The following is a 117,205-nucleotide window of genomic DNA, read 5'->3' as shown; positions in this document are numbered from 1 at the left end:
AAAGAGGGGTGAATGGGTAACAAAGACTTGTGGGCTCCAAACGCAGGCTTTGGACACTGTTAACTTCGAACATGGACACCAGAAATTTATCCTCCCCTGACCCTACCTGTAAGAAAGGGTGCTGAGCCCAAGGCTGGCCCCTTAGGGTGTGATGGGGCGGGGGCGGGGGGGGGGCAGTGCGGACTCAGGGCGAGCTGTTGTGGTGCCTCGGGATCCAGGTGGGATCTCCTAACAGACGGAGGAGAGACACAGGGCGAGTGTGCATCATTATCTGATGATTAATATATAGTAATACAGTAATCACCAAGCAGTGCTATGTTAATACAACATTAGTCTTGAAATAATACCCACAGGAAGCACCATTTGAAGCCTCCCACAGCATCGGTAATTTGGCTCCTCATCCTGTTAGCTCAGGTGAAAGTAAGAGGACCCTGAAGACAATGGAAATACAGTTGGATTCCTAACACGTTCAGGCAGGGAAGTGCTGAATGGCTTAGCCACTTGGGTTGCTGGAATGTTGGCTACCAGGCGAGCTTCAGGTTTCTCTGCTCCCTGTTCCCTCCCTCATATTATGTACAAGTGGAAAGAAGGTGGGTTTCTGTGGGCCAACAGCAATAAAGGTTTGGGGCCAAGCTGCTACAGGTATGGTCTCTCTCTCTCAGGATCCCGGGGCCTAGAACTTTCCTTCTCTCCCACTGGTGAACTGTCCCGATCTGTGAACTCTTGTCAGGGAATTACAAAGAAATGCTGTTGCCCAGCTGGTGTGGCTCAATGGTTGAGCATTGACCCAGAAACCAAGAGGTCACTGATTCCATTCCCGGTTGGCGCACATGCCTGGGTTACGGGCTCGATCCCCAGTAGGGGGTGTGTAGGAAACAGCCAATCATTGATTCTCTCTCACCATTGATGTTTCTATCCCTCTCTCCCTCTCCCTACCAATCAATAAAAACATATTTTTAAAGAAGAAATGCCATGCTTTCATTTTGTGCTTTGCTTGGGGTCCCCTGTCCTCTCTGGTCAAGTGGGTGTGGACCTAGAGAGAACAAGGAAGAACATTTGCCTCTGGTCTTGGCCACAGGAGATCACCATGGGCATAGCCTCCTCCCCAGGAATGGTGTTGGGGTTTGCAGCACAAACGTCAGGAGCAGAGCCTGGTCTGGCTTTGCTGTCCATGCATGCATCTGTCGCTGTGTGAACACTGCAGGGTCCGGATGGAGTTGAGGATGGGCCATGCTGGGCTCTGGGCCCCTGGCTAAGCCATATCTCCTATCTTAACATGACTTCCGCATAGTAACAGTACAAGTCTCTAGAGGTTAGGGACAGAGTGGCTTGACCTCTGTATGCTCCCAGAATTCAGCACGTCTTTTGCATTTCCAGTTGTCCGTCATCGCTTAAGAAAATGACCCACGGGATTGGAGACAGTCGCCAGAGTGAAGCCAGTGGCGTGTTTGCCACAGTGGAAGCGGATCCCAGAGGTGAAGAGCTGAGTGGGAGATGCTTGCTAGACACAGGAGGGATGCAAAAGGTAGTAAGTGCATAATTTATCTATCTATCTATCTATCTATCTATCTATCTATCTATCTAATTACTGTTGGTTTTTTAAATATATTTTTATTGATTTCAAAGAGGAAAGGAGAGGGAGGAGAGATAGAAACATCAATGATGAGAGAGAAATCATTGATCGGTTGCCTCCTGCACGCCCCCTAGTGGGGATCGAGCCTGCAACCCAGGAATGTGCCCTTGACCGGAATTGAACCTGGGACCCTTCAGTCTGCAGGCCGATGCGGTATCCATTGAGCCAGACCTGCTAGGGCATAAGTGCAGATCTTAGCCGGAGAGACTGACCGGGCCCGTAGTGGATCTAGGCAGATTCTATGCTGGTGCCTCTCTGCCCCATCTGCCCCTTCGTGTCATTCACCTCTCCCTTAATCCCCTGGAGCCTGAGTCCTGGCTTCTTGCCTCGGCCTCCATTTCCTGCAGTTTCTCCCCACCTAGGGAATGTCCTGCGCACAACGTGAGTCCTTCTTCAGTGCTCTGGCTCAGGCTCTCCCTGGAAACGAGCCCATCTAATGGTCACTTGTGCGCTGCCTGCCTAGGGAGCCGGGAGCCACTGTTCGACGTGTCTCCTTGGGAACAGGAGTGGGGGCACCCCGCCGGGACCTGGGGCTGGCAGGGCCAGGTGTGGTTCCACTGCTGTGGCATCTGACGTCTCCAGACAGATTTCTGGGGCCTGCTGCTGTCGCTTTCTCTTCTTCACCGAGGGGATCTTCTCCTGAGCCAGTCCCGCCCTGAGAATAGCCACCGCCCAGCTTGTTGGCAGGAAAAGGCAGAGGTGAGGGAGCAGGCACGGCTGAGGCTGAGGGCGGAGAAGCAGACCAGGTGCAAAGATGCTCTGGGGAACTCCCTCCCGCAGCACAGCTTGTCCTGTGTGGGTGACTGGCCTCCCTGGAGTCCGCTGTAGGGGGTGTAGGACCCAGGACCCCTGGCTTAGAGGTGAAAAGATCAAACAAACGAAGATGGGAGCTCCCCCCAAGGCAGGAAGCACACGGCCCTGGTGTCAGTCCCCTGGACTGAGGCTCTCCCGCAACGGGTCGCTGTGGCATTGTCCTTCGGCCAAAGTGCAGGAGCCAGGACACCCTCCCGGCTCCTGGACGGTGTCTTTTCTCTCTGGGCATGGCCGGCTGTGGCCAGCTAAGGGACCGCTAAGGACTGGCTCAGGCGATCCATTCCTTGCGGGCCGTGTTGTAACAGGGCTGCCACTGCCTTCCCGAGACAAAGCTTTGCTTATCCACCCCAGGCTTCCAGCTGCAGAGAAAGCAGACCTCCCTGCAGGCTGGTCAGTTTCCCACTGGCAGGATGCTGAGATGGCGGGGCTGGGGAAAGCATTTCAGGCGGAGTGGCGTGCCCGCTGCCAGACCACGGCCCTGGGGGTCGCCCACCTTTGGTGGCTCACAGGTCCCACCACACTGCTCAGAATTCACCGCAACCTAAACACCAGCTCTGCTTGTGGCATGTAATAAAAAACACATCCTGCCGCTTTATGTCCTTAATTAATAAGCTCATGATTAACCCCCAACTACCTGCAAGCGTAACCCATTCTGTGTGGTGACCATTGGCTGTGCTGGTGGGAGTCTGCTTCACCCACCTCGGCCTCACCTGATGGGGGAGAAAGGATTAGGACCCTCCTGTCTTCCAATTCTTATTCCCTTGGAAACCCGAAGGGCATTGGCCATTTTATGCCTCTGCCAGTCAGTGCTTCTCCCAGATCCCTCTATGGGGCTCACAGCTGCACTCTTCCTGCAGGGAAATGCTTGGGAGGTGATGTCCCCAACCTGGGGTGACCTGCAGCCATGACTGACCGATGCAGGTTACAAAAGGCCAGCCACGCCCTCCCCCCCCCCCCCCCCGCCATTTCCTCTGTAGTGCAATCAGGACTGCAGGGGAGGGGGGCTGGAGTTAGACTCCTGAATGAGCCCACACTTCCTTGGCTTCTTCCCCTGCCCATCCTGCTTCCCTCGACTTCTCTGAGGTCCCGCCTGAGACCCTCCCTCAAGAAGTCCCTGTGCCAGAATCCCCGTCTCAGGTTCTACATCCAGGGAATCTGGACTAAGACAGTTTATTCCAGGAGAGAGAGAGAGAGAGAGAGAGAGAGAGAGAGAGAGAGAGAGAGAGAGAGAGAAATGTTAAAATGGAAATCAGGCTCATTCAATCTACTGAACACTTCCTAGGAACCACGTGGAAAGGGTTATGAGAGAGGTTAGCACAGGGCAGAGGCCGGAGGGAGGAGGTCCAGGAAGCGCAGGGAGACCTGGGAGAGGGGGTTTGCCCTGCGTCTTGAAGGATGAAGGATAAAGAGCACAAAGGAGAGGAGGAGCAGCAGTTTAAAACAAGGAACTGCTCCTCAGCTAGAGGGCAGGCAACGTGCCCAAGTTCATGTGGGAAGCACTGAAGCCCAGACTCTGACTCTGAAAGCTGCCTTCTTCCCACAAGGCCTCCCTCCCTCCCTGCGGCTCGGCTGCTGGGTGGGTGCTGAGAATCCCGCGCTCCTCTGCCCTTCCTGCCCCTGCCGTGTCAGGGCCTCGCTTACACGTCTCTGCGTTTAGGGGCCTTAAGTATCTGTCAGACTGGCCTGATCCCAGACTCACCTCATTTGTCAAGGTTCCGTGAAGGAACGTGTGTTTCCATTTGAGAGATTCTAAGCAGAACAGAATTCAGTGCATAAACGTGGAGGCTCACGGATTGCTGGAAGGGCAGAAGCAGACTCAGTGTCAAGACTATTCGAGTGGCTCCTACGATGATGCAGGATGAGGGGCTGGGATGCTGAGGCTGTCCCTGGTGCGAAGCCCCTCGAGGCTGAAGCAGTGTCTGGCCCCAGAGCAGCCTCTGGAGGCCCCAAGGTGGGAGACTAGACAGTAGAATCCAGGGATTATCAGGCGTCCTCAAACTACGGCCCGCGGGCCACATGCGGCCCGCCAAGGACATTTATCCGGCCCGCTGGGTGCCACTTCCTGTCCTGCTTAGCAGCCGACTCGTCCCGGGCCCGCAGTGCGCCTAGGAATTTGTTCATAGTTTTTTTTTTTTTTAACTATAGTCCGGCCCTCCAATGGTCTGAGGGACAGTGAACTGGCCCCCTGTTTAAAAAGTTTGAGGACCCCTGGATTAGATAGTCAGATGAAGAGGCTGCTGTTACTGTTGTTGAAACGTGGAAAATGACTAATGAACACTGGAAACTCCTGCAAGACTATTATGACCTTGAAAACTGCCCGGTTGGTGTAGCTCAATGGTTGAGCTTCGACCCAAGAACCAAGAGGCCACTGGTTGATTCCTGGTCAGAGCCCATGCCTAGGCTGCAGGCTTGATCCCCAGTAGGGGGCGTGCAGGAGGCAAGCTGATGGATGTTTCTCTCCATCTCCCTTCAAAAACCTATAAAAACATGTAAAAAAAAAATCTGGCAGCGTTGTTCCTCAGGATTGTTTAAACAACACACACAGCAACCATCAACAGCCAAGTCTGTAGGGACATCACCTCCACCTCCTGCTTGTCTTCCAAGGATTGCACAAGCGCCTGCCTGTCACGAGTAGACAGAAACATAGCTATCAGGTGGTTTGGCAAATGGTTTCTAACCTTCCCATGTACATGGTGAGGTGGCGGAAAATGACATGGTAGGTATCAGAGCCAGCCTTGGGGATCGCCCACAGACTTTTCCCTATCGGATGAAGCTTCTGTTGTCCCTGCAAATGACTGACAAATGGCAAGAACTGTCCCTCAGTCTAAGCAGTTGTAGCTAGTGTGGTATGGGAGGGGGTCCTGGGGGGCAAAGTGGATGGTCCTTGGGCTCTGTGTGGGGGAGGTATGACAGTGGGTTGCACAGAGCAGCTTCCAAGCATATCCCCTGTGGAGAACAAGTTCAGAGACTCCACTTGAAGGCACTGAGGTTCAGATTGCTATGCTGGAGCCAGGCCTGGGGTGTGTGTGCACGGGCATGCACAGCGCTGGAACGTTCTCCTCAGACCTGAGACAGATCAGCATCGGTGAGAATCCCATGACCTCATTTTATTTTTTTTAAATATTTTTTATTGATTTCAGAGAGGAAGGAAGAGGGAGAGAGAGAGAGAAACATCAATGATGAGAGAATCATTGATTGGCTGCCTCTTGCACACCCTCTACTGGGGATGGTGCCCACAACCCGGGCATGTGTCCTTGACCTGGGACCCTTCAGTCTGCAAGCTGACGCTCTATCCACTGAGCCAAACTGGCTAGGGCATGACTTCACTTTATTTTGAGGGAAGCTGACCCCAGAAAGCACCAAGAAAGAACTTGCCCACCGTCACATAGGAAAATCAGCAGACACAATTGAGACCAAGCTCGAACTGGGCTTCCTCCACAGGTTGAAAGCGATGTTGGACATTTTCAAGATCTCCTCTTGCATGTGATCTTGCACAAGATCTCCACCTGCACATCCTTCTGGGAGTTAGATGACCCCCAAGGTCTCAGTCATCCTCCTCTGGACAGAGTCCTGTTTTGAGCACTGGGAGAAGAATTGTAAAACAGTGTTCCTTCCTATAAGGAGCTTCAGTAGAACCACCAATCATTTATAATTCAATGACTCTCCTTCTTCATGACAATGGGTGGACATCAAGGGAGAAGGACTTTGACAGGATTTTAGAGCTGTTTAGCCAGATACTGGCTGCTTGATGTGAGTTCTCAGTTCCCGAAGGCATCCCAGTTACCATGTTTGATGGACAGTCCCCTGTTGAGAAGGTCATGTGGAAATTTGCGCATTTGGGAGAATGGGCAGGGGGTGACCTACTAACCTCTAAGGGCTCTATTATTCCTGATGTTTTGTGTTTCTGCCACTTGACCCAGAGATGGACTTGGCAGGAGACCAGTGGTCTGGGTGTGTGTGGTGGAGAGTAGAAGAAGTTGAACACAGGGAAGGGGGCAGTGCAATCTGAGGCCTTAGGCACCTGCTTGGGCTGTATCGAGTGGGTGGTCCCGTTCTGCTTCTCTCTCTACTCTGACATTCTCTCTGTGCCCCCATATCTGTGCTGTATGGAAGTGGGCTGGTGGCTGTCACGCTGCATCGGCTTGTGTAAGTCTTGGCACCTCATTTCCTGTTGTTGGGGGCCTCAGGTGCAGATGTGCTCCCAGCTTCTCTGAGGATGGAGGTGTAGGGAGAGCCCAGCTGAGTGATAATGGGCTCTGTCTGGTAGAGAAGGCGCTGGGCGCTTCTGGGCACTTCTCCAACACCCCTGAAGGGATTAGCAGGCAGGGCACGTCCCGGGGGGGGGGGGGGGCGGGGAGCCAGAGTCCTACACAGCTGGCAGAAGAGCTTGTGCTCAAGGTGGGTGTCACAGGAAGGTCGGGCTCATTACACTGTGACTCACAGGCAGTGCGTGCCTCTGACTGTGCTGTTTGGTGGGGCGAGGGTGAGGGGGACGGGGGAAGGGATGGTAAGGAGCTGGAATTCTGCTCATCACTTGGCCAGAGCACGCTTTCTGTGGTTCTAAGGGCCCTCCTCTTCTAGTCACTAGCATGTGTACATGCCTCATGTATGATTGTATGTGTTTGTGTACTACGTGTAGACATACAGGAGAGTATCCAAGCATGTATATCAGACTATTTATCTGTCTACATGCACATCTCTATGTGAGGCCCAGTGCATTTTGTGCACATACTCATCCACATGCCTTCTTAAGCGTGGGTGGGTGTGGGCGGGCGTGGGCGTGGGCATGCACACGCAAAGTTTGGGCGGGCAGGTCTCTCTGCTGGGCTTTGCCCTGGGCCGTTGGTTTCCTAGAGGGTCAATTTGGATTCGTCCTCCCTGTTTTGGGTCGATGGCATTGATCCAGGAGGAGCCAAGAATCGATTGTAATTTGGTTGGAGGGCCTGGCGCCTGAGTGTGTGAAGAGTAATTAGAGGGAGAGGAGCTGATGTGGAGGGCTGGGTCCATTGCCCTTGACGGGCGGTGGCCTGGGGGCAGACTGGGACAGGGAGTGGAGGGGAGACTCATTCAAGGGGATCAGGGCATTCTCCCTTGAACACATGGAGCCAATTCAGCCTTCTTCCCCCCATCCCCTGGCTCAGGGTGGGCTCTGAGGAGAGAGCCCGTGAGTGGCGGCGCTGGAGGCCCGCCTTCATGGTGTCTGCCCTCGCTGATCTGCGGCCTGGGAATGGGCTCTCCTGACAGATACCCGTTTACTCCCACGTGACTCTACATAATCAGACCACGTCATTTGTTCTTCTAGCGTTTCAGCCAGCGTTCACTTTTCTCATGTGAACCTTGCAACATAATTATGAGGCAAAAGAACAAGTATCGCACCCCATCGGATAAGCAGGAAATGGAGGCACATGTGCCAGGGGACTGGCCAAGGTCCCATGTGAGTTCATGGTAGGGCTGGGTTCACGGTCTAGACCCAGCTCTAGGCTGTAACAGGTTCTCCTCTCCCGGTGATTCTCCAGGGAGGCCAGGCACGTGTGCGTCTGAGGACCTGACGCCCCTCGGTGAAGGTGAATGGGAAAGGTTGTGACCCAGACGGCGTGGGAGGCTTGTTCCTGTCACCCTGGGATCGTAGCTCCTCAAACGGCAGGAAGTCTGAGCCATGAGAGGCTTTGTGGAGTGCAGATTCTCAGGCCCTACCCCGAAGCATCTGCTTCAGTCTGGGGTGGAGCTGGGGTGAGGCCCAGAATCTGAGCTTTATCAAATGGTCCAGGGGATGCTAAGGCAGGTGGTCCAGAAGCCATACTGAGAGAGGCACAGCTTTAGGGGGTGAAAGAAGGAGAAGTGAGGATCTCAGGAAGCAGCTAGTTCTACAGGGGAAGAGGCAGCTAAGAGCGAGCATGCGTGATGGCGCCCTGTCTGCCTGGGGTAGGCGGGGAGAGAAGGAAAGCTGCTGGGCAGAGTGAGGAATCTCCAAGCCACGAATAAAGAGGGGAGGGTAGAATGACGATTTTTTAAAACCTATGCTATTCTGGGGTTTGCTGGGACTCCCTCAGGGTGTTTTCAGCCTCCTCACATTTAGTAGGAACTCCTTAAGAATCTCATTCCTTGAAATGTAGAGAAGAAGCGATTGCAACATTTTGAGGCAGGAAGGGGTCCAGATGGAGTTGTAAGGGAGCATGATAGGAGATGGGAAAGGAGCAAGAGCAAAGGAGAGAGCTGGCAGCGTGGGGGCCTCCACAGTGCTGCTGAAGGGGTCGGGCTCAGTCATGCCTGTTAAATGCCAGCTTGAGGGGGACACAAAGAGAACTCTGTCCTAATGGGTTTCTCACCCAGGAGGGGGAAGGAGGAAGGACTAGGCTGGGGGAGAGTCTGGAAAGAATACGAAGATTGGGGAAAAGCAGGAGGTGGGGGTAGTGAGGGACTTGAAGGACCCTCTCATCTGGCCAGTGACTATTCTGTCTTATATAGTGGCCAGTCAAGGAGGAGGAGCATGGGGCTCCCCCCGCCAAAAAAAAATGGGGCTTTTCTCATCTATGTGGGATGATTTCTTTCTGAGAATCAGCGACCCTTCTCCAGGAAACAGTAGGTCCTATCAGGATGAGTCCAGTTGGGCACCAAGGAGCGTGTCCAGAGGTCTCCCTTTCCTCCAAATGGAGCTCCTGGTCTCCATGTCCTGCTCTTTGAGACAGCAAAGGGACCTGCTCTGATCCACAGGGGCCTCTCGACTTGAACGCACTTCCGAGACCTGCCCTAGGAGACTCTGGACTTAAACGGTGTTTTCCCATAACATTGATTCTCAAGTATGACATGAAGCAGGACATAGGAGAGGGGGCACTAGAGACTGGCTGACGAGTGGTGGATGGGGGCGTGCAAAGGGGATAATACAATGGTTAGAATGAAGAGAAACATTTCAGGGTGACTCGAAAATGATCGTCTTCATGTTCTACAAAGTAGTTTGACCTTCAAGCTAGTAGTGGATTGATGAGGAGGGAACCAGAAGCCACGCAGGGATGCCCGTGGCTGCGTGCCCCTTTCGGCCCACCCTTTACCCATTTCTCTCTTCTTGGTGTGATGTGCCAGTCCAGATGGCACCCATCCCCATCCCGTTTCCTGTATTCATCTTGGTTCTCACTTCTTGTGCAATTACTCATCGCACGAGCCAGGCTGGGATGCATAACAATATACCCCTCATGTTGGTGTAATGCTTTGCAGTCTTCAAACTACTTTTATTCCCATGATGTCATTTGTGAAGGAGGCAGTGTCATGTTATGGATAAGAACACACGTGATGGGGGCAGGCTGCCTGGGTTTCAACCCTGTCTGTGCCCCTACAATTGGTGTGATCTTCGGCAAGTGCTTTCACGTCTTCTCCTATGATGTGGGGATGAAAACAGATCATTCCACTTAATGCCATGAGAATTCAGTGATTTAATCTTCATCAAGTGCTTATACCAGGGCCTAGTATGTGTTCGCTAATATTGCCAGGCAATAAAGGGGGGAACTAAAATTTGACAAGGTTGGGCTTGATCTCAGATCACCCAGCTCATAGCCCCCCAACATGGAAATGCCACATCACCAAGCAAATTGGATTCTTTGCACAGGCTATTCACCTCCTCGTCCAGAAGTTCATGGGGATGGAGACCAGAGTAGCTGTCACTTGTACAGGAGTTCTGTCTGGAATGTGCCAGGCACTGTGCTCAAAGCTTATGGTAGTCAAGTCAGTTGAGCCCCACCACAGCCCTGGGAGGCCCGCATATTTACCTCCTAGTTATGAGACTCCAGAGCTGAAGGAGCTGGCACTTGAGTATGCCCAGCTCCAGCTGCTCTTCTGCAGAAAGGGAGCTCCATCGTCAGGAGAGCTGCTCAGGGCGGGCCTTCAGGTCCCTGCTGGTTGAGGCGCTGTCCAGAGTGCTGGGGGACCTCAGCAGGACCATCGGGTAGGGGAGCTACCTCCACTGTTTACACTCCAGCAAAGGGTGTGTGGAGTGGTTGTTCTCTGCACGCCTTCCCCAGTACCCAGACAAGGGGCTCTCGGATTTCATACTTCTCTCCTGGACCTCTAGAAGCTCAGAAACTAGGGTGTTGGACAGGATAGGGGAGTCACCTCCTCTCTGTTACCCCTGTCCCCCTTTCCTGGGAGTGGCGGGGCGGGGGGGAGCACTGAGAAGTCACGGATAGAGTATAGAATGTGCAAGCGTGCGCACACGTGCATGGGCGTGCAGAGTCCATGTGTGCTGGGCGGCAGTGTGCGTCTTGCCTGCATCTATATGTATTCCCATGGTTCTGCACACAGCCCATATATATGTGTGAAAGTGTGTGGGTGGGCAGGTCTGTAAGTGGCAGCACAGCACCTGTCTGTGTGGGTGGTGTGAGAGTGTGGTGTGTGTCCCTGGAGTGTACATGGTGTGGTGAGTGTGTGGGAGGGGGCGAACAACTAGTGTGTGTGATTAAGGTGGTACTGTAGTCATGAGGAGCCGCTTGCTTGGCTTCATCTTTATCCCTCCCTGAGTCACACTACATGCAACACACACACACACACACACACACACACACACACACACACTCACACACCCCTACACACCTACCTACAGTCGCAAGTACATTCACACCTACTCCTTCATATCCACTGACACCCAAGTAGCCCACCAGCATTACGGCACGGCCCTCAAATGTGTATGCAAACACTAATGCATGAGCACCCACATGTGCAAACCTCTGACAGCCCACACAGGAGCGGTCTCTCCACTCCCCCTTCCTCTTTTCTGTCCCTAGTCTTCAGCTTCCCACCTCCCCTAGGGCGCCCAATCTTTTGTCCTCTCGCTTTCTCTTCCTTGGGAGTGGTTTCTTGTGGCCTGGTGCTCTTGGTAGATCCATTTATTGGGCTCAGCCTTGGACACAGTAAGGAGGCTAAGGACCAGCATAGAAATGTAGATTTGTTCTCAATACCAATCTTGGTTACAAGAGTTCCTGCTGGCGCCACCTGCTGGTGGCTGTTACCTAGTGTCTTTAACAGGTGGGGGTGGTAGCTGGTTACTCTGGGGACAAGAATTATGGTGACAACTAGAACATCCTGGACACTGGGGTTAGGTGAGTTTGAGAAGATGGATTTCATGTAAACAGGTCTCTTTGGGATCAGACTTAGACAAGAAGGCAGGAACGTCCTAGGGGCATCCGAGCTCGCAGTCCCAGTTTGGAAATGCAGGAGGTCCCATGTATATATGAACTACGGGCTGGTGTGTGTTAACCTGATGACATATGGTGAAGATATGGTGCACATTGGCTCACATCAGCAGGTTAAGAGGATGTGAACTCTGCAGATACACAGATGCAGATGTGGCACATGTGTGGTTATCTGAAGGGATGTGGCCTGGGAGTCCGTGCACAGACGTGTCCTGCAGTTGTGTGTGTGATTTTGCATATGTGTGTGAGTTCCTATAATGGGTGTGTGTGCACAATGAGTTTCTTTTGTGTGTGTGTGTTTGTGTGTGTGTTTATGGAAAGATGTGGGTCTCAGTTGTACTGACATATCGTAAGACGAAAGCCTTGACACTCTCATTATGTCAAACCTTCCCACCTAGACACAGGCCCAGAGCTTGGGAAGTATCAGGATTTTCTCCTACACTGTCAGCTCCTGGTTCCCCTCCCTCTAAAGGTACTGCTTAATTTTCAGTGAATACTCAGCGTTCTCCCCTTTTCTCCCTTTGTGCTTTTTCTCTAAGTACCCATAATTCATGGGAGATACCAGGAGCCAGACTCTGGAATTCCCTGAATAGAGACCCCCTCCCCGCCAGTTATCATCATCAGCTGGTTCAGGGGCCCAAAGGCAGCTGAACCAGTCACTGACCCCATTCTTGTCCGCTGGGTGTAGGCCACTTGCCTGGATGATGAATGGCAACCCACACACCCCAGGCTGTTTCAGGGAGCTCAGGCCTCCAAGAACCTCCACAAAGGAGCAGCAGCCCGGGCCAGAGAAAGGCCCCTTCACCCGGCAGCAAATGCTCTTTTCAAACCAGCCTCCCTCTTGTTGAGATGTCTCGGCGGCTTCTTGGTGCCCCTCCATTAACCTTGGGAAGCTGCCAGGAGAGCAGCCGTCACCACAGCCTGCCCCTCCAGCCCCCTTCTCTCCACATCCCTCCTCTATCTGCTCATTGTCCTGGACTCCCTATGAGACTCTTGTAGTGCCTCAACTGGCCTCCATGCACTCACCCCTCCCGCTCCGCCTTCCCTGGCAGCTGTGGCCTCCCCCAGTCCACAGGCTCTTCCACGTTGGTTTCCTAGAAAGGGAAGGGGAAGGAACATTGCTTCTAAGCCCTCAGAAGTCAGGGCTCTGAGTGAATGCTTCTCCCTTCCAAATCAGTTTCCATCACGATTTATATATTGCTCCCATCCTACACCTGGAACACATACATCTCAAGCACACACACCGGCATCTCTCATACACTCTGGGTCTTCCCAGGTGGGGCAGTCCTATCTCCTAATGATGCCTCACTAGCTCATGTTGTTCCTTCGTTTCCAACCACCTAGAGACTGACATTGGGCTGCATGCGAGGCTAGAGGGTCAGTGCCATCTTCTAATTTGAACCAGCGCCGTAGCAGCGATGTCTCGGGAGAAATATAGAGGCCAGATGGCTCTCCTCACCAGGCATCCAATACACCTTCTGTGTCCTCTTGGACACCTACTATGGACTGCCCACTGTGCTACCCCTTAGCTCCCTCTGTTCCTCCGAATGACCCTATTGGCTATTCACTGTACGTTCTATGAAGCAAGAACCATGTCTGCATCGCTCACCCTGCACCTAGGAGAGTGTGTGGCTCACTGTAGGTGCTCATTACATATCTGTGAATGCCAGCTACTGACTAGACGGATGGACATTTATGGACTTTCCAGTGAGGCGTAGGGAAGTTATGGCTTGTTGGTGAGGTCAGGTAGGGATGGGACTCAGGCTTCTGACTTTGAGCCCAGGACTCTCCCCTTAAACCATATGTACCTCGAGTCCCAGAAACGTGTGGCTGTGGTCCCTCCGTCATGCATGTTTTCTACAGAATAAATCTGGTTTTGTCTCTAGGCTCTTCATACCACCCTGAAGCCAACCAGGAGCAGAACGGAGAGGAAGAGAAGGAGAAACGAAAGAGAAGTGAGGTGTGTGATAGAGGGGGCAGTGAAAGGAGGATAGGGACAGGGGCAAAGGGCAGGGGTGAGAGTAGGGAGCTGGCTAAGGGGATGAGACTGAGAGGAGGCAGCAGGGAGCAGTGGAGACTGAGGCCGGGAGGGCTGACTTTTCCATCTGACCTCTGGCTTCTGTCTGGCTTCCTGTTTCCTGCACCTGGTACAACGACGCTCATGCCAAGGCTTTGGGGAAGGGGAGGGGAGGGCAATGGAATAAAGATGCATTTGGCATCTCCTAGCACTTATACACAAGGCCCCTTTTGTGTGCGGTTTGAGAATTGAGTGTGGAGGGTCCAAGAATGAGATCTGGGGCTAGAATGTGTGCCAGAAATCGCCCCCCTACGGCCCTCCAGCTGTGTCTGCAGAGCTGCTCTCCCCCCTACCCACAGCCCATCTGTGGGTCCAAAGCAGAAGCACAGCCCCTTCTCATACCATTGCCTGGGCTGCTTGTCACCGCCCATCCCCCACCTCTTTACCCCTTGGTTTTATTTGAGCCATGAGAGATGCTTTCTCCTTAGCCTTTTCTTTCTTTCTTTCTTTCTTTCTTTCTTTCTTTCTTTCTTTCTTTCTTTCTTTCTTTCTTTCTTTCTTTCTTTCTTTCTTTTTTAAAAATACATTTTTATTGATTTCAGAGAGGAAGGGAGAGGGAGAGATAGAAACATCTATGATGAGAGAGAATCATCGATTGGCTGCCTCCTGCAGCCCCCTACTGGGGACCGAGCCCACAACCGGAATGTGCCCTGACCTCCTAGCGCATAGGTCCACGCTCAACCACCGAGTCACGCCGGCCGGGCCTCCTTAAGCTTTTTCTTGGGCCCAGACCCGTTTCTCCCCTTCTCCCTCCTTCCTTCTCTAATTAACCCAGCACTCCCTGGTGTCACTCCTCTTTGCCTACTCCTCCTTCTCACCTTTCCCAGTTGACCTATTTCCTCATTTTCCCCCTAACATCATCTCTGCTCTAAACATGGACGCCTTTTCCTGGTGCCTGGGTCTGCCAGCCATGTCACCTATGACCACGTGGGCACATTCATTCCCCATGAATGGCTACTGAGCACCCACTACCTGGTAAGTACCAGGGGTGCTCTTTGCCCGCAGACCAGCAGCGTCTCTGGACCGCAGTGCCTTGTTTTACCGATCCAGTCTGTCCCCTCCTCTGTTTGAGATTTAGCTCACGCCTCACTTCCTTCATGCAGCTCTCACCTACCTCTACTCTCTCCACCTTCTTGAGGTTCTAAGACACTGTCCTTCTCCAGATTCCATGTGACAGAGTTTAAGTGGTGTTGAAGCCTCACCTTTCTGCCTAGATCAGCCTTGGGCAAACTACGGCCCGCGGGCCGGATCCAGCTGTTCTATCCGGTTCTCTTGCTCTCCCCTCCGCTCCTTTACTTTGAATTTATATTAGTTCACACAAACACTCCATCCATGCTTTTGTTCCGGCCCTCCGGTCCAGTTTAAGAACCCATTGTGGCCCTCGAGTCAAAAAGTTTGCCCACCCCTGGGGCCCTAGATGCTAAGCTTCTGTGTGACAGAGGTTGTGGCTTGTCACCTTTTGTCCTCCTCGATGCCTAGCACAGTGCCAACTGCCAATTGGTGTTTGGTGGCTACTTGTTAATTGGAGAATTCTTGCTTCTGATGCTTCTTGGGCCCAGGCCCCTGACCTTTCCGCTTCTTGAGTTCCAGCATGACTTCTTCTTTGGCTGATTCCCTCCATCTTCCTGATCCTGTGCTCACATCCATCTTCTGCCAACTTCAATGATGACAGCGACTCTAATCCATGACTTCACGCGCCTCTGCAGAAGCTTCTAGACTACACGAGAATTCCTGACCATTCAAGGGGCTTTGAGCTCTGGAATAAGGCCAGGTTCAATTTTTCGTCTATGTAATGGAACAGGGACACAGAACTGAGCTATGACTTGAGACTGTTGGACAGTGTGTGACAGAGAAACAGCACATAAGAACCTGCAGATTCCTGTCCCGTGTCGGCCTTCATCCCTGTTACCGTCTACTGTCCCTTCTATAGATAGAGAAAGTTTAATTCAGACAAAAGAATGGCCCAGGCCCCCCACTTGCTAGGACCAGAGCACAGAATACTCAGCAGAGCCCTGACTCCTACTGTCTTTTAGACTCTGGAATGCCAGAGTGTGTAAGGAGGGCCACTGCTGGCTATCTGTCCCAGCAACTTGCTGCTGGGGCCGTTAGCCCTGGGCAGGCGAGGGCATATGCAGGTGCTCCCCAGCCGCCCAGGAGGTCAGCAAACTGCATTTTCTCGCTGCAGCCCTAGGCAGAGAGATGGCTTGCTGAAGACTAATGGCAGCCTATTCCTGTGGGCACTTCACAAAGAGGGCGTCATCAGGGCTCCAAAATTCTGTGGGAAAAATGTGATGTGAAGCAGAGAACATCTTTTCTGCATCCCTTAGATACAGCCACAAAAACACGAAACGTGTCTTCTTTCATTTATTTATTTTTTAAAATATACCATTATTGGTTTCAGAGAGGAAGGGAGAGGGAGAGAGAGATAAAAACATCAATGATGAGAGAGAATCATTGATCGGCTGCCCCCTGCACGCCCCCTACTGGGGATCGAGCCTGCAATCCGGGCATGTGCCCTTGATCAGAATCGAACCCGAGACCCTTCAGTCCACAGTACGACGCTCTATCCACTGAGCCAAACCGGCTAGGGCCATGACTTCTTTCACGTTGTTCAGAGCTGGCCTGGGACGCCAAGAAGGAAGAGTAAAGGCTGATCCTGCAGTGGCCAGAACAGGTGTCTGACACCTGGAAGGACTGGATCTGTCTCGGGGCCAGTCACTGCCACCAAACCGAAGAGGTAGCCTTTAGGGGGACCACAACGCAGGAGGGGAACACTGGGTATTCTGGGGGATTTGAATCATAATGAAGTTTGAGTTTTAATAAGAAGAAGTCTTCAGGAATTTATTTTTGGAGTGAGCAAGGTAGACTGTTAAAATAGCTACTCAAGTCCAGAAAGACCACCTGTGAGCAGAGCCACCTGGGAAGAGCAGAGACCTGGGAGAGAAGGAAGCGGGCAAGGGGCCTGCAAAGATGTGTTCCCGTTTTGAGCCCAGATGGGAGATCCTTAGGATAAGGAGGTTTGAGAATCTTGCAAAGCTTTCCTCCACTTCTCCTGTATCAGATCTTAAGATTAGATATTTATATGTCGGAAATCCAATTTCCTTTGTTTATTTTCTTCTCTGCTTGCGAGTTCTTTTAAAAACCTGCTGACTGGTCTCTGGCATATCAAGAGAAAGCAGGTGCCATGACTGACTTCACAAACGGGCTTTACTTACCCAAAGGATTGTCTAAGGGTCAAGCTCCCCTCTCGTGTGCCTCGGACGGGTGGCAGCAGCTGGAATTAAAGCGAGAAAATTCTAAGATCTAGATACTGTTCGCGAGCCCTTTATTTCTAGGAATTTCTTGTAGAGTTCATTTTTTGTTTAAATTGTGAAGCCTGTTTTCATGGCAGGCTGTATCATTCCCAAATGGCGACAGCCCAACATCTCATCCCACAAGCTCCTCATGCAATGGGATGGGGAGACTGCTCCTCCTGGGAGGTGGGGATCTACGTTCTCTGCCTTGGAATTGGGGCAGGGCTTTCCCTTTGGCAGAAATGATGAATTGCCTCTTCCAAGGCTAGGACAGGAAGGGATTCCAGCTCTTGGAACCCAGCCACCATGCTGTGAGGAAGCCCAAGCTGCCTGCGGAGAAACCTACGTGGAGAAGGACTACGGTTCTTTGCCTACAGCCCTGGCTGGCAGCCAGCACCACCTTGCTCGCCATGTGAGCGAGCCATCTTGAAAGTCCGACTTCTACCCTGTTGGTCCGATGTTATATGAAGTAGAAAGGAGATGTCCGCACCAAGCTCTGCCCAAATTGCAGATCTGGGAGCAAATGAACGACTGAAGTAGTGTTAAGTCACTACATTTTGTGATTTTTTAAAAAAATATGGCAAGATAGCCCTAGCCGGTTTGGCTCAGTGGATAGAGTGTCAGCCTGCGGACTGAAGGGTCCCGGGTTCGATTCCGGCCAAGGACACATGCCTGGGGTTGTGGGCTTAATCCCCAATAGGGGGTGTGCAGGAGGCAGCCGATCAATGATTTTCTTTCATCATTGATGTTTCTATCTCGCTCTCCCTCTCCCTTCCTCTCTAAAATCAATAAAAAATATGGCAAAATAACTGATGTAGTGTCCTAATTATATAAAAACCCAGCCTGCTCTTCGGTGTTTATTTGGGTAAATTGTTTTGACTTAGAGCTGCCTCCTTTCCTCACACGCAGCTGTGCCAACAACTGTCCTAACCTTGATTCTACAAGGAGGTCTGGAACCACGGAGGAGGGTAACAAGCGACACAGGAGAGAACCATTGTTTCTGAGTCCTACTTGCTCAGTGGAGATGAGGGAGGAGTGAAGACTGTCCTTTTCTCTTGGACTTGAGGCTCTGTCAGCCACCTTTCTCACTTGTTCTCCGAGGGCGTAGGGGGATGTGTGGGTAGGTGGCCAGCTGTGGTTTTTCATGGAGCAACTGGTAAGACTAGCATTTGGAATTTCCAAAAAGGAGAAGAGATGACCTATACTCCTATACTTGATGTACATCCACTGAGGTTATCAGGGACCTCGATGACGAATCAGGTCCACCTACGAGCTACTCATGGGCATGGTTCAGTCTTCCGTCATGTCCCTCTCGGACAGCTGGGATCCATGCTAACTTTTTTTTTTTTTAAATCTTTATTGGTTTTTTTTTCAGCCCTTTTAAAAAAATTTAATAAATCTTTATTGTTCAGATTATTACAATTATTCCTTTTTTTCCCCCCATAGCTCCCCTCCACCCGGTTCCCACCCCACCCTCTGCCCTTACCACCCCCCACTGTCCTCATCCATAGGTGTACGATTTTTGTCCAGTCTCTTCCCGCACCCCCCACACCCCTTTCCCCCTGAGAATTGTCAGTCCACTCCCTTTTTATGCCCCTGATTCTATTATATTCACCAGTTTATTCTGTTCATCAGATTTTTTTATTCACTTGATTTTTAGATTCACTTGTTGATAGATATGTATTTGTTGTTCATAATTTTTATCTTTACCTTTTTCTTCTTCTTCCTCTTCTTAAAGAATACCTTTCAGCATTTCATATAATACTGGTTTGGCGGTGATGAACTCCTTTAGCTTTTTCTTATCTGTGAAGCTCTTTATCTGACCTTCAATTCTGAATGATAGCTTTGCTGGGTAGAGTAATCTTGGTTGTAGGTTCTTGCTATTCATCACTTTGAATATTTCTTGCCATTCCCGTCTGGCCTGCATAGTTTCTGTTTAGAAATCAGCTGACAATCGTATGGGTGCTCCCTTGTAGGTAACTAACTGTTTTTCTCTTGCTGCTTTTAATATTCTCTCTTTGTCTTTTGCTCTTGGCATTTTAATTATGATGTGTCTTGGTGTGGTCCTCTTTGGATTCCTTTTGTTTGGGGTTCTCTGCACTTCCTGGACTTGTAAGTCTATTTCTTTCACCAGGTGGGGGAAGTTTTCGGTCATTATTTCTTCAAATAGGTTTTCAGTATCTTGCTCTCTTCTTCTGGCACCCCCATAATTCTGATGTTGGTACACTTGAAGTTGTCCCAGAAGCTCCTTACACTATCTTCATATTTTTGGATTCTTTTTCTTTTTGCTTTTCTGGTTGAGTGTTTTTTGCTTCTTTGTATTTCAAATCTTTGACTTGATTCTTGCGATCCTCTAGTCTGCTGTTAGATCTCTGTATAATATTTTTTACTTCAGTCAGTGTATGCTTAATTTCTCGTTGGTCCTTTTTCATATCCTCGAGGGTCTTACTAAATTTGTTGGCCTTTTCTAGAAAATTCTTGAAAAACCTTATAACCGTGGTTTTGAACTCTATATCCAGTCGTTTGCTTTCCTCCATTTCTTTCATTTGTGACATGTTTCTTTGTCTCCGCATTTTGGCTGCTTCCCTGAGTTGATAGAGTGGCTTTGTGTGCTAGGTGTCCTATAGGGCCCAGTGGCTCAGCCTCCCCAGTTACCTGAGGTGGACACTCTTGGTGCACCCCTTTGTGGGCTGTGTGCAGTCTTGTTGTAGTTAAGCCTTGATTATTGTTGGTATCACTGGGAGGAATTGACCTCCAGGCCAATTGGCTGTGAGGATCAGCTGTGTCTACACTGGGAGAACTTCTGTTCTGGAGACACCCTTATGAGACAAGACTTGCAAAAGCCTCTGTACTCAGCTTGGATGGGGCAGAGTCTCAGGGTGGAGCAGACAGCATTGGTTTCCCGTCAGCCCTGCCCTAATAGGCCCCGGTGTCTCAGTGTCCCAGTTTAATCGCTGCAAGCATCTTTGAGAGAAAGCCGTTCTCGAGTTCCGCCTGCTGCCAGACAGTCCAGTTTCTCCCCAAATGAGTTTGGGTCCCCAGAGTCTTTTTTTTTTTTTTTTTTAATATATTTTATTGATTTTTTACAGAGAGGAAGGAAGAGGGACAGATAGTCAGAAACATCGATGAGAGAGAAACACCAATCAGCTGCCTCCTCCCACTGGGGATGTGCCCGCAACCAAGTTACATGCCCTTGACCGGAATCGAACCCGGGACCCCTCAGTCCGCAGGCTGACGCTCTATCCACTGAGCCAAACCGGCTTTGGCTGGGTCCCCAGAGTCTTGCCCAGAATTGGAGTTCAGTGCAGTCGGGAGCTTTTGTCTCCCTCCCACTTGAGAAAGCCAGCCGCGTACTCAGTTTCCCCGCCCTCTCCGCATGTGTGCACCTCGGTACCTCTGCCTTCCGCAGTTCCTCTGAGTCTCGGTGTGCTTTTCTCTTTTCTGACAGTCCAGTTTCACCCTGTATGAGTCTGGGTCCCCAGAGTCTCGCCTGGTACTGGAGTTCAGTGCAGTCGGGAGCTTTTGTCTCCCTCCCGCTTGAGAAAGCAGCTGCACACTCAGTTGGCAGTCCTCTCCGCGCTCTCTGTACCTCTGCCTCCTGCAGCTCCTCTGAGTCTCCGTGTGCTTTTCTCTTTCTTTCTAGTTGTAGAATTTCCACTCAGCCAGCCTTCCTGTGGTTCTGGATGATGTCTGTTTTGTCTTTTAGTTGTAGTTTTGAAATTGTTGTGCGAGACAGCAGTTTAGGTGTTTACCTATGCCACCATCTTGGTTTCTCCATGCTAACTTTCAATCCTCCCATGGATGTATCCATGCCAGGGAGGGACTGCCATCCTTCCTGGGTCCAGAGATTAGCCACATACCAAGGGGGAAATATTAATTGGTCCCATTCCTCACTGTGACCTGATGCAGCATGTCTCTTTTGAGCTGATACAAAACCAAACTAAGACATATCTGGCAGTGATGCTCACTTTTCCCTTAGTATCTTAACTTTCCTCACTGCCTTTACTCCTTTGTACCACTCCATTTTCAATAGATTTATCTAGAAGAAATTGGGTCTTCTTTTTATTTTAAAATATTTTTATTGATTTCAGAGAGGGAGTGAGAGATATAAACATCAATGATGAGAGAGCTGCCTCCTGCACCGCCCCCCCCCCCCCACTGGGGACCGAGCATGTGCTCTGACCAGGAATTGAACCATGACCTCCTGGTTCATAGGGTTGACACTCAACCATTGAGCCACGCCGGCCAGGCTAGTCTTCTTTTTAGATAGTTCTTTTGAACCCTTTCCCAATCCAACTCATGCTCTTAAGCTCTTTATGTGGTTTTTCTCCCTCCAATTGGACAGTCTTAATTCCCTAGCAGAAACCAACACACTGAGTAGGGCAGATGGCCAGCAAATACAATCAAGATGACGGTGAGACTGGTTCTCTTCTTTTCCTTATTCTGTGGGTCCCTAGGAGAATGTTTCTCTGAGCACAGGTGCTTCTTACTCCTCTGCTTTGTCTGTATCTGAAAGGGGCCAGGGAAAGGGGCTAGCCCTTAAGAATCCAGCATTTCTCTCTAGGCCAGTCAGCGGCTTAGAGGTTTTGCAAGGAGAAGAATCCTGCCATCACCAGCTCTGGCAGTGGATCTCAGTAGGCTTTATAATGCTAGGTTTATGTTGAGGGTGGACTTGTTGTTCTTGGGCATGCTAGCTGGTAATTAGCCAATCAGGGGGGACCTAGAGTTTCCAACTCACTTTATATCCCCAAAGAAAGGCATCTTTGCAGAGAAAGAGAACCTAAAGTAATTGCTCAGTGAGAGATGTCCCCAAAGTTATGCATCTTGAGTGTGTTTGCATGACCGGAGGGCGTGGGTCGAGTAGCAGGTTATTCAAGGGTTTTGGTTCTTTAGATTACATTCAGATGCTAAAACTCGACCAATGTATTTGCTGCTCTGCTGGGGAGCCCAGCTTTCCATCTCCTGGCTGGCAGTGAGCTAAGAAGCTTCAGGTTTAGGGAAAGTTGTTCAAGGCCACTTTTGATGTGTGGTGTGTGTGTGTGTGTGTGTGTGTGTGTGTTCACAGAAGCAAATCTCCTTCTTGTTCTATTGGGAGCTTCATGTCCTAGAACCAGTGCTTTGTGACCAAGAAGTATTTTGAGAAGGTGAAATTCCCAAGCTCTCCTTCGCTGCCCCCCTGTCTTCCTTCCGTGGCCAAGAGCCCCTCCCTGGGAGCTCTGCCACTCTCACCACCGCTTTCACTCCAGAAAGAACAGACATCTTCACTGCAGTCTCAGAATGCTGGTGATTGTTTGTAGTAGATGTTTCCATGACACTCATTTATGTCTTCTGCAAATGCAACTGTATTGGGGGAGGGGACAAGGCGCGGTTATAGAGAGACTGGGAAGTATGAAGACCTTCCCTGTTCATCTGTCTTCTGGGGGAATAAGAAGCCCACCTCCCCCCTTTTCTGTATCTCTATGTTCCAGACCCCTACACTGCTTCCCAAATCCATCTTGGCTCCATGCTGCTCACATGGGGCTAGGCCCCAGCTAGGTAGGGAGGGTAGGAAACTTGTGCATGAGGAAGCAGCCTTTTATAGAAGAAAGGAAAAAAAAAACTTTGATTGTTCAAAGTTGAGATTTAGTAATGATGAGCAACGCTGACCCCCACTGGGGGTGGCAGTGTGTGTGTACAGTGTGTTCCTGAGGCTGTTCTATGACACTCCTCTTGCAGCTGAACCAGTGACTCATTTGAAATCTTAGCGACTTCCAGAGGTCATTTTAGTCATTCCCCTGCCTTCAGGCTGGGTGGGTTAACTTAACATCACGTTTGGGTAGGAGGGGTGCGTGGCCGAGGGAAGCGTGTCCATGTGTGGAAGGGAGTGGGGGTGGGGGAGGTTGCGCGTGACCTCTTCGAAAAGATCTCCAGCGAAGGACGTTCCCGAGCTTTCCCAGGCTCCCCGTTCCTGGGTTTCCCCATCACTGAATCAGCATCCTCCTCCGGGGAATTGCTTTTAAGCTGGATGGAAACCGGATGTTGGGTTCCCTGGGTGGGCGGGGACGACGTCCCCTCAGAACTGTCAAGGGTAATTTGAGACTCACAGGGTCCCATTATCAAACCAGAAAAGCTACCATTTCCTTTAGCAGAAACTTGCCTTGCAGTGTGAGCAGAGAGAACAGAGCAGAGCCGCTACAACGCCTTCTCTCAGGCAATGCGCATGATTCTGCGGCTCTGTGCTGGCTACACTTCAACGCACCTTGAAATGGGCTCGCCTCCCCAGCCGTGACGGGCAGACCTCAGAGCCAATCTGCCTCGAGGCTTGTGGGCGGTGGCCAATAGGCGGGAGGTGGGGGCGGTGCCGGAGGCCCGGCCAGCTAGGCTTCACCGTGGCGCTGGCTGCGCTCCGCCTGGGCTGGTAGTGCAGGTGCCGCTGCGCGGGGCTTGGGGAGCCTGCGCGCCGAGCCGAGCGGAGTCGCGGAGGGATGGGGAGCGGGCCGCCCGGGCTGCAGCAGCACCGGCGCGGGGCGTAGGCGGGTCGAGCGGGCGAGAGCAGGCGCTCGGGCGAGAAGTGTGCGGCGCAGGAGCACTTTGCGATAGGATGAGGCTCTTGGCTGGCGCGCGGTAGTACTATGATTTGGTATGTGGCCACTTTGATAGCAAGTGTGATCAGCACCCGAGGTCTCGCGGCTCAAGGTGAGTTGAAGTGCAGCGCCCCTGCTCTGCCCTCCCGTTGTTCTCAGCCCCTTCCTCCCCATCTCCCGCTCCCCGGTCCCTCGGAGCGCCGCGCCTGTCCGCGGGCGAGGCTCCAGCTCCGGCTAGGCGGGCTCCGGCCAGGCACTGCGGGGAGGGCGGGGGCCGCGGGCCGGAGGTCCAGGCTGCAAGGGGTCCCAGTCCTCGGGCTGCCGGGCACTCGGGAAAAGACACCTTGGGATCGGGGTCGACTTCGCCCACCTTCGGCCCCACATCTTCACACCGGCGTGCCGTGCCCGGCGCCCTTAGCCGGAGCGGCGGTCTCCTGGAGCGCTGGGGAGTCGGCGGCTCCCCTAACTCTGGGTGCCGGGAGTTTGCGGGTGTTCGGGAGGCTGCTGCACTCGCGCCACCGCTCCCAGACGAGCCCTCGCTGGGAGGTGCGACCCAGAGCCTTGGGACTCCTGGCACCCACGGCTAAGGGACTGGGTTATTGGCCCTGCGGGCGCCCACCGCTCCAGCTCGCGCCCCTCCTGACCCCAAATCTTGTCAGCCAGAGGTCGGGTCCTTCTCCCAGGGCGGGGGGCGCATGGAGAACCTAGAGCGGAGAAGAGGGGTGGGGGTGAGGGTTGGGGTCCCTCGGCGGGCTCCGAGGAGCGTCGGCTTTGGCCAGCCCTGTCTGGCAGGCGTCTGCGCTGTCTGAGCCGCACCTGGGCCCGGCCAGGTAAAAGTTCCCGGGGAGCGCGTCGCAGCTGGGCCGCCCCAGCCGCCCTCCCGGCTGCGAGGCAGAGCTGGCGGGGGACAAGGGTAGCGGGGAAGGGGTCCCCACGGCTGCATCTCGGAGCACAGGGAGGTTTTCTCTTTCCTTTTCCCCCCTTGTCTGAGCTGGGAAGGGACTAGAGGGAAGCCAGCGAGTTGGGTGATGCGCGCGTGAACGCGCGGGCTTTTGCTCTGGAGACAGGCAAGGCGACCTACAAGCCGCTGGGTGGCACCCCCAGCTCTCGGCCCTTGTATGGAAGTAGGAGTGCAGCCTGGAGGGTGCCAGGACTCTGAGCTCACGGCTCTCAGCCGCTGACACGACCGGCTGGCGGCGGGCAAGTTCACACAGAACCTGGAGGAGGTGGCTGCGCCGAGAACCGGCCTTTGCACGGAAGTCGGCAGGGGGGACCTGCCTAGGGGGGACCTGCCAAGGAGAGAGCCCGCGCGCCCAGTGGCGGGAGGGCAGAAGGGGTGGCAGGAGGCACCTTTTACAGGGTCCTCTTCTCACCTTGTCTGGGCAGTGTAGGGGAAAGGGGAAGTGATTTGAGAAAGTTTCTAGAAGGAATGACTCCCATGCTATTTGGGGGGGAGGAGGGATCTGAAAACAGAACCAGAGGAGGGCTAAGGGAAGGGTGATTTTGTTAAATGGCATAGTGACCTGGATGGTTTTCAAACTCTCCATTTGTCACGTGGGAAAACTGAGCCAGGGAGACTGCAGGAGCCTATAGAATGGGGGTGGGGGTGAGGTGGGTCAAGTTGTGCTTGGGAATCTCTTTCCTCAGCCTCCTCTCCCCCTGTTTCCGTGTAGTCTTCCAATGCCCTCATCCTCCCCTTCAGTTTTTGGTACGTTCCTGCCATGGGACTGTCACTGAAAGCACAAAAGGATATGCTGGGATCTTTGAATATAAAGGAGACAGTGAAGGGAAGCTCTGAAATAGCCTCTAACGCTGAGAAGCCAGGGTGAGGGGAATGGACTGTTTGCAAGTTTAAGCACAGAATAAAGGAAAAGGCGTGTATGTAGTGCAGCAACACACAACATGGCCAGACAGAAAGGAGGACTTCCTAGTATTGCCTGTTGTTGGGCATGAAGGTTCTGCCTTCTTTCTGGGAGAGGGCCTTCTGGTTGGGATGGCTTGACCTGTACTCCTGCCTGCCACCCCTTATTGGTCTTGGGGTCTTTTTTTTTTTTTTTTTTAGCTCAAAGAGGCTCTAAAGGTAGTGGTTAAGGATGTAGGCCTGGAGTCAAAGGACCTGGATTCGAATCCTGGGCTCTGCCACTTGCTGGCCTCGTGACCTTGGACAAGTTGTCTAAGCTCTCTAAATGTCACTTGCCTCAGTGGAAAATGGGGTTCACAGGATGAGCGAGTAGGGTTTCTTGTGAACCTTTGTGCTATAAAGAAATGACTGACTACCTGTTATATAGTAAGTGCTCCATAAATGTTATCATCATCATCATTTCATTATCTCTGGGGTTCCAGTCTTCTTCTCGGTTTCTTTCCCTTGGGGCATTCAGGGCATCGGGCACCAGGAGTATCTTGGGGAGGAGTTGAGAAGGCTGCCTCTGTCAGAAACCAAGTACCCTTTCATGGGCTGACCTTGTCTAGGGAGAATCTGTCACCCCTCTGCAGCCCAGGGAGATGTGTGGAGGGCATGCAGGCCACCGGGCTGCTTGGAAAGCCTTTGAAAGGTCTGCAAAACTGGGATTTTGTCCATGGCCAGAGGTTTGTGGGAAGGATGCAGGAGGTCATAGCCTCACCGCCTCTGCAGAGAGGGAGAAGGGGGGCCTGCCTGGCAGGCGCCTGCTCACGGGAGAAACAGCAAGCAGTGTTCAAATGCTGGCTCTGTCTGTGTGACAGCTCAGCGGCTCTCTGACTGGCAGAGTTGACTTCCGGGGGCGGAGGGGGGGGGCATTCCTGAAGGGGAGGGGCTTTGCAATGCCATGCTTGGGTTTGGGTTTGCTGGAAGCAGGGCAGCTCTAGCAGAGGGGTGGAAGGGGGCAGCCCCTTGGGCATTGTTGGGTTGGGACACAGGTAGGGATGAGCTCCCCCTTTTGACTTGAGTTATGCGTCTGGAGGGACTGAGGTGGATGGAGAGACTGGGGAGGGAATGGAGAAGAGAGAGACTTGAGACGTATCTGAAGTCTGGTAGGTGGTGATTGGAGTCTCAGCATCCCAGACATTTGCTGAGCAAGCTTGGGGGAGCACCCTGGACCACGCTTAGCTGACTCTGGGCCTTGATGCCCAGGGCTCCCTCCTCCTGTCTCCCACAGATTCTGTGGCTGGATTATCCCCGACTCCAGTGTTCCCAAATAAAGTGGAGTTCTGACTCAGATCCTGCATGTAGCTGGACCAGTGCCCTCTCTGTTCTCCCTTTGGTAATGAAGATGAGAGGGAGGAGGTTTAGACCCGGAGCTGCTGGAAAGACCTCCTGGGCCGCCTATCAGCTAGGGAGGACTGGCACAGGAAGTGGCCAGGTGGTGTGTGCAGGGCCAGAGCACAGTGTAAGAGGGGTTGTGTCGGGCAGCATGCGCCCTGGGAGAAGCTGAGGAGAAACTGGGGGAAGAATCAGCTTTCAGCTCCTGGCCTGAGGCCCAGCACTTGCTAGACTTGGAGTTGTCAGGTCCCAGAGCTGGGTGGTTTCATGTTTATGGCTCTGATAGAAAGTGGGATCCGGTTACCCAAGAAGCAGAGGCTGCCTAGCTGGGGAGATGCTAAAGCCCAGCATCTCCTGCCCTCCCTCTCTCCTGGCTCGGCGTTCTCCAGTGCCTGCGTTTTCTTCCTCCCCTCTGCCTGCCCGGCCAGGGAGCCTGGGTGCGGCTCTCAGAGCCTGGCCTGCTCTTCCTCTTCTCGTTGGCCCTTTTTCTCTCTGGTGTGCTGGGCACCTTCCCGCGTGTCTTGCCCAGGGACTGAGAGTGGGGAGATGAACCCCGAAGGGGGCCGGGCCTGGGATTTACCACACTTCTCCACTAACATCTCCCCGCTTCCCCCATCCTGTGGCCTCTTCAAGCTGGGGCTTGGGGCTTAGGGGAGCGAGTTTCTTCTGTCTGCTTCCCTAGGATGGGTGAGCAGGTTGTGTGGAGTGGCTCTGAATTGTGAAGAGCTGTGATTGGTGCAAGTTGTCTGGAGGTGTGTGCACATCTGCGTGCATGTGTGCATGTGTCTGTATGTGTGTGAGCATGTGTGTTTGCACCTGTGTGTATGTGTGTGTGTGTGTGCACACACATGTGGAACGCAGCAGGACAGGGGCAGTCAGTCTGCAGGCACGAGGTGGGGAGTTACTCCTCTCCAAGTGCCGTGGGTGGCGGAGACTAGACTCAGAACAGATGCCTCACTTTCCTTACCCCCGGCTCTGCACCTGAGTGTAGGCAGCCCAGAAGTTTCTAAAGTTGGGGGCCCAGCCCAAGCTCTAGATTTAAGGATGCCTGAGGTTCCGGAGAGAAAGCCTAAGTCGAGGGACAAACCCAGGTCGAGCCCCAGGAATGCTAATAACAGGTGTGTCCTGCCCCAGTGGCTCTGACACCCGGTTTGTTGTTATTCAGCACAGCCCAGTCGAGCAGGGCTGGGTCGCAGGAAAGATGGGCGAGGGTGCTGGGTTGCAGAAGCAGTTTGTAGCCTGGCCCCTCAGGGGCACTGCCCACGGGTGCCCCAGGCAGCTGACCTAGTTTTCTTCGGAATCTCCTGCTTTTGTGTTTTCTCTTGCGTGAATGAGCAGCAGACTGGTGAGCAGAGGCAGGGCCTCCATCAGGGTGTGGGGAAAATTCCATGTGGCCAGGGCTTCGAGGGAGGTCCCAGCCAGCCTAACTGTCCTTCTGAGAAGAGGGGACTGGAGATGTTTCCTCTTGGCCTGTCCCTCTGTCCCCTGCCCCCATCTCCTTTACCTCCCTCCTGGTCACAAGACAGTCTGTGGCAGACAGCCTGCACGGAGGGTCATCTTCACAATTGTGTGAGCCGAGCCAGTCCTCATTCCCAGCGTCAGAGCAGGGAGTGCTGACTCTCCGCCGTGAGTACTAATAGGGCTTTGATTTCCCACTTACTTACCGTGTCTACCTGGCACCTCACCCGAGGATCGTGGCCCTGTGGCAGGCAGAGCCCACTGTGCGCTCACCTGGCCGGGCCTGCCTGCTGGCTCCGGAGCACACGCATGCATTTGGCCACGTGTGAGTGTGCAGGTGCAGGCCTCTGCCCAGGTGGTGGGGAGGGCTCGCGTGGGATGTGGCCGTGCTTTGCTGCTGAGGAGTCCTTAAAGGAGCAGAGCCAGGGTTGCATTACTGGCTCCATTACTGGCTGCTTCCTGCCGGGCGCTGTTGGAGGAAGGGCTCCCGGGAAGGTGATCTGGCTGAAGTACTGCTGCCCTGTGGGCTGCGGGGAGCCCACCCGAGAGGGACGGGAGGAGACGTCCCCTAGGAGGAAGGCGGCCTGCCATTCCCGCCCCTCCTCCCAGTACCTTGCTGTTCAGAAGATGGGACACTTTCCTGGCCAGGCCAGTCCGGGCCCACCTGACCTCTGACTTCTGACCTGAGAGGTTTGAAGGGGAGTAGGGTCGGAAGGCTGTGAGCACACTGGTGGGGAGACCATAGGAGGCGGGGACTTCTCTGAGGACCTGCCCGCATGGGTGTGGGATCCTCGCTGGAGGCAGAGTGATGTCCAGGCGGCCTGTGGCCACCTGCCTGGTGGAGAGGAGAGCCAGGGCAGCATCTGGGGTCTGGACACAGCGTCTTGAGCACACGTGCTCTGAGAGAGCTCCTGGCCTCACTGTGGGCAGCAGGGCGTCTGTCTTCTGCCTGCCTCACGCCCTCCTTCTGGGCGAGTGCCTCCCTGGGCACCTGAGGGCCCGCTCCCTGGAGTCTCTGGGAGCCTCCTGGCTGGTCGGGGGGAATGACTGGGGGCTACCAGAGGCTGTGCCTTTTTTGGACTCAGCAGAGATTATTTTTAGGTGGCAGTGGAGGTGGCAGTGACTGCCACTCGTATTATTAGACAGCAGGCCTGTGGTTTGGGAGTCTGGTGCCCAGAGGAGGAGGGGGAGGGGAGAAGGAGCAGGAAGACAGGAGGAGGCTCCAGAGAGGACCTGGCCTCCTGAGGGCAGCACTCACTCATGGTCTCCCCTCACCAGGGCGGCTGCCAGATCTAGCCGGAGGCTCCTGGGCCAGGTACAGTGACACTGAGCTCCGAGCCAGCACCAGCCAGCCCACATCAGTCAGCTGACTTCTGCAATGTCTGCCCCGTCATCCTGGTCGGGCCCCGGTTGTGGGAATCTGGCTGGAGAGCCTTGCAGAGCATGCCGTGGGGAGAGGGTGTGGGGAAGGGTGGCGGGGGCGTGCTTTGGCGCAGTGGGGAGAGGCCTTGGTGCCTGGCCTGTGGCCGGCAGGACGGTATGAATGAGTGAAGCCAAGAGGGCATGCAGGCTGTCCCAGCGGCCCCCTGAGTGACCTGGCTGAGCCGCGGAACCTCCCCGTTTGCTGGTTTATGAAATGGAAATGGCAGTGCTTCTGCCAGGTGGTCATCGTGGACATTAAGTGAGCTCCGTGGTACATGCCCAGCACAGAGCCTGGCATATGGCAGGTGAGCAGAGGAAGCGGAAGCTCTCTGCACTGGCACCTGTACCTTCTTTGGTATTAGGAGTGTCTCCCACTCCCGTGCCCTGCCTCCTGCAGCCCTGCCCTGGGAGAGCTCCAGGTTGTGAATGTCAGGTGTGCGGCCGAGCCAGGCCCCCCGGTCACCTCGTGGCCTCGTGGTTCTGTGCTCATGGGATCCAATGGCAGCTATGGACTCGGGCCCCCGCCGTGGACCACCTGGCCCCGGGAGCAGGAGATTTGTACCCTGTGGGCTTTCAAAGGTCAGCCAGACCGCAGATGCCACCTCCCCCTCCTTCGCCCTCCACCCCCCCGCCCCCGCCCCCGCTCTCTTTTCCCTCCTGGGGTGAAACAGCTCCACGGGGGACTGGCAGAGCCCCAAGGTGCAGATTGGCTGGGCTCGGGGCACTGCTGTGTTCTGCCGTCTCTGAACTGGGCCTGTGAAATCCAGGACCCCTCACAGCCTCCCACTGTCCTCTCCCCTGCAGGTCCCAGCTTCTCTCTGAGAGGGTGCAGCCCTCTCTTGGGCCTGCTCAGGCTTCTGTGATGTGGAAGGGGATCTGGGGGGTCTCTGTCCTTCTTGCAGCTTCTCCCCACCTCAGGTCACATCCATCCTTCTCTTCCCCCCCCTCCCCCCCCCCCCCGCCTCTCCCTCTCCCTCTCCCTGCCCCGCCCTCCTCTATCTTCCCTCCTCCCTCCCACCTCTCCCTCCTCCCCCTTCCTTCCTGCTCCCTTCAGAACCAGTGGGCAGTTACTCCAGTCTGCTCTGCTGGGAGAAGCCCACCTGTTCCCTGAAGGAACAGCCTCAGCTCTGTTGTCCTCCTGGTTCTGGGTGCTTTGAAGGCCTGTGTGTATGTCCCCGTGGCTGAGTCTTCAGTGCCCGTGAGTTCTCGTTCTCTCTCTCTCTCTCTCTCTCTCTCTCTCTCTCTCTCTCTCTCTCTCTTTCTCTCTCTCTCTCCCCTCTCTCCCCCCCCCCCCCTTGGGCTGCCTGGGCCCTACCTGTCTGATCTGCACTATACCCACCTCTGTGTCTCTCCTTTCTTGCTTCTTGAATCCCTTTCCCACTTTGGCCTCAGTGGGTGTCCCCTGGGTTTGAGGCCCCATCTCTCCTCTATCAAGCCCCCTTCCTTCTTCATTGCTAACCTGTCTGTTGCTGCTTCTTCTAATTTTTTTTTTTGTAGCACGCTTTTTGGTAGAAAGTGTTTATTAGACGTGTTCTGGCTCAGAAAAAATCCGGCTTAGGGAGGAGTGCTAGTGGTGATGTAGAGAGCGTGTGCATGTGGGAGGGGGGGGGGGAGGGGGGTGGAGATGAAGAAAGCTGATAAATAGTTCAGGATTCAGAAAGCCAGGAGGGTGGGATTGAGTTCAGAGGCCAGGCAGGGACTCTTCCTTCTTCTTGGGGAATTCCATCTCTTGCCCTTTCCCATCTTTCAGATGCTTATCTCAACGTGTCCTCTTTCAGCTGCTTGTGTCCTTGAGAAGAGATGGGGATGTGGCTGCCTGGCTGGGGGGCCTGCCTCTCTGGATGCCAGGCCACCCAGGCCCAGGGGCTGGCTGGGAGTGGGGTGGAAACCTGGGCCCAGGTACTGAGTGAGGTGTGAACCAGGCTGCCTCCTTGCCATGCGGTGAGAATGTGGCAGCAGGAGGTGTGAATGAGCAGCTGGCACTGTGGGAACCCATGCTAGAGCACAGAGCCCACCCCCCTCCTGGGCTTGCCCCACGGAGTCCTCAACCCCAGTAGCCAGAGAGCTCTAGGACCAGCCCACTGGTAGAGGTGGGCAGCCACCTGCCCAGCAGTGCTTGGTCCCTCTTTCTCCTGCCCTAGGCTCTAGTGCCAAGGCCCTGGGAAGGAGCCCCCTTCTGTGGACAGTGTCTGTACCCCCCCAACAGGAAACTCACCCCTGGGAATAACTCCTCCCTCCCCCCTGATTCTGTATTTCCTCTTTTCATTTCCTTGAAAGTATGTGCTGCACACACATGTGCACACACACATCCACATGTCCTTTTGCCAAGAGCTGCACACACATGCACACGCATGCACATGCACTTGACTCCCTCTCATTGGTAGCCCATTCCTCTTGGGTGCAGATCAGCCTTTGTGCTCCTAGACGACTGGAGGCAGGCCCTGCCCGATCTGGGTGCCCCTGGGGCTGTGGGGGAGGCACCGCTCAGCAGGGCCCTCTTCATGCTTTCCCTGAGGGGCTGGAATTCAAACTGAGTCTGCAGCAGGGTTGGGGGTGGGGAACTGGGAAACCTGCTGGGGCCTCAGGCAGGTGAGTGCAACACTCTGCTCCAAAAATACTCTGTGATCTTAGCTCTTTCTCTAGAAAACAGTGATGTCACTGGTAGCCAATCAGCTTCTGGAAGGTCTTGCCTCCTCCTCCTCCTTCTGCAACTTGCAGGGGAGAAGCTGGAGAGGGATGGGGGAGGGGGAGGAAGAGAAGGAGAGACACAGGGAGACACACAGACAACATACAGACAGACACAGAACGCGATGAAACATGGGAACACACAAGCACACACAGACAGAGGTCCACACGGGAAATAAAGCAGGCAGAACCCCATCCCCATGCACAGCCGAACAGAAATCCACGTGCCCCCCAACACGCATGCACACACACACACACACACTCTCTCTCTCTCTCTCTCTCTCTCTCTCTCTCTCTCTCTCTGATAGAGACATCGAAACAGGGAGACAGGAAAGCAGACAGACTCACCCGCAGAGAGTAGGAGCTAGAGACACAGAGACATGGGGAAGGAGCAGGAAAGAGAGCAGACAGACACTGCAGAGGCAGTGACAACTAGAGAAAGACTGAGGGACATGAAGGAGAGACAAAGACGAAGGAAGGAGACAGGCAGGAACACACAGGGCTCAGAGGTGTATGAAGAACTAGAGGCAGCTGACAGACAGACTGACAGACTGCTCTTCTGGGCATCCGCTCCATGCAGTAGTGGGCGGGCCCAGTGGCTCCCCCGTTTTCAGCCTCAGTAAGCAGCTGCTGTCCATGGTGCTGCCTGCAGGGACCGGGAGGGGAAGCGGGTGGGATGGGGAAGCCCTGCTCTCCTCCCGGCTGTGTTGGGTGGTGTGAGGGAAGGCAGGATGGGGAGGCTTCCTCCGCTGTCCCTTTGGTTGGGAAGTAAGCTGGACAAGGTGACTTTGTGGGCACGGAGGCCAGTGTGGGAGTGAGGAGTGTCCGGCGGGAAGTGGGGGCTGCACACCTCATGTGGGGGCTCCAGTGTCTAGGGGTCCAGGAGCCTGTTGTCGGGTAGTGTGAAGCAGTGTCTGGGTTAACCTCCAGCTTGGGGGGTGGGTGGGCCTTCTCACTGTGTCCCCCTCCGCTGCTAGGAGGATGGGTGCACCCTGTCCAACTGTATGGTTTGTCCTCTGCTCATGGAATGGTGTTTCCCCCTCAGCTGGCTGGGGTTAGCGGGCCCCAGGGCCCCCTCTGTCCCCAGCATCCTGCTCTCCTAATGGTGATATCTGGGGCTTTGCAGCATGATAGGTTTGGGGCTTGAAACCGGGAGAGCTGGAGCTCCCCCTACCCCCCACTGCAGGCCCAGCCAGGAGTGGGAGGAGGGGCCTGACTGGGCTTTTCTCTCTCGTGTTGCCCCTAGCAGCCTCTGCTCAGCTTGTAGGGATTCCCTGCTCCTGTGTGGAGCACTCTTGTTTTGTGCTGCCAACATTAGACTGAGTGGGGTGGGTGTAGGAGGAGGGACGGGAGGAGCCAGGGAGCGCCACCAGGCTCTGGTGGGAAGCCTCCTGGTGCAGGGAGATAGTCTGAGTCTATCCTCGGCCATGGCGGCCCTGGCCACAGGTCTGCTGAGGCCCCTCCATCTTCTCAATGTCCAGGCCCCTTACAATTCTTGGGGGAGGGCTTGGAAATAGCTCAGTTCTTTGGGCTGGCCTGCAGGACTGAGAAGAACTGCCTCCCTCTGCTCTTCCCTCTCCTCCTGATGTTCATGGTTGGGGACAGGGTGGCAGGGAGGTGCAGGATGCACTGGGGACCCTCTGGGGAGTGAGTGAGCGCCTTTTCAGGAGCAGGGCTGTGGGATAGTCGGCCTGGGGAGGGGGCAGAGGTCTTTGAACTTGGGCAGGGGGCTGCCTCTGGGGTTGCCAGGGCAGGACCTCCTGCCACCCCCTTTTCTAAATCCCAGCCTTGCTGTCCCATTAGCTGCCCACGGCCTGCGAGAGGAGCCCGAGTTTGTGACAGCGCGAGCTGGCGAGGCCGTGGTTCTGCGATGCGACGTGATCCACCCGGTGACAGGGCAGCCCCCGCCCTATGTTGTGGAGTGGTTCAAGTTCGGGGTGCCCATCCCTATCTTCATCAAGTTTGGCTACTACCCACCCCACGTGGACCCTGAGTATGCAGGTAAGGTCTGGCCACTTGGCCTCTGTCCTTGGGTCCCGTGGTGAAGCTTCCTCCTGCCTTCATCCGTTGCCTCCTCTCTTCTTCGCACTGGTCTGAGAGCTGTTTTCCAGTCTCTGCCTCTTCCTTCCTGTCCTCTCGACTCTGGTAGGTTTGCTTCTGTGGTGAGAGAGAGGGAGAGGAGGTGATGCAGGCAGGAAGCAGGAGTGGGGGGGGGGGGGGGGAAGGGGGCGGGGCAGGCCGGGAGGGCAGCTCTGTGCCGGAGGAGCTGAGTCACAGCCACTGAGCCTGGTCGTGTGCAGCTGTGGCGTTGTGTCTGCCTGTACCCACACCTCCCTCTGGCGCTGAAGTTGGGCCTCCTGGGTGTCAGTGTGTGTCTGTGCCTGTGGTGGCCGCCTGCTATCTGCCACAGCTGCTCCTGCCAGCAGCGGCCACACTGAGTCACTGCCTGTGCCTGCCGCCGGCCTCGGGGGGTGGGGTGGGGGTGTGCACGTGTGAGCATGTGAGTGTGTGTGAGTGTGAGCGTGTGTGTCTGTGTGAGTGTGTGCATGTGTGAACGTGTGTGTGCCTGTGCGTTGGGGTTGAAAGGACGAGAGGAAGCTGGCAGGACACGGCTTTTATCTTTCCTTCTGGCTCCTGAGGTCTGCACTGCTTTTCTCCCGGAAAACTTCCGTTTCCCTCCCTCCCGCCTGCGCCTGTGTCTCCTTTCCTCTCTTTGGCCTGGTTGGCTTTGATAGTCTGGTTTTAGGCAGATTGCCAGTGCAGAGACAAGGAGGAAGGCGGAGGAGGTTGTGACATTGGAGTGAGGCGGGCTGAGGTGGTGGGTGAGGGGAGAGAGGGTGCCTGGGCCTCCTCCCTTGTCCTGAAGAAAGGGGGGCTGCTCCCCATTCTGCTGGGCTCCTGCTGCAAAGCTTACCTTGTAGTGCTGTGAGACAAACCTTTAGTGAGACAAGGCTGACTTCTGGGGGGAAGAGGGTAGAGTTAAGGAGGCCGCTGGGTGTCTGCTCTGCTGGCCAGCCCTCTCCTCACTCTCCAGCTCATAGGCCTGTGGCCTCGGCTCCTAGGGCCCTGGGTCCTGGCTGGACCAGCAGCATCTCCAGACCTGGTATCGGGGCTGGGAGGGGTTCTAGCACCCTGGTCCCCAGCCTGCCTTCCCTCTGCCAGACAGAGGGGGTATGGGGTGCGGGGCCCAGCTGGGATAGGGGTGTTACTCCACCTGAATGGAAGTGCTCTGGGGCCTGGCCTAGACCCCCAACTTCCTTCCCTCTCTTCTTCCCTCCCTCCCTTTCTCCCCCTCTCTCTCTCCCTCTTCCCCCCATCTCTGTATCCCTCACGCCTTTCCTTTGTCCCAAGCGATACCCCGAAGAAGGGGCGCATTCTAAGGCCTGAGCGCTTCTCAGTGCCAAGAGCAGGGCTGCAGTTGCAGCTGGGATGGGAACTGCCAGGCTGGCGGGTGGGAGGGACTGCGGCTCCATGGCCGAGGCTTTATGCCTTTTCCTTTGCCACCTGCGGCCAGAGGTCGGTGCCAGCTGTTATTTTGGGCCCTGCTCCTGGGAATGGCCTGCAGGTGACGATGGGGCCTGTGCCTTTAGCTGGGGTGGGGGTGACGAGGTGTGGGCCTCACCCCTGGGCTCTTGTCCGCCTGTCCCCAGGCCGAGCGAGTCTTCATGACAAAGCTTCGCTGCGGCTGGAGCAGGTTCGCTCTGAGGACCAGGGCTGGTACGAGTGCAAAGTGCTCATGCTGGACCAGCAGTATGACACCTTCCACAACGGCAGCTGGGTGCACCTCACCATCAATGGTGAGTACGGCCCCCCTCCCCCCCCAGGCTGGGAGCCCCCAGAAGCCTGCTGTCTGAGGGCCCACTGGAGGGGAAGCCTCTTTTCGGGCGGCACCCCATCGATGACTGCCAGTCCCTGCTGCAGAGAGGAGCCTCAGCATGCTGGGCCTCCCTCCACGCCCCTCAGCTGGCTCCCCAGAGCCTTGGGATAGTGGGAGCCTGGAAGAGCTGCTCCCTGAGCGCGGGGCAGGGGTGTGCTGTGGGGGGACAGGGGGACGGTGATTCCTCCCTTATCAGCCAGTCCCCAGAGACTGATGGAAGCTGGCGGAAGGAATCTGGTTCTTGAAACCGGGGCTAAGGCTTTGTGGAGGCACCGTTCCCAGCCTCGGAGAGACCCTGCCAGTGCCTCCCCTCCACTGGAGTTCCCAGAGTTCCCCCGTCACTGCCTTCCTTTGCAGGGTGACATTTTGGTTCCTTGTGAAATGCATTCATTTGCATAAGATGTGCTGAGGGCCTACTGTGCGCCACGCTCTGCACCAGATGCTGGGAAGACGAAGCTGAGCGCACCCGGTTCAGCCCCTGCCGGGCCAGGTTTACCGTCTCCTAAACCAGGAGGATCCTGGGAAAGGGAACAGTTTTAATGGCTGTCAGTTATGTAGAGCTCAGGCTAAATGAGTTGTGTTGTGTGCCATGCTTTTCAAGCGTTCGGGCGAGGAGGCCCATGCGGAGGCTGCAGGGGAGCCTGCTGGCTCCGTGTTGGCCCAGGCTGGGGTCCGGGTCTCCCCAGCTGGAGAGCCCCCTGTGTCACTGGGCGTCCGGACTTGAGAAGGCATCTTCTGGAGGAGGCTGGAGGAGCTGGGACTGTGGGGAACCTTTGAAGGAAAGTGAACCCCATTGTGTGGGGGGAGAAGATGTTTGTATCTTGTTTTTCTGGCTAGAGCCTCATTATTCCTTATTCAGTGTTTGGCGAAATGTATTCAGCCACACTGTGCTGCAGACACTATGCTAGTTCCCGACGCTTCTACAGCGCATGTGCTTGGGTGAGCACACACAGCTGGGTCCTTATGGCTCTGATGTCTGCGACTGGAGGTGCCGTGGTCGGGAGAGAGATGGATGGCATCCTGCTCGGATGCTTCTCAGCATCGACCTGCCCTGATCTGCCCCGAGGGACGGCTCCATCTGCTCACCTGTGGGGCTGGGTCATCCTCCCAGGGCTCGGGTCCGGCCGGCCAACCCATCCAGGGTCCTGGGAGCACAGAGCATTTTAGCCAGAGCGCTGACCTCTGGGAAGAGCAGACTTAGAGGTGGCAGCCTAGGTCCGTGTTGGTCCAGGCTGCTGGACCCATTCGATGCAGCCGGCTCTCGTCAGCCAGTCCCCAGAGACTGATGGAAGCCGGTTTTACATCTTGGGTGGGCTGTCCCTACCACCCGGCAAGCTTTTGAGTCACCTCCTTTGGCTGCAAGCTGTTGTGTGTGCCGGGAAGGAAAACTCATCTTAATATTAGCCCCAGCAAAACATAATTAGGGAGGCGCACCCGCGGCTGAAAGCCTCACTGCAGGCTGAGCCAGGAGTCCCCACGCTGCTCTCTCTCTCCTGTGCCCTTTCCTGCACAGGCTCCGCTTCCCTGGCGCCTCCGCTCCTCCCGCCCTCCTGCCGGTGTTCATTCAGCAGCCTGAGACCCAGGCGTCCGTAGACACGCGTAGGGCAGGAAGTAGGGTTGTGTGTTCTGGTACAGCCTCTGTCTTCGTTTGCACGAGTGGGAGTCGATTCTTCGGGGATTCCCAATTGCTCGGAGTGGAACTGGCATGGAATAAGAGGCTGCAGAGGCTTGGTTTATGTCCTGAATCCATCACGTGGTAGCTGTCTGATCCTGGGCAACCTAAGTCACCTCTCTGAGCCACGGTGTTCTCAGCTACCAAACGCAATGCCCGTTGGCAAAGCCGCCGTGAGGATTAAGTGCAGCGCAGTGTGAGGGAGTGCCTGGCACGGTGTCTGGAGGGTTCGTGACATGTGGGTAATTACGCGTAAGATGCTGGCCATCCTCCTCCTCGAGAGAGAAAAAAACAAAACACACTCAGATAAAATCAGAGGAGAGTGTGTCCGCAGGGATATACGGTGACACAGGAAGTACTTCAGGCTGCAAGATGCAGGGGGCTGTCATAGTTTGGAAGTGCTTGTACATCACCAGCCATCACCCATTCAAATCCCAGTGTCCGCTCCGTGGCAGGCTCTGGGGCGCAGCGGTGGGCGGCCACGTCCAGAGACAGTTGCGATATGGGCTTTGGGGACATCTCTGGGGGAACCACCCTGTGCAGAGAGAGACCCGGGCAGGGACGGGGAGTGAGCCAAGTGCAGGGTGGGGCGGTGGGGAAGAGTGCTCCAGGCAGAGGGAACAGCATGTGCGGAAGCCCAGAAGAAGGCGAGCCGGCACGCTCAGGGCTCAGGGAACGCAGGCAGGTTGTTTACCGTATATGGAAGTGTTCGGCAGGAAAGCCAAGGATGTGTACCATCTGCTCCAGGCTTCAGAACCAGGCTCCTCACTTGCCTTTACCAAGGAGCCTACCTCCCAAATAGGTAGAACAGCACACAGGCAGCTCCCACGGCGAACGGGAGACCTCTCTCCTTTATTCTCCCGTCCCTTCATCCCGGCGTACAGGGCTGAGGAGGCTGGAGCACCCGCCACGCCGTCGCTTCCAAACGAGAATGTTCAGTGTCAGGCATTTTCTGACAGGGATCACCTTTGGAAAATAGAAAGGCCAGTGGGAAATTAGAATTACAAATTGTCTCCTTCTCCTTCTGTGTTTTCTTGAAGATCAGTTGTGTGGAAACAAACCCGGTTATTTCTTTATCACATACAAAATGCCTAAGAACTCCCCCCCCCAGCCAAGCCTCCCGTTAGGATGCTGAGCTCCTTGGAGGTGCGGCCGGCCCCTGTCTACCCTGCACTGGTAATTACAGGGCACTTGTGAGAAAGAGTGAAGCCTGGAAGCGCAGCTGGCAAGCCGACACCGAATTCCGTAAATAATCTAGACTCAAACCATTATTTTCCTGAAAACTTGAAATTGTTCAAAGTACTTTTCTGATTAGCACCTAAATAATAAAGTAATTATGTAATTAGTAATTAATTTGTCACTTCAGGACATAATTTAATTTATTATCTTTCGTTTAAGCTCGATGCCAGAGGCAGTGGAGGCTGTGGCTATGTTAACTGTGTTTCCAGGGACAGGCTTGGTGGTGATGGGGGCGCGGTTGAGGGGATGAAGCGGGGGCAGGGGGAGTGCCTGCTGGAAGTGAGTGCACATTTCAGGGCAGGAGGGGAGGCCTGGGAGTGAGGAGGACAGGACCCCCTTGTTAGGGTTTGGACGATTTTTGCCATTACTGTTGGCGTAGGAGACACTGGATGAGAATTGCCTCCTTTGAGGATGTCTGTAGGGTGTGTTTGTGTATGTGATGGAATGTGCTTCTTAATTCATTCAGTATTCACTCCCCCAAGTGTCTCCGTGTGCCCACTCTGAGCTAAGGCTTAGAAGGTCATGGAAGAAAATGGTCATGTTCATGCTTTTAAGGAGTTTTATGTGTTGTTTCTGTTGGTCTGTAGGTGTGTGCATGTGTATGCATACTCATTCATTCATTCATTCATTCATACATTCAACAGATGTTTGTGGAGTACTCTATTACATGCCAGGAACTATGCTAAAAGCTGGGCATATAGTGGGACTTGTGGAAAAGATCTCTGTTCTCTCAGTGAGAGAGAAACCTCATCATTCAGCTGTCCCTACTGGGGATTGAGCCTGCAACCCGGGCATGTGCCTTGACCGGGAATCAAACTGGTGACTTCTTTGTTCATGGGTTGATGTTCAACCACTGAGCCACACTGGCCGGGCAAGATCTCTGCTTTCTTAAGGAGAGGTAGTGATAAGTGCTTTAAAGGAAATGAAACAGTCTAAGGGGCAGGGAATGCTAGAAGTGCCACCTCAGATCGGCTGACCAGGCCAGGCCAGGTGGCATCTTAGCACAGAACTGCGTGAGCTAAAGGAGAGACGCCTGTATGGAGCTCCAAGCAGCGAGGACAGCACATGCAAAGGCCCTGCGGTTGGATGTTCTCGGCACATTCATGGTAGACAAAGAAGGCAGTATGGTTAGAGCACAGAGAACGGGAAAATATGGTAGATGAGGTTGGCAGAGGGGCAGGGGGGCACCAAGGCTAAAATGCCCTGAAATCTTCTCATTGCTTCAGAGGCTCCTGAGGAGATGATAGTGATTGTGCGTGTTTACATTTTACAAGATCCTTTTTTCACACAGATTTATTTCTCACATTGATTCTGGAGGGTGGGGGCTCAGGAAAAGCCCAGAGAGGCTGAGTAACTTGCCCGGGGTTACCCAACAAGGGGCAGGCTGGTGCATGAACTTGGTCCTGAGCTTTGGATGCCTGGAGATGAGCTGAGCGTGGCATTGTGACCTCGCAGGGCTGGTGTTCAGAGAAAGGATGGTCCCAGGTGGCAAGCCTGACCATACTGCCTCTACAGGCAGCTCAGAGAAGTGCGACCAAGTCTCTTAAAAGCTTTACCCAACACGATGGCATTTTAGTTAAAACTCCAACGCAGGTGGCGGTGTAGGGGGGCAGCCTTGCATAATTAGAGGAGAGTTAGGAAGGCAGCAGTCTGGCTTTCATGGCCCGATGGAAGCAGACGGCGAGTGTTCGGGTGTCACGCCTGGCCGGACTGGGGCTGAGGAAGCAGGGTGTCATGCGTGGTCATGAGGTGAAAGGGAGGGTGATGGGACGTCTGTGGAGCTGGTGGCAGCAGCTGTGGGCTCTGTGGGAGCCTGGGGACAGCTGTCTTGTCTGTCACCGTCTTAGTGCTGAGCTCAGTGCTTCCCTGCAGCTGCTCAGCAAACGTGGGTTTGTTGGGAATTTGCCAAATACAATGGAAAATGTGTAGAGTTTGGACACAGCCAGACACACTTTGAATTCCAGGTTTCCCCTCCCAGTGTAAGATTCATGGGCAGAGTATTTTACCCGTCTCCACCTTCCCTCCTCCCTCCGTACACCTTGAAGAAGGTCAGACAGGAGCCTACGAGGAATGGTTGCCCGGGCGGTGCCTGGTGCGGGAACGATCACCGGGGCATGGTGCCTGGTGTGGGTGCGGTGGCTGATGTGGGGAGGAGTGGGGGGTATGACACACAGGGCAGCAGCCCTCGAATCACACCCTGAGCCTTTGCGGTCTCTTTGCAGCTCCCCCCACCTTTACAGAAACACCCCCCCAGTACATTGAGGCCAAGGAGGGGGGCAGTGTCACCATGACCTGCACAGCTTTTGGGAACCCCAAGCCGATTGTCACCTGGCTCAAGGAGGGGACACTCCTAGGTGCTAGTGGGAAATACCAGGTAGGTGTGCTGTTGGTGGGGCCACTGCCCTCCCTTCTCCCTCCCTTTGTCTCTTTCTCCCTCTCCAAGGCTGTTTCCCACTCCATGTGACCAGAGACACTGTGCAAAGGCACAGAGGGAGATGGGAACAGCAGGCACGCTGGCTGGGGTCTGTTGTTGGAGGGAGATGAAAAACGAGGCCCCTGCCTCCGTCTCCCCCAGTGCGTGAGCCCCAAGGCCCCCTCCACCTGAGGGTGGCGTTGGGTGGGCTCGAGGTGGGTGCTGAGCTTCTTCTCTCCCTGGTCACAGGTGAGTGATGGGAGCCTGACGGTGATGTCGGTCAGTCGGGAGGACAGAGGTGCCTACACCTGTCGCGCATACAGCATCCAGGGAGAGGCAGTCCACACCACCCACCTGCTTGTGCAAGGTAACAGGGGTCTCCCCGGCTGCTTTGTGCCCGGGGCCTTTCTCTGGGAGCCCCGCAGAGTGTGGTTGGCACAGCTGGGGGCAGGGGGACGTGGGCAGCTGTGAGGAGCCGGGCAGGGCACCTCCCAAATACCATGGACTTCACGCTGGAGCTCCCACGGTGGCCTGCTGTGGCTATCACCCGGGTGGCATGAGGCCCATGCTGAGTGGGTTTCTGTATCTGCCCAGGTAGCGTTTAAATAACTGAGGGCATTTGGGCACTTGGTAGAGCTGGGGTCTGCACGGGCAGCACCTGGAAATGCCGGGCTGCCCTGCCCGGGGCCCAGAGGGCTCAGAGGGGTGGCATCTGGCGGCCAGGTCTCTTCTCTGAGCTGAGCCCACCCACCTGCTCTGCCTCTGCCTGCTGCCGGCGGTTGGTGGTGGCTGTCCGGGCTGCCAGGACTGCTGGTCAGCTCTTCCTGCCTGTCTGCTGACTGGCATGCTGAGTGGCATTGGGCTAGAGTTCCCTCTGCAGTTTGGAGGAGAACTGGCCTCCTGCGGGAGAGCGCCGGCCAGGGCAGCTGCAGCCTGCCTGGAAAGCCAGCCCGGGGACGGGGATTCTCCCCTCTGTTTGCTCTGTCCCCCCAAGACCTCCCCCTGGGCGCCCTCTTACTCTCTGCTGGGTGAGCAGGGCACCCCTCTTGCTCCTCTAGGGCAGCATTGCTCCTGGCTCTGGACTGAGAGAGCCCTGGGGGCCTCCCTCAGGGCTCTTGGAGAGAAGATGGGCAGGAAGGACCCTGTGTGTGTGTGTGTGTGTGTGTGTGTGTGTGTGTGTGGTGGTAAATGGCTAGCATTTGTAGAGGGCTAATGCATGGGGGCAGGTAGGTGCCAGGGGGTGGGGCACACTGTGGCCACATCCAGCATCTCTGGGACCTGTAGGGAGAGTAAGGACCTGAGCACTGACAGCAGCTAGAAGCGTCTCCATGACAACGGCCTGGGGCCGTGCTGCTAACTCGGGCCAGTGCTGTCCCCAGCCTCCCTCTCCGTTCCGAGCACCCTTCCCAGAGGCCCTGGTGCTCCCTTCTCCCTGACCCCACCCGGTGAGGTCATGCTCGTTTCCTGTGTCCCCAGGGCCTCCCTTCATAGTGTCCCCTCCTGAGAACATCACTGTCAACATATCCCAGGATGCTCTGCTTACCTGCCGGGCGGAGGCGTATCCCGGCAACCTCACTTACACCTGGTACTGGCAGGATGAGAATGTCTACTTTCAGAAGTGAGCACCCTGCCCAGACCTCCTGGGGGCGGAGCAGCCAGGGGCCCGGGAGCAGGGAACTTGAAGGGGGTGGTCCGTGCACAGGTCCCACCTGTGAGGGCGTGTCTTCACCGAGGGGCCCTGGGATGCAAGGGCTCACTGGGCTCTTCCTCATGCGTGGGGGTGAGAGGATGCTCCCATGGTGGTCATGGAAGATCCTCCCCCCTGTCACCTCATTTCCTCTACAGTGACCTGAAGCTGAGAGTGCGGATCCTCATCGACGGCACCCTGATCATCTTCCGGGTGAAGCCTGAGGATGCAGGGAAGTACACCTGCGTCCCTAGCAACAGCCTGGGGCGCTCCCCCTCGGCCTCTGCCTACCTGACTGTGCAGTGTGAGTAGGGGCAGGGCGGGCCTCAGCTGGTGGGGGTTCCAGAAGGTTTGGAGGCTGGAGGCCAGCCTCGTGTCAGGGGATGTGGGAGGAGGAATAATGGAGACAGGAAGCAAGGACAGCCCAGGAAGAGGCCCACACCTGGGACGGTCAGTTGAGGTGAAACCAATCTCGTGGTATCTTCTGCGGGCCACAGGCTGGCTACCTTATGCCAAGCCAGCCTCAGGTTGGGGTCAGGGGTCAGCAGACCTGGACAATCGCGCTTGCACTGGAGCCAGCCAGCACCTGTCTCCACCTGGAGCGGGACACTTTGTGGTGTTTTTTCTCAGGTGTCTGAGGAGGTAGGTGTAGCTTGAACTTATGTGGGGTTAGATTTCCATCCGCCTGGACAGCGTGAGGGGCTGGGGGACAGGCCCTTCTTCTGGTCCAGCTCCCCCAGCACCTGGCTCCCTCTCGCTTCCTCGTGCTCCTTCTCCGGGGCTGCCGAGCTCCAAATGAATGAGCTGCTCTCCGTGCCAGAACGATGCGGGGCTTTTGTGCGAGCACAAGAATTCAGTTTCCTGATCTTGAATACTTCAGCAGAGTCATTGCTTCCCACCCACTGCGAGCCAGCCATTGTGAGAGAGAACAGGATGAGCAATGAGGATGCATCTCTTCTTTTTGATTTGCTGATGGTCCTGTCACTCAGGCGACAAAGGCCCCATTGCTGCTGTAGGTGACAGGCTCTCCATCACTTGAAGGCAGGAGAACTGCTCACCCTGAAGGCGAAGGCAGGGAGTGGCAGGGTGAGGAGTGTAACCGTCTGGAGACCTGGAGTCCGCACTTGAACTGGGGACAAGTAGAACAGTGGGTGACCCCAGGAGGCGGCTCACCTCTGACCCAGCCTCGCAGAGCTGGGCGCTTGCCCGTCTGCATTACATGCGTGTGGAGGTGGAGCCAGCGGGACCCGGAGCCTCCCGGAACTCCCAAGCTCCCGTTCCTACTGCTTTCTTCCCTGTGCAATGATTTTGCTGCTTGGGGCCAAGGCATCCTCTCTCCACTCCGCTGGCCGCTGATCGCGAGGACTCTCCGCGTGCTGTATCAGAGTCCCACATTGCTAAGAGCTGCGAGGCCCAGGACATCAGGCCTGTCCCACCCAGACCTACAGTGGGAAAAAGCCAGGCAAGAAGCTATTATAAGCGACTTACCGGGTGCCTCGCTCGGTGCTGGACGCGCAGGAACCAAGGGGAGGGAGACGCCTCTTGGAGCAGCATCCCGTCTGGCTGATGTCATCCGTGCCGGAAGGTGGCAGCGCAGAGGGAGAGAGCAGCGGGCGAGTCTCGGAGGGGCGATGGCTCTCTCCAGGATTGAGGCCCGTCCTCGGAGCCATGGGTGCTTCCCGTCTCCCTCTCCCACTTGTCCCTTTTTATCTCCTTCCTGCCTTCAAAGAGAACCTGGGGGTGCGATTTTTCAGGTGGGTGAGACAAGGATCTTTATTTTCTGCTAAAAAGCAGTGTTCAGAGTATTTCCCATTCATAAACGCTTTGAAAACCTTGGAGGAAAAGAAAAAAAAAAAAAAACACCCTCTACCATACAAAAGTAGGAGGCTCTGTCTAAATATATACCTCGGCCTGGTATTTATGTAATGCTGTTCTCCGAAGAGCTCCAAATGCTTGAAAGATCCCAGCTCATTCATCCTCTCCGCCTCCATGGAAGTTCCGCGTCTTTCCCCTCGGTAGCCCTCAGGGAAGTCGGGGAGAATCGAAAGGTGATGGATGACTCACCCTCATGGCAGGATGTGCGGCTCTCGCTGCTGTCCCAGGAGCCTGTTGTCGGCTCTGTGGCCTGGGCTCATGGTGTCCTCCAGCTGCACAAAAGGGAAACTGAGGCCTGGGAGGGCAGCCAGCAGAACGGACAGAGAGGACCGCCTGTGGTCCAGCCTCGCCCACCTCGTGCATGGACGGCCATTCCTCTTGGCTTAGGGTGTGGAGAGAGGAACCGGCTCGGTGATAGGACTTGGGGTCAGCAGGTGGGGGAGGGGGTGGTCAGTGTTGACTTTGAGGTTGGTAGTCGAGGGAGGGGCTGGGGAAATGGACAGGAGAACCCCGCCCACCCGGCAGCAGTGTTCACATCTGCTGGTCTGGGGCAGGCAGCTGTGGCCTGCGTGCCTCTGGGCATTCAGAACAGAAGTGCTGGGGCATCCTGGAGGCCGGGCCGACAGAAGCCTGCAGCCTGCACTGGGGGCTCAGCGTGACCTCGGGGCCATCAGCCCAGGAGGCCGGGGTTTGGCACCCGTGGTGGGCCCAGTTGAGCACTGAGAACACAGTGTTTACTGAGTGGGTGGAGGGTGTGAAGGGCTGTACTTCGGGGAGTGCCTGTGTGGTGGCTGGGCCCCTGCCTGGAGTTCTCTCTGCTTGACTTCCCTTGTGTCTTTCTTCTCTCCCACCCTACACCTCCCTCTCTAGACCCAGCCCGTGTCCTCAACATGCCCCCCGTAATCTACGTGCCCGTGGGAATTCACGGCTATATCCGCTGCCCCGTGGACGCAGAGCCGCCGGCCACCGTGGTCAAGTGGAACAAGGACGGCCGCCCCCTGCAGGTTGAGAAGGTGCTAGAGAGACGCATGTGGGGTCCCCCTGAGATGCACCCTCCCGACACTAAGGGGCTGCCTCTGGGGGTCTGGGTCCTGCCAGGAACCCTCCCCTGAAGCTCTGGCAAGCATAGAGCTACTTCCCATGGGGGCTGCAGTTGGCAGGGCACCGAGACACCCCACCTGCTCCCAGGGGGCTAGTGGAGCCGCCCTTCCCATGTCTGGCCCCGTTGGGGCTGGGACTGGTGCGCACCCCTGACCGTAGCCCCACTCTGCTCCCTCCGGCAGAATCTCGGTTGGACCCTGATGGAGGACGGCTCCATCCGCATCGAGGAGGCCACAGAAGAGGCCCTTGGCACCTACACCTGTGTGCCTTACAACACCTTGGGGACCATGGGCCAGTCTGCTCCCGCGCGGCTTGTCCTGAAGGTGAGGCCTGGGACTGCAGGGGCCTCCGAGCGGGGTGCCCGTTGTGCCCACTGTGCCCACCTTCACGCCCGCTGTGCTCCCTCCAGGACCCCCCGTACTTCACGGTGCTACCAGGCTGGGAGTACAGGCAGGAGGCCGGCCGGGAGCTCCTGATCCCCTGTGCTGCTGCGGGGGACCCCTTCCCTGTCATCACCTGGAGAAAGGTACCTCTGGGTCCCGGAGCTCCCGGGACGCGTGGTGGAGGGAGGGTGTCTGTTCTGGTGCCGAGAAGCCAGGGGACTTCTCAAGGGCGCCCTGGCAGGGGGCGTGGAGGGGTGTAGCACTATCCTCCGGCTCCTCCGACCCTGAGGTGTTGGTGGCTTCTCTTCTCCCGCCCCCTCCGCCTGGCCTGGCCCCTCCTCTCTGACCCCCCGACCCCCGATCCCGCCCACCTCCTTGCCCCCTTGCTTGGCCAAGGTAGGGAAACCCAGCAGAAGCAAGCACAGCGCCCTGCCCAGCGGGAGCCTCCAGTTCCGAGCCCTGAGCAAGGAGGACCACGGCGAGTGGGAGTGCATCGCCACCAACGTGGTCACCAGCATCACTGCCAGTACCCACCTGACCGTCATCGGTACGGCTGCGGGCAGGCGGGTGGTCCAGGTGCTGGGGACTGTGGGCATCTCTCCCCGTCAGTCCACCCTGAGCCGGAGCCTCCACGGGGCGCCGGAGCCCTCTGCGGACTCTGTGAGGGAGGGGACATGGGGCCTCTTCTGGGAGGTCTTTTTTGTACCCAGCAACCCCCTGACACAGAGATGAGGCCCCTGTGTGGCCAGTAGCCATGGTTTGGAGCCCTGAGTCTGGGGCCCCGTGGGGAAGCTGGGAGGCAGGAACGGGGGATCTGGGAGGATGATGCACCGAGGTCCCTGGTGGGGCCTGGCACAGAGCAGGTGACTGTTCACATTTCCTGGGGCGCACCATCGGGCATTCTGCTCCCGCTTATCGGCCTGAGGTGCGTGCACCGTTTTGCCTGCGCTTCTGGGAGCCGTCAGCTGCAGTTGTAGCCACGGCCAACACGCTGGGGAGTGTTTCCCACCCGTTTCAGGCACTGACCAGCGGTGCCTGGCCATGAACCACTTGGGAGGGGGAGCCGCTATGGCCCAGGGCAAGTGCGTGGACGTGAGGCTGGCGCAGTGGGCACCTTGCTCAGCGCCGCCTCACTGATGCCTGGTGGGCAGGGCAAGCCAAGTTGAAGTTCTTCCCTGCTCACGCCCGAGTTCGGGTGCGTGTGGCTGTCTCCCGAGGCTGGGGAACCCCATAGGAGAGCGGTTTGGGGTTTTTTGGCTTTGCCTGTGTCCGTAAGGGAGAGGTTTCTGCGCTCGGAGGCGAGCACAGGGCTTTGTCCCCGGGTGACGGAGCGGTCTGGTTTCCCTTCGGCCCAGCTCCTAGGGCTTGTGCCCCTCCCGTCGGCTGGACTAGATGGCCTGGTGGGCTGGGTTTCCTTCTCTTGTCCTCCTACCCAGCAGGCCAGGGCGCCTGCTCCTCCGAGTGCCCCCAGCCCCAGCTACTCCACGTGGGTACTGCCTTCTGCTACTCTGCAGCAGTGTTTGCAGGGGCCCAGCTCAGTGGGGGGGGGGCCTTAGTTCTTTTGGTCTGAGAGGGTCTCCACTTGGTTTCCAGGCACCAGCCCCCACGCCCCAGGCGGAGTCCGGGTCCAGGTCTCCATGACAACTGCCAACGTGTCCTGGGAGCCCGGCTACGATGGAGGATTCGAGCAGACATTCTCAGTTTGGTACGGACCTCTGTGAGTCAGCCCCGCATGCTTTGCTCTCTGCTTCTCCCTCCCCACCCCCACTTCGGTCCGTGCCTGGGTAGGTGGGGTTCTGAGGAGGAGATGGTTTTTCACCAGACCCCACTTGAAGAGGTGTGTTGACACAGTGGCTAACATCTTGCGGGGGGGTGGGGGTGGGTGTGTATCTGGGGGACTCTGGGCGCCCCTGTATTCCCAGCCAGAGGTTTGGGAGGCCGGTGCCTGAGCTGTCCATTGCTGCTTTCTCCCCCGCTGATCTCACTGTTGTGACCTTGTTGTATCCTTGGCCCATTCTGCCTTTAGGTCCCCCTGTCCACTGGAGTCTGGGGGAGACTCCTGATCTCCAAGGGCATTGCGAAGCACCCCAGCCAGAAGTGCGGAAGCTGATTTTTATTCTGTGACCCCTTCCCCAGGGGTTACAGAAACCAGTAGGAAGGGGGACTCCCCTTCCTGGCCAGGTCTTCAGCCCATGCATGTTCCCTCTAGGACCCTGTGTCTCTGTTGTGTTGATGTCTCTTACGAATGTAGCCAGATTCAGCAACTGGACATCCTTGCCCAAACCTGGGGGTAGATCAAGATCAGAATCTGGCTGAGGACCAGAGGGTTACAAAAGGGAGAGAAAGGCCACAGCCGGCCCCTCCCATCGCCTTCGGGTCGCCCTCCCCGACATTGCTCTCCTGAGCCAAGAACTGCCCGCCTGCACCATGGGCATCCCTAAGGGGTGGAGGGATGAGCCCGCACTTCTTCCTCGAGAAGGGAGAGACCTGTCTCCCCTGGGTGGCCATCCCTGCCAGACTCAACCCTGGGGAGGAGGAAGCTTCAGATCCAGAGGGAAATGCCTGGAGATTCAGGAAGAGCCCCCGATACACCTCTAACAGCGAGGGGAGCTGAGAGGGAACCCGCTCTTTCCCATCATGGGGACGTGGTGGGTATTTCCCAGACTGACATCCTGGGCACGTTGAGCTCTGGAATGGCCAGCTGGGCCTAGGTGGTGAGCTGGGGGAACTCTGAGCTGCAGCCAGATCACCCCTCCCCTTGTCTCTAGGCCTCCCCGGCAGGGTGGGGGCAGGGCAGGGTTCCTAACCACCCTGCTGGGTGACCCCTGCAACATCCCGGCACTGCTGGGCAGCTCCCTCGCTAGGGCTGCATTGGGTGTGGCCGAGCCACCTTTGGGGATGCCAGGGGCCAGGTCTGGACATCGATAGGGGTTTCCCTGCTGCTGGTGGCTCTGCTCCACGCTGCTGCTTACCTGTGTTGCTTTTCACTCTTTGCTCACTCGCTTTGCTGCCTGGGCAGGGAAGGGCAGGTGCAAAGGTTGGGAGGTCTCCTTCCCTCCGTTCTTTCTGATGACCTCTCACTGTGTACTGACATACATTTGGCGCTAGCATTTTTTTTTTCTGTGCTTTTCGCTGCCTCAGCTTCAACTCCTGGGCATACATGGCATTGGGCCTTCAACCTAAAGGGGAACCTGTTGGGCACCCACTAAATTGTAGCTCAGGCCTGAGAGGGCTGGGTGGCATCTCAGTCCATGGGGCGACGGCTCCTCCCAGTGGTGATGCCGGGCACTGCACCTGTAGGAGATGCAGACCGAGTTGGGTGGTGGGCTGTGTAGAACAGGTGTTGGGGTGACCTTCCCCTTCATTGTGGTTTCTGGCCCTTAAGGCCTTAGGGAAGCTGGTCCCCACTCCGGGAAAACCCCAGGCCATCTTTGTTGTGTACCCGGGACCTACCTCCTCATCCGACTCCAACCTGGTTGGACTGAGAGAGCCCTCTGTGACTCCAGGTCCCACTGTTGGCTGTCCTTGCCAGGGTGGGTGGCCGAGGTCACCTGAGTGTCGTTAGTCCTACTGTTTCCAAATGGCTCATCGTCACGGTCATGCTGTGGTACCTGCCTTGTTTCCAGTGTCCTCACTCTCCGGGCAGAGCCTCTCTTAGGGTTGTGACCAGGCTGAGATGATCCCAAAGCACAGTTGGTAACTTGACCGGTGGTTTTTATTTTAAAATATTTTTATTGATTGCAGAGAAAGGAAGGGAGAGAAAGAGAGAGATAGAAACGTCAATGATGAGAGAGAATCATTGATTGGCTGCCTCCTGTGCACCCCTACACTGGGGATTGAGCCCGCAAACTAGGCATGTGCCCTGACCGGGAATTGAACGGTGACCTCCTGATCCATAGGTCCACGCTTGACCACTGAGCTCTGCCGGCTGGGCTTGACCGGTGTTTTGAGCATGACTCACACCTAAGTGTCCCTTGTGAAGAGGAGGTGCCACGGCGGCTGGTGACCTGGCATTGTGAGGCTTGGCCCATCGAGGTCGGGTGGCCATCCTCCCTTGGCCGTGACCTCTTCCTTGAACCTGGGGCGGCCAGCCCAGCGCCGCCGCCTCTGGGAGGACCGTGCATGCTCTCTGTTTCCAGTGTAACCCACCCACCCTCTTGGCTTCGATCTCTCTTTGCTTTGGCCAGGATGAAGCGGGCGCAGTTTGGACCCCATGACTGGCTGTCTCTGCCAGTGCCCCCGGGACCCAACTGGCTGCTCGTGGACGGCCTGGAGCCCGAGACGGCATACCAGTTCAGCGTCCTGGCCCAGAACAGGCTGGGGACGAGCGCCTTCAGTGAGGTGGTCACTGTGAACACTTTAGGTGAGGCTCCGGGCTACGGTGCTGAGGGTGTTTCCCAGAGGAGCTGGGGTGGGTCAAGGTCCCGCGTGGTCCGGGCGGTGGCAGGAAGGGTCCCAGAAGCTGCCATTGTCATGTCTGCTGCATGCCAAGCGCCTTCCTGGGTGCTTTCTGCGGTCCTGTCCCTAGACCTCCCGGGAAAGATTGGTCGTTCCGTTTTGTGGGGCTCGTCTGTATCAAAGCATCCGCCCCCCTCACTCCCCGCACATCACGTTTGGCCGATTCCTGTTGTGTCCTTAGCCGGACAGAGGAGGCTTTGAATTTGTCCTTCCTGGTCAGGCCATGTGTCCGCATCTTCCTGTGGCTTCACGGGTCGGGACACTGGGAATCCTTCCTCCTTCTGTACTCTGGCCGGCACGTCCCTCTGGCCCTGGCTTCATGTGGTGGCAAGCGTGTGGCTGACCCTGCCTTCCTGGGCTCAGCGGCGACTCCTCCCACCTGGGGCCAGAGCGGGCAGCTAGGAGCAGGGGGCATCGCCCCAGCCTGCTTTACTGCCACCGAGGGGGCAGCAGTGACAGTGCCAGCGCTGCCTGGGGTCTCCCCACCGCATCTTGATTTCCCCCGGGGCCTAGAGGGGAGCTGGAAGAGCAAACTGTGTGCGGGAAGACAGTCCTGCTTCCTCGGGAAGAGAACAAAAGATACGTTTGCAGTACTTTTGTAAAGATGCTATCTTATTAAAAAGCTAATTGCATTTGATGTGTCCTCCTTCCGTAGCTCCCATTTTATTCCTTCTTCTTCTTTTTTTTTTTTTTTTAAAAAAAAATTGATTTTAGAGAGAGGAAGGGGAGAGAGATAGAAACATCAATGAGAGCCCTAGCCAGTTTGGCTCAGTGGATAGAGCGTTGGCCTGTGGACCAAAGGGTCCTGGGTTCGATTCCGGTCAAGGGCATGTACCTCGGTTGCAGGCTCCTCCCCGGCCCGGACCCTGGTCCAAGTGCATGCAGGAGGCAACCAATTGATGTGTTTCTCTCACATTGATATTTCTCTCTTTTCCTCTCTCTTCCATTCTCTCTAAAAATCAATGGAAAAATATCCTCGGGTGAGAATTAAAAAAAAAGAAGAAGCATCAATGAGAGAAAGAAACATCTATCAGTTGCCTCCTACACACCCCCTATTGAGGATCGAGCCCGCAACCCAGGCATGTGCCCTGACTGGGAATTGAACCAGTGACCTCTTGGTTCATGGGACGATGCTCAATCCACTGAGCCACACTGGGAGAGCCACACCGGCCGGGCCCATTTTGTTCCTTCTGTGGAACGGGGCTTCTCCTAGATGTTGGACGTGCTCTGGACACAGGAGCCCATGCGCTGGCCCACAGCCACGCCGCCTTCCTTTGGGGTGGGAGGGCTCTCTTCCGGGACACTCTTGCCCCTGAAATGATGCCTGCACTGGTGTGTGGCATGTGACCATCGCCTTGGGGCCGTGGTGCCCCAGGGACACGTGCTGAGCCAGAGATCGCGTGGACGGCGAGGCCACGGCGACCTCAGCACCGTCTCCCGTCTCTCCCGCCGCAGCATTCCCCATCACAACCCCAGAACCCCTGGTGCTGGTTACCCCACCGCGGTGCCTCACAGCCAATCGGACCCAGCAGGGTGTGCTGCTGTCCTGGCTCCCACCTGCCAACCACAGCTTCCCCATCGACCGCTACGTCATGGAGTTCCGCGTCGGAGAGCGCTGGGAGATGCTGGATGATGCCATCCCAGGCACCGACGGAGACTTCTTTGCCAAGGATCTGTCACAGGTGAGCATCGAGCTTCGCCTGCTGCTGCTTCCCAAATGCTGGAAGTGACAGGACTGCTGGAGTCACTGGAAGCTTTGACTGAGCCGACGCGGATCTGTGACGTCTGGCCACGGACTGATGGACCGCACACCCTGTTCATGTTCTCGCCCAGAGCTGCCCACGGTGACTGAGGTTCCCCAGCCTCAGGACCAGCTCTCCCGGGGGCAATGGGAGTTGTATCACTGAGGGGTTTCTCCAAGGGCAGACACACAGCGAGGGCAGGGGGTGGGGCAGGCCCGGGTGGGTCACCAGACCTCAGCTCCTTGCTGGGAGCCTCACGACGATGGGCAGGATTTCCCAGGACTCTCTTTGGCTTTACCCTTTACCAGTTCGGAGCCCGGGGCATACATTACCCTTTTCCAGCCTACCTCCTTCAGCTGGGGAGAGGAAGCCGCCTGTTCCCTGGGAATAGACAGTCTCGCCTACCTTCTGTCTCCCTTCCCTGGACACGCAGGGCTGGAATTGGCTCGTGGCTCCTGAGGGCCCCTGAGGGCCTCTCTTCCCATCTTTCCTCTCTGTGACCTCTTGACATCAGCCGTGGTCAGAGTATTTACACCCACCGCAACTGGCAAAGGCTACCAACCAGAACTTCTTTTTTTTTTCACTTGAGAGCTGGTTGTTACACGCTTCAGGACCACTGCTTTGGGTGCAGTGTGCCACGACACGTCCTGGCAGGGTCAATGGTGTGTGGTCGGGGGCGGGTCAGGGGCAGGCCAGTGGCCGCTCCGGTCCCTGGCTGATGGGTGTTGTCCCTGCGGCTATAGGACACCTGGTATGAGTTCCGGGTTTTGGCCGTCATGCAGGACCTGGTCAGCGAGCCCAGCAACATCGCCGGCGTCTCCAGCACAGGTACTTGGGGGTGGGGGTTCTTTCACAGCTGCGGGGACACAGCCCAGAGCCACAGGGAGTCAGGTCCACGCTCCTGCTTCCACGGGTGGGACTTCTCCATCTCGAGCTGTGCTGATCACAGTGTCCGTAAGGAAGCCGCAGAGAGGAAGTTAGCAGATCTTCTCATACTGTTGTCAGAAAGAACTGGATTAAGTTCTTTTTCTTTCTTTTTTTTTTTACATATTTTTATTGATTCAGAGAGGAGGGGAGAGGGAGAGGGAGATGGAAACATCAATGATGAGAGAGAATCATTGATCGGCTGCCTCCTGCACGCCCCCTACTGGGGATCGAGTCTGCAACCCGGGCATGCGCCCTGACCGAGAATTGAACCTGGGACCCTTCAGTCTGCAGGCCAACACTCTATCCACTGAGCCAAAATGGCTGGGGCAGAGTTATTTTTCTATCAACTCCATTTCCTCCCGTGTGACCCTCTGTAATGGGGTGGGACCAGAGCTGAGACAACAGGTCGCCAAGCATCCACCAAGTGCCTGTTGTAAGACCGCTGTATAATTATGGTGCTTTTATTTGGAAAACTGCTGTTGGGTCGTGTTGCCCTTCACTCCTTCCTCTCCCTAGATTTTTTTCAGGCTCAATAAAGCCCCCTCCCTGGCATTGTCTCAATTTTGCTTTTTTTTTTCTTGCCTCTGGTCCCATGTCTACACATCTATCTCCAGCTACAGTGTCTGAAACCCGCAGGTCCTCTCTGTCTCCCCGAGAAGCGGCTCCCTTGGTTCCCTAGACTCAGGACCAGCTCTGGGGCAGCGGGGGGAGGCGCTTGTTTAGTGAGAAAGCAAGGGCACCATTTCCATGGGCACTGCTCCCTGGGGGCCAGCTGGCAAGGAGCTCGGCCAAGCATGGGGGCAGGGGAGGACAGATGTGGCATGAGAGCGTCGGTGGAGTGGAGGTGACTTCTGTGCTCTGTGGACTTTTAAAATTTTTATTTAAAAAATATAATCTCGTGATTACATATTTATATAAATATATTTAAAATATATTTTATTGATTTCAGAGAGAGGAAGGGAGAGAGATAGAGAGAGAGAGAAACATCAACGATGAGAGAGAATCATTGATTGGCTGCCTCCCACACTGGGGACCGAGCCCGCAACCTGGGCATGTGCCTTGACCAGGAATCGAACCATGACCTCCTGGTTCATAGGTCGACACTCAACCACTGAGCCACACTGGCTGGGCATAAGCACTAGATTATTATATGATATTGAAATTATCACCCCCACAGGGTAAGGTATTGATGCTCTTTCTTCTTTATTAGCTATGTGGTGGCCCTGGCTGTAATCCACACAACCCTCCCCTGGGCTGGAGCCTGAGCCTGAGCCTTACGTTGTCTGTGCTTAAGGCTGGGCCACCACGTGGGGGCTGGGTGTCAGAATGGGCGGGGCCTCAGGAAGGGGACGCCTCCCAGGACTCCATGCCCCTCCCCGCAGACATCTTCCCCCAGCCGGACCTGACAGACGACGGCCTGGCGCGGCCCGTGCTGGCTGGCATCGTGGCCACCATCTGCTTCCTGGCGGCTGCCATCCTCTTCAGCACCCTGGCCGCCTGCTTTGTCAACAAGCAGCGCAAGCGTAAGCTCAAGCGCAAAAAAGGTGGGTGTGGTCCCCACCCCTGCTCTACCTGGCCCGGGTTCAGAAGCTCCCTGTCGGGAGAGACGGCCTGTGTTTAGTGTGGGGCCCCTTGAGAAGAGGGTAGAGTTGCCAGTGGGACTTGATTTGAAAGAAGGAGAAAGGACATGGGGACCGTGGGAGAGTCTGGAGAAGGCAGGCGCCTGGGGTGGGGACGGGCTCCCTCATGGCTCAGCTCTGGGCCCTGTCGACGCTGGCGTGTGTTTTGGTGTCTCGGCCTCAGCAGGTCTCCCCCTCTCTCCTTCCAGACCCTCCGCTCTCCATCACTCACTGCAGGAAGAGCCTGGAGTCCCCGTAAGTACCCCGGCCCGGCCCCGGGGGACACGCTGCTTGTGGTGTGCGGGTGGACGGTCAGGGTGTGACAGAGGGCAGACCCATTGCGGCTCTTCTCCGCTGGTTACCGCTGGTTGATCTCACTGTTCCCCGCCGAAGGAGCAGTCGTGTAAATGATCCAGATTCGCCGAAAACCCATTTCTCTTTGGCTTCGGAGTGTAGTTCTGTGGTTTATTTCTTTGGTCATCCTAACAGATTTGCCTTCTGAATATGTTTTGCGTTGTAACATTATAATGAGCTTGCTTTCTGCGAGCAACCTGGGAGTGAAGTTGCAGGTGGGACTGGACAGAGCACAGCAAACCGTGGGGCGGAGCGGAATAGAAGTAGAAATGCAGGCGCTCACTCAGAAAACACACCTAGACAAACTGAGGGTGTTGGCCCAAGAGTTTCATGCCAAACTGTGCAGTCACCTGCGGTCTTGTTTCCTAGTCCTGTCTTCCCAGGTGATTGTGGTTGGTGTTTGCTAAGGGCACACAAAGGAGTAATGGCCTGTGTGTCCCCTGCCTCACCCTCCTGCTCTCCGCCTGTCCCCACAGCCTGTCCTCGGGCAAGGTGAGCCCAGAGAGCATCCGGACGCTCCGGGCCCCCTCCGAGTCCTCCGACGACCAGGGCCAACCCGCAGCCAAGAGAATGCTGAGCCCCAGCCGGGAGAAGGAGCTGTCCTTGTACAAGAAGACCAAGAGGGCCATCAGCAGCAAGAAGTACAGCGTGGCCAAGGCGGAGGCCGAGGCCGAGGCCACGACGCCCATCGAGCTCATCAGCAGAGGCCCCGACGGCCGCTTTGTGATGGGGCCCTCCGAGGTGGAGCCTGCGGTGAAGGGCAGACGCATCGAGGGCTTTCCCTTTGCCGAGGAGACGGACATGTACCCCGAGTTCCGCCAGTCTGACGAGGAGAATGAGGACCCCCTGGTGCCCACCTCGGTGGCTGCCCTGAAGTCCCAGCTGACCCCTCTGTCATCCAGCCAGGAGTCCTACCTGCCTCCACCAGCATACAGCCCCCGGTTCCAGCCCCGCGGGCTGGAGGGCCCCGGCGGCCTGGAGGGGCGGCTCCAGGCGACAGGCCAGGCCCGGCCGCCCGCCCCCCGGCCCTTCCACCACGGCCAGTACTATGGGTACCTGAGCAGCAGCAGCCCCGGGGAGGTGGAGCCGCCGCCGTTCTACATGCCGGAAGTGGGCAGCCCCCTGAGCTCGGTCATGTCCTCCCCGCCCCTGCACACGGAGGGGCCCTTCGGCCACCCCACCATCCCCGAGGAGAACGGAGAGAACGCATCCAACAGCACGCTGCCCTTGACTCAGACCCCCACGGGCGGGCGCTCCCCAGAGCCCTGGGGCCGGCCGGAGTTCCCCTTCGGGGGCCTGGAAACCCCGGCCATGATGTTCCCCCACCAGCTGCACCCCTGTGATGTGGCCGAGAGTCTGCAGCCCAAGGCCTGCCTCCCCCGAGGACTGCCCCCCACCTCCCTCCAGGTGCCCTCGGCCTACCCGGGCATCCTGTCTCTGGAGGCACCAAAGGGTTGGGCAGGCAAGTCGCCGGGCAGAGGCCCCGTCCCAGTGCCCCCCGCCGCCAAGTGGCAGGACAGACCCGTGCAGCCACTGGTGAGCCAAGGGCAGCTAAGACATACCAGCCAAGGTATGGGCATCCCCGTGCTGCCTTACCCCGAGCCGGCCGAACCGGGGGGACACGGTGGCCCCAGCACATTCGGCCTGGACACCCGGTGGTACCAGCCGCAGCCCCGGCCCCGGCCCAGCCCCCGGCAGGCTAGGCGCGCCGAGCCCAGTTTACATCAAGTGGTGCTACAGCCCTCTCGGCTCTCGCCTCTGACCCAAAGCCCCCTCAGCTCCCGCACCGGCTCCCCGGAGCTGGCCGCCCGGGCCCGGCCTCGCCCCGGCCTCCTGCAGCAGGCCGAGATGTCCGAGATCACCCTCCAGCCGCCGGCCGCCGTCAGCTTCTCCTGCAAGTCCACGCCGTCCACGGGCTCCCCATCCCAGAGCAGCCGCAGCGGGAGCCCCAGCTACCGGCCCGCGGTGGGCTTCACCACTCTGGCCACGGGCTACCCTTCCCCTCCTATGGGCCCTGCGGGGCCTGCGGACAACTTGGATGTGTTTGGACAGACGCCTTCCCCCCGAAGGATGGGGGAGGAGCTGCTCAGACCAGAGCCCCCCCCACCACAGTTACCTACTTCAGGGTGAGTGTGAGCTGGTTTCTCCCGCCCACCTTCACCTGATCATTTTCCCGCCCCCCCCCTCACCCCGCCCTCCACCGTCCATCAACCAGAATGACAGGGCTTGTCTGGAATTGCTGCAGCATCCCTGTGGGGGAGTTCTGGTCTTGGCATCAGCAGGGTGTGGTCAGTTGGGGTGGGGTGGGGCTTACCTGCCCAGGTACCCTGCCAGGAGCAGGAGGGATCTTCTCCATCCAGCCCAGGGCTCTCAGGAGTGGGCATACATGGGCCGGGGGAGGGGCGTGGCATGCCCTAGGGAGCGGTCACCCCAGTTCCTGGTGGAGTGGAGAGCTCACCATGTCCCTGGGATCCTGGCTTTGGGGTGGTGCCAGGGTTTGCCCAGAGACCTCACATCCAGGCTCCTTTGCTTCCCAGCCCCTCCTACTTGCTTGGCAGGACCCTGAAGCCTGGCCTGCCTGGACCCCCAGGCCAGGGGTGCCCCTCTTCCAAACCCTGCCCTTAGTGGCCTGGGTAGCACTGGGCCCCTCCCACGGCCTCTCCCGGGGGGTGAAGGGGGGGGCACGTATCCTGGAGGCTGGGGGCCAAATCTCAGGCTGTGAATCAGGTGCCCGGAACCACACACCCCACCCCAACCTGTGTGCCTCGCAGGAAACTGCAGACAGACAGACAGACAGACAAGCTCCTGCGATCAGCCTGCCTGAGAGAGCACACTCTAAACAGCTGGTGTTCCAGGTACCAGTCAGCCTGGACGCCTGTCTGTGCCTTTCTCTGTCTTTCTCCTCCTCCTCCTTCTCCTCCTCCTCGTCCTTCCTCCTCAAGTCTGTCTTTCTGTCTGTCTTTCTTCCTTCTCCATCTTCTCTGGGTTGCCCCAACTTGCTCAGAAGAGCCTGCAATGTCTCCATAGTACCCCCGGCCTCCCTACCCTCCCTCCCTCTCCCTCCCCCGCCCCTCCCTCCCCCTTTCTTTCTGGTTCCGTCCTTTGGTCTCTCTTGGTGTGGCCGCCTGTGCGGGGCGCCCAGCTCCAGAGGAGCTGGCCTGGTGGTAGGCAGGATGGGTGGCGGTCGAGGAGGAGCCCAGAGCCCTTCCCTTGCCCCACTCACTCCCACCCTGTCTGGTACCTGGAAGTGCACGCCTCCCCTCCCACCCCACCTGCTCCTGGTGGGGCGCAGGGAGTCCTGGGAGTGGAGGAGCGCTCCAGCCGGCGCCAGGCCAGGCGGTGCGCGTGGTTGCGTGGTGCCTGTGGTGTCTGCGGAGATGCTGTGGGCGCAGCCCTGTTGTCCGCTTTGCAGCGCGCTCATCTGCTCTGTCCCATCGTTGGTCTGGTTCTCTGTCTCTCTCCTCTCCTTCCCTCACCCCATTCTCTGGCCTCCTGGTCGGTTCTCTGGTCCCCATGCTCCCCCCTCCTCCCCTCTGGGTGTGCGTGGGTGGTTCCCCCATGGCCTGTGTTGATAACTGCTTTGTTTCTGATTGATCTCAGCTATCTGGGCAGTGTTGTCGAGACAAGCCTCTCCTCAGCTCAATAGGTAAGGGTGCTCCGCGGCCGGGGGGCGGGGGGCGGACAGGCGGACGGGGCTTCGGCAGGGCCATCGCTTCCTCTACAGGGGAATCCAGACCATGTCCCTTCACCCCCTCAGTGGGGGCGGCAGCCTCTGCTCCTTGAATCCCACGGCTTCTGGGTTCCCCCCATCACGCTGCTCCAACAGCCCCCCAGGCCACGCTCGGGCACTGCCTCGCTGCAGCTTCTCGCCCCGCCCGCCCCACATGTCAAGCTGTCTCCCATAGCCGCCCTGCAGTCTCCTCACTCAGACACCTTGCCATTCTGCTGCCCACACACCCAGAGCTGCCCCGGAGGTCCCTCGGGGCCCTGCATGCACCTGAGGGGCCCTCAGTGCCTAAGACCTGCTTGGCCTCTCTGTACCCTTGACCATCTGTCCGGGGCCACACTGGTACCAGGAACACCCACCATCTCTCTGCCCTGTTTTCCCAGCAGCCTCAGGTAGAGCACCCCTGCCCCCGGGACCCCCAAACTCAGACCTTCCCTGGGGTGGCTGGCCCCTCGCTGTCTTCCTGGGGTCTTACGAATAGTTGGTCCCTCAGGGAGCACAGGGTTGGGGTGCGGCCCAGCTTCTTCCCTCGGCCACAGACGAGGTCCTTCTTAGGACCAGGCCACCGTGGTCCTCTGAGGGCGGGGCCGGGAAACGTCCCCACGTCCATGCTCCTTGCGTTCTGCCGCCTGCCCTTGGCTGTTGCAAGGCTGAGCCGTGGCCCTTGCCCTTGGTGTCACACGGCTCTCGAGGGCCCTGTGGCAACCACTCCTGACCCTTGAGTCACAGCTGCAGGGAGTCTCGGGGAGCTCGGAAGAGGCGAGGACAGGTTTCCCAGGCTGGGGGTTGAGGTGGCAGGAGACACACACTCGCCCCGGGACGGAGGCCTGCACTCCTCCTCGCTGTCCACCGGGGTGGCTCCTTCCGGGTGGGGGTCTTAGGAACTGGGCATGTAGAGGGGTATCAAGTCTCTTAAAAAGGCTCTTAGGGTTACGTGAGGCTTGCTCTCGGGGTAACCAGGGAGGCGCTTCTTTTTGCCATGGACGGGAGTGCATAGGCCCCTCTGGCGCCCCGGCGGAAGCCGTGCCTCCCATTGCCACCTGAGAGGTCCAGGGGGGCTGGCCGTGCTAACTCAGGACTAAGGTTTGCAGCCATAAGGAAGACGTCCCATGGTGAGGGTGCTGTGCCATTTCTGTATAATCTGCAGCTAACACAGTGCCAGCAGCCAAGAGGCCTGGGACGGTGTGTGGCGTGCAGCTGGCTGGGGCCCCGCTTCGGCCGTGTGCATTGGGAGGACGTGCAGGGTCAGGAGGTCTTTGTGAGCTCCCCTGCGCTCAGGGCCTCCGTGGCCTGAGGGTGGACGCTCCGGAGTGGCAGTGACTGGGCTGTCCTCCATCTCCCGCTCTCCCTCCCTGCCGCCCAGTGATGGCCCCGCTGTCACCTCCCGAGGGGTCACAGCTCCAGAACCAGCTCTCACCCCACTCCTGGAAAGTGCCGGACCCCATTCTCATTGCTCCTGCCCCTCCCCTCACCCAGCTGTTGGGCCCTCTGCCCCCATTGTTCCCACCGTGTCAGACCTGAGAGAGCTGAGCTACCCCTACGCTCACTGCCGTGGCAAACCCAGCAACCAGGGGCCACACGAGAGAGCATTGTTCCTTGGGGCCTGGCCAGCACCCCCGCCTAGGGGAGTCAGACCTCCCACAGCCTCGGAGTTAGACCTTGCCGGTGCTGGGCTGCGGGTGCTGGGCTGCGGGAGCCGCCACGCCTCCTGCTTGCTGCGGGCTTCCCGGGTGCGGTCGCTGCGGGCCATTGGGAGGCGCAGGCTCCTCGTCAGACGCTGTCCTCACGCTGGGCCTTTGCATGTGTCTCCACTCGGTCTTGCTTGGAGATGTGACACGTCTTGTCTACGTCCGTTCTCGCTCTGTTTCCTCCAGTCGCTTCCCTGTTCCTTCTCCCCACACCTGCAGGTGTCTCTCCCCCTCCTCTTCCTCTCTGCCCTCCCACCCCTTTCCTCCTCTTCCCAACTCCCTCTCAATACGGAGTATCTGTGGACTGTTCTTCTGGGAATGGCTGGGAGGCTGAGGGGTCTTCTCAGCTCCCTGCTGGGGACCAGTCATCACACCCCTATCCCCATAGCTCCCTCTGATCCCCTTTCCCGTTAATACTGACTTTGGCCTCCATTACACATGCAGGTGGGTCTGGGAGCGTCGAGGGGTCCCCTTTTACTAGGGGAGCCCTGGGAAGGCGCTCCCGTTTGGAACAAGCTTCTGACTTGTGAGGCCAAGCACTTGGCGGGCGCCCTGATCCCTCTAGAAACGGACCATCTGTGGGCAGAGCGGAGCAGCTGCCAGCCAGGCGCCTGGCTCTCTGCTTTGTACCAGTACATGGAGAATAGTCCTGCCTTTTCCTTGGCTACACCGTGTATGTGTGTGGATTCCCTCAGCCTGCCAACCGCAGGGTCTAACCAGCCACGCCGAGCCCGCTCTCGGGCAGTTAGGTAGAGGAGACGAGTGCTCTTTAAACCGTGCGTCTGCCTGGTGACTGGAGGGATCACTGAGAATTGTGTCCTCATGGCCCGCTCTGTGGCGTTAAGGGCAGGAAATATCCTTAATGGATTTGGATTTTGACTTCCCTGTTCTGTGGTTTGCCTACATTTGAACCAGGAGGTCTTTTCCTCCACTCCTCTGGGTCAGCATAGAGCTAAGCAGCTAAGGGAAGCTTAGCTAAATGGTCATGATTTGGATTTTGTATAGAAGATTTTATGAAGAAGAGAGAGAGAGAGAGACAGAGAGAGAGAGAGAGAGAGTTCAAGTCAATTCCAGGCAATTTTGGGTAGTTCTGACCTGCAGAGAAATGCTACTGAGAGAGAGAGAGAGAGAGAGAGAGAGAGAGAGAGAGAGAGAGATAGAGAGAGAGATAGTTAGTTAGTTCAAGTCAATTCCAGGCAATTTTGGGTAGTTCTGACCTGCAGAGAAATGCTACTGGCAGTGTCTGGGGAAGACGATATGGCAGATCAGGAGAATCCCTAAGCCTGAGGCCTTTGCCTTCAGTAACGCTCTGACTCCTTGGGAGTCAGAGCACCCAGAGCTTGTGGATTCCTGGATGCTGGAGCAGAAGGGACTGGTTAGGAACGGAACTGGGAGCTCAGCTTCCTGGAGAGCCCAGGGCTGGATTCTGTCCTGATAGGGAACCTGCAAGCCAGCCTCAGGTGCACTTGCCGCCTTTATAGATGGAGTTGCTTAACCCAAGCTTCCTATGTCTGAGCGACACCAGCGCCCTGGGCCTCATGACCTGGAAGTGTCCCAGGTGAGCTTGACCTTGACGGGGACATGGTCACCCTCCTAGAAAAGGGAGGCGATTTGATTCCAAAGGGCTTGGCAGACGGCGGATGAAGCTGGTTGGAGCACATGTCACGTATCTTTTCTGTGTAATTCGCTAAAAAGAAAGACCCATTTTGCCCTCCTCCCTCCTTCCTGTCCTGCTAGACACTTGCTTGTGGGTTTTTTCTGCCTCCGTAGAGTGTCTTGGTGCCCCCAGGAGCCTTCTCTTGTGGTTCTGGGTTTGAGGGCTGAGCCCAAAGTGGGAACAGGTGACCGGCCTGTGTCCTGGCAGGGCCCGAGCTTGGCTATTTCCCCGAGAGAAAATGAGTTTATCCTCCTCAGCGGATCATGACTGTTTGGGAGTTTTTGCCTGGAGCAGCCAGCGTTGCCCCACCCCAGGTGTGTCTCAGCCCGGCTCCGCCCCCACCGCTGAGAATGTCAGTGACAACCGCAGCGGGTTCCTTCTGGCCAGCTGATTTCTCAGATGCCGCGTGGAAGCAGGACTTTTCTCTGCCGTGACTTCTCTACCCGCTTTATTAGGAAGAATTTGGAAAAATAGGGTCACCTGGGCCTGAGAATCTTGGCTCTATCCCGTAGTCACTGGGTAATTGGACAAGCTACCTGGCCTCACACCTCAGTTTCTCCATCTGAAAAATGGGGCCACTGTGTAGTGTTTACCCCTGAGGGTTGTTGTAAGGATGAAAGGACATTGTTGTAGAGAATGTAGGTCAGTGCCTGGCCTGGTAAGTGGTAAATAGATGCTATGTGATAAAAAATGGGAATAGTGACAATTTGTGGGTTGTAATAATGAAAACATCCCTGGAGGTGTCACTTGGCTTGGAGAACCCATAGAATTTGTAGAGTCTCTCGAGCCCTGATGGGTGATGTTCTTAAGCGCTGCTTCCTGGGCCCACTCGCTACTCACCACCCATCACTCACTGTGTGTGGTCCCTCTCAGGAGGCTGGCTGGGCCCTGGATACAGGCAAGCCGAACCGCAGGTGTATGCCTGCGAGCTTCCTTTCAGCAGCACGCAGAAACCTTAGTCAAGGCTGAGAAGGGGTGAGGGCACCCCTCCTGCCGGAGCCATCTCCACCCTGTGCCCGCCTCCCCCTCCCCTTCCAGCTGTTGCCGTGAGGATCTCTGCGGGTAGAGTGCGGGGCTGGTGAAGGAGGAAGGAATGGGGGATTGGCAGGCTGGGTGTTTGCAGGGGAAGACCTGCCTTCTCATAGTGAGTTGGACCGAGTGCCTTTGTGCGCGTGGAGGGCGGGGCTTCTTAGCTCCGTGCTGTCAGGGGGGGCCGTGGAAGATCAAGACGTCGCCTCTGACCTGAACTTTGGAGGCGCTTCTTGATACTTTATTTACTGAAGGGCGATGGAGTGATGCCATCCATCAACGAAGATGAAGGTTGCTTCACTGCCAATTCTTGCAGGAAACCCCAGAGGCCAGAGGCGTGTCTACGTTCGTCTGTAAGTTTCTTCTCCCACCTTCCCACAAAGACGATCCCATGTTGGGGCAATGCAGCTGCGATCTTCCCGTCCCTTCTCATGTTTTAAAAATGCCTCGAACTGCTTGCTCACCACTGGGGACGTCTTTCCCCGTCACAGGGCATCTGTCCTACTCCTTCTCATCAGGATTCACCACAGACCAGTTGCGATGGAGCTGGAAGGGGGAGCTAAGGGGGCTGGGGCAAGAGTGCAGTTCCCCGTGGCCCTGGGAGGGCTCGGCCTCCCCGACCGACCGTGTGCGGATGCCGGCACTGGTGGGAAAGAGTGACCTTTGTTCCTCAGGCCCCACGTTTGGCTTACGTTGTGAAGAAACGCCATTGATAACGCATCTTCTAGATTTTCTTCTTTTACGACTCTTAAAAAATTCTCTCACAGATGGTCACAGACAGTCGTCCTCCTGGCTCTCTTGGGTCCCCTCTGTCCCCTGGGCCGCACGGGCTTCACTTAAATCATTGACTTTGTTCTAATCATGCGTTTGGTCCGCCAGGCGCGTGGCCCTATCCACTGGGCTGGGCGAGAGAGAGAGGCCACGATGCATGGTCTCCTCACCCAACAACCTCCGTTTCTCCTTGAATCTTAAAATAGAGAGATTCATGGGATTCTTGCTACAGTAGTCATGGGCTTTGCAAGGCTGCCGGATTTGGACACTCTTACCATCGCAATCTACTTCTCCCTTTCGTTTCTTCTCTTACATGACTGAAGGAGTCTGAGCCCAGCCTGCGGAGGGTCAGGGAGGTGGCGGGTCTCGGTGTCGGTGCTGTTAGCTGCGGAGTTCTCCCCGAGTCTCGTGCGTGGAGAGCAGGAGCCTGGAGGCGGGTTTCCTGCTGGGCGCTGGCCGCCTCTTGTCTGGAAGAGGACAGTGGATGGGGGTTGGGGTTGCCCACGTCCTGCTTTAATCTGCACGTTCCCTTTTCCCTTAAAGGCCTTGATTGTGATGACTTCTCAGAACTTCAGACGCTGAAGCGGCTTCCTTCTCCGACCTCACTCCTCCGGCTTGAATTCCGTGTGATGGGCTTCCCTACTAAAGTTTCTCTCCCTTTCCTAGGTCTTCTGATTGCTCTGCAGGTCCGTCCACCCGAGGTGGGCCCCCCGAGGCTGCAGCTCTCACTGGTCCTTCTCCCTCCCAGGAGCAACAGAGAGCCAGGGGTCGGGAGCCCTCGTGGGTCTGGGACTCCATGGAACCGCACTCTGTCCTATGGGCCAGCTCTTGGGCTTTCTTCCAGCCCTGCTCCGAAGGCTCCCTGTCCGGGGGCTGACCCGCGCCCTCTGATTGTCCCTCTGCAGGACACATCCACCTGCACCCGGGAACGCCGCTGCACCTGAGAGGCTGGAGGCTCTGAAGTACCAACGGATAAAGAAGCCCAAAAAGTCATCCAAGGGCTCTTCGAAGTCAAAGAAACGATCCGGTAAATGGCAGGAAGTGCCCTGCTCCTCTCTTCCCACCTTGCCCACCATTATTATGGGGTTGTTTGCTTCGGGACCCCCAACCTGGGGTTTTCTTTAGGATTGAATCCGTCCGTTATCTCACTCTCTGTTTCTCTTGAACACGAATTTTCAATGAACGCACCATATGATTTTCATGTAAGAATAAGAAAGAGAAGGTTAAAATCTCCGGTTGTCCTTCCAGTTCTGTTTCCTCCCGCCTGGGAACCATTCCTCTCCGTGGTATGTGTGTTTTCAAGAGCCCTTCTGCTACTCCGTTAGGAAAGATAGTGTATTGTGTTAGTCTATTTTTAAACAACCTAAATAGTATCTTAGGTTTATCCTTTCTGCAACACTCAGATCTCCGTCTATATTTCCTCTGTATCGTTTCAGGCCTTCCAGTTGGGCGTGGGAATTACGGGGTCCCGATCCGTGGTTAGGGGACATTGTGGCATGGACCTAGCTTCTGTAGTTGGCCGTATTTTTCTCAACGAGAGAGGGAAATCTCACTTTGTAAAAGGACACCTCTTGTGAATTGCTAGTATGTCTGATGTTTTTCCAGCGGTCATAGGTGGCTGCTAACAGAGTGTAAAACCAGGTCAGCCCTTTTCAGATGTAGAGAATTCCTTAATATCCCCCCATACTCTCTTTGCACCAGTGGTTTGAGGGATGTGACAGGATGTCAGAGAAAACTGCTGAACGGGTTCTTATAAACCTGGATTAGCTGCTGTAGAGGAACTTTCTTTGGAGACTGGGTTATGGGAAAGTGTTACCCAGAGGCCCCTTGGATCTTGGGGAGAATGGGAGCACTTATTTCTCACCTTTGGGTGGTGCTATTATTCTTTTAGTTTATAGGTGGGAATACTGAGGCAGAAGAAAAAGAAAATGAAGTTTTTAGTGTTTGGGTAGGAAATTGGGTCCCAAAGCTGGATTTTCAACTCCTATAAGCTCATTTCAGCCTAAGACCTCTATCTATCTATCTATCTATCTATCTATCTATCTATCTGGTGTACTGGTTAATAATGCAGATTTTTTTTAATAGATGGAGTTACATATATATTGATATATATGCGATTTAATATGTATGCTATTTTGTTGTATTGCTCCTTCAGATGACCACTTGTTCCGATCGATGGCACACACACTTTCTGAGCAGCACTTCAAAACGTACGAAGAAATGGAAAATTGGGTCTCTGAATGGTCTGCCTCAAAACAAGAAAAGTTCTATTGGGACGGTATCCACAAATTACCTGACATGTGGGGGAAATGTGTAGCTAGCGATGGACATTACTTTGAATAAAGCACTTTTGATGTTTCTCTTGAAATTATCATGTTTTCTCTGGATTACAAAACCTGCATTATTAACCAGTTAATAGTTAATCCATATTATTAACAAGTTAATAATTAATCCGCATTATTAACCTATTAACACAGATTTTGTAATCAAAGAAAACAAAACCTGCATTATTAACCAGTTAATAGTTAATCCATATTATTAACAAGTTAATAATTAATCCGCATTATTAACCTATTAACACAGATTTTGTAATCAAAGAAAACATGATAATTTCAAGAGAAACATCAAAAGTGCTTTATTCAAAGTAATGTCCATCGCTAGCTACACATTTCCCCCACATGTCAGGTAATTTGTGGATACCGTCCCAATAGAACTTTTCTTGTTTTGAGGCAGACCATTCAGAGACCCAATTTTCCATTTCTTCGTACGTTTTGAAGTGCTACTCAGAAAGTGTGTGTGCCATCGATCGGAACAAGTGGTCATCTGAAGGAGCAAGGTCTGGTGAATACGGCGGGTGGGTTAATACTTCCCAGGCAAGATCTTTTAACGTGACTTTAACTGGTTTTGAAGTGTGTGATGGTGCGTTATCATGAAGCAAAATTACTTTACCGTGTCTTCTGGCCCATTCTGGTCGTTTTACGATCAAAGCGCGGTTCAAATTGATTATTTGTTGTCGGTAGCGATCAGTATTAACCGTTTCACCTGGCTTTAGAAGCTCATAATACACCACACCTTGATCCCACCAAACGCAGAGCATTGTCTTCTTTCCGAAGTGATTTGGCCTTGCTATTGATGTTGATGGTTGACCTGGATCAACCCATGATTTTGTGTGTTTGGGATTCTCAAAATAAATCCACTTTTCATCGCCAGTCACAATTCGATGCAAAAAAGACTTTCTTTCGTGCCGTTGAAGCAACATTTTACTGATGACTTTTCGGTTTTCCATTCGTCTTTCGTTCAGTTGATGTGGCACCCATTTTCCTTCTTTAAAATCTTTCCCATTGCTTGTAAACAATCGGAAATTGTTTGCTCAGCAACATTTAATCTCTCTGCAAGTTGTTTTTGAGTTTGACACACATCTTCATCCAATAATGCTTGTAATTGTTGGTCTTCAAACTTTTTTGGTTGACCTGGACGTTCTTTGTCTTTCACATTGAAATAATTAGTTTACCAGCGTTCACAAGTATCTTGAGATGGAGCATGTTCACCATAAGCTTCCCGAAGTATACAATAACTTTCAGCAGCACTTTTCTTCAAAATAAAGTAATGAATTAAAACTCCCCGCAAATGCTCTTCTTTTGGCACGAAATTCGACATTTTTAAGCATAAAAATATCTATGATGTTAACACCTTCAGCAAATTTGACACATGAAGTTTTGAAGCTTGCTGTCAATACAACAAAATAGCATACATATCAAATCGCATATATATCAACATATGTGTAACTCCATCTATTGAAAAAAAAATCCGCATTATTAACCGGTACACCTAGTATGTATGTATGTATGTATGTATGTATCTATCTATTTATCTATCACCTATCTTTTTTTTTTTAATAAAAAAAAGGCATATCAGATGTCCATGTTCTCTCGTTCTCTTATAGTGGTCCTGTTCCTTTATGTATTAAAAACTCTCAAAGATGTCTTTAACCCAGGCCTATTCCATGAGCTCAAGTCTCATATTTCCACTTGTCTGCTGAAGCTGCATTTGGATAGTTTATAAGCCTTTATAATGCCCAGAATAGAGTTATCGATTATCCTCTCCAAATCTTTCTCAGTTCCTCCCCAGTTTCATAAATAGCACTGCTACCAACCCAGTCACTCAGACCCCTCGACCACGATTCTTCTCTTGCTCTTACATCTTACATCCAATCCATTGGGAAGGTCTGTTGGCTCAGCATTTAGAATGTATTCTGAATCTGACCCCACTTATTTCCTGTCTCCGCTGCTAAAACATCCCGACACACACTCCTCACTCACCTTAACTATGGCAAGCACCGCCTCACGGGTCCTCCTGCCTCCATCCCAGCTCCTTCTATAGTCTATTGTACACACAGCCACCAAAGTGACCTTTAGAAAATGTAACCACATGTTCTCTTCCTTTAGTCCTGGGCATGTGCCTACCCATGCACACACACACGTGCGCGCACACACATACATGCACGCATACTTCTGATTCAAACCTTCCAGAAGCTTCCCACTGAAACCAGGACAGATTTAGAACTTCTTGCCCTAGCCGGTTTGGCTTAGTGGATAGAGCATCAGCCTGCGACTGAAGGGTCCTGGGTTCGGTTCTGGTCAAGGGCATATGCCCGGGTTGTGGGCTTGATCCCCAGTGCGGGGGGGGGGGGGGGGGGGGGGGGGAGGGGGGGGAGGGGGGGGGAGGGGGGGGGCGTGCAGGAGGCAGCCAATCAATGATTCTCATCATTGACGTTTCCATTTCTCTCTCCCTCTCCCTTCCTCTCTGAAATCAACAAAAATATATTTTTTAAAAAAAGAACTTCTTAGGACGCCCTGCCTGTCCTTCCTGAGTTGCTTTCTCTGCTCACTCGGCGTGAGCTGCAGCAGCCTTCCTTCTGTCTCTGGAACACGTCCCCTGTGCTCCTAACTCAGGGCTTTCCCACATGACATCCCTCAATCGGGAACACTTTGCCTCGGGTCTTTGTAAGGCTCACGAGGGTTTCTCTGTCAGAGCAGCAGTGTCTCCGTCATTTGCTTCTCGTGACCCTGGTTTATCTTTTTCTGTAGCAGTGTCTGAACCTTTTATCTCGGTAGTTTTCAAGTCTTACAGTTTGTCTGGCTTCCTCACTCCTGCATTAGAGTGTAATCTTCCGGGAAACAAGGGCTGGATCTCTGTCCCCAGCAGGGCCATGAGGCAGAGGCGTGGCCCTGGAAGGACCAGGCCTGACTCTATGCACGTGCCTAAGCCCTCGTGTAAAACCCTCCGTTGCTGGAAGGGAAGGGGTCGGGGGTGGGTGGGATGAAAACAAATGTGTTAAGTCCCAAGCCCAGCACCTAGAATGGTGCCTGGTACTCAGGGGGCACTAAAAAGACATATGAATATTCCTTTTAGAAAAATCGTTACCTAAGGATAGGTTTTTTATTGATTATTTTGAGAAGAGAGAGAGGAAAAAGAGAGAGAGAGACAGGGGACCAGCCCTGCAATATGCCCTGACTGGGACGAGAACCTGCAACCTTTTGGTGTTTGGGACGAGGCCCCAACCAACGGAGCCACCTGGCCAGGGCAGTATTTCTTTAATAGAAAGAAAAAAAAAGAGATATTCTCTAAAATATGTTAAATAAGTATATTCAAGATTAAATAAAAGATAAAATGGAACTCTGGATTGGCTGGATCCACCTGCTTCTTTGACTCTGGGGAGCCGGAGGGGAGCAGCCGTGATGTGGGCTCTGTGGGATGGGCCTCCCAGTCAAGTCCCTCTGGGACGAGGAAGGTGGTTTTTCTGCTCTCTCTGCTCCGGTCCCCCGTATACTCAGCGACCCCTTTGTTTAAGACCGAAGCCCGGAGTATGTGTCCCGGCAGGTGAGCGGGGTGTGTGCGCGGGGGCCGCGGTCTTCCTTTTCACCCACTCTCTTTTCTTTCCGCCTTCTCTGTGCGCCCGGCCCACCTCCCTAGACGGTCCTGCCTCCCAGGCTCAGCAGCTTCCAAACTCTCAGGTCCTGTGGCCCGACGAAGCTGTCTGCCTCCGGAAGAAGAAGAGACACTCTCGGCCGGACCCCTTTGCCCGCCTCTCAGACTTGTGCCATCGCCAGCTTCCGGAAGACCAGACGGCCATTCTCAACAGCGTGGACCATGACGACCCGGGCCATGCCACTCTGCTGTGACGACACAACTCTGAAGTGCTGCCGGAGTGAGAGCGCGGGCCGAGGGCCAGGGCGGGGTGCGCCGTGCTGGGTGCCGGGGCCTCGGCTCCGCCACCCCCCCTTCCCCAGTGGCCTGGCCGGTACTTCTGAGGGCTGCTCACACCTCTGTTCTGCTTCTGCCCCTTCATCTCTGGGCAGAGCGGGGTCTCCTCCACACCCGGCCCGCTGGCCTCGTCTTTAGGACATGGGACCTGGCAGAACCTCTGTTTGTGGGTGGAGATCAGGACGTGGACTGGGGACAGGGCGGGATGTCTGCCTCCGCCCACCGCTCCCCTCTTCACACCGTGGGTTTTTGTCACCTCTTCAAAGATCTTTGCAAGTGAGGAGGAAAGCGATGGCTTGTACTGCTCTCGGCTTCTGCTTCGGTTTTTTAAGTCCTCCCAAACGCTGCATATATATAGAAATAGGTGCAAATCATAGGTTTGTAGTGTGTGGGCTTCTCTGTGTGTATATAGATGTACATTGAAGCAAAGTGCTGTTTATTTCTGTGGTCAGTGAAAGAGGAGGAAGCTCAGAGAGTGGGACTGCAGAGAGCTGGGTGGGTGTCCTGACGTCCGTCTCAGGGATTTCCCTTCCTGAAACAGGAGTCACGCCTTCTCAGCCAAACTCACCATTTGACTCTCCACCTTCTCCCACCCAGAGCAGAAATGGGGGCTTGCCATTGATTTCCAGCTGCCTGCTCTGGGGGTTCAGCCACGCGTTGCCCCAGAACTGAACACAAGCCTTTATTTCTTGGTTCCTGGGTGAAGAAAGGGTGGCAGGCAAAGGGCTGGGCTGGCATCTTCCTTCCACTGTTGGGCTCAGAAGTGGAAGCTTCTTAGCAGCAGGGCCGAGAAGCAGGCCTGCTGCACCAGCTCACGTGCTCACCCATCAGCCCCTTGGGGTCCAGCCCAGGTCGGCGGGAGCCTTGGGGCCAAAGGGCCTCCGTTCTGGAGCCGTCTGCGCTGCACACCTCGCTGCCGCTGCTCTATTCATAGCCCGCCTCCGGCTCGGCGCCCTCGCAGCGCTGATCCAAAGCCGCTGACTGGGTTCTTCCTTTCCTTTTGTGGGAGCTAATTTCCCAGATTGATTAATTGCCACTTGCAGGGAGCCCGCCGGCGGCTCCTCTCCCTGCTCTCCACGTGCTGCCTGCAGACTCTTCCGTGCCCGGGGCCCCCCTTCACCCTGTGGGCCCGGCGTGGGCGGAACGGGATCAGACAAAGCTAGGTTGCCTGGGGGTTCTGGGGGTGCTCTGGACCCCCTCTCTTCCCCTGGTTCTGTTTAAGTGGAACTGGCTGAGGCATGGAATGAAGGTGGAAGGGGCGCTCTGCCCAAATCTTGTCCTAGTTCAAACTGTTAGCACCAGACGCTTCTGCGAGGTCATCTTAAAACACCTAAAGATGCATCTCTCTCTCTCTCTCTCTCTCTCTCTCTCTCTCTCTCTCTCTCTCTCTCTCTCTCTCTCTCTCTCTCCCCCGTCAGATGATGGCACTGCCCAGGCATAGGGCAGAGTCCGAGGGGGACGGGCGTGTCTGGTTTCTCTTCCCTCCTCTTGTGCTGGAGCCGCCCTGCTGGCCGCCCGGACCCAGGTGGCTGTCGGGTTCCTTGAAGTCTTTCCTTCTCGGTGCTGCTGTCCTGCTGGGTTTGGGGACATCTACCTCTCCTCAGTCACCTGCTCACACATCGGCCAAGTCCAAGCACTGGGGGCGGCTGCCAGTCTCGCTGCAGCTGCCCGTGGCCCAGCCCCGTGACCGAGGCCGGTGGGGCCTCCGAGAGCAGGAAGCCGCTCCGCTGGGCGCTCCCCTCTCAGGGCTGGGCGCTCCACCACCCAGACCCGGTGCTTCCTTTCTCCCGTGGGGACCAGTTCCACCGCAGGTCTGCCACCCCAGGCGCAGCCACAGTCCGTTTCTGAATGCCACGCTCCGTGCAAGAGGTAGAAAGGGGCAGTGTCTGGCCCTTGTCGGTCCACGGCCTCAGCGCCGGGGCTGGGCCTGCGCCCTGGGGTGGACCCTGGACCTTCCGGCTAATGTTACACTTCTCTGGACATCCAACTCCACTTTCCCACCGGCCCGCGGCCCCAGCCAACGGGAGCCGGGAGTGGTGGCAGTCTTCCTCCCGGGCAGCACTGCCTCTGCCGTGAGCCCATCAGCGGTCACGGGCACCTCTGCTGGGCACGGGGCCTCGCTCTGCATCAGGAGTCTCCGTCTGTGCTCACTACCTGCAGTTTCTCACGTGGGCTGGGTCCCAGCTGCAACGCCGATGGGGGATGTCAGGGATGTGGGTCTTCAGGATGAATTAGATCAGACTTTCTCAGCCCAGCGTTGGAACTCTGGGCCCTTCTGGTTACAAAAGGAGAAGAGGAGGGGGAAGCTTTGCCTTTTTGAGGTGTCACACAGGATCGAGAGCCGAAGTCGGGGCTGAGGTGCCGCGGGCTATGGCTGTGCTCTCCAGGGGGACCCCACCACCTGAGTGTCACCAGTGCTGACCAAGGTGCTGATTCCCTTTTCCTTCCTCTGGCCACGCCCTCACCTCCAGCACGTCAGGCCCAAGATGGGAGCAGTGTGTTGCCGGCCACTGGGCCGCAGCTGTGCGGGGCATGCCGAGGGCGAGGGAAGGACACAGGCCACCCTCTCCTCTCTGAGTGGGCGCGGGTTCATTTCTCCTCCCAAGAGCGCTTCCTTCTGTGACAGTGTCTTTGAAGGCCAGCGGCCTTCCTACCCCCTGGGAGCTGTTTCAGTACCTCCTGCAAGGACTGTGATGGGAATTGCCAGAATGCAGCGCCTCTGTCCCCGGGATGGAGGGACGATGTTTCTGGCACACATTCAGGTGCTAGGGGTGGGGGTGGGGTGGGGGAGTGCCTGTGTGAGGTTGTGCATGATGGGGTGCAGCCATTTCTAAGGACCATATGTCCTCTGTTCTCTGTCCCTGAACGATTGCAATGAGCCCTGTTCAGCTTCCTAGGACAGTGGTCGGCAAATTCATTAGTCAACAGAGCGGCAAACCGTGGTGGCTCGCGAGCTGCAGTTTGCCGACCACTGTCCTAGGACTTTCACGCTCCACCGTGTGGGAGAGCAAATGTCTTCCAACCTTCCCCGTTCACGGTCTGGCAGCCTTGCCGTGGAAGGAGTTCAAAGACCAATTCCCGGGTCTCGGCTTTGGCCTGCCCCTCCATTCTGCATCCTGACTTTCGTGGGCAAGGAAAAGGGTCAGATGCTTTGAGAAGGAGCTTGTCAAGCATGTGGGGGACCCGCCGCCGCCGTGGTTTGGGGAAAGAAAATGAGCCGTAGGAGAAGGGGAGTCCCACGTCTCGACAGCACTGGTGGGTTTCGGGGCAGGAGTGGGGTCCTGCGGGACGCTCGTCGTGGTGGCCCTGCCCAGCCCGTCTCCCTGGAGCTCTCCTTGAGGGGACCAGGGGGCGTGTGAGGGGCCTTTTGAGCTTCTACTTTCTCAGCAGGAAAGCTGCTTCATCCCCAGGGCTGGCAGGGTCCCTGTCCCCCTCCGAAGAGGCCTGTGTCCCCCTCATCATGTTCTTGGGGCGGTGGGGGTGGAACGGGGTGAGAAATCATGGATCTCCTTCATGCTCTCTGGGTTTAGTTTGGGTTTGGGATCTGAACGTTTGCGGGTTGAACTGATGTCAGTGGTCTTCCCGGGTCCTTTTCATGCAGAGGAAACTGGGTAGGATGAACAGGTAGAATTTCCTGAACAGGTTTTTATTTCTTTTTCCCAAGGTTGACAAAACAGTAGCTTCAGGGGAGAAACAGACTTCAGGAGCATCAGGCGACACTGCCAGCCCAGGATTAGGATCCAGGGCCAGGGCGTGGGTGACTGGAGCAGCTTCCGATTTTGTTAGAAAAAGCTTTGGGAGGCTCGGGGTGGGTTGGGGGAGAATTGTACATAACGTGCTTTTAGGGTCCGTAAGAGAAGACGCTCGCAGTTAACTTTGGGGTTGCTTTGCTTGCATGAGAGGAGCTTCGGCTGTCACAGGGGCTGCTGGGAGCAGAGGGAAGGAGTGTCTTCCTCTGGGAAGGGTGCAGGGTCTCCTCACTTCTCGTCCAGCCCTGCCTTGCTGTCTTGTCCAAAATAAAGGGAGGGGGCTCCGCAGGCTGGAGGCTCGGAGCCCCCGAAGCTGTACTTGGGGAGAGGGCCCAGGAGAGGTGCTAATGTCCAGGATGAGAATGAATAAGGTGATCGATGGGCTGGGTCTTCAGGAAGTGGGGTTAGCAAGCTGGGGCAGAGGGAGGAGGTCATGTTCTCATGCCAGGTGTCTGTGAGGGTGGGAGGGGAATGAAGAGGTGGGTCAGTCACGGAGTGGAAAGTGGGGATCCTGGGATAAGACAGTGAGACCAAAGCTGGGGGACATCAAGGCTTACCCTGCTCTTTGGGGCCCATGATAACTTAGCTGCCCCTAAGGGTACTGCGTGCAGGTTGGAGGTCATCTCAGGAAAAGGAAGAGGAGTGATGCCTTGGGGTGGGGATGGGCTGAGAGGGCGTGGCAGTGAAGCTCACTTGGGGGTGGGGGTGGGGCCAGATGTAGGAGAGTGATCCTGTTATTGCAGACAGACTGTGGGGGTGGGGTCTTGCCACCTAGGCCCAGAAGGGGTCTTGGAAGAGGTCTAGCTTCTGAGCTGGGCTTCCTTGCTTCTAGAATTTGCCTCTAACACTAAGTGCCCAAAGCAAACAAGGACACAGTGTTCTGATGTCTTTCAACTTCATCTGTTTGTTACCGGGGGCTCCTCAGGCCCCCGGAGAGGAGCCTTGTTTGAGACTCCCGGGCTGTCACAGCTCTGGCAGTGGGAGCTCCGTGGGTTCGTTCTCATCAGCAGAAGTGGCAGGGGGCCTCCCCTCCTCTTCCAGGGCCTAAAACTGTTCCTGAGGCACTGTCGCTGGTGATGGAGATGAGGGATCAGGGCTTGGCCTTTGCATTGACTACCCTTCCTTTCTGAGGGGCGGAGACCGTCTTCAGACCAGGAAGCTACACGGCGTCTCGATACCTAGAGGTTGTTCCCCCCTTTCTCTTCCTTCGGTAGGCTAAGGCCCCCGTCTGGTTGACGCAGGAGAGGAGAGATTTACGCTAAGACCAGAGCAGATGCCTCTGTCCTCTTTGATGTCCCCAGCTCTGCCTCCTTGCAGATCAGGAGGCAGACTGACACATCTCTTCTTTACAAGAAGTCAGGGCGCCAACACTCAGAGCCCGGATTGGACTTCAGCATTCCTGCAGCTCGTCGTTGTCATCCGGTTAGGGGTGTCTGTCACGACCCCTCCCTCTGACTGGGAGTGAGGCCACACTGGTCCAGTGTTTTATTTCTGGGCCTCCCCGTCTATACTTTCCAAATATGTCTTTCAGGAGCAAATAACACATCCCCGCCCGACGTTTTGTGTGCTGGGCGGCTGAGAGGGCGGAAGTGTTTTCATGACCTTATCTGAAGCTGATGGGATAATTCCTCCTAGATGAATCTGATCCAAAGGCCCCCAGAGAGGAGTCTTATCTTGAGATTCTGATGGTTTCTGGGTAGGATAAGGGAACAGGAAGAATGAGTACAATGATTCTTCATAGCTGGCCATGCCTTGAGGAGGAAGAGTCCCGAGTATCTTGATTGCTAAATTGCTTTGGTTAGAACCGAAACCAGCAGTGGAAGTCACGTGGGTTTTCTCTCCTGTGTGGGTCTGTCGTGGTCATTGGGGGTTTCTGAAAAGAACTGATGACACAGTTGTCAGCTTTGGAGCCCTGGCCGGGAGAGCTAGGGCGGAGGATTAGAGTGGAACACGTTTTCAGTTCCTGCCCCTGGTCCCTGGTTCTGCCTTTCCCATCCCATGAGATGGTAACAGGCATGGCTATCAGGGAAATGTGCTCCCCCTCTCCCTGGCGCTGGGTTTCCTGAACTTAATTTTAGGAGCTGGGGCAAGGTCTGCCCCTCCACCCCATAAACACACCAATTAGGTTCCCTTTCCTTGCTTCCGCCACTTACTTATGGCTCCAGGGATCTTGACCTTGTGCATGGTTTACGCTGGGGAGACGGTGGGGTGGGGAAGGGAGTCTGGGAGGGGAGAGAGGTTGGGCTGGGGAGGGGGGAGTTGCATTTTCAGCCTTAGAAATACCACAAGCATGCTTTTGGGCCATGTGTGGGCTGTTCACATATGTAGACAGAAGGGACAAATGCCAACTCTCCTCATATTGGTCATGAGGACGTAAGGCCTTTTTGCTTCCTTTAGGTGAGGGCATCTATGAAACCTTGTTTCCAGGGGAGGGCAACGGACCTGCTCGTGGTCACGTTGCAATCCTTGGAAGGGAAATTGCCCATCACTCTATCAGTGGATCTTTATACATTGCCTACTGCCAACCATCAAAGGTCTGTCATGAATAGACTGTGTCCTGGCTGGGACAGAGAAGGGACCGTCTCACCTGTCCCTCCGGCGTTCCCAGGTTCTCAGTGTGGGCTTTAGCTCCCAGCCAGGTGTGTATTCTGTGCTCCTTTTCTGGGCTCAGGAAGTAAGAGTATGTGTGTGAGAATGCGTGCGCGCGCATGTGCGTGTGTGTGGTGGTGGTGGTGGTGTGTTTATGATGCGTGTGTCTTGTGTGTGATGTATGTTTGTGTGCTATGGTGGGGTGTTTGTGTGTGGTGTGTGGGTATTTATGGTGTGTGTTTGTGCTGTGTGTGTGTATGTGTGTGAAGAGATTTGTAGGGACACACTAGTTCACCTAAGGAGCCTCGGGCCTCTTTCTGGTTGACCTTTTCTCTGGTAGGCAACTTCTGTTTTGGTAGGAGGGTACAGTTAGTAATATACCACCGTCAGTGTATTTTTTATGGAGATTGTATATAAAATATATAAATATATACATATAATTTGTTCTATTTTAAGGAGACGGGGGGACTTAGGTAAGGGTGGGTGGGTGCAATAGTCATGAGTGGGAGGCTTCAGGCACGGGAGACATCTGGGGCTGGGGAATGGGAGGGCAGGAGATGGAACTGGGCCAGAGGAGTGGGGCCTGGTGCCCTCAGCACACATATATACATAGAGAGGAAACCTATATACAGTCTATCTAGCTAGCTTATCTATATATCTATATATCTATATGAAGTCATAGTTCGCTTTATTTTTGTACCTGTGCTTAGAGATGTTTGGAGCAGGATACTAGCTCATGCCTTGATGCCCCTTCCCCCCTTCCCCATCCTTCCTCTCTGCCTCTTCCTTTGAGACGCTCTGTTCAGCGTTGCTTGGGTATTTCTGATGGAAATGTGTATATATGACAAATCTGAAAACAGCAACACAGTCCACTTGCAGAAAGGACAAGTGAGCTGGAGGTTGTGGGAGCGACTGGATCGGATGGCCCCTTAACCCAGGACCCACAGGGTGCTTGTCACTGGGATGGGGACACTGTGGCTGGAAACCGTTGGCACAGGTGCTTAATATGGTGAGGATGGAGAGTCGCCTTCGCCCCCATGTTGCTGTGGGTTGGTACTCAGTTCCTCCAGAGGGATCCAGCTCAGCAGCTCAGGGTCTCACAGTACCTGTCCTGACTCAGGCACTCCTGGAGGGCGTGGCAGCGAGAGGGAGGCGTCTTGGGATAGCTTTGCAAGGCTGACTGCACGGACTGTCTCCGAGAAGAATATCCTGCTTGTTCTCGCTGCAGTTTCTTGGAACCAGTGTGAATGTGATAGCTAGTATAAATATACTATATATGCTTCTTCCCCCCCTTCCCTCCCCCCCCCCCCAGTTAGTACTTTATTTGGAAAATAAGATGGCATTGGAGATGGGATGGGTCAATCCCAGGACACTCAGTGGAGGATGAGGAGTGAGAGAGGACGTGGGGCATAACGGGGAGGAGGGAGCCAGGTGGAAACTGCTTCTGGCACCTGGCCTGGGACTCAGAGAACGGAAAAGTGTATCGGACGAACTTGACCCAGAACTGGAGGTTCTGGGGAGCAGGAGCTCACTTGTATCGGAGCGGGAAACGTTGTGTGCCCTGAAGGATGCCTCTCTGAGAATTCAAGACCTCGCATTTGCCGCGAGAGCCGCACGCCTTGCAGCCATGGCAGTGGTCCCCTGGTGCTGGCTCTTTCTTCTGACTCGCCAGGAGCTGAGAGCCATGTGTTTGGAGCTGGTGCAGGGCCAGGTGGGGCAGGCAGCCAGGAGAAACTCATGGATGAGTCTCTCTGCTCTCATCCGGCTTGTCAACTGAAAGGCAATAGAACCCCTCTTCCCCAGCCGAAGTGGCAGCTGCCCAAGAGCTCTTGTCTTCTGGAGTTTGATCATTAGAGGACCCGGATGCCTCAGCCATGGGAAGGACTCTTAACATTTTGGGATATTATGGGAAGAGTAGGGTAGGTAGGGTGGAGCTTGAGTCTGATTCCTGACCCTTCTGCCTCCATAATGTAGACCTGATGGGTCACTGCCCTTCCCTCAGGCACTGTCCTTGGGTCCCCGAATTACCTGCTCAGAACATCCCCCGTTTCCAAGGACGCTGAAGGAGAAGTGGGCTTTGTTCGTGAGTACTGGAAGGGCTCCAGTACTGGGCCCACGTGGCTGTGTGTCTGTCCTCAGAGGTGGTTGTTTCCTGCAGTCTTCTCTGGAGGCCACATGTTTCTTGTAAGAATTTGTAGGGAGGTTGAGCAAGAGAATAAGTGACACATTCTGTGCCCCTTCCTGGCTTGCAGCCCCTCCCCCCACACAAAGGCGTCTTCCTGTTCTCGAGCCATCCTCCTGTGTTGCTCTACACACCCTGTCCCACATCTGGTGCACATGCAACTAGTAGAATAAATTACTTCAGCACGACAGGCCCCTCTAAGGGTTAGTCCCTCCACTAGGTCTCGTGTTGTTCTAAACTCGACTCCTGTCCGCATTAAGTCCAAGGCTCGATCCGTAGACACTTCAGTGGCCACCAGGTGTATGAGATCAAGAGTCACTGACCTGCACAGATCCCATCCCATCCCATCCCATCCCATCCCATCCCATCCCATCCCATCCCATCCCATCCCACAGCCTCCAGTTGGGCTCGTCATTTATGTGAGCAAAAGTGAAGACGAGACATAGCCCCTACCTTGACATTCTGGAGCTCGGAGGGGATATAATTCTTACCTCTGCCTTTTCCATGCTCCTGGCCACACACGCTCAGAAAGATGGTGTTAAAAGGTAGACATTGGAGAGGAAAGATAGATAGCCCAGCAAAGATCTTCCGTTTCTCTGAAGAGCCGGTCTTTCCTAAAGGCATAAATGGATTGAGATCTGATGGGATATGGAGTCAACAAAACTTCCTGCCTTTGAACCTCTAAGTTAATGGACAGGTTGGTGGAATGGGGTGCTCTGACTACGCCTTTGAGCCCCACAGCCTCTTCCAGGAACATGAGCTGTTCCATATGCCCGCGCTGTATTCCCTGGCTCCCTTGTAGTGGAATTGTTTTAATTTGGCAACTTCTGTCTGCTGTATGGAACGAGCATTGGGAGCAGACAGACCCACTGGGAATTGCTCACCCAAGGATCAGTGTGGGCCCCATCCTTCTCTCCTTTACATCTACCAGTAGCTTGGGGAAGAGCAGTGTGTCATTGCTCTTTGGCTTTTTGCTGGGTCGCTTCACTTCCGTTGCTGTCGATGTTAGGTTGAGCCACCGTGGACAGTATGATAGGACGAAGGAGAAGAGGAGTTCTACACAGCGCACTTGGCCATGAGACTTGGCCACGACATTGGAGTGTGGGGTGTCTCCTGTGTATAGTGCCCAGGGCCTGGGAGAGGGGGTACCTTATACAATGATCTCCATTGCTGGAACTTTAGACTGAAGTGTTACCAGGGGAATGGTTGGTTTAGTAGAGAATAGCAGTTTAAAGCTCCATTTACCAAGTCATAGACACCAATCTCGAAAAATCTTAACGTCTCGTGGGATTTCATTTCCGAACTACCATCTGTGGGGCCAGGGATGGAGGGCACGGACGGGCTGTGCTTCCTCCAGGTGCTCCTTCTCCATAGCCACCGACTGGAAGGGACCGCATCCTGTTTCCTGCCAGTGACGTCTGGTTCCTTTTATCTTCAACGTTTCCTCTTGTCCCAGGAGAAATTGATCATCCGGGACCGAATTCTTCCATTGCACAGCTGGAGGCAATTTTGTGGGCATTGCGCTCCCCCATTTCACCCCGTGCTCTGTGGACATGCCGAGGGGGGTGACTAGGCAGTGTGGGTGGGGAGGGGCTTCTGAGGCTGCCTCCTCGAGACCTCTTAAAGAGTCCATACCTCTAGATGCCTCTTGCATTCGTTCTTCTTTTCTAACGAGTCTGGATACGACGTATCACTTTCGTCATGGGAGTTCTTGCTCTCACTTCGGACTCTCTTATTTCCTCCTTCAGCTTCCTTTGGGGGTCAGCCTCCATCCACGCCAGGTTTTCGGAAGACCCTTCAGACTCGTTTCCATTTCTTGAATGTCGAGTATTACAACATAACTGCGCTAGGGTGCTTTATGGTGCTGTTCTTGAAGAGGCCAGCTGGACTGAACCTCCTCTGCTCCACTGGTTCCTTAAACTTCGCTGTATTTTGTTTTTTATTTGATCCCCCTCCCCCCCCCCCCAGGGGTTTGGGGAGGGAGGAGGGTAGGGTGGCTTTTGTGTTTTCTCTTTTCTGTATGTATGGACTAGTTAAAGTCAGTGATCACGGGCAGCTGACTTCACGGCATTGGTTGGCTGACTGTGGTTAACGATTAAAGACAAACCAACAAATTGTACAGCTGCACACGGAACACCTTTGAGTGTGAACTTGAATGGCAACTCGAGGCTTACTATTTGAACTTCAGGTATGTAACTGAAAAGTAAATAAAAACACTATTTTTTCAGTAAGCTTTTTTTTCTTCTACAAGACAACTTAGAAATCAAACTATAAGAACATTAAATCGGTGCTGTACCAAAGCCTTATATGAACATGTTCTACACTCTGTATAACCTGTCTCTGGTGAGCTCCCTGCTCTGTCACCTTCTTCTCAAAAGCCTGGGAATGCCAGCGAGTGCCAAGCCTGGGTCTGGGTCTTGGGGACCTGTGGCCAAGGGGACCCTTTGGAGCAGAGGATGAGGGTGAAGGTGGGACCATTCTGCTTCCCGAATAGACTCTGAAAGGAAACCAGGCATTTGTGTTTGTGTGTGCATGTGCGAGGGCTGGCGTGTGTGTGTGTCTGTGTGTGTGTGTGTGTGTGTGTGTATATACACGTGTGTGGGGTGCATACAGGTGCACATGCCAAAGTGAGTGCTCTCACTGGGGGCCTGAGAGGGAGGCCCAGGTTGACTCTGGGAGTGGGGTGGTCATGGCAATGGCCTGTGTCTTGTCTCCATCCCTTTCCTCACTGTCAGGAAATGGAGGTGTATATGAAAACAGCTACACTCTCCACTCGGTGCTTTTTCCTCAAAGTCTACAAACCCTAAGCATTTATAAAGGGCCCGTCCAGGAGGCAGGCACCTCCAGCCACCAAATCACAGACTGTCAGGATGGGAGGAACCCTCTCCTCTGCTCTTGCTGGCTTTCTTGGGAAAGGGGGTTCCTCCTACAGTGGCCCCTGACCTCTCATCCCTGGGTCTCGGCCTGTTCTAGCTGCTGCCCCTCTAGGTGGGCTCCGATGGCTGGTCCTCCCCCTCTTCCTGATCAACAAAGAAGACCCGACTGGAGAGGACCCCTGAGCCACGCCTGCTCTGAGGCCCTAAGCAATAATGCCTTCCCTGGCTGCCAAGGACAGTGAGTCCTTTGACCTTAGACTCTCGCCAGTTAAAACCGGAGTGACGCCTCTGACTCACTTAGGGAGAGGACGAGTCTTCGGCTGCAGGCTCGGGCTGTTGTGACTCTGGTTGCCGTGGCTCGGGCTGTTGTGGCTCCGGTTGCCGTGGCTCCGGCTGTTGTGGCTCCGGTCGCCGTGGCTCCGGTCGCCGTGGCTCGGGCTGTTGTGGCTCCGGTCGCCGTGGCTCGGGCAGCCAAGCCAGGCTCCACTCGCTGGTATTTTCAGGCTTGCCGGCTACTAACCAACTCATTGCCAGTAACACTGCATGTTCATATAGTGAGTTACAGATAAAACAAGCAAACACATACATGAGCAAACAAAAAGGAAAGAAAAAAAGAGGCACATCCCATGAGCAGATGTGTAAGCCCCTGAAGGTGTGCTTGGAACGTGTTGCAAGTTAAACGGATTACAAGGAGTCTCGTATTTAACTGCTTCTCATGTAACATTAGTCTGCTGCAGAAATGTTTTGTATTTTGCTATAAATAAACATTTGCTAAAAAAAAAAAAAAGTGTATCTCTAATGTTTATTTGTTCCCAGGAAGTATTTACCGATGTTGTCTAATGTCACCTCTGGCTTAGGTCTCCCTAACCAACCCATTCTGAAGTCGCAGTCTAACATGATTCTGAAAGGAGTTCGGGGACGCCTCCTCATTCACTAAGCAAATGTGTACCGAGGGCAATAGGATGTGTTAGTCCACTGTCCCAGTCACTTGGGACCCAACAGGGAACGAAATAGACCAGGTTCTTGTTCTTCCCGGGCTCACATGCTGGTGGGAAGGGACCGGCAATAAACGCTTCATGCCGTAAGAGAATCACGTAGAATACAGTGCGGCAACAGGTGCTTTGGGGACTCGGAGCAGGATGAGGGGTCCCTGACGTGCAAAGGGAGGGTCTTGGTTGCAGCTGAACATTGGGCTCTCAGCGTGGGCCTCCCTGAGGACAGCACCTGAGTGTAAACTGGAAGGGGACTTGCTTATCCCCGTGTCAAATGCACATTTTTTAAAAAATCTTCACCCGAGTGTATTTTTCATTGATTTTTAGAGAGATTGGAAGAGAGGGAAAGACAGAGAGAAATATCGATGTGAGAGAAACATCAATTGGTTGCCTCTTGCACACGCTCTGACCAGGGCCCAGGCCGGGGAGGACCGTGCATCTGAGGTCCATGTTTTTTTTTGTTTTTTTTTTAATTTATTGATTTTTTACAGAGAGGAAGGGAGAGGGATAGAGAGTTAGAAACATGGATGAGAGAGAAACATCGATCAGCTGCCTCCTCCACACCCCCTACTGGGGATGTGCCTGCAACCAAGGTACATGCCCTTGACCGGAATCGAACCTGGGACCCTTCAGTCCGCAGGCCGCCGCTCTATCCACTGAGCCAAACCGGTCAGGACTGAGGTCCATGTTCTTGACTGGAATGGAACCAGGGACCCTTCAGTCCACAGGCTGACTCTCTAGTCTCTAAGCCAAACTGACTATGGCGAATGCACGTGTTTTTAACTGTGGATTTATTTATTTATTCTTTTTACAATATCCCAAACCATTAAGAATCAGAAGATAGGCTGACTTTTCAATTATGTGACAAAGATAGTTTTCTTTCTTTTTTTTTTTTTTTTTTTTTTTGGTTTGATACCATTTTGTCTAAATGTGTCTCCAACAGGTTGGCTCTGGACCACATTTCACACTCAGGAGCCAGTGGCTCAGTGACTCCCTGTGGTCGAATCGCACCTCTCCTCTCACCGAAGGGCTTAGCAGGCACCCAGCCTCACCATGTCATTTCCAGTTTGATTCGGTGGATCTAACTACCTGCCTCGCACACTTTCCCTCCTTTATCACATCATCTTCCTCCTGTCCTGACATCCCTTCTTCCTCTGTTCTGTCCCCACAATACTCTCTGGTTATCAACTCCTATGCTTTTTTCCCATTGTAGTTGGTCTTTAGGTGGAGGGCAAATACCAAAATATAGCATTCCCATTGAATGCCTCTAGTCCAAGTGAGGAAATCAGTGAACCCACCAACTAAACAAACAAAAATGAAAGTAGGTCCATCTACAAATTTAAAACATCGGCCATGGTGTGCAAAGTCTCCATCTAAGATCCCCTAAAAGCCATGAGTGGGGCTGTTATACTGGGAAAGCCTTCTACTGTCTGCATGGCTTCCTTTTGCTTCAATGATCTTTCCGTTCTCATTCCTATCTAGTTCCTATTACACCTTACCACCTTCCCTTTTCCTTAGAAGGCCATCATGAACATCTTGATATTTCTCATAGAACCTGGTCTTAATTTTTAAAAGCAGACACACGGGGCCCTTGTCTCGTATTATAATTATGTTATTTAAGGGACTTCATTCTATTTAAAAAATTGGTCCTAGGTTCATACTTTGAATTCAGGGCCAACACTTTGAAAACAAATTCTTTTACATGTATTTCATTGGTGCTCACAGTAGCCTTATGGGTTAAGTAAAAATAGGTAGTATTTTATCTCTTTTTCAGAGTCTTCTGACAGCATGAATTCCCTATATGCAAAGCCTAACGCAGGTGATAGAGTGGCGATGCTCTTCGGGAAAAAACAGTAAGGGAGTAAGGAAAGCTAGACAGGACTGGGGAAAGGAGGATGGCTCAACATTGTTGGCAATGGGCCAACACTGTTGCTTGTTTGTTTGCTTTTGTGATGAATCCTAGCCTTGGCCTGATTCATGGAGAGCACCATAGAAGTGCCCCCCTCTTAAGTCAAGGAGTGGCCTTTTACTAGTATATCCCTGTATCAGCCATTGGCTCTGGGTCACCCCTTGGGAGAGGCACATAACCTCTTGGTAATTATTTGCAGATGGTATGATACTGTATATAGAGCACCCTAAAGATTCTACCAAAACACTACTAGAACTAATAAATTCAGTAAACTAGCAGGATATAAAACAAATGTCCAGATATCATTGTATTTTTATAAACCAATCATGAACTACCAGAAAGGGAAACTTCCCATTCACAGTTGCTTCAAGAAGAATAAAATACCGCTGAAACCGGTTTGGCTCAATGGATAGAGCGTCGGCCTGCGGACTGAAGGGTCCCAGGTTCGATTCCGGTCAAGGGCATGTACCTTGGTTGCGGGCACATCCCCAGTAGGAGGTGTGCAGGAGGCAGCTGATCAATGTTTCTCTCTCATCGATGTTTCTAACTCTCTATCCCTCTCTCTTCCTCTCTGTAAAGAAATCAATAAAATATATTTTTTTAAAAAAAGAATAAAATACCTAGGAATAAATTTAACCACAGAAAGAAGACTTGTACTCGGAAAATTGTAAGACACTGAAGAAATAGAGGAAGATTACAACTAAGTGGAAGCATATACCGTATTATTGGGTAGGAAGAATTACTATCATTAAAATGCCCATATTACCCAAAGCAATCTACAGATTCAAGCAATTCCTATCAAGATATCAATGGTGTATTTCACAAAACCATAACAAATATTCCAAAAATTTATATGGAGCCACAAAAGACCCTGAATAGCAACAGTGGTCTTAAGGAAGAAGAACAAAGTTGAAGGAACATCCCCCCTAATATCAAACTATACTACAAGGCCATAGTAATCAAAACCACTTGGCACTTGCATATGAACAGAAATATAGGTGGAACAGAATAGAGAGCCCAGAAATAAATTCACACCTTTCTTTGACAAAGAAGGCAAAATTATACAATGAACTAAAGATAGTCTATTCAATAAATGGTGTTGGGAAAATTGGATGGGTATGCGCAAAAAATGAAACCTGACCACCTTGTTACGCCTCACACAAGAATAAACTCAAAATGGGTGAAGGAATTAAATGTTGTATATCTTGACCTGGGTTGTGGTTAAAGCATACATACGTGTTTAAGTTTGTGTGTTTTTATGTTCGTGTGTGTGTGTGCATGCTTAAATGTTTTTTGAGCTGTACATGTATTTGTATGTTTTACTGTATGCATTTTAAAATAGTAATGCAATGTGATAACAGATGTATGTATCTTTTATTCTGGAAACAAACACAGGATGTCTAACCTATACACTTATAAAAACCTTATTTCTTAAGTAAGAACGGTGTTGAAGAGCTAGGGGGAGGAGATGGAACTCCCATGAGTATATATTTTCATGTAGTTTTAATTTTTGAATCCCATTAATTTCTTGAATATTAAAATTTAAAAGTATATCAGTAAGGATGGAAACATACTTTTTAAAAAAATATATATTTTATTGATTTTTTACAGAGAGGAAGGGAGAGGGATAGAGAGTTAGAAACATTGATGAGAGAGAAACATCGATCAGCTGCCTCCTGCACACCCCCTACTGGGGATGTGCCCGCAACCAAGGTACATGCCCTTGACCGGAATCGAACCTGGGACCCTTCAGTCCGCAGGCCGAGGCTCCATCCACCGAGCCAAACCGGTCAGGGCTGGAAACATACTTTTTATGAGATGGTGGCAGAAACAGACGTTGACAAGTAATTTCATATTTTAATTTACAATTGCTAGTCTCCCTTGGAGTTCGGTTGAAGTCATAGGATTAGCAGTTGGCTGAAAAGCTTGAAGAAGAAGCCGTGGAGCTGAAAGAGAAGGGCTGACTGTACCCTCCATGTATTCTCTTCCCTTGCTTTGAGAATCATGGATGATCACATCCTGGGGCCGTGGAACCAGAAAATGGAATTCTTCCTGGATCTCTCAGTCACCACACGGAGCACAACTACCCGGAAGAATTGTTCAACGTGCAGTGGAGTGTTTGAGAATGAGAAACAAACCCTTTTGCTGTGGGCACTTGTTTGTTGCCTCAGCATAGCCTAGCCCAGTGGTCGGCAAACTCATTAGCCAACAGAGCCAAATAGCAACAGGACAACGATGGAAATTTCTTTTGAGAGCCACATTTTTAAAACTTAAACTTCTTCTAACGCCACTTCTTCAAAATAGACTCGCCAGGCCGTGGTATTTTGTGGAAGAGCCACACGCAAGGGGCCAAAGAGCCGCATGTGGCTCGCGAGCCGCAGTTTGCCGACCATGGGCCTAGGACATTCTGACCAATAGAGATGTAAAGTTGAGGTGAATTGTTGGGAGTGAAGAGAATGGTGGTTATATTAGGGGAATTGGGGAGCATGAGATAAAGGTTTCCAATATTCTTTAGAATGAGGATGAGAATATATCTATAGAATACGAGAGCTAGAAGAAAACAAGAGAAATTGTTCTATTATTTTCACTTTGAAGACAAAAAACAACAACAAAATAAAAACTATGACCAGGGTGACTAATCATTAGTCTTGACCCAACCATTGGGTTAAGGTCACATGACAAGTTAGTGGCAGAGAGAGAATTGCAACCTGGCTTTCTGAGACTTTGAGAACAGTCTCAGGGTTAGGCTATCACTACTTTTGAGACCGGCTAAACATTTGCTTAGTGTTCTTTGGGATATTCTAAACGTCCTTCAATTTCTCGGGGAAGGTTCTAGATGGGAATAGCAGCTATCTGAGCCCCTTCCAATCCCTCCCCCGCCCCCAAATCTGACACAATCCACTTTTCATTTCCACTTTATTGTCCTTCTCACCTAAGCAGTCCACCATCCATGGGTGAGTTGAATAATCAGGAAATATCTTCTATAAGAAATGGTACTTTCACTTTTCTATGCTATATCTCATATTATTTGGATTATCTTTTTCCCCTCTCCATAGAAGAATAAGAATAAAAAATGCCAGTGGCATTGTTTGAATGAGTATCTAGAGGGCCTGGGTCATTTTGTTACAAATTTATTCTTTTGATTCATAAAATATCTTTCTCCTTCAGCATTGCCAAAACTGGGTGGCCAGCTATAAGCCCCACCCACAATCTCTATTATTTGGTAACTTCCCTCTGTGTCTTTCTCAGGCTCACATTGGCTATATCTTATGCTTACCCCTCTCCCCGCCCCCCTCCCCACACCTCCCCATTTCGGAGCTATGGCATCACTACAGTAGGTCACTTTATGATTTCTCTTTTCTATCTCCACTCTCACCCTGGAGAATAAAGGGCATTGTTACATCATCACTGGGCAGCCAATCAGGTGGGCACCTCCCTTCAATGACCTCCTTGTTCCAGAAGAGTTCTTAGGCTGCTTCAATGGACGGAGGGAGCCAAGAAGAAGGCCTGGCCTAAGTCCAAAGATGATAATTACCACATGGATTGTATACATTCTCGCCCGGAAAGGTGTAGGGTGGCCCTTCCCGCCAAAAACCAGTTCGGTAAGTGACGTTGGTGGTAGCCATGCAGAATCGTTTCTCGTGTATCTTCTCCCTTCTGAGCCCCCTGCTGCAATTCTAGAGAGAAGACCTTACAATGTATAAGTTTGGATAAGAATGGAGGAGAGGGGCTGGATCGCTAGGTATTTTGAGGGCATCAACTTACCAATTCGTTGCAGGACATTGAAGTTGTGGAAAGTGAGGCCGTGTCCGTAGTAGAGCACTGGTTGAAAAAAGTGAGTAAAAATCCCTTTCTGATTCAGGGTACCCCCAATTCTAGAGAGCTGGCCTCGGTGGGGGCAGGGATCTGGACTTCCCTCTCCTTAGAATGGGAAACTCAAGTTCATTGGCCCTGCCTAGAGCTGTGTCTGACACACCAGATGTCCTAGAGGATGCTGGGGCTTGTGTCTTTGTAAGAGATGTGCTGGAATCACCACTAGCCCTTCTCAAGCATACTGGCTGCAGGGTTTCAGATGTGTCGCCCCAGCTCCAGGGTGTCTCAGGAATACCTCGGGACAAGGCCCAGGACTTAGTGAGTGCCCTGGAACCACACAGGGAGGTAGCAGTAGGCAAGCTCATTGCAGGCACCGTGAGCTACAGAGCTTGTGTGTGTGGTTGTGTGGCATGTGTGTTGTGATGGAGAGGAAGAAAAAAAGAAAAGGAAAAAGAGCAAGAACTGGGGGGTCAGATACCAAGTGACCCTTTGAGCGGGGGACATGACTCACCTTTCAGACTGAAGAAGAGGCTTCCCAGGATATAAAGGAGAAGATGTCCAGCACCTCCCCTTCCATCCATGGCCAAGATGTCCATGTGACCAGAGATGTGGTAACCGGGGCGTTGGAGACCATCATCCTGGGGGTGTGGTGGGGGGAGGGAGGGGGAAGGCTGGAGGTCCTATTGCCAAGGATCTGGGCTCAGTGGGTGGGGCTTGTCCAGGCTTTGGGAGTCCTTGGGCAGCGATCACGTGGACCCTCCCCGGATTTCCTAGGTGAAGCACCATCTCTCCAAGTCCGATTTGTTAACAAGCCCGAGTCAAGATGTCCTGGAAGAAAGGACAAGAATCCAGTTCATAAGATGGAGGTAAAGCACCTCTCATCGGCTCTGAGCCACGTTGTGAGGAGGGAGGAGCAAGGAAGGCACAAACCGGCCAGTGCCTCGGGCTCCCTGGCTAACACAGACCCACAGCCTTTCTCCTCCAGGGAGCTTGACGCCTCTGGCTGAGAACACTCCGCAGCCTTCCCTCGGGGTCTCCAGGGAGCGCTCTCGCCATCTGGAAAGCCCAGCGCATCCCTAAGTTTTAAGATGACGTTAGGGGTTGGGACACAGGGATTGCTCACCCTTCCCTAAACGCTTCTGAGTGCATTTCAGACTTCTGTTATGTTTGCGTTTGATTGGTTCACAAGTGGCTGCACTTTAAAGAGCTGCGAGAACATAAGCTCTTAACATGCAAAAGCCAAAGGAAGCCCTCCTGGGCACGGAGGTGACAGGAGGTTTCCAAGCACCAAGGCTGGAATTATGTGCTCCTCCCCCCTCCTCTCTGCCTCCCTCCCCTGTTCTGGTGGCTTTGCCAGCCTCCCACTGTGCCTGCCCCAGACAGACCTTCCCCATCCTGGCACTGAAGTTGCCACCTCAAGGCAGGGAACCGGGCCTGGATGCTGGCTCACTCCGTTGGCAGGAGCTTCCCTGCTTCCTTTCTGGGGCTGCGCTCACTGCGGATCTTTTCCCGGGAGGAGAACCGTGGGATTAAACTGTGAAGGAGCCAGCCCCCTCTCATCTCTGTGTGCTCTTCTTCCTTTTCACACCCCATCGCCAGCTTTGCTCTCTTCTCTCCAAGAGGATATATTTCTCGAGAAATTTATTTTTGCTTCAGGATATCCATTTTCAGGTGTTTACCCCTTCCAGTGGCATTCGCAATTTAAATGGGGATCCGACGGCGCAGTAATTACACACAGGAAGGGAGATTGAGACCCCCCTGGGAAAGAGCTTTTTGGAAAACCTTCCCAAAGTCCCTAAAACCATAAATGTTGGTGAATTGCAGCCCCCAACATTTACGGTTTTGGGGACTGTTTTTCAGCTGGGAAAAGATCCGAAGTGAGCACAGCCCCAGTAAGGAAACAGGGAAGCTTGCGCGGGGGAGGCGCGTCGGCGCCTGAGATGGCTGCACGGAGGGGCTCTAAAGGCAGCACTTCGCTGGCTTAGAGAATCGGAACATCGCTTTCCCCCTCAGTTTTAAACCTCAGCTGCGTGGCGTGGCTAGGTTAAAGCACAGCACTCGGAAAAGGTTCCCAGTGGGACATGTGTTTGGACTGACCCATGAACGGGGCAGGGCCCACGTAAACAGGAGCTGGGGCAGGCTTCCCACCGATGCAAGAGTCTTGAGAACTTAGCCAATCTGGTTCTGGCCTCCAGGACCCAGTCCTGAGGCCCTTTCTTCTCCGAGGCCTCCCCTTTCCCCCTCTATTGGGGTAATCTCTCTCTCTCCTCTGGAATCCCGACCCAGCTCCTCCTGGTTGCAAGTTCCCCCTGAGCACACCAACCTCCCCAGGCAGTGTCAATTCTGCCTTCACATGGAAAGCTACAAAGAACGCGCCTAGAGCAAGGCCTCATCCACAGAAGGCAGTTTCCACAGACTCAGGAATGGGGGACCCAGCGGGCAGGCTGAGTGCACTGGAGTGGAGCGTTGGTGAAGGCAGGAGGGGTGTGGAGTTGGGAAGGACAGGGAGGGGACCGTGGAGAGGAAGATACATCCAGCCGGGTGAAGTAAAAACCACAGTAGCGATGAGGTGCCTGCAGATTCTCTGTAACAGAGGGTTCTAGAAGTATCTCTGAACCGTAGTGCCCGTGGCACAATGCTGATCCTACAGAGCTGACAGTGAAGTTAGGGTCCTTGGTGAGTGACAAGAACCCTTTGAGTTCCTGGTACTAGAAGGGTCAAGGGTCAGCTCAAAAGTCCATGGCCATGGGGTCAAAACGGATCCTTCACACGGCTGCAACCCCAGGGGTCTCGCGGTGCCTTGTGGAAAAGAAACGACAACAGCTGAAACCGGTTTGGCTCAGTGGATAGAGCGTCAGCCTGCGGACTCAAGGGTCCCGGGTTCGATTCCGGTCAAGGGCATGTACCTTGGTTGTGGGCACATCCCCGGTGGGAGGTGTGCAAGAGGCAGCTGATCGATGTTTCTCTCTCATCTATGTTTCTCTCTATCCCTCTCCCTTCCTCTCTGTAAAATATCAATAAAATATATTAAAAAAAAAAAAAAAAAAAAAAAGAAACGGCAACAGCCGGGTCTTTGAATGCTGTGTTGCAGCCATACCCGTATCTTCCAAGTGCCAAGCGAGGTGAGAGATGAAGTTGTGCGGGAACGAATAGAGCAGGTGAGACGAAGGTAAGCTGCTGGGACAAGCTGATTTGTATTCCTAACTGGGAACGGGTGGGGTGGGGTGGGGTGGGGTGGGCTGCTGGCCTCGCTTCTGATGGTTTCCCTTAGCCCCAGCTCCTACCTAGATCTGGCGGAGCCTGGAGCGGGTCTGGGCAGAGGGCCTCTTTGTAAGACGCTGCCCCCAGGTCCAGAGGTGGTGCCGGTCCAGGCACGGGCTGCCTGCCCCGCCCGCCTGGGGCCTGGGCTGGGGATCCTCTCCGGGTGGCCTCAGCCATGTTCCCTACCCCTTCTGCCTTGCCCCTCTCCTCCGTGCCTTGCAGTTTATGCCATCTTTCGGATGAATCATCTCAGGATTTTGACAGACATTCCTACTCAGAGTGCTGAGAGCAACAGGTGAGAGAGCTGGCAGGTGAGGAGCTGGCGGGGAAGAGGGCTACGCTGGGCAGGGAGGCAGTGCCCTGGGCAGGGGCCGGATAACCAGCCTTAGCCTTTCCCTGTTGGCGACAGCCTGCACTTGGGGCCAGAGCGGGTGGGAGAGAAGGTACTAGCTGCCTTAGGCTCCCGCAGTAGCTCTTACATTTCCTTCTTAAAAAATTATTAAAAATCAAAGTGATTGGGGTGACATAGGTTAGCACGATCATGTAGGTTTCAAGTGTATATTTCTACATACACGATCTGTATGTCTCACTGTGTGCCCACCACTCCAAGTCAAACCATCTTCCATCACCATATATTCGACCTCCTCTACCCCCAGCACCCCTCTACCCCCTTCCCTCTGACAACCACCCCGCTGCTCTCCGTGTCCAGGAGTTTCAGTTTTTGTTTTTGTTTTTTTAAAAATATATTTTACTGATTTTTTTTACAGAGAGGAAGGGAGAGGGATAGAGAGATAGAAACATCGATGAGAGAGAAGCATCGATCAGCTGCCTCCTGCATGCCCCCTACTGGGGATGTGCCCACAACCAAGGTACATGCCCTTGACCGGAATCGAACCCGGGACCCTTCAGTCCCCAGGCCGACGCTCTATCCACTGAGTCAAACCGGCTAGGGCAGGAGTTTCAGTTTTATATCTCACATGTGAGTGAAAGCATGTGGTTCTTCGCGTTTCCTGCCTGACTTATTTCACTTAGCATGATGTTCTCAAGGTCCATCCATGTTGTCGCAAATGGCAGTGTTTCATCCTTTCTTATGGCTGGCTAATATTCCATTGTGTGTATGTGCCGCATCTTCTTTATCTATCAAAGGACACTTTGATTGTCTCCATGTCTTGGCCACCATGAATAAGGCTGCAATGAACCCAGGGATGCATATGTTTTTGTGAATACACATTCTTGGGTTTTTCAGGTATGTATCCAGAAGAGGGATCGCTGGGTCGTATGGTAGCTTCAATGCACGGATCGCTCAGGTGTGCCTGTATGTTGAGTGGGGAATCCTTTGTTGAGTTATAGCTGTTCAAGTTGTTGAAATTTCAGCGGGGAGAGACCAAGGGGATCTCTCATGCCGCCATTCCTCGGACATGACTCATTAGATTTCTGGAAGGACTTAAAGTCAAGTTCAGACTGGCCTCTCTGCCTCTTTTTAACCCTAGTGTCATAATCCAGTGCTTCTCACCTGTGCACAGGCTTGGGGATTGCCTGAGATGTGGTGTTAGGTCGTGGTGAGGCCCGTGGGTCTGCATTTCTGATGCTGTCAGGCAATGCCCACTGCTGACCCCATTCTGAACCACAGGATCGCAGGGCACTGGCATCAGGAGTGAATATGAATGGGTTTGGGCCCTGCCATTGAGTAGGGCCATGACTTGGGTCACGTGGCCTCTTGGCCTGCACTTGGTAGCAGGGGTCACAACAGTGGCTGTTTATGTGGCTCTGGAAGGTGGAAAACCACCCATTCAGGAGATGGTTACTGTTCTCCTGCCAGGAGGGAAAGACTGTGCTGGCTGTCATGGAGGGAGGGGGGTGAGGGGAAGGGAGAGAAGAGGGGTGGGCAGAGAGAGTAGAGGAGTGATTTAGACTCAGCTGACCCCGATGAGCTTAAAGGAAGACCACGGAGATGTAATGTGGCATTTATTGAGCACTTACTACATGCCGGCTTCTGCACAAGGCCCTTAGTCAGGAGTTCTCATCTGCTTTAAAGCAACGTTACGAGGCGGGCATTGTCCATGCCCATTATGCAGACGGCAGAGGTTAAGCCAAGTCTTGGGAGCAGACGCTGGGTTTCAATCCAGCTGCACCGTGGCGAGTTGCTTTGTGGCTTTGAGCCTCAGTTTCCTCAGACTTCGGCAGGTTGCCTTGAGGACAGTGGCGTTCAGCCTGTGCTACACACCAGGCCGGCCGTGTGCTAATATTAACTGAGAGGAAGAATCGGAGGTGCTTGCAGGGGCTTTTGAAGTTTGGAGCAGCCAGGCTTCCATCCCAGCTCCGTCTGACACCCCCCCACCTGTTTCTAACGTGGATTTCCCCGCTCTCTGTGTCCAGCTCTATGAGGGAGGAGCCATCGTACATCTTCCCTTTATCATTTCGGTGATCCTTTCTGTGGTCATTTCCCTGCTGCCCAGGTTGATGTCCTTCAGGGTCAAGGGGAAGCCTGTGTAAGAAGAATGTCCACCTCCTCTTTGACCTGAGGAGCAACCACACTGGACAGAGAGAATCCAGTGGACGAGCCCTTCCTTGTGACAGTGGCAACACTGGAGTATTCACAGTGAACTGCTAATAAAGAGACGTGCTATTTAACCTCCACCTTGGCGTCTGGTATGAGTGCTTTGCCATTCATTCATTCATTCATTCATTCATTCATTCATTCTTACATTTACCAGACACTGAGCACCTCATGGCTTGCCTCTGGGGACACAGCGTTCAGGCCTGTGGGAGACAGAATACAGCTCATCATAGCGCTGTGGGAAGCAGACCATGCTGAGTGCTGCTGGAAGGTTAGGAGGGACGCTGAGAGAATTGGGGTGGACTGAGACGGGAGGGATTTCCCGAGGTAAGTGTGGCTTGTATGTTTCACTCAGGTGTTTATTTTTGCCTTCCCGAGCACTTGTCCTTTCTTTATGGAGATCCACGTTTCTGACCTATAGCCTTTCCCTTTTTCTGAAGAACTTGGAACATTTCTTTATCGTGCACAGGTGGGGGTCCGGCTGGCCCGCCCCGATGGGGGCTGATCAGGCCTGGCCAGTGGAGGGGAGGAGCCGTGGGAGGTTGGCCGGCTGGCCCCGCCCCTGATCAGGGTGGGGGGGGCTGATCAGGGGCAGGGCCGGCCAGGGGAGGGGCCATGAGAGACTGGGGGGGCCAATTGGGGCCCCAAACAGGCCGGTTGGCCACTGCAGTGCATGTCCTAGCGACCAGTCATTCTGTCATTCCGGTCACTTGGCTTTTATATATATATATATATATATGTATATATATATATATATATATATATATACATATATATATATATATATATATATTTATTAATTTCAGAGAGGAAGGGAGAGGGAGAGTTAGAAACATCAATGATGAGAGAGAATCATTGATTGGTTGCCTTCTGCAGGCCCCTTTACCCCCTTTACCGGGGAATCGAGCCCACAACCCGGGCATGTGCCCTTGACCAGAATCGAACCCGGGTCCCTTCAGTCAGCAGGGCGCGCAGGCTGCAGGCGCTCAAGGGCTGCTGAGCTCCTTCACCACCACTTAGAGAGACAAAGCCCTCTCCACTCTCAGAACTCAGAGGCTGCTTCTCCAGACACCACCAGATGGCACCCTTCCCATGCGAAAGCGTTCCGGAAGGCGGCCTAGTCTCCTCTGGGCGTGTGCTGCAGGGTCAGCTGGGAAGCCTACACAGATGAAAGGCCGTTGAGTGTCTTAGTTTCATGGTGAAGTCAGTTCACACTCACATACATGAACTGAGCTATTCATTCAAATAGAACGGAGTGAGCATTTGCACCCAGCAATGTGCTGGGTCACAGGGGTAGCGGGTGCGTCTTCGGCCACACCCTCAAGGAGCTCAGGGTGGAAGAGGGGCGGGCGGACAGGCCGGCAAAGAGTAAAATGTGGTGTGAAAACAAACCTAAGGAGTATAGATGGCAGCGCAGAGAGGGGGCGTGGTCTTCTCTGCTCCAGAGAAAACTCGCCGACTTCCCAGCGGAGGTGACATTTAGGCAGAGGCTTCCCCAGGCTCTGGCAGCAAAGGAGGGGTCTCTCAGGAAGTGGAAATCCCACAGGAAGGATGTAGGGTGCGGTGGGGAGAACAGCAGGAGAGGAGGTCGAGAAGGGCACAGGTGGGGCTCGTCCAGGTGAGCACACAGGTCGGGTGATACAGGTGGGTGCAAAATAACCGCGGGAAACCTGGCTGGAGGACCCGGAGGGAAGGAGCCGGGCCTGACGCCCTGGCCAGGAAGGGCGTGTCAGGGGAGAGAGGTGCACGGGACCCCCAGCTTCAGGTACTTGCCAGGAAGGAAAGCCCAGGAAGCAAAGACCTTGCGTTTTCCGCTCTGACCTGGGAGGAACAGTTAAGGAGCGCAGCAGCTCAGCCTGTCTCCCACAAACACCTGGAGTTGGGGGCGGGGAGGGGGGGGACTGCATTCGTCTTAGGGCTGCTGCTCCTTCAAAACTTAGGGAGGAAATGAAATCATTAAGTGGCTCAAATGGAGTTTTGTTCTGCGCACGATTAACCCCGGGAGGGGAGTTCGGGAACAAATATGCCTCCTCTACCTGTATTACAGGGGACTGAGCCACGGTAAATTACAAGAAAATCACTGGCAAATTTGGGACCAATCAGCTGTGACCAAGCCATTTGTGTAGTTAAATGGAGCAGAAAGAGCTAATAAAGGGTTTGTGGGTCACGGATCTCCCCACGAGGGGGTGGGGTGCGGGAGATGGGGGTGGGCTGGGAGCAGGTCCAGGCTGATGAGCCTCTAGAAGTTTCACCTGGGACGTTTTGGTGGTGGTGGTGGTGGTGGCGGGGGAGGGCGGAGGCCCCTTTTCATCCAGGGGTGCACCGTTGCCTAAAGAATTCGTTCATTCTGGACAGAGCCAGCGACCTTGACCCAGCCTCTGCCTCTGGTGTCTATGCATAGATCACCCCTCAGTAGCCACAAAGGGCCTTCGGACACCAGGGGGATAGGACACTCCCGAGGCTGTGGCTGCAGAGTGAGGTGCCCGTTGGGGACTAACATCACCTGCTCTAATGAACAGCACCCAATGTGGCGGGAGACCCAGCCAGCGCCCTGGGGTGTCCATGGAGAGGTGTGTGTGTGGGGGGGGGGGGGGGGTAGGGAGGAGCCTGGTCCATCTCCAGAGGAGGATGGTAGGCGCCCGGCCAAACTTGTAGGTGAAACACGGGCTGGCTGTTAGTAGAATGCCAAGGACTCCGGACAGGGCAAGGGTGGGAGATGGGGCAACTCCTCGCAGGGGCGCTGCCCGGGCCAGATGGCTGGGGGTGGGGGGTGGGGAGGAGAGGGCGGAACCTGGGCTCCCACGGGCGCCCGTCAATCTCTGAGACTCCACACCGGATGCAGTGAGGGCTGCGAGTCAGGGGCGCGCAGTGGAGGGCAGAGCTGGGGCCTGGACACTCTTGGGGGACTTACAGAGGGCGCTGACCGCGCAATGCCCGCACCCCAGGATGGCTGTTTCGGTTTTGCATCGTCTCCCTGAGGGCTCTGCGGCCCAGCCTGTGGGTTTAACGTGTGCCCTTGGGGACCCCCTCACCCACCCACCCGGCTGCTTCCGCGGCTTTTCAGCGGCGCGGGAGCTGACAAAGAGACGCCCCGCCCGCGTCCCGAGCCCCCCAGTGTCCGACTTCCTTTCCGATTACTTGGGAGGCCCCGCCAAGGCTCCTTCCCCGGCCTTGACCCCCCCCCTCGGCCCGCCCAGTCCCAGCCCCGCCTCGCCCCTCACCCTGGCCTCTCCCCCTTCTCCCTGGTCACCCCCCTCCTCGCCGCTCACTCCTTCACTCCTGCTTTGCCCCCCCTCTTCTTCTCGGAGTCCCAGGGCTGGGGGACCTGGAGCCCCGCAGCACCACAGGAGGTTGCACGGGGGACTCCTACTCCCCGGGGTCACTGGGGGGCGGAGGGGAAGAGAGCGAAGAGGGGCAGGTCAGCAGGAGGTCCACACCCACAGCTTTCCTTAGAGCCCTCCTGGCACAGCCACCTCTGTGATTGCTCACACACTTCCGTCTGCCGAGGTCTCCACCTTTAGGGGTGCGCCCACAAAGGGGGTGCGCGCCCTCGCGGCCCCCATACAGTGCCTGACACAGGTGCTGGTGGGGACTCAGGAAAGGAAGGACCCTCCCGGGTCCCCGGTGCCAGTCCGGCCTCCAGGGTTGGCGTCCCCATTTTCCCAGCGCTCACCTCAGCTCGGGGCGCTGTGCCTTCACATCTCTCATTTCCGGTGCCCCTCACAAGGCGTCTCTTGGTGGGTGGGCCGGGAGGTCCCACAAATGAAGGCATGCGTGTGTGAGGAAGGGTCTGATGTGAGCCCATTACCTGGAGGCCAGCAGGCATCGGTTCCCACCTTACAAGTGGGGCGCCTGGGGGCTCCCTGATAAACTGTATGTGATGGCTGTACTGTCCCCAAGAGGAAGCTCTTAGGAAACGCACGCAGGTGGGTGCTTTTCCTGGGAGGCTCCTGGTGTTAGGTTGCTGGGGCTAGAATCCTGGCTCACCGTTTGATGGCTGTGTGACCTTGAGCGAGGGGCTGTGTGACCTTGAGCAAGTTGCTTAACCAGCCTGTGACTCGGGTTCCTGGGGTCCTGAGGAGGATCAAGGGAGAGGACCCCTGTAAAGTGCCCACGTGCCTGGCACTTGGCAGAGCATCGCTCACAGCATGGTGCCCGTGGGCATGATAATGCCAGGAAGAGGCTCTGTCCCAGCACAACCCCTTTCTGATGAGATGGTTGTTGGCGATTCTTCTCTTTTTTTCTTTCTTTAATATATTTGTATTGATTTCAGAGAGGAAGGGTGAGGGAGAGAGAGACAGAAACACCAATGATGACAGAGAATCACGGATTAGCTGCCTCCTGCATGCTCCACAGTGGGGATGGAGCCACAACCTGGACATGTGCCCTGACCGGGAATTGAACTGTGACCTCCTGGTTCATAGATTGACGCTCAACTACTGAGCCACGCTGGCCGGGCAGCTATTATTCTTCATATTCAGAAAATACTCCCATCAGCCCTTTGCGGTGGCAGCTGGTGACTTAGCCACCGCATACAGGCTGCTCAGGGATCGCCCTCCGGGAGTTGACGCTGGGAGGCAAAAGATGCTGGTACATCTGAAGATGCTAGGGACCAGAGACCAACATTTACTTCAGATAAAACCATCGGGCGTTTAGGTGGGAGCCAGTGTGCGAGAAAGTGTGTCAGAATCATGCTTCGTCAGGTCAGGGTCTGTATCTCTTCAAGGTGGGTGACGTTTGCTAGATGAACCAGAGTCCTAACTTTGCGACCTCTGAGACATGCCCCTTTGGAGCCAGCTGGCCCCCCTGACTCCCCTCACACTCTGGGGAGGGCTTCTCTGGGTCTACGTGCCAACTGGGGAAAGGCACTGCTTCCTCCGGCCTCAAGCTTTCTTGGGGGCTGGGGAGAGGCCCCAAGCTCTGCAGGCCTGGACCAGGTGGGGGCGTGATGTGGCATCTTGCGGCCAGCAGATGGTGCTGTTGATTCAGTATTGCCGGCTGCTGGTCCCTAGATGCTGGTCCTTTCTCATTCAACCCCAATCTACTTATTTCTCAGGTATTTCCGCCCTGCTGCCTGCACACCAGCCACCAGCCACCAGCCATGGACTCCTGGAGGGGGTGGGCAATTTCCCTTTCCACTCAGGGCTCCTCGGCTTGGGAGCAAGCCACGGACAGTGGGCCTTTGTTTTGGAGGGAGGCATACCTTGCTCTCTGTGGCTTCAGGCGGAGGCTGGGGGAGTGAAGTCCCCTTGACGTTCCACCAAGTGCCCTTGCCTTCACACCTGGGGGCTTCTGGGATGCTTGTAACAAGGCGAAGAAGGGTGGGGGGCAGCACCGTGGATCAGGCCTAGGGTTTCAGATTCCCTTTTGGGGCCCAAGTTGTGTCCAATTTGTGCACAAAGCAGGACTTCTCCAACCTCAGGGGGCAACAGAATCCCACCGAACCACCAGGGTACCTAATAAAGATGCAGAGTTTTGTGTGCATGATTGCCATTTTATTTAAGTATAGGTGGTGCACAATGTTATAGAGTTATATCAGTTTCAGACGTACACGATGGTGATATGGCGTTTTTATCCCTTACAGTGTGATCACCTCACTAATTTCAGGAACCATCTGGCACCACGTAAACTTACCCCAGTATTAAGGACTACATTCCCTTCACCTTTTCCACCCACCCTCCTGCCCCTTCCCCTCTGGTAACCATCCCTCTAGTCCCTGTTTCTGTAAGTCTGTTTTGTTTTTTTTTAAAGATTCTTCATATAAGTAAAATCATACCATATTTGTCTTTCTCTGCCTGACTTATTTCACTTAGCATAATACCTTCTAGGTCCATCCATGTTGTTGCAAATGACAAGATTATGTTCTTTCATTTTTCACATTCAGTATTATTTCGTGTTGTTTCAGGTTTACAGCATAGTGGTTAGATGATCACAGAGTTTACAAAGTGTCCCCCCTGATATTTTCAGTACCCCCCTGACACTGCAGAATTATTTCAGTATTACTGACTCTATCCCCTATGCTGTATTTTACATCCCTTTTGTAACTACCAATCTGTACTTCTTACTCCCTTCACCTCTTTCCCCCTGTCCTCCACCCTCCATCCCCTCTGGCAACCATTAGCATGTTCTTTGTGTCTATGAGTCTGTTTCAATTTTGTTCTTAGGCTGTGGTTCTCCGAGTTCGAGCCCAGCTTTCTCCTATTCCTCTAACCCTAGGTCACCCCAGAGTGCTCCCCCGACACGAATGAGTGGCCGCCGGAGAGACGGCTTCATCCATTACTGTGGGATATCTTAGACGGTAGGTGTCCTCTTCGTATCGTGGGCGGTCTGAATTCTATTCAGTTTTCCTATGGCAGTAGGAACATCAAACTCGAAGTCCCCGTTTATTACTTCCTAAAATGTGTAATCAAGGGCAAGTGGCTTAATTTCTCTGAGAATCATTAAAAAATAAAAAAAAATGTATGCATATAATATTGATTTCTGCTCTCTCTCCAATAGAGATGATTGGAGATGAAGTGAGAGACTCAAGCCGTGCTCTGTGAACAGTAAAGTACAACCGAAGTGCATCTCACGGGGACAAGGATGCTGCGCATCTCGTTCACAGCTGCCTCTCCAGCAGCCGGCCTGGTGCCTGGCACATAGCAGGTACTCATAAATACATGAATGACGTCCACCGGGGAGGGTCCAAGCTCGACGGGAAGTTATGTGAACATGATGAGTGATGATAAAGAGAACGGAGGCTTACAGTCTTTTTTTTTTTTTTAAATATATTTTTATTGATTTTTTTACAGAGAGGAAGGGAGAGGGACAGAGAGTTAGAAACATCGATGAGAGAGAAACATCGATCAGCTGCCTCCTGCACACTCCCCACCGGGGATGTGCCCGCAACCAAGGTACATGCCCTTGACCGGAATCGAACCTGGGACCCTTGAGTCCGCAGGCTGACGCTCTATCCACTGAGCCAAACCGGTCAGGGCTACAGTCTTTTTTTTTTTCACCCAGGAGGTGCTGAGGGCAGCTGGGTATGGGGTACCTTGGTTGTAACCAACAGTTGTTGGGAGTCACATGGACACAGCGAGGGTGCAGAGTGAGGGCGTAAGGCCCAGGCGGAGGCCAGCAAGGATGTTCCGGGTCAGGTTAGATGGGCGTTTGGCTCCGATTGCCATTCTGGTCTGCCTTTCTCCTAAGGTGTAAAAGTTGAAGAATGACATAACGCAGCTTTGTCTCTGAAAAGATCTCTGGGTGTCTCTGTGATCCAGTTTTCTCATCCATCAAACGAAGACAGTAATAGCTATGCTGACAAACCTCATAAAATATTGTCAAGATCAAATCGAGTGTTTGATAAGGGCTGCTTGGCGCTCTGATACACAACACAGATGCAAGCTGCTCTTACAGTAATTAGGCTCTCCCCTGATTGCGGAGTGCACCCCATTTCTCCAGGCTGGCGGCCAGATAGCCGTCTCAGACCTTCGAGAGCTCTGGCCATGGATCATCTCAGTCTCTGGACCCCATCAGAGTGGTTGAATCATTATCATTCCCATTTATCAGAGAATGAAACGGAGGCTCAGAGAAGTCAGAGAGGTCAACATACACAGCTAAGGGCTGGAGGCCATCTCTCAAGCAACACCTTCTGATTCTAAATTCAGTTGCCAAGACGAGGATGGTAGGTGTTTGTGGAGCGCGGATGTGGAGAGGAGGGGCAGGGAAGTCAAGGTATAGGTTGTTGATTTGCTTACTTAAAGAAAAATGATTTTACCACTTTCTTTTTAAAAATTGATTTTAGAGAGGAAGGGGGAGAGAGAGAAAGAGAAAGAGAAACATCGATCGGTTGCCTCCCGTAAGCTCTCTGACTGGAACCCACAACCCGGGTATTTGCCCTGACTGGGAATTGAACCCATGACCCTTCAGTGTGCAGGACGATGCTCCAACCAACTGAACCACACTGGCCAGGACTCAAGGTATAGATTTCAAGTTTGCTTGTATGGGCGGCAATGGACTTCCCTAGAGTGACCACTGTTGTTATGATCACACACAGTCCCTGGAAAATAACGCAGCACCAGAGCACAGATTAATACATAACAAAAATTGCTGGAAATGCTAGGCAGATGCTCGCTGTAACACACAACGCTTAGGAAAATAAGGCAAAGCCATAGCACGCCAGCTGATGGCCATTAAGTACAGAGGCTAGAGGACAGCGTAGTCCAGCTGATATCGGAGCCTCACTCTAACCGGGACAGCGGCCATTGAGAAGGATCACAGTACCCGCTGGAGAGGGTGAGGGGGGTGGTGCTTCTGCTCATCAAGAAGCCCCCCAACCCGGCCGGTGTGGCTCAGTGGTTAAGTGTCGACCTATGAACCAGGAGGTCAGGGTTGGATTCCCAGTCAGGGCACATGCCCGGGTTGTGGGTTTGATCCCCAGTGTGGGGCGTGCAGGAGGCAGCTGATCAATGGTTCTCTCTCATCATGGATATTTCTCTCTCTCTCTCCCTCTCCCTTCCTCTCTGATATAATAAATATATATTAAAAAATAAAAAAGAATTGCTCCCCCTCCCCCAACCCCAGCCCTGCCAGGAACAGTTCTTAGGCAGTTAGGGGAGCCAGGAAGCAAGTCATCTCCAGGAATTTCACCCCAGACCTTTTGGTCCCCCCTCGGGCACTTTCAAGGAGTTCTTGTTCTTTGAAAAGGGAAGTCCTGCCGGCCAGCGTGGCTCAGTGGTTCAGCTTCCTGTGACCCAGGAGGTTGTGGTGGGGCGTGCAGGAGGCAGCCAATCAATGAGCCTCTCTCATCTTTGATGTTTCTATCTCTCTCTCCCTCTCCCTTCGTCTCTGAAATCAATACAAATATATTTAAAAAGAAGACTTCCCTTTCCTCTAGTGGAGCCGGCGTGCCCCTTCTCAGAGGTGGGACTGCAGAGAAAGGAGTGTGCAGCCTTGATTGTTTCTTCCTGATCAAATGTTCTCTGCTGAACGGAGACTCGGTCGGTCGGTCGATCGGTCGGTTGTTCTTCCCGTGCGCTCTTCATTCCCTGTCCTGGCTCAGTCCTTCTCAGCCAAGCTCCTCATGCTCGTGGGGAGCAGAAGAGAGACCGAGTCCCAGCGACGAGGGGAGAGGAGGAGGCAAAGGAGGGACCAGCCTCTCAGGCGCCCCAGCGGGGAGGCGTCCCCGTGGGCTTGCATCAGCACCGCCATGCGAGTGCCCAGCCGGCTTTGTCTTTGCATTTTATCAATACCACCCAGGGATCCTGCTTGTCCCTTTCTGTGGGTTTATTAATATTGCCCTGTGATCTGTGGGGAGCTCACACGCTTTATATTCCAGCCCCATCTCGGCTTCTCCAAACGTAGACACCATATTTAATTAGATTTCTCCCTGGCTCGGGCAAACAGAAATTGAACTCCCAGTCTGTCTCTGTTGCTCTGGAGACTGGGCCTGGCAGGAGTGGACAGTGCTCTCCCCGGCGGGCTTTCTCCCTTCACCCACTCCTTTGCCATCTCAGACAGTAAGATGCCAGCCCAGGCTCATCGCCGAGGTCAGTCTCTGGCCCCAAACTGAAGTTCATCCTCTGTCACCCCCTGCCACTCACACGAACGACGTGTCCAAGGGTTTTGCTGCTCTGACTTTCTGATCTTCCTGCAGGCTTTGGAGGAACCTGCGTGTTGACATGTGGTGTGCAGAGGAGGAGCTGGGGGGATGGAGAGAGGGCGCAGTCCGTATGTGGGGAGGGGAGTTTGCCTGAACATAGGGAGGCAAATGGAATGTCTTTTCAAGATGATGACACACCCCCCACCCCACCCCCCGGGGGAAGAATCTTAGGAAAAATCCACTTACTTTCTGTGTCACCATTTTTTTCCATCTGTAAAATGGGAAGGAAAACAGATTGGGCCTTTTTTGAAATTGTGAAAAATGGAGGTTTCAAATTTCACTTTCTGTCCACCAGATGGGAAGGTTGGGGGAGGGGTTAAGGAGAGAGGGCAGGAAGGAGTGGTCCTGGGCCCGCCTTCCTGCTGACGAAGGTCCTGCTGCCAGGAGCTGGTTCCAGGCCGGCGTTACCCGTCACCAAAACCTGCCTCCGAGAGCCTGGGACCCAGCAGGTCCTCAGGAAATCCCCCCCCCTCCCCCACCTCTGTCTCACGCTCTGAAGAAATTCATGTTGTACATTTGAGACTCAGTTCCCTCATCCACTGAATGGGGAGAATGACCGCTGGCCCGTGCTTGTCCCATGGATGTGATGCTCAAATAAGTCCACACGTGTGAACGTGTTTCATAAGGGGCGATGCTCTCCATGGGGACCAGGGCTCCCCTTCCCAGTTTAATCTTGGTTTGTAACTGCTTTTGTAGGAGAACAGGGTGTGGATGATGTGATTTGGCGTTGACATGGTTTTTATTCTCTTTAGCTAGGAAAGGTACCATTTTAATTAGCCTCCCTCACCTTAGATAAACTGATATCAGATGGGACGTAAGCTGGCAAAAAGTGAGAAGAAAGGAGAAAAGAAGAAAGGAAAAGAGAAAAAACCACAAAGAAGGGAAGGGGAAAAAAAAGAGAGAGAGAAATAGAAGCAAGCAAGCATCACAGAGGGTGGTGTGCCTGAATTCCTTGGGTCTATTTTAAATGGCTTCAAACCAGGATGTAAAGCTATGTACATAGACTTTATTTTTGTTTTATTTTAAAAAAATGTATCTTTATTGTTGAAAGTATTACAGATGTCCCGCTTCCCCCCCATTGACCCCCCCAACCTGCTATGCACATATACTTTACATTATAGTGAATATTTATGGAATTTTTATATATTTTAATTTTTTATTATATTTTTATTGATTTCAGAGAGGAAGGGAGAGGGAGAGAGAAAGAAACATCAATTATGAGAGAGACTCATTGATCGGCTGCCTTCTGCACGCACCCTCTTGGGGATTGAGCCTGCAACCCAGGCATGTGCCCTTGACCAGAATGGAACTCGGGGCCCTTCAGTCCGCAGGCCGACACTCTATCCACTGAACCACACCGGCTGGGGCTATTTATGGAATTTCAGTGAGAAGAGCTGCTCAGCCTTCCTCAGAGGGTGGAGAGGGCAGAGGACAAAAGGGTCTGCATTCTGCCTCCGGGGTGGCCAGGAGAGGAAGGAGCCCTGGGGGGGCCCCTCACCAGCACCCAGAGCCATCCTTACTCTGCCTGGGGCATCGCCTCCCCAGCGATGGGTAAGGGGAGCCCCTCCCTGTTTTTGGGGCCCTGGGAAATGCGGGGAGGGGGCAGAGAGAAGACACTGGTTCTCCTCACTTGACCACGGAAGGGCGCAGTGGGCGTGGCCAGGGTTGGAGTCAAAGGCTTTGGAATCATGGGTTCCAAATGATCATGGTTGGACCAGGCGTCCTCAAACTACGGCCCGTGGGCCACATGCGGCCCGCCGAGGACATTTATCCGGCCCGCCAGGTGCCGCTGCCTGTCCTGCTTAGCAGCCGACGCGTCCCGGGCCCGCAGTGCGCATAGGAATTTGTTCATAGTTTGTTTTTTTTTTAAACTATAGTCCGGCCCTCCAACGGTCTAAGGGACAGTGAACTGGCCTTCTGTTTAAAAGTTTGAGGACCCCTGGTTGGACTCTCTGGGGCCACACTGCTTATCAGCGCTGTGACCTCCGGCGAGGTGTGCGTCTCTCCGAGCCTTGGTTCTGTTCCCTGCACAGAGGGAATCGTGTCTGTCTCACGGGGCTGCTGAGAGGGTTCCATGGAGCAATGCACTAAAGGTCCAGGAGGAGGCCTGTCCCCTCTGCCCCTGGCCTCTGTGCATGTTAGTGTCTTTGCTGTCTCCATGCCTGAGTCCCCAGAGTCTCCGAGAAACAGGCTCAGGGTGATGGGTAGAAACAGGCTCCCACCGGTTTCCAGAGAAGCCACATTTGCACTCCGGCTCTGAGCTGAGACTGACTGAGACGCACGTGTGGGTGGGCTCGAGAGAGAGGAAAGCACTGGAGTGTTCGGGACAGAAATCAAGGTCCTCAGAGGTTCCCCGGGAGCAGGGGCTTCGACCTTTCTGCTTAGCAGCTCCCTCCATAGGGGCAGACGGAAGTCTTACTTGGAAGGCACAGCTACCAGCAGGTGAAGGGGAGACAGTTCTGTGCGGTAGAAACCCCAGCTGCTTAGCCACGAGGTGCTGCTCAGAGCCCCTGAGGTGGGGCGTGCTTCCCGGAGCAGCCCGGCTTTCTCAGGGGAAGTCCCGTGACTGCTGGGGCCACAGGGCTGGTGATGGCAGAGCTGATGCTGGAACGAAGCCCTAACCCGGGACCAGCTCCAGGCCCGATGCTGTCTTCCGGCAGCGGAGCTCTTGCTGTTCCCAGCGGTGGTTGGGTTGCAGCGACATTAGGGAAAATCGCACGAGCTGCTCGCAATTTCGGGGCTTCATACAATGGAAGTCTGCTTGTTGCTCACGTGACAGCCCGATCATTTCTGGGCAGCAGAGGGCGTCCCATCCCACGGTGCCGCAGGAACGCAAGCCTTCCCATCCCGGCTCTTTGATTTGGGAAGGGCTGCTGCCTCTTGGACTAGAGGGCGGAAGAGGGACTCCAGCAAGGGGGGTGGGGCACGGATGCATCTCAGATGCTTGGCCTGGAGAAAGCACCTTCCACCTTCACTCCCGTCCCACTGCTGAGAGCGCCCGCGCGTGAAGCATGTTCTTGGTCGGGTGTTTGAAGAGAGAGAGTCCTGACGTTTGGGGCACCGACGAGTTGACATGGAAAGGGGCTTTGAATAACAGAGGCCCATCTACAATTTCCTTTGAACAAAGGAAACCGGATGGTGTCTGAAGTTCCTTTGGTTCTGACTTTTCCTGAGTCTGCCGTCTGTGGTTTAGCCAGAAGGCCGTCTCCACAGTTACTGTGCCATGGCTCAGGTCTCTAGATAGGGGGTCCTCAAACTTTTTAAACAGGGGGCCAGTTCGCTGTCCCTCAGACTGTTGGAGGGCCGGACTATAGTTTTTTAAAAAAAACAACGATGAACAAATTCCTATGCGCACTGCGGGCCCGGGACGAGTCAGCTGCTAAGCGGCACCCGGCGGGCCGGATACATGTCCTTGGCGGGCTGCATGTGGCCCGCGGGCCGTAGTTTGAGGACGCCTGCTCTAGACTCTGCATGCCATGGTGCTAGCTACCCCACTCCCTCTCCTGATGCTGGCTAGGCCCATTCTCTCTGGGCCTCTGCCAGGTCTTTCCATGACCTCTCCCGGGAGATCCGCGGGGGTTCCCATCCCAGTGGGCAGGAGAGCTGGTGCCAGGCAGGCTGCCCCTTGAGGCCCAGCAGGGCTGGGATGTGCAGGTGCAGAAAGAGGGGGTGCAGAGACCCTGGGAAGTCAGTGAGAAGTCACCACCCTGCTCTCTCCCATCCGCTCTGCACACAGGAGCTAATTCAGGCCCAGGGAGGCAGGCCCAGGCAGCTGTAATTCTAGAGCGCGCTTATTAATGGAGGGAGCTGACAGACGAGGAGAGTGTAATGACATCATAGTGTGTCTGATCTAATTATGCTAATGGATTTTTACGGCTCATCGCAGGGAATCCCTGTTGGGCTTGTGTCAGGAATTTCCCAGAAGATCTGGAGAAGCCTTTGGGAGAACATCCCACGACCTCGGACTTGGGAAGCTCTTCCTGCTGTTCCATTTGCCCCCTTTGGTGGGAGTGGCTGGGGCTGCTGGGTGGGCTGGGCCCTGAGAGTGAGGCCTGGCAAAGAGAAGAAGCCCGGCAGATGCCCGGAGGAAGAACAGGAAGCTGCGGAGGCCTGGCCAGGGGCTGGGCGGCTGGGTGGGCTGTGTGCTTGGACTGTACCCTGTGGGCGGGAATTGCAACCTGACCACAGTGCCAGCTTACCCACCTGCTGCCACCTGCTGCTCTCTGCTGTCTTCCTACCGGGAACTTGAAAGTACACTTTTAACCACAACGGGTGCATCTCCCATACCTTAGCCAGAATGTTAGCCAGTTCTTTGCTTATCTTCAGTTTTTATGTCTCTTTCCAGCCCTCCTTCTCCTTTCCCAAAGCTGTGTATGTTTTCATGATTGGGCCAGACTTCATTTATAGCTGGGCAGGTAGCACATTGCTTATTGAAGGCAGCCTGAGAAAACGCGGGAAGCCCAATAATCCTATTCTCACCTCACCAGCTGCCTAAAATGCCACACTTTTTTTTTTTTTTTTTTTTGCTTAAGTCATATTTTATGTTAAAGGGGCCCATCTTCCTTGGGCTTATGAAAAAACGTGTAGTGCTTTAAGTTGTCATCCATCGCATCCATAATCATTATATCAATTGGAATAATTTCCAGATCCTTTCCTGAGGGGAGTTATTTAAGGGAGTAGGGATACTGACAGCCTTGAAGGGAAGCGGGGCTGTAAAAGACAAACGGGGAAAGAACAGGGACACTGGGATTGCCACACAGTCATTTTTCCCCTCCAGGGCTACATCTGCAAAGGTCACTTGTAGGACACACGGGCCTACACCTCTATCTTAGAAAGGCCGGTTAAGGACTCTGATGCCCTGTAGTGTGAGGGAGCCACAGATGGAAGGAGCCAGGTTCTCTGAATGACCATCAGAAGCAGTGCCCTCTTGCCCCCAGCTGCACCATCCCCACTGGTCCACAGCGGATGGGGATGTGAGCAAGGAAGCAGTTAGTCTACCCTGACGAACACAGGCTATTTTCATGGCATCCTTTCTGAAGAGACAGTAAGTGGCACTTGTAGGTAAGTCTATTTTCCTAGTGGACGGGCAGGTCAATTTCCTGTCTCTCCCACTCCCTCCAGCCGGGCTGATGACCTCAAGGGTATACGCATGAGATAGAGTCAGCCAGCTCACCTACCTTGGGCATTTGGCTTGGGAGTTTAGTAAGTTAGCATTATGCATGGTGGATGACAGAGGCCCAGCAGGGCAGCCGCTGGTCACCAGGGTCGCTGCTGTGCACAGAAGCAGGGGACTAGCTACAGAGAGGACAGTGTAGAGAGGGTGAGGATGGCACCATGCACAGGTGCTGGTCCCTCCTGTCCCTGCTGTCCTCCTTGAGCATTTAGGAGGGGTTCCTGATTCATGTGATGAATTCTCTGTGACTGAATTTAGTTTGAGTGGGTTCCATTGATAGTAAACAACTTTTGACTGAGACAGAAGCAACGTAAAAGCATCTTCATGGTATTTCAGGTAGAGAGAGCAGGTTACAAAATAGACTGTACATTATAATCTTGGACTTGTGGCACTATCTATATATAAAAAAGGCTAATATGCAAAGTGTCCCCTCGGGAGTTCAACCGGGAGACCGCGAGTTCAATTGCTCGCTATGACGTGCACTGACCACCAGGGGGCGGTGCGGAACGAAGGTAGGCCCTGATTAGCCCTGATTGCCCTGATCGCCAGCCAGGCCTAGGGACCCTACCCATGCATGAATTTCATACACCAGGCCTCTAGTTTAGATATAAACATATAAGGAATATAGAGCATACACCAACCTACAGACAATGTTTCTCTCAGGAAGAGGGAGGCAGTATAGGTCATTTTTAAACTTTCTTGTGTTTTTGGCATTTAAATTTTTATACCCTCAGCTTCTGACCCTGGATGTTCTACCCAATCGGCGCCAGATGTGAAGGCAGGCTTTTACCCTTTGGGACTTACTGAATTCTTTAGCTTCTGTCCCAGCCTTGTTCTGTCTGGCCTGGCCACTTCCCAGGAGCCAGTTGACTTGGATTTGTCACATTTTCCAAAGCAGAGATGATGGTCTTTGGCCCCAGGCATGTCCCTCTTCCTTACTTTAGAGGCATGATGCTTCAGAACTCTGGCAATCACATTGCAACAGCAGCGCAAACTCACAGCAGCGGGGAGACCGGGCCCTGAGAAACGCCCTCTCCTGGCTGGTGTCCGGAGGTGCTGACCAACCCTCTCCCAGAAGGACATGGGTCCTCTCTCTGCTTCCGACCATGAGGATGTTTGCCAAAATGGACTCGTCCCAGCTCCATGGACAGTGCTGCTGGTGGGAACTCCTATTTTGAAACTGCTGATGAAATTTTCCTTTTATGGCTTGTTTTCATCATCATCCTTGCAGCGATATTCTCTGCCCCCTGCAAGAATGTTAGCCTAACGTCAGAGGCATCCTTGGGTTAGTGCAGGAGCAGCGGCCCTAAGGGTGAAGCAGACTGTGGGCAGGAAATGAACTTGACCCCAGCAGTCTGCATGGGCCCTGGATTTGGGAAACGTCTCCATCCTGAGAAAGTGCAGGCCGCTCCGGAGAGGGAGTGCTGGGCTTGGGGGCAGGGCAGCTGACCAGCATGCGAGAGGTGGAGGGAGGCGTTTCCTTCCTTTAGGTTTCTGCTTCCTCTGACCTTGCTTTCCTTAGACCAGTGGTCGGCAAACTGCGGCTCGCGAGCCATATGCGGCTCGCGGGCCGCGGTTTGCCGCTCTGTTGACTAATGAGTTTGCCGACCACTGCCTTAGACTGTTAGACTGTGACCCGGCCATGAGTGACGCATCACTTAAGGGGATCCAAACCCTCTAAATAGTTTGATACTTAAGTTGATAGAACAGGATTTGGTAGGGGCTTTGCTAAAGCAATCCTGGGTTAGCATGTACCCATGGCTGTCAGAGTTTGTGACGTGTGACAGCCGGAGAGAATATTGTTTAACCATCAATACTGAGAAGGATTAGGGCAAGCACTTCACATTTTTGTCCTCTGGAATCAGGTCCCACATTTACCCTACGCTCATTTGGTCAGTCTCTGCTGCTTCTGACTGGCCCTCTCCTCACTAATCCCCCACAGCCTCCTCTCGCTGGGGGAGACGCACGCTGCCTCTCACTGTTCTATGTTCAGAGCACACGGGGCTGTGTGCCGAAGGCTTTCCTCAGCCTCTCTTTATGGCTCCTTTGAAATTTCACTGTCTCATCAGAGGATCGAAGCCAGCAAATCCTTTACAGTGAGGTTTTTATGGACAAGAGAGGAGGAGGAATAACAGTATCACAATATCCACTTGCAAATATCATTTATTAATTTGACAAGACGGGGGGATTTAGGGCTTTCTGAGCCAGAGCCTGAGAGGCTAAAGATTTTCAATCTCCGAAGCTCAGGAACTGGGTCCAACAGGCCAGCGGGATCACTTTCCTGCTGTGTCAATTCGCGTTTTAGACGCAGGTCCTTCGCAGAGCAGGCGGAGCCTCTGGCGAAAGCAGGCTCAGTATGGCAGCTGTCCGAAGCCTGGCTCTATTCCCTTCCCTTCCCCCACGCCTCCTTTCTCGAGGGCCTTTCTGGGGGGCTGGGACCTCTTGGGGTTTCTCAGGTGCACCGCATTCACTGGGCTCCACTGTATGAGATGAGTCTCAGCTGGAAGCAGCAAGTGTGGGGGGTGAAAATGGGCTGATTGAATTTGGTTTGGGACCAGCTCCAAGTCCTGCAAGGCTTGCAAATGTTTGGGGCGTGATTTCCATATCACTCCAAAGTTGCTTGTCTTTCTCCTAAAGGCAAAGGCCGCTGCCAAGAGTGGAGAACGTAAAGCTGGAGGCTGCCCTAAAGATGGAGAAACGAAGTAAACTCATTTCTGGGGCTTATAATGTGCGTGCGTGTGTGTGTGTGTGTGTGTGTGTGTGTGTGTGTGTGTGTGAGAGAGAGAGAGAGAGAGAGAGAGAGAGAGAGAGAGAGAGAGAGAGTCAGAGTCTTTGGCTCCTTGCTCATTCCCTACAATAGAGATCACAGTAGAGATCATAGTGCCAAGGAGAAGCCTAGGGCTTTGCTGGGCATTCAGCCAGTGACAGAGGCACAGTGTGACATCTGGACAGGGGATCCTTGGAAGAAAATGAAATTATAAAAATTGTAAAGTGTAAATCTTGGATTCTAGAGAAGGACATGCAGGGCAGGGTTGGCAATGAGTTCTGAGTGACTCTCAATGAAGCCATGCAAATGAGGACACTGAGCAGGAAAAGCCAGGGCAAGTCCATTTGCAGTCGGAGCTGTTGGAATGCCCCCCTTTAGGTATGTTCCTCGCTGGCTTTGGACCACATAGTTTCTAGTTTGTGGCTGGAGATAACGATCCTCTTGGAACTCTCTAGTTAGTGGTCCTACAGGGGAAGGAGAGTCCAAGATGAATAAGCTGCTGTCCTTGTCTGTGAGAAGTTCACTGCTGAGCTGGGCGGACAGGTGCAAAGTTTGGAAAATGCTTTGACATGTGTTATGTGAACATGTGGTAGGAGGAAGATTCGGTGACTTCTGAGGTTGTTTCTAAAGTTCTGAGTTTCTACAAGCCAAGTCCGTCATATTGTTCATTCTTTCCTTCATTTGTTTATTAATCACTTTTAGCTCATTTAATAATCTACACCCTAGGGATAATAGTGACAAACAAGACAGAAATTACCTTGTACATAGGGAGCTCAGAGTTCTAACACATGTTGAAGAGATATTTGCAAGAGCATTTGGCATAAGGAAGGAACAATCTATTTGACACAGACTTAGGCAGACCCTCTGCTCAGATAAAGTGATGTTGAATCAATTCCTGACAGATGATTGGCTAGATCCATGGTCAGCAAACTGTGACTCGTGAGCCACATGCGGCTCTTTGGCCCCTTGAGTGTGGCTCTTCCACAAAATACCATGGCCTGGGCGAGTCTATTTTGAAGAAGTGGCGTTAGAATAAGTTTAAGTTTAAAAAATTTGGCTCTCAAAAGAAATTTCAATCGTTATACTGTTGATATTTGGCTCTGTTGACTAATGAGTTTGCCGACCACTGGGCTAGATGATGAGGGCTGAAGGAATGGGGACAGGAAAAAGGTCTTTCTTTGATGATGCAATCATAGCACACATGTAGGTTGTGATGCAAGGAAGAAGAGGCATTTTAAGGGAATGGAAAAGTAACCTGGTGTCTGGGAGTGAAAGTTAGGGGGAAGGAGAAGATGAAGTTGGACAGGAAGAAAAACAGAAGCTGAATTATACCTGTCTTTGCAATGGATTATCTTTATCCTAAAAAAGGGGGAAATGATTAAGAGTTTTAAGAAGGGGACTGATACTCTGTCAGCCATAGGTCAAGTCATGCCTCTGTAACCAAAAATGTAGGTTCTACTGTCTGCCACAACAAAAGCCAAACTGTGAAACAGGTGATGGTGCAAAAGAAAATGGGTTTATTCAGGTGCCACAACCTGGGAGAATGGTGGGCTCCCATCTCAAAGATCATTTCTCCTTCCTGCTCAAGCCCTAAATTCTTATAGGAATAGGGAGGAGAGAGCTTTTATTCCTATCCAATTGTCTTGCTAGCTTTTGGTGTGCTTGGACCATATTCATTCACCTTTCTAGCCTTTGGCACACTCAGTGTAAGAACCCACCCCTGTGCCATCTTTGCCAACGATATATGCAATAAGTCATTCTCAGTTTTTACCATACTTGAAATTTTCATAGAAGCTAATACTATTAAACAAGGAATCATTCTTACAATCATTTTTTTCTATGGCATCTTTATTTTCTACTTTGGATTCTAATCTTTACTCAAACCCTAAATGTCTGCTCCCTGGAATTGTCTTTGCTCTCCCCACTTCATCCTGAACTTCTACTGTAGCCCTTACTGTACTATCACTTTACAGGGCTCATCCATCGGACCATTAGCTCCCTGAGGGCAAGGATGGCATCCTGTCTTCGGTGCATCCCTAGGGCTAAACCCAGAAACCAGCAGAATGCATTCCAGAGCACAGGTACCTTGCTTATATGGTTTGTGAATTTCCACAGTTGCGGTGCCTGAGGGGATGCTTGTGGAGGGAGGAAAGCAGAACAGATGCTCACGAATGGCTTAGGCATGTAACTAATGGGACCAGGATAGAAATACAGTGTTTTCTGAAGAAGATCCTCTAGGGATTTTCTTGTCCACAGTTTTGTCTATATGGGGAATGCTAGTTGTCTTCAACTATTTAAAATAGATACTTAGAAAGCTCTCAGGCCTTTCGTCTTATTTATGCCTTTCAGATTCTCTCAGGTCTATTCTGGTCCATTGCTCCCAACATACCCAGAACTCTTTCTCTGACTTGGGTCCCAGAACCAAACATCGAAAGTTAAATCAGATTTGGACACAGATTTTCTGACCTCAAAATGTTTCTACATGGACTCATTGGGTCTTCATTAGAATACTATGTGTGTGAATTCAGTCATTAAAAATATTTCTCGATCTAGGCACTGTCCATAGTGCTGGAAGATGATGGAGAAAAACGGACTTGAATGACATTGACACAGCACCTGCTGCCCTTATTCTCCTTTGAAGCCCAGGAAATGGAGGGCTTGCCAAATTGCAAGGACTGTTGGTAAATGAAGGAGCTGGGATTAGAGTCCAGATCCTCTTACCCTAAACTCACCTTCTGTCCCTCAAGCCACCCTGCTAAGTGACCCACTGAACTCTGAAATTGCGTGGAAATGTGCTTTATTGCCATGTGTAGTTTACAAATTTTGTCTTTGTTTTAAAGAGAAAGACAGAGGAGCACCTCAGATGTTTAAAGCAACGTTTGGCTTTTGCTTTCAAGTTCTTTAACGTTGAATGGCCCAGGTTCCAGGGGGACTTTTCAGTAAGGATTTCAAAGCTTCTGCAGGCCTGGGTGGGTCTGACAACCTGAGCAGCTCTCTGGCCCGCCCTCCCCACTCCTGGCCTCTGATTGTGGACATATTTTTCCTGGAGAGGGCAGAGGGCAGAGGGGTAAGAAGTGTGGTCTACCCTATCCAGCTCAGGGCTTCCTGATGCTCTGAGTCCTGGGGGCCCAGTGGCTGGGGTCTCTACCCCCCACCATGCCACCCTTCCTCAGGAGAAAGCAAAGGTTAACTGAGATCACACAGCCAGGTGGATGCCCGGATTCGCTTTCCCGGGGGCTAATTATGGAACCACATTAGATAAAAGTCAACATATGTTGTAAAAGGCACTGTGTATCACTGCTTGACAGTTTCTAACAATGTGCTCATGTAACAGCTGTCAAAGGCAGTGCTAGAAAATGAGTAATATGTTGATTTATGTAGATCAGATCTGTCCTCACGCTCCGTGTGCAGGCTCAGTGCTGTGGGTGGGGACTGGGGAGGGTGGTGAAGGAAGGAAGGAATTTCCCTCATTTTCGGAGGCGCCTGGAAGGCATGGCTGAAGCCTGCAGCAGCTGCTACATTCTGAGGTCCTTTGGAGAAAAGATGCCTAGGGGACATCTGTTCCCCTTCTACAGCAGTGCGAAGAGTACATCCACGTCCCCGAAGGCCACGGGGGCTGCTGAGGTCACCTGTGTGTTCCCTGGCCTCTGACGGGCTCAGGGTGACCCCAGGGAGCCCCACTCCAAGTGACTTTTGGGGAAGAGGCTTCTATTGAAGTAACCACTTTGGATTTTTTTTTATAGTTAGGGTGATTTAAAATATATATATTTTTATTGATCAGAGAGAAAGAGAGAGAGAGAGAGAGAGAGAGAGAGAGAGAGAGAGAGAGATATCAATCATGAGAGAGAATCATTGATCGGCTGCCTCCTGCACACCCCACACTGGGGATTGAGCCCACAACCTGGGCATGTGCCCTGACCGGGAATCGAACCATGACCTCCTGGTTCATAGGTTGACCCGCTGGCCCGGTGAGTTAGGGTGTTTTTAAATGACCAGCTCAACTTTATTATTTGCTTTGTAAGTATCCCCTTTAATTTGCAAAGTCCGTTCAAAGAGGAAGTGACATGTTTTCTGTTGCATTTACGGAGCTGTCTCCGTTTTCTGGGTTGTTTCTCTCAAGGCCATGCGCAGGGCCCTGGTCTCGCAAAGGGTCTGGTTACTGCATCATTACACGGGCGTTGCCTTTGGCATCTCTCTGTCCTCCTTCCCGTTGCCTTTGCTACACCATTTACTCAGCCTCAGTGTTCTCCTTCTCTAAATGGTAAGCAGTGACTTAGTAAGAAAATTAGGCCCCTGAAAGCTAACAGCAAACCCAAATTCTTAAATCATTGCCACTAAACTTGTAGTTTGAGGGGATCTTTCACTAATGGACAGAAGCACCTAGTTCTACTTACTTGTTGGTATTTATTGGGACAAAAATAGAAACTCCCTACTTATTTCGAAAGCCGCCAAAATAGTGTCTCTGCAGGAGGATGGGGGGATGGACTGCAAATCACATTTGCCTGTTGTTTGAAGTGGGCAACAGTGACCGCCGGACCTCTTCCTGCAGGTCCAAGGGTATGAGCCATAGAGCATCCTTTCTTCTCTTGAAGGTTGTCTGTTCTCTTTCAGGTCGTAGCGCTGACCGCGTTGACAAAGGCACGTTCCTGCTGCTGTCTGACACACAGAAGCCACCCTGCTGGCTGGCAGGCACTGTGTGTCCTTCCCCAGTGCTGTCTGTCCTTCCACTCCCAAGCCCTGGGTGCTGCCACCATGGAACACGTCTCTACTAGGCAAGTGTCCTTCCAACTTTGGATTTGTTAAGCTCCCAGGAGGATTCCAAGTCATATCCAGACAGAGCCAAACCCCCACAGCAG

At 53.9% G+C, this 117,205-nt stretch overlaps 2 protein-coding genes across 5 annotated transcripts; both read left to right on the top strand.

Annotated features, from left to right (window-relative positions):
* Positions 1-23,423: 23,423 nt before the first annotated feature.
* On the top strand, positions 23,424-73,554 carry IGSF9B (immunoglobulin superfamily member 9B). Of its 4 annotated transcripts, XR_013959585.1 has the most exons (21): positions 23,424-23,667; positions 34,162-34,359; positions 36,009-36,155; positions 41,369-41,520; positions 41,809-41,926; positions 43,036-43,177; positions 43,405-43,550; positions 45,992-46,134; positions 46,405-46,545; positions 46,632-46,748; positions 47,002-47,152; positions 48,199-48,322; positions 50,793-50,968; positions 52,519-52,745; positions 53,549-53,633; positions 55,115-55,276; positions 55,561-55,606; positions 56,182-57,831; positions 59,306-59,351; positions 65,483-65,604; positions 70,551-70,560. XR_013959585.1 is itself a non-coding variant. In XM_080650696.1 (20 exons), exons 1-20 carry the CDS (start codon positions 23,604-23,606, stop codon positions 70,757-70,759), a joined length of 4,308 nt encoding a protein of 1,435 aa, XP_080506822.1. In that variant the 5' UTR covers positions 23,424-23,603; the 3' UTR covers positions 70,760-73,554. The 4 variants fall into 4 exon arrangements, 3 of the variants coding, with proteins under 3 accessions (XP_080506822.1, XP_080506821.1, XP_080506823.1); XM_080650696.1 differs by lacking the exon at positions 59,306-59,351 and having other exon boundaries at positions 48,199-48,310; positions 70,551-73,554; XM_080650695.1 differs by lacking the exon at positions 59,306-59,351 and having other exon boundaries at positions 70,551-73,554.
* A 15,108-nt stretch (positions 73,555-88,662) lies between these two features.
* On the top strand, positions 88,663-92,498 carry SPATA19 (spermatogenesis associated 19; the record flags this gene model as incomplete). The annotated part of the gene is made up of 6 exons (XM_080649890.1): positions 88,663-88,740; positions 88,917-88,973; positions 89,470-89,562; positions 89,726-89,817; positions 92,043-92,120; positions 92,435-92,498. 6 exons carry the CDS (start codon positions 88,663-88,665, stop codon positions 92,496-92,498), a joined length of 462 nt encoding a protein of 153 aa, XP_080506016.1.
* Between the last annotated feature and the right edge of the window lie 24,707 nt (positions 92,499-117,205).

Source organism: Plecotus auritus, assembly GCF_963455305.1.
Source record: "Plecotus auritus genome assembly, chromosome: 13".
Lineage (NCBI taxonomy): Eukaryota > Metazoa > Chordata > Mammalia > Chiroptera > Vespertilionidae > Plecotus > Plecotus auritus.
The sequence above is the reverse complement of the archived record's forward strand: the minus strand, read 5'-3'. Positions and strand labels throughout refer to the sequence as shown.

What these genes read in the sequence shown, in the direction of transcription:
- IGSF9B (XM_080650695.1), top strand. Translation starts at nt 23,604, where the DNA reads ATGATTTGGTATGTGGCCACTTTGATAGCAAGTGTGATCAGCACCCGA. An exon ending in CACCCACCTGCTTGTGCAAG is followed by an intron (nt 41,927 to 43,035) that starts GTAACAGGGGTC and finishes CTGTGTCCCCAG; the next exon opens with GGCCTCCCTTCATAGTGTCC. An exon ending in TTGCCAAGGATCTGTCACAG is followed by an intron (nt 52,746 to 53,548) that starts GTGAGCATCGAG and finishes CTGCGGCTATAG; the next exon opens with GACACCTGGTATGAGTTCCG.